Consider the following 129,556-nt stretch of genomic DNA (forward strand, 5'->3'; position numbering starts at 1 on the left):
TTTTGTGGGGTGGAAGTCTGGGTTTATGACTTGCTTAAATGCCTTCTCATTTTTGTTTTTGGTATTGTCCCTGGTTTAGTTCCTGGGTTGATATTATGAAGTTGATTATTGTAAGTATCTTTGTTGATCTATTTGAAACCCTTATGCCGTACCTCAGACAAAGGACTACTATCTAGAATATATAAAGAATTGAAAAAAATCAGACCCCCCAAATTCAAAGACCCATTTCAAAAATGGGCATCTGAAATGAACAGACATTTCTCAGATAAGGAAGTAAAAGCAGCATACAAATATATGAAAAAATGCTCAACATCACTGGTCATTCGAGAGATGCAGATGAAAACAACACTGAGATTCCACCTCACCCCACAAAGAATGGCTGCTATCAAGATATCAACCAACAACAAATGCTGGCGGGGGTGTGGGGAGAAAGGAACCCTTCTCCATTGCTGGTGGGAGTGTAGACTGGTGCAACCACTGTGGAAATCAGTATGGAGATACCTCAAAGAACTAGGTCTAGAGGTCCCATTTGACCCAGCTATTCCCCTGCTGGGTATCTTCCCCAAAGAATTAAAAGAATCATACCACAGTGATATATGTGCACCCATGTTCATAGTGGCACAGTTTGTAATAGCTAAAGCTTGGAAGCAGCCCAAGTGCCCATCAACTGGAGATTGCATAAAGAAAATGTGTGTTGTTTTTTTTTTTATAAAATGGAGTACTACTCAGCCTTAAAGAATGAAAAACTAGAGTCATTTATAGCTAAATGGATGCATATCGAGGCCATACTCTTAAGTGAAATAAATAGGACACACATGTGTAAATACCGAATAGTTTCACTTGAGTGAGAAACTGATAGTGTAAACAAGGGTTAAAATGATTAAAATGAATAATTGATAATTTGAACTAGGAAAAAAGGTCCAAAGACGAAGGAGTGAAGGGAGGGGAAGGGGAAAGGAAAAGAGGGAAAGGAAAAACTATGAGAAAAGAAAAAAAAAAAAAGGAAATGAAATCTACGTAAATAGGGAAGGGTGGAGGGGGTGAAGGATGCACGGGTAATGGGGAAAAAAATAAGAACCAAGATACATCATGTACAGGTACAAGCACCCAATGATAAATGTAAATGAATTGTATACCTAAAATGTACCAATAAAAGAACTAAAAGAAAAAAAAATCTACCCTGCCCGGGTGAGCCAGTGGGTCTGCCGCGGCCTGGCCCGGCCCACTGCGCCGCGGGCCGCGGGCCGCCTTGTCAGCGTCATCCTGGGCCTGCAGGCCAGGTGTGCGGCGCGGCCCCGGAGGCCGCTGTCCCTTGTCCGCGCGGTTCGGGAGCGAGGCGAGGCCGCCCGCCATGCTGCTCTCCAAATTCGGCTCCCGGAAGCTCCTCTGCGGGCCTGGCGGCTCGGAGCACCTCCCGGCGAAGCTCCTGCAGCCAACTAAGGCCGACAGGGAGAGCTCTGAGAGGCGGTACCAGGTGGGCGCCGTGCTGGGCAGGGGCGGCTTCGGCCGGGTTTGCGCGGGCAGCCGCCTAGCTGACGGGCTCCGGGAGGCCGTGCAGCGCGCAGCGAAGGCGCGGGAAACCGAGCGGGGCGGCGCCGTGGTGCCCCGGAGGTAGTGCCGGGCGCGGCGGGCGCGGGATCCGCCTGCTGGACTCGTTCCAGCGGCGAGACGGCCTCCTGCGGGTGCTGGAGCGCGGCGCTTGCTCGGGAAGAGCCGCTTCTTGGCGCACGTGCTGGCTGCAGGGCGCCACTGCCCTGGCTGGGGTGCTGCACTTCCACGTCAAGGACAAGAACCTGCTGAGGGATCAGCGCGGGCGGGCGAGTTTAAGCTCCTGGACTTCGGCTTGGGCGCGCTGCTCAAGGACACCGTCTACACAGACTTGGACGGAACTCGAGTGTACAACCCTCTGGAGTGGATCCACTACCACCGCTATCACGGGCATTCGGCCACCGGCTGGTCCCGGGCGTGCTGCTCTACCACATGGTCTGCGGTGATAGCCCCTTTGAGCAGGACGAGGAGATCCTACGGGGCGCCTGTTCTTCCGGAGGAGGATCTATCTCCCCAGAGTGCCAGCAGCTCACCAAGTGGTGTCTGTCCCTGCGGCCCTCATAATGGCCCTCCCTGGACCAGATCACAGCCCACTCTGGGATGCTGGGGGCAGAGGGAGGTGCTCCTGAGAGTTGTGACCTTAGGCTTTGTGTTCTGGATGCTGAAGACAGGGCCAGCCTCACGTCTAGCAGTGAGAACTTGTGAGAATGGACTGGGCTCCCTGGAATACAGACTTCTGCTGCCGATTCCTCTTGCAAAGCAGTGACCTCTGCCCTTGGCACTGGGCCTGTTTCCTTTGCTTTGAGTGCCTTTTTGAACGCTGCTCCGCAGGACTGGGTTTTCTCGAGCTCTTCTGCGAAAGACAGCTCTGGGCAATGCGAGGACCCACCTGCACTCGGTGGATACTTGAACCAGAGACCCCTGCAGTGCTGCTGGGTCCAGGAGGCAGCCTTCCCATGTGACCCTGTCTGGCCTGGAGCACCCACTGTGGGCACAGGGTGCCTACCTCCTGCCCTCTCACGTGGGCATGCCCACACATAAGCAATGCAAGTTGGGCCTCTGTTGCCCACCCACGCCTCAAGAGCTGTGTCCTCACGCTAGCCTCTTATTTATGATGGACTCCTTGGAGCGCCCCGCCCACTGGATCTATTTTTTGTTTAATTTGTTTGTTGAGGTTACTTCCTCCGAGCAGCCCTGCCTCATGTCCCTGGAGCCTGAGGAGAGGAGAGGGGGGCTGTTTGGCCAGGACCCAGGTCCTCATCCCTGCCCTCATCCACCCCATCTCTTTGGGAGGAAGAATTGTACAGTGGCTAATTTAAGGGGCGTGGGTGATCTCCACCCTGGGCATTCAGCGCTGAGGGTGGGTTTTAAATTATTGACAGTGTACAGTCTGCTTGCTGGCTCTGAAAGTTGGGGATGGAGGGCAGAGTCTCAAACCCTTAATTTTATTTATTTATTTATTTATTTATTTATTTATTTATTTATTGGTACAGGGGATCAAACTCGGGTCCTTGCGCCTGCTGTGCACGTGGTGAAACCACTGAGCTAAAGCCCCGGCCCTTAATTTATTTTAGTGGCCCTGTTTCTGTGTCCCTGGTGTGAGTAGGCATCGGGAGTGGGTGGTTTTTTTCAGTTGAACAGTGAGATGTCTGGAGATCATATTTTTTATACAGGTATTTCAATTAAATTCTTTTGTATATATGTAAAAAACCTATCCTAATCTAGTTGGTAAAAGCCTAATGCTATGAAATCTCCTTGACCCACCCATCTTCCCCAAAGTGGATGTGGTGGAAATGTCTTACATGTATATGAGAATACAGCAGGACACACTGGTTAAAAGTTATTGCTTTTTTTTTTTTTTTTTTTTAAATTATTGATTTTGTTGTTAATTTTTCAGTACTGGGAAGTGAACCCAGGGCTACTGAAGGACATCTCTGGCCCTTTTAATGTCCTTTTGTTTTTAATTTTGACATAGGGTCTCACTAAGTCTCTGTAGCTCAGGCTAGTTTCAAACTTGGATTGTCGTGAGTCAGCCTCCTAAAGTTGTGGATAAAAGTCAAAGTTTTAATTTATTAACAAATATGTGATGTCATCTTTAATGTATTATTATTATTATTATTATTATTAAATTTCTTTTGGTGGTGGTGGTACTGGGATTTGAACCGGAGGCCTTCATATTGAGCCACACCCCTAGTTCAGCACTTGCTAAGTCATGTAGTTGCCTAGGCTGGGCTTGAACTTATGATCTCCTTGCCTTAGCCTTCCTGAGTGCTGGGATAACAGGCATGTGCCACCATGCTGTCTTCAATGTCTTTAAGTAGGCAGTGTGCATTGTTTTGATTTAAGGGTTGAGGAAGCTGCATGATCTCATTTTTTGGAGAAACCTCCTTCGTTCCATAAGGTAGAGCCCTCTAGCTGCCTTCACAGAAACTGGTTACACCCAAGTTTAACATCCTTGCCCTACACTGCATCCTTGCTCTACACTGTCTGAATAAGTACATTATTTACATTAGAACAATGTGTATCAATCACACTTTCCCAATTTGACAGTGTATTTTCCTAAATTTCTGAGACAAAGATGGTTTATTGTGTTTATTTATTTTGTTGTTTGTTGTTGTTTTGTTTTTGGTTTTGGGTTTTTTTGGTACCTGGGATCGAACTCAGGTCCTTGCGCTTGCTGGCCAGGCGGCAGAACCACTGAGCTAAATCTCCGGCCCTGTTGTGTTTGTTTAGAATGTTCCATTCTTAGCAGAAGTTGCTCAGCAGGCATGAGTTGAAATAATATGTGCTGAGCCTGGCTAGGTTGCACACACCTTGTAACAGAACTGTGAAAGAAGGCCATCTCTGTCCATAAAGAGCTTTAGAGAAAAAGTCAGCAAGAAGAGGGAATGGCTGCCATGGAGAAGTTGAGAAACCATGTCCTACTGCCTGATAAGTCCAGTGCTCTACCAACTTACGCCAGGGAGGGAACCAGAGCACTACTGTCCACCACATTCTCAAAATGAGTTGAGTGTCATTGAGCACAATGATGTTTGATCAGTAGAGATTAGGGGAAGTCAACGTGAATGGTTCCTTGGGTCTGTTGTGAGATACTTTCTCATTTAAAAGGAATAATAGCACCACATAGCTGAATTATTTAAGCTTAAGAAGTGCAGCCTGACAGATAGGAAGGAAAAAACCCATAGAAAACAGGGTGGTACCTTTGGATTAAGCCGTATTTCTTTAGGCCAGTATTTGTAGATATGATATAATAATATTCGAACATGGGTATCAAGGGCAGAGTTATATTCACAGTTTTGTTCACTGACTTTTGTGACTGGTAAAAGTATTTGTAAAAGCATAACTCATTGAATTGAGTGTAATGTACTCTGACAGAGGTGCCTCATATTGGCTGCTGACCTTTGAAGGCCTGTGGGGCAGCAGGTTTGGTTTGGGGGAGTGGAAGGGTATGTCCAGCTGGGGACATAGTCCCAGGGGCCCCTGGAGTTTGGAGGGGCTGGGAAGTCACTGAGTCAGAGTCCTGTGTAAAGGGAAATAGCCTGAGTAGTGATGGAGTGGAAGAGGGTGTGGGCGGTACAGAGCTAATTCGGATCAAATTGTAGATGTCCAGGAATAGACCAGGGCTTCCTGAAAAGTGGAGTGAGGGCAGGGGCCGTGCAGGGGCGGATGTGTGAGCCCCTAGTTGCGGAGGCTGGAGGAGATCTAGCTGTGGTGAAAATACGGTGAATCCTGGCAGTTGCCTTCTTTTGCAGGGGCAGTGGTACAGGAAAGAACAGTGAAGCAGCTCACGCTTGGGTCACTGCACCGTTCCCGGCTTTACAGAAACAGAGCTGTGTGCAGTCAGGGCTGGAAGTGCAGGGCTGGCAGCTGAGCACGGTCTCCTGTTGAGCCGCAGCCCTCACTGTGGTGTCCCCGCGGAGGATCACGGAGCTGCTCATAGAGGGCAGTGCCTTGTGAGGCCTCTGTAACCCAGATGAAAAACAAAGGAGTCCCCTGAGCTGCCCCGTGGGGGCGTCTGTGAGACGCAGTGAGGCTGGGGAGAGGGGCCTGGGTCAGAAAACTCAGCTCTGAGGGCTGAGCAGTTGTTTAACATCGCGGAGCTTTGGTTCCTCATCCTGGTCTTGCCTATTGGTCATCGTGTCCTCTCCTTCTCACACCTTTCACCCCTCTGCCCGTATTCCCTCAATTATTAACTTCATGTGTCACTTTGAAAGGAACTTCCTTTCCCCTCTGATCTTTCCCACCCCAGTCAAAATGAATCATCGCTTCCTAAGCCTTTATGGGTCCATGTTTATCTACAATCAGTACTGAAATTGGCTTAAAGCAGTTTATGGTCTAAATTTTGTCTTGTTTTGAATTGAGACAGGGTCTTGCTATCTAGTTCAGGCTGGCCTTGAACTCATGATGTAGCACAGGATAGCTTTTAACTTGTGATGATCCTTGTGCCTCAGCCTCCTGAGTGCTGGGATTACAGGCACGTGCCACCACTCCTGGCAAGTTCATGGTCTAAAGTTGGGTGCTGTCTAACATGGCAGTCCTTTGTAGCAACTTAGCTTTTAACTACAATCAAATTAAACGCAAAACATTTAAAATCTTTTGAGTTGTACCAGCCACACTTCCAGGGCTCCATCATCCCTGTGGGTAGCGGCTGCTGTACTGCACAGCGCTCACATGGAATGACTCCCAATTCTATTGGACAGCACTGTACAGGAGGGAAGAGAGGCAGAAACTGCCCCATCACACTCGAGCACACACACTTCCACCTGCACAGACACAGAAGGATGTAGTAGGGGAAGTAAGGGGAAGGAGGGGAAGGGAGGGAAGGAAGGATGCTATTAGAGAACTGAAGAGCGTGATGATTCCGCGGGGCTGGTTCATTACTTGAAATGGCGGGTGGACCAAAGGCACTCTCTGAGGAGGTGACATTTAAGCAGGATTGAAGGAAAAGGGAAATGTGAACATGGTGGAGCAAGGGGGTGAGGAATGAGACAGAATACAGCTAGAGGAAAGGCTCACGGTCAGAGAAATATGAAAGAAGCCCAAGTGGCTGTGGCCAGGTGGGCAGGAGAGAGAGTAGCAGAAGAAACCTGAGAGACAAATTCACTGAGGCTTTGTTAGGATAAGGAGTTAGGAGGAAGTGGGCATGAAGTCAGCTTTTTCTTTTTCCTGAGGGAGCTATGGGAGTGTGGGGAGTGGGGCCTTGGCACGGTCTGATTACATATTTACCATTTCTCTCATTCGGCCTGACTTCATCAGTTAGCTGCTTACCTATGCGTATCTCCACCTAGTTACACAATCCTGGATTCTTTGCATCCTCCTGTGTTGAATCATGTTTCGTTAGGCTCTGTATGATAGTAATAACTGGTAGAATTGAATGAAATGTTCCAAAAATTCCTTTTCATTGACCTACTGGGCTTTGGCCCATCTGAGAGTAAAATAAGACTTGTTATAAAATATTTTGTCTCCCAAATGAAAAAGGGCATGATTTACTTCTGTATGAGCATTCGGACATCTGTTCTCCCCTAGATGGTTGAGGTGGGAGCAATAGTGTTGCTCTAAAGCACAAAAAAGCAGAGGGAAACAGGGCAGCTAATGACCAGAAACAGACTTATTCTGTGTAACAAGAACTTGAGTGCAAGAGAGTGGAGAAAATTTGCCTTGGAACTCTGGAAGATCCTGGTTGAAGCTTTTTTTTTTTTTAAATAGAAGATGAGAATTTGAACCAATAGGCTGTGGGAATCCTGTGTGACGGCCCAGTGATTGGAGTGAGTTTGAGTTCAAGATGGTGGAAGGTGGGTATGAGACAGAGCAAGTGTGCTTTTTTCTCTTCTATCAATGAGGAAATGAAGGCTTGGAGGGGCTCTGTCATCCCGAGGGTCACCCAGCTTTGTGAGTGTCAGGGGCTTGGATCTGAACCCAGGGTCTCTTGAGGTGTTCTCCTGACATCCCTCAGCAAAGGCAGTCTGAGCCCCTGCTTCCAGTAGCACGAGGACGGAGACACAGTGCTCCATGCTCTTGCGCAGCTCACCTGAGCATAGGTGAACGTGGCCCTGAGCCTGGTCGAGGTGAGGCTCCAAGCCCTGCCACCCCATCCCTGCCATTGGAAGGCTGTCTTTGCTCTGGAATTCTGCTCCTGAGCCACACTCACGTCACTGCCTCTGGCTGCAGCTGTTGGCTGCCTTCTCTGCTACGTCAGAACCCAAGTCAGATTGGAGGCTGCATGTGGAGAAGGAATTGGGAAATGAAGGGCTGGTTTGGAGGACAGCTCTCCCTGCCCTCCACTAGGAGCTGACCCCGCTCTGAACCGCTGTGTGCTTTCCTCCCAAAGAGCAGGCGGCCCTGACTGACAGTCAGGGTGAAGGAGAAGTTGCAGTCTGAGCACTGAGGCCTGGTCAGACGTCATCGGGTCAGCATGGTCCTTCACCTGCAGGTTGTCACCCTAGCCCTCCTGCTACTTCACACAGGTGAGTGAGTAGCGGGCTGGCATCTGGGGGTGGTGGGGGTGGAGAGAGACAGATGTCCCTGGGCTTTGTAGGATAGTCACCTGCTAACCAGGGAGCAGAGCACCGGGACGAAATCTGACTCCACATCATTTAGGTGACTGCTATGATTCCAACACTGACAGCTAAGGGAGAACACAGGCTGCCATTTGTATTTAACACACAGGGGTGGGGAGCTGTATATACACGGACAGTGCGTGGAAGAGGGAGGGCAGCATTTCATTAAATTCTTTTGTGCTTCTTGGTAGTTTTAAACCCTTTCGAACCATTTCATTTAAAAATAACTTTCTTTCTTTCTCTTGTACTGAGGATTGAACCCAGGGCCTTCACTCTGAGCTATATTTCTAGCTCTTTTTATTTTTCTATTGTGAGACACGGTCTCACTAATTTGCCCATGTTAGGTTTAAACTTGAAATCCTGCTGCAGCCTCCCAGAGTGCTGGGATTACAGGCATGCACCACTGAATCTGGCAATATTTTAATTGAAAACATTCTATGAAATGTCTAAACATCTTCTAAATTGTAAAAACTAATGTTGGAGCGGTGGATTATGAAAGAAACTTTATTACTTAATTGTAATAACATGTACTTTGGAGTACTTGTACTGCAAAGAATATTAGGCAAGATTGAATTACAGTAATTCACTTGACCTGCAGGCACGGTGTTGCACGCTTATAATCCCAGCACTCTAGGGGTCTGAAGCAAGAGGATCACAATTTGTAGCCCAGCTTCAGCCACTGCAACTTAGTGAGTCTCTGCCTCAAAATAAAAAATGAAGAAAGGCTGGGGTTGTAGATCAGCTCAAATTCTGTAGGTTTAGTCTCCAGTACATTAATAAAATTCCAGTGAAAAATATACTCTTATTTTATATAATAATGAACATTTTTTTCTCAGAGTAGTTCCCAAGCTCACAGCCTAGTCCTATGTATGATTACATAGTTAGTAAATCTCAGATGTAAGAGATAACCTAAGTGCATTTGGAAACAGGGTTTTTATCCACTATCCCAGGTATTATGCCACTTTATTTAGATAGCATCTCCCTAAGTAGTTCAGGATGGCTTTGAACTCACTATGTAGCTGGGCTGCCTCCAACTCACAGTGATCCTCCTGCCTCGGCCTCCTCAGAGCTGGAATCACACATGTATGCCTTCATACCTGGTTACTGTAATTATTTTTAAGGTTGTAATTTGGTTGCTGGCTGAATATTCTCCAGTTCTGTGGTTTCACTTCTGTTCAATTTGCTTGGTTTCTGGGCTGTGATCAGTAGAGGTCTCTGCCTAGATGTTTTTGTTTCTTGACTGATCCTAAAGTCTATAATAAGCCTCAGCTCCTCCTGGAAGTGTTATAAACACATTTTCTAAAAATTTGATTCCTAAAGTGTTCACTAGAGTGCTGCCCTTTAGCCAATATTATTTTATTTTATTTTTAATTTTTATTTTTTTAAAGAAGAAAAACTTTATTTCAAGCAAGGTCCGTGGTATGTATGATATAGCAAAAGCTGTTTATAACAACCAGTTTTATTTTATAGCTGCACTGACATGTAACTTTGAAAATACGTATCAATCAGCAATGTCTGCTAAAATGTAGGTTAATCCAGCAACATGTCAATTTAAGTATTTATTGGAGACCTACTATTTAAGCAATAGACATTAATTTTCCTGACAAAAATGAGGTAAAACTGACAGCTTATATAGTAAAGTAGTAAGATATAAAATTATTTTCCCAGTTTTGCTTTAAAAATATATCCCTAAGGTTGTTAAGAAAAACTCTGGCTTCATCCAAGTGTATTATTTAGCTGTAATTCTTCATTCATCATCAGTTGTTGGTCCGATTGTCACTCCTCTTCTTATCTGACCCCAACCAATTAAATGCCAGTGTTTTTCAACTCTTCGACTAAGGGCAATTTTTTCTCCTACTTCTGTGCATACAGGATTGGTAAGAACTATTTTACTCAAATCAGCCTTGACGGCACTAACTCTTCCTCCTGTAGACAGAGATCCTATGTTCACCAGGAGCACTTCATTCCTGGAGAGCTTTTGCACCTTTGCTGCTTTTTTGTCTCCTTCTGTACGCACACCTAGAAGTCGTCTAAGTAGAAAATAGGAAACGTCCAGTTCTGTGAATGTCTCAGATGATGCTCCAACTGCACCAAGTACCTGCTCCACCATTCTGTCAGCTCGGCGCGATAGCCAATATTATCTTAAACTAAACATCAGCTCTTCTTGCTTTGGGGGCAGTTACAGAGGAAGTAATTTCCTTTACAGGAGCAGTTTTTAAATGAACGAAAATTAAAAATTTGAAGCTTAAATGCAGGAGGATTGATTTTTTTTTTTTTTTGGTACTGGGGATGAAGCCCAGGACCTTCACACTGAGCTATAGCCACAGCCTGGTCTTTTTTATTTTGAAAAGGGTCTCCCTAAGTCCCTAAATTCCCCAGGTTGGGGTGGAACTAGTGATTCTCTTGCCTCAGCTTCCCATAGTGCTGGGACTACAGCTCTGCCCCAGTGTGCCTGGCTAGACTTGATTTTTTTAAAATATATTTTACCTGATACAGGGAATGAATATGGAGAAGAGGACCTGGACCCTGCAGTTGAAGGGAGACTTTGCACTATATACCCATTGCTGCTGCCAGCATCTTTAAAAGCCCTGTGAGCTGGGCATGGTGGCACACACTTGTCAATCCCCTCTTGGTAATTTCTGTGTTAGAAATCTACCCTCCAGAAAACCCAAATATAGAACAGTTTTGTGATACAAAGATTTTTTTTTGGTACAGGGGATCGAACTCGGGCCCTTGTGCTTGTGGAGCAAGCGGCAGAACCACTGAGCTAAATCCCTGGCCCTGTAGAAAGTTTTTTTTTTTCTTTTGGTACCGGGGATTGAACTTGGGACCGTGCGCTTTCGAGGCTGGTGCCGGAACCACTGAGCTAAATGCCCGGCCCAGAAAGATTTTTTAATGCTCTTTATAATAGTAAAAATGAGGAGCATCATGAGTATCATACAGTACAATACACTGCCTTATCCACAAATACATCTGTAAAACAATGATGTTGATGAAGAATATACTAACAGGAAAATGTTTTTTGTATTAAAACTTAAAAGTTTAAGCTATAATAGCTGAATGTGGTGGGGCAGACCTGAATTCCAGCTGCTAGGAAGACTGAAGCAGTAAAACCTCAAGTTTGAGGCCAATGCCAGCAGCTTAGTGAGACCAGACCCTGTCTCAGAATAATACCTTCTGGACATAAAACTCAGCAGTAGAACCCTTACCTTGCATTCATGAGTCTGGGTTCAATCTCCAGTATCAATAAAAGAAAATCATGCTAAAAATTCACGTTTACAAACTAACACAGAAAAATGTGAATAAATAAATTAAAAAGAGGAAAAAAATGAGGAAAATATTGAGGTCTCAGCCTCCCTTTTCCCGTTTATTTTAGGCTCTGTATTTTCTACCCAAGTGAGTGCAGTGGAGGGGCAGTCGGTCACACTGCCCTGCACCTACTCGGTGTCTGGAGGATCAGCCACATCCATGTGCTGGGGCCGAGGGCCCTGTCCCAGGAATCAGTGTTCAGATACACTTATCTGGACGGATGGACACTGGGTCACCTCTAGGAAAAATGGGCGTTATCAGCTCAACGGGCAGGTGAAGCAAGGAGATGTGTCCTTGACCATCGAGAATGTAACTGTAGGTGACAGAGGCCAGTACTGCTGCCGGATTGAGGTTCCGGAAGGGTTCAGTATCAAAAAAAAAAATCTCACTCAGCGTTGTGCCAGGTGAGCTTACCTTGTTTCCTCTTATCCTTTCACTCACATTAGTGACAAGTGGATAATTTTCTTTCCTTTAATAGGGAAAGGGGAGGTTTCTTCAATCCTGTTTGCCAATCAACACCTGCTCTTTAGAAACAGAGTAACTTTGTTTGTGTAGAGGAAGTCCTAGACCAGCCCTGATTCGAGGCCCTGGGCTGGAGTCAGCAAGGATCTTTCAGAGCAGCAAGGCAGACAGGCTCCTTGGTCTGCAAAATGGTACTCACTGTTCCACAGTGAGATCTGTGAATGGTTTATCAAGGGCAATGTGCTTACAGAATTGCATGATTTCTCTGAGTTCATCTCTTAAAAGTATGGTTCATTAAAATGTACATGCTGTGTATTGTCCAGTTATATAGTTTTACCACTTTTTTGCCCTACCTTGGTGTTTTTAAATATATCTTCTATCAGAAAAACAGATATGAGCTGGTTTACAAATTAAAATGACCTCATATGCAAGCTTTTCCATTCCAACAATTGTTCTTCAGTTGTTTATAAGAAGTTCATGAAATCCAAACATCTGGGAACATTATGTTTCCTTTTGCTATGGTCATCCTAATTTCCATCAGCACTTCGTGAAAGAAACAGGTCCTTGCATATTTCTTGCTTTTTGGTCCTGTTTCCAAATGAATCTCCTGCTACTAGAATGGAAAGAAAACCTAATACTGGTGGCCTTAAAAGCCTGTCTCTCTCTCTCTCTTTAATTAAGGGGAACATTGTTTTGCAGTCTCTCCACTTTTAGGTCTGGTTCATTTCCCTTTGAAAGGCAAGCAGATGAAGTCACCTGTGAGGGAGTAAATTTATGAAGTCCTATTCATTTTCTTTATCTGACTGGGGTAGCTGTGTTTGGGAGGCAATTCAGGGAAGCCAAATTGGAGGGGCGGTGCATCATTGTGGGGTAGGGAGGGAGCTCGTGGAGAGGAGTTGATATGGTTATGATTGCAAATTTCTTGGAGTTGTAAAATTATATCGATGACCTGGATAATTTTTTTGGTTCCAGGGATCAAACTCGTGTCCTTGCCCTTGCATAGCAGGCAGCGAAAGCACTGAGCTAAATCCCTGGCCCTGGATAATTTTTAAAAAATGAAATACAATGAAACTAGGAGGCTTTTATTTTTGTCATGCTTAGATTTTTAAAATTTTTGTTTATTTATTTATTTTTGGTTAGCTAAGTTGCTAAGTTGCCCAGGGTGGATTTGAGAACTTGTGCTTCTCCTGCCTCAGCCTCCTGGAGTTCGAGGATTACAGATGTGCAGTTTTCTAATATTTACAAAACTACTCCTTGGTTCAGTCAGAGTGACTCTAACTGAGCCAGTGTAACTGCCTCAGCTCTACTAAGCCAGCTTTTTGCTTAAGTTTCTACGTGGAGCTAAAATGCTGAGCTTACTCTTCAGCTCTCCTGGGGCTTCTCCTGTCCAGGTCTTTCTATTCTTGACCTTTCCCAGCTTTGCCTTGGGGAAAATGCCCTTGAGTCAGAAATGCCTCTGAGTTGTTGAGTGTTTTTCCTCTTTTGTTTTTGTTTCTTCTTGTTAATTTATTTTAAAATTAATTTTATTGGTTTTAGATATACATTTTGATAACATTCATTAAAAGGAATTTGTACATGTACATGATATATCTTAATTGTTCTTTTTTCTCATTCCCCTCCACTTTATTTAATCCTTCTCCTCCTCCTTATTTACAAAAGCTCTGTTTCCACTTTCTCCTTCTATTCTCTTTTTTCCTTTTTCCTCTCTTCCCCCCCACCCCTCTGGTCCCTAGAACCCCTTCCCATTTGAATATTTTCTTCCCATTTTCCAATATCTAGCATACATTTTGGTCTTTATTTACACTTTTGATTTCTTACACCAGAGAAATCATGGAATATTTGGTATATGTGCTGCCGAAGCGAGCAAATTTTTAATATTTTTTTCTTTTTTTTTTCTTTAGTGCTGGGGATGGAACTTGGGTCCTCGCATTTGTGAAGCAGGAGGCGGAACCACTGAACTAAATCCCCAGCCCAACCATGGAATATTTGAACATGTGGGTAAGACTTACTGCATTTAAGAGTGTGGTCCCAAGGTGCATCCATTTAGCTATAAATGTCTCAAGTTTATTCTTCTTTATGTCAGAGTAGTACTCCATTATTTAAAAGAAACACATCTAACCTATCTAGTCATCAGTTGATAGGCATTTGGGCTATTTCCAAGATTCAACTATTGCAAACTGTGATACTATAAACAGGGGTGTGCATACGTCACTGTGGTATGCTGCTTTTAATTCTTTTGGGAAGATTCCAAGAAGAAGAATAGCTAGCTGGGTTAAATGGAACCTAGAGGTTCTTAGTTTTTTGAGGCATCTCCACAGTCAAATCGGAAATATTACAAAGAATCAACAACTGGGATCTCATCTTATTGAAAAGCTTTTGCACAGCAAGAAACCGCCAACTAGTAAAAAGTCAATGCACAGAATGGGAAAATATTTTGCCAGCTGTTCCTCAGACAAAGAACAAATATCTAGAATATTTAAAGAATTCAGAAAAATCAGGACTCCCTCATTTAAAGACCTAATAAAAAAATGGACATCTGAAATGAATAGACCTTTGTTAGATGAAGAAGTAGAAGCAGCAAATAAATATGTGAAAAAATGTTCAAGATCACTGGTCATTTGAGAAATGCAAATTAAGACAATGCTGAGATTCCATCTCATTTCAGAAGGAATGGATAGTACCAAGAAATCAATAACAAATGCTGGCGGCGCTGTGGGGAAAAAGGAACCCTTCTCCACTGCTGGTGGGAGTGCAGACTGGTGCAACCACTGTGGAAATCAGTGTGGAGATTCCTCAAAAAACTGAAACTAGAGGTTCCATTTGGTTTTGTGTCTGTTGAGAACCTCTAATCAGATATTTTTGCATGCTTGCTTTCTTTTTTCTCTAGATTAGATTTCTAGACTGTGGAGGTGGGGCTATGTATTCCACCCTCAGCACAACCTTCTGGTTATAGATTGTTTGGGTTAGCAAATGGTACCCAACAGCCAGAGTAAATCGTGTAACAGGCCCACTGAATGTTTTTGAAAATAAAGTTTTATAGGAATACAGCTGCACCTATTTATCTATGTATTGCTAAAGGCTCTTTTTAAATTCATAGTGCTAAGTAGTTGCTGTTGAAATTATGTTGTAGATGCTCAAGTCTAAAACATTTATAATCTGTTTTGTTTTGTTTTCTTGTGCTGAGGGTGGAACCCAGGGCCTCACACAGAGCCACATCCTTACCATTTTAATTTTTTATTTTGAGACAAGATCTCACTAAGTTGCCTAGGTACAACATGAAGTGAGATCCTCATGACTCAGCCTCCTAGAGTGCTAGGATCACAAATATGTGCCACCACTCCCGTCAACATTTACAGTCTTGTCTTTTACAGAAAAGGTTTGCTGACCTGTACTGTCACTAATGCCTTGTACATCATAGGCACCCACAAGAATTTTTTTCTTCAAGGCAAAAATCGATCAGATTCTAAAGGAGCTTTCAAACCAATTATTCTCTACTCAAGGGACTTATGGTCTTGTTTTATACTTAAGGAAGATTTAATAAAACTGCTTATAAGAAAAAGATATGCCTGGTGAGAAAAAAGTTTTCATTCATCTATTAACATGAAATAACCCTGCTTCAAAGGAAATAAGAAAGTAGTTTATTCTGAATCAAATATGTGTAACCATGGCCCAGGAACATGGACACAAGTTACCACTGATGACGGGTCCCATCGTGGGAAAGGTCAGAGAACTTTTATAGTCACAGAACACAAGAACGTCATAAGTCAATACATTTACCAGTTATATTGGTACCAATGACATCAGGCTACAGGAAAGTAAAGAAATCTCTTCTATAGATTTCAGATGTTCCTTTATCACATCTTAGCTTTAGGGGTGATGGAGGCTGGATGTCTGTTAATCTTAGCTGTACAGTCCAAAATCTTTATCCTGATGTCAGGAGGGTGTTTGGACAGATAGAGATGTTGATAATAAATGATCAATAAGAAAGACTAAAGCCAGGTGTGGCAGCATACACCCATGATCCCAGCCACTTGGGAGGCTGAGACAAGAGGATCCCAAGTTTGAGGCCAGCCTGGGCAATTTAGCAAGACCTTGTCTCAAAATAAAATGAGAGAGGGGACACAGCTTAGTGGTCGAGAGCTTGCCTAGCATGCATGAGGCCCTGGGTTTTATCCCTCACACTGCCAAACAAACTGTGTGTGTGCGTGTGTGTGTGTGTGTGTGTGTGCGTGTGTGTGTGTGTGTGTGTGTGTGTGAGAGAGAGAGAGAGAGAGAGAGAGAGAGAAGCAAAGATAGACCAAGATAACTTGATCTGTGACATTCCATCCCTGCACAGTTACCATTCCCATCAGCTAAGGTCAGTTGGCAGCTCCTCAGTACAGAAGATCTCACTACATCTGAAAAGATCACTTGATCTGGATCTGGAAGGAGCTCGATAACATCTTGGTCCTCTTCCTTTAGTTTTCCTGCCAGATCTAGTAACTGTGAGTTGTCTCTGGTGCGAAGCAGGCTGGGAGTTAGGCACATTACACACTCTCTCTCTTTCTCTCTCTCTGTGTTTCCGTTCCTTGTCATCAGCTTTAGGAGGACTTTCTCGTGAGGAATCTATTTTCTGGTATAGGAGGGATCTCTTCTGGAGGGACAGCAGACTGGGGTTGTGCTTCAAGATTTTCAGCCTCACTTTCACTAGATGCAGTTTTCTTACTTTTCTTTCTTGTGTTTCCGGGAATTTTTTCTGTTTCTTTCTTCTTTTTTTTGATTTCTCTTCAGAAGCGCTTTCAGGATCAGAAGACTCAGAAGGGGACTGAGAATCACTCGAACTACCTGAATTACTGGATGATGAAGAGGAAGAGGATGATGATTTATGCCTTTTCTTTTCTTCTTTTTTACCTTTAGATTTTTTCCTTTTTTTTTTTCTTTTGGTACCGGGGATCAAACTCAGGTCCTTGCACTTGCGAAGCAGGCGGCGAAACCACTGAGCTAAATCCCCAGCCCGTAACTTTAGATTTTGAGATCAGCTCTCCACAGCTGAGTATCCATCCGTACGTCAGCAAATGGTTGGCTAGCTGTGACTGTTTTCTGGTTTTCTATCTCTCTCACAACTTCTTGACCAGAGATCACTTGTCCAAAAACAACATGATGCCCATCTAAATGAGGGGTTGGTTTCGTTCCTCTGTTGTCCAAGGACAAAAGAAATTCTTTGTTGTGTTTAACAGCAAAACTCTCATCTTCAAAAAATCCTCCATAAATAGATTCTCCTCCTCTTCTGTTTCCTTTACTGAAGTCACCACCCTGAACCATAAAATCCTTAAAAATTTTGTGAAAAAGACAACTCTTATAAAGTAATGGCTTCTGAGTTGATTTCCCTGTTGCCTTTTCTCCTGTACAAAGAACGAAAGTTCTCGCATGTTTTGGGGCACACATCAGAAAATAATTCAAAGACCACTCTTCTAGCAGGTTGATTGTTAATGGCAATATCAAAAAAACATCGAGGACGCTCAACCTTTATTCCCATGGTTCCAATACTTCAGTCTTTAAATTGAGAAAAATAAAACACCAATGATAATTGAGCCAAGCCAATCTTTTTACTCTGTTCTGAAGCATCAAAAAGTCGGCCTAGCTCCCCAGAGTTCAGGCTGCCATCGCTACCGCCATATTACAGCTTACAAATAATTTTCAGTGTATCTACTCTGCCACCCCCAGCATGTCTCCAAAGATTTACTTTATAAAAGTTTCTGGCTGGCCATTGGTGAAGACCAAGTTCAGTAGAGATAGCTCTGCTTAGAGACAGTCTGTCATAGGTGTGCTCAGCTACAGTTGCAGTAAGAAGCTCTTGTTTCTTGTGCCATTAATTCTTGTTTTCGTGTTAATTTCTAACTCTAGCCATGACCACAAGAGCTCCAACAACATCCTGTGTCTCTACTGCTCCTCCAACACCAGCACATACACAGAGCCCCCAAACAGGTAAAATGTGAATTTAAGCCCAGATATCAGGCTGTAGAACATACAGGGCATTGTGTGACTCTTAAACACCTTCTGTCTGACTGATCTAAAAATGACTTCAATACAAATGCGAAATACATGTTTTAATCTCACAGATACATACTTTTCAACATAGCTTCTGCACTCCACGCCCTTTATAACTCCAAAGCCCTCCCCTGTCACACCAGCAACTTGGCCATTGGTAACACCAACTTCAGGAGAGATAGCCCTGCCTGGAGACAGTCTGGCATCAGTGTGCTCTACTACAGCTCCAGCAGGTGTTCTTGTTTATTGTTGCTCCATTAATTCTTGCTTTCATGTTGATGTCTAACTCCAGCCAGAACCAGGAGAGTTTCAGCAACTCCTCATGCCTCTACTTCTCCTGTAAGACCAGCACATACGCAGAGCTACAAAACAGGTAAAATGTGAATTGGAGGCAAGATGGGGGGCTTTAGACCACGTAGGGCCTTGTGTGACTCTTAACTCCCTTCCCTCTGATTGGTCTTGTAATGGAGACTTCAATGAAATATGAGAGTGGGGTGTTTTTTGGTTCTTGTTTTTTTGGTACCAGGTATCAAACTCAGGGCTTTGTGCTTGCCAGGCAGGTGCTATACCCTTGGACTATATCCTCCCCTGAGATTAGGGTTTTATTTCCTCAATAATTAATTTACAGTGGTGCTCCTCCACTTCATCCAGAGCATGTATTCGGAGCCCTCCCCTATGATGTATATTATTTGGCCCTTGGTGAAGACCAAGTTCAGAAAAGGTAGTCTGGCCTAGAAACAGTGTGTCAACGGTGTGCTCAGCTACAGTTGCCACAGAAGCTCTTGTTTTTTGTTCTCCATTAATTCTTGTTTTCATGTTGATTGCTAATTCCAGCCACAACCACAAGAGCTCCAACCTTATCCCATGTCTCTGCTGCTCCTCCAACACCAGCACATACACAGAGCTACAAAACAGGTAAAATGTGAATTGGAGAACAGAGGGGATCCTGGGAACCACATTGGGCACTGTTTCACTCTAAACACCTTTCCTCTGATAGGTCTTCTAAAAGAGACTTTAATGCACATATGAGTTATGGGTTTTTATCTCCTCAGTATTTAATTTTCAATTTACCTGCTGTACTTCAAAGCCAGCATATCTCCAAATCCTTCCCATATAAGAAGTTTTAACAGGCCATTTGCAAAAACCAAGTCCTGGAGAGATAGCCCTGCCTAGGGATAGTCTGTCATTCATGTGCTCACCTCCAGTTGCAGTAGAAGGCTCTTGTTTCTTGTTCCTCAACTAATCTCTGCTTTCATCTTGATTTCTAATTCCAGCCCAGAGGACAAGCATGTCAAGATCACCTCATGTCTCTATTTTTGCTCCTCCAACACCAGTACATACCCAGAACCTCAAAACAAGTAAACTGAGTATTGGAGCCCAGAGGCCTTCTCTTGGGAGGCTATAGACCATACAGGCACTGTGTCAAGACATAAGTACTGTCTAGGGCAAGAATTCTCACCTGGGTTTGAAACATGGGCTTCACACATTCCTTGTCCTCCACTGTTCTCAGATGATATGCACCTTTCACAGTGTAAGCATTTGAAGAGTACCTGGACCACTGATCTAGGACACCTTGTGTGGATCTCACCTACTTGGGCATGGCTCTGTGATGAGAAAATAGGGAAAGCCTGGGCACAAGAGCCTGTCTGATGAGTTTCTGGATCATGTAGTTCATTCTGAATTTAGGCCCTCCAATTAAGGATCATATTTCAATGACACTAATACTTGTGCTGCACACCATGCTGCATGCTTTAGAGTGTTATGCCATTTAATTCCCAGGATAGCTATGTCATTATAGGTGTGACTCACGACAATCATGTCATTATAAGAGTTTATAATGGTGGGAAATGAGACATAGGGTCTTTTTTGGTTTGTTTGTTTGTTTTTTGGTACTGGGATCGAACTCGGGTCCTTGTGCTTGCGCAGAAGGTGGTGAAACCACTGAGCTAAATCCCCAGCCCTGAGACATAGGGTCTTAAAGATCATGGTTAAAAATCATTAAGAAAAAATGTAGTCAACTTAGGATTCAATTTGTGTTCATTTGAATCTGAGGCCAGTGGTTTTAACTGATGGATCATCTCTCCTCTCACAAATACTGAGGTTTACATTTGAATGGATTTGTTGTGTTTTGACATCCTCACGGACAAAGACTACATAAAACTACCCTGTCTTTTGGGGACAGTCTGTGCCTGGCAGAGTTTTGCTTTAAGGACCCTTTATCTTAATTTATGTGGCATGGAGATTACAAATAATGGTTTGGTATGTATCCTTTTAAAAAGTAAACATTGAATTTAAAGAGTTCAGAGGTTTAGTATGTACATATTTATGTGGTCAAACCATGTTGTATTGTTCACACTTAAAATTCCCCACAGAAAAGAATTTAGACATAAAACAAATGGAAATGACTTACAGGTGAAGAGATAGCTTATCATCCCAAGGACAAGTTTAGGTTCAAATCTTCTATTTCCAGGATAAAAAGATAACTTTCAATGGAGATTCTCAAAGCCCCTTTGTCTTCTTGAGGTAGCCTTGCATTCAGAGCAGTAACAGAAATGTCACAAACTCTTAGCTAGAAAAATAGGTGGAATATACTGATTTCCCTTGACTCCCATTGAACCATCTGTGTATTTAACCACTAGTGATCTGAAGGATTGGGCTATGAGCTGAGTTTGGAAGATAGGGCTTTAGGGTTATAACTGGGATTTTAAAGCCATAAAAATTTGTCAGAGAAAACCAGCTTTGTTCCAGGCAGTTGAACACACTGGAAAATCTGGGAGACATTCTTAATACTGATTGAACTTTTTGATGCTTACTTTGTGCCTGTTAACTAGAAAGATTACTGGACTTGGTTTGGAAAATATGTATAATTTGTTGACTTCCTTGAAAACTGAGACATAGACAGAGATGGTGAATTATGTGTCCATATGAGCTAGGGTGTGTTCTTGGTTGAGTTTATTTGTTTTGTTTTGTTTTTTGTTTTCTTTTAGACAGGGGTTAGCTTTGCAGTTCAGGCTGGCCTTGAATTCACTGTGTACCCTAGCAGGTCTCAAAGTCCTGGAAATCCTCCTGTCTGCCTCCCAAATGCTGGGATTACAGGCATGTGCAATCACACCTGCCTTATTCTTCTCCTGATAGTTACCTAAACAGTATAAATTTAGATTGAAATGTATAGTACAGGGAGGAGGGGAGCACTCCAGCCAATCTAATGCAGGGACAATGATTTTTACATCCGCCTCTGCCTAGACTTATGTTAGCTGCCTAAAGTAGTCATGGAGTGCTCACTCCAGCAGCACATACTAGTCATGGAACCACTAGATGTGAAGTTGTAAAAGGCAGGGAGAAGGGCCAGGGATTTAACTCAGTGGTTCCATTGCCTGCCTCACAAGCACAAGGTCCCGAGTTCGATCCCCAGTACAAAAAAAAAAAAGGCAGGGAGAAGAGAAAGATGCCATAGAGGAAGAAATTAAGCTCAAGAGGAGATTTGTATAGAACTGAATCAGTGAACACTGACCATCTGACCCTTGCATTGCCTTGTTTTTAGTTCCTAAAGACAGCCACACTAGAGAAAACAGGAAAACAGTTCAGAGCATGGGAAAGGGTGAAGCTGAAATGTAAAGTTATCTAGACTGTGATGGGGAGGGAAACAGAAAGACTGGTGAGGAGCAATTAGGAAAGGCTGGACTGAGGAATTCTTATCCAGCCACCCCCATGAGTTTGACCCACAATTCTGTGGTGTTCTTGGACAAAGAGATCATGGGAAGACCTTATAATGACAAGTGAGCAGCTCTGCAGATAAGGCAAGCCATGCGATCAGAATAAAAGTTAAGATTTCAGGAGAGGAAAGCGACACATAGCTCTGTGTGAGAGAACTCTCAGTGGAATCTTTTGGATGATTAATGCAGGATGAGTCAGGAAATTACTCTTCAGAAAAGATGCCTAGGATGCACATGCAGAAGAGCTGGGACCAAGGTCTACCAGGGGCCTTGCTTTGAGGCTTGCAAATCATTACCTGGGGCAAGACATTGAGCGATATTGTCACCTTGAGGAGACATCGAGGGATCAAGTAGTGTACACACAATGAGTCAGTCACTATGTTTACCTCCCTGGACAGGTATGCAGACAACCTAGAAGGTGAATATACCTAGGAGATCCAGATGGAGACTATTATCAGTGGGCTAGGGCCGGTTAGTGGAAAGTAAAATGTCACTTGTGTAAATAGCATAAAAGTTTCAATCGTGTGTTCCACATGAGATGCACTGTTGTAGGCTTTGCATTTATAGGGAGGACTGGGCTCTGGGAGTGTAGCAAATAGGGAATAATTTTGTATATTGATAAAACTACAATATTTTATAGATCATATTTCCTATATGATAATGAAATAACTAGGTAGCAATTCAGTGTCTGGGGGCCATTTTAAAAATAAATTACTAAGGAGAATTAAAAGGGCTTGAAGTGAGTGGGTGGATATCACACCTCATGAATGAAGGCCTTGTGGGAAATTGATGGTCATTTACAATTTAGTATGTATGTACTTATGTATTTGCTTTTTTGAGACAAGGTCTCACTGTGTAGCTCAGGCTAGTCTTGAACTCACTATGTAGTCCCAGCTGGGCTTGAACTCATGGCAATCCTTCTGCCTCAGCCTCACAAGTGCTAGGACTATAAGTGTTCGCCACCATGAGTGACTTGTTTGTTATTTTTGTTGGCATTGAAAATTTCCCTCTACAAATAGAACATACTTTTTCCTTTGTTTTCATTCCAGAACCTACTCCACCTGTCTCTAGTCAAGCAGGAGAAACCCAGCCTACAACATTGCAGGAAACAAAGCCTCAGCTCACCACCTCCTCCCCAGACTCTGGCCCAACAGGTAACTGCATTCTCTCTCCTGAACCCTGGGAGCATGTAGATCATGGTAGCCATTGCCTTAACTAAGAGCATAAATTTTGGAATACAATGAATCTGACTTGAGTTGTGATTCTGTCCACTCTAGTCAACAATGTAACTTATACCGATGTCTTCCCTCTCTGAATCTGTTTTGTGATTTGTAAAACAGATGTAATGCACTGATGTGAAAGACTGATTATGAAGATTCAGTGAGATGAAGGGCTTGGACAGATACAAGCCACTCCACTAGCCAGAACATCCAGAATCCATAAGCATAGTACGGGACATCTATGTGCATATTACTCTACTGCTGTAAATCAAATCAACCAGTCTTGGCTCCAAGCTTGTTCCTGAGCTTGACCCCTCGGATGGCCTCCTCCAAGTCCCAGACCCTAAATATGCCCAGGAGGCCGCCCTGCTGTCAAGCTTGTATTCACATGGGCATTCTGAGGTGGTGCTGTGGACTGAGTATTCATGTCACTCCTCAATTTCATATGTTGGTACCTAATGCTCAGTGCAAGAGTTTCGAGAGGTGGGACATCTGGGAAGTGATTACTTCCTGTATAATAGAGACCAGAGAGGGCTTGTTTGCCCTTTCCTCCCCAAGGGGCTGCACTGAAGGTGCCGTCTGTGATGAAGAAAACCCTCACTAGGTACCCAGTCAGCCTGCGTCTGGATCTTGGCCTTCTCAGCCTTTAGGTCTGAGACCAATACATTTCTTTTGGTTATCAGTGACCCAGTCCAAGGTATGTTGTTACAGCAGCCTGAGCAAACTAAGAAGGGCTGAAGGCACCAACACCAGCACCAAAGAGGCTGCCCTGAGGCCCGGCTTCTCTACATAATGCCCCAGTGCCCCGGTTCTGGGCTGGTCCCACTATTTGGCGATGTAGAATGAACCTGTCTATCCTAGATGAAGAAAGGTCATCTCTCCCTGAAGCCTGTCACCTATCCCAACTAACTCCCTTTGTTACCCATAGTGTTAAGTTTTGAGAGCACCATGTGCTGAACTTCCTGTGGCTTAGAGCTGGTTTAGGTGTCCTTGTGCCTGTGTCATATCCAGAGAGATCAAGTCTTGCAGGGTAGGTCTGTGTATGTGCGTGACTCATTGTTTGAGGAGTCACCAAACTGTGGGTTCCCCACCCTTGTGGCCTTTCTTTCCCCACATTCCCGGAAACTGGTGACTTTTACAATGGACCTGCAGTGAGATTCGCACACAGTCAGTAGGGATTAGATAACGGTGATATTTGGGTCTGAAATTGGGGTCCTTACTGTGAACTGTTTCTGGGTACAAAAGCAGAATGGAAACTGATAGAAATACAGGGTAACAGCAGTAGGAGGAGCTGTACCCATTCTTCTAGGGTTGAGGAGGAAGAGAGTGGGAGCGGGCAATTTTTCTCTACAATATCATGTCATTAAAACCTGGTCCAGGTAGAGCTTTCCAGAGTGGAGCAGAACTTGGAGCAGCTCTGTCCCCAGGACTTTTGTGCCTGCTGACATTTTGGCGGAGTATCTGAGGCCCCTGGGCTAGGTCTTCATCACGCCTATGTCAGCCCTCTGTTGGTGAGAGCTGTACGGAAGAGGAGACTGTGGAGTCTGGAAGGCAGGTCACATGGCCTGCCACCCATGTGACAGAGGTGTGTGCCAGGAGACTTGCATTGTCTCACTGAATTCTTCCAAGGCAGGCCCTGTGTCTGTGACCGCCAGACTGGGAGAAGTGCTTTGGAGGGCAGCTCCTGATTCAGCTGCCATACCAGCTGCGTGCCCGTGGGGAAGTTGCTGAACTTTCCTCACTAGATGGTCACATGTTTGGAAAGTGTCCCTCCCTCCTCCTCATGGCTCCTTTCACCTAGTGATGATAAGCTGTAGCTGGGCGTGGTGGCGCAGGCATGTCACCCCAGCTACTTGGGGAGGCTGAGGCAGGAGGATCATAAATTCAAGGCCTGCCTGGGCAGTTTAGTCTCAAAATAAAAAATCAAAAAGGCCGAGGATGGGCCGAGTGTGGTGGCACATACACAGATGTAATCCCAGCACCCTGGGAGCTGAGGTGGGAGGACTGCAGTCTTCTCCTACTCTAGGCAACTTAGCGAGATCCTTTCTCAAACTGAAAATAGAAAAAAGGCTGGAGATGTTGCTCAGTCAGTTCGAAGGCCCTGGATTCACTACCCAGTACTGAAAACAAGCATGCTTTATACGCATCATCTAATTTGATTGTAACACATTTTAATATGTACTATTAATAGCTTGTAATTCAAAGATATCCAGGCTAGAAATACCTGAATATACACACACGGCTGCCTACATGTTTATGCAGAGGCCATGTTGCTAAGGGATTGAAATCAAATTCCCTCTGACTCAAGTCTGTGCAGTTTTTGCTGCAGTACCCAACCCAGTCTGACTTCTGAAGGTCTTACAGTCATCACCTGTCACACACAGAGCCCAGGCTCTGGATGCTGCCTTTGGCTCAGTGTGATGTACTCTCAGAATGAGTCCCATAGGAATGTAAGTAGAATTTTTTTTTTTTTGGTACGGGGGATCAAACTCGGGTCCTTGCACTTGCGCAGCAGGTGGTGAAACCACCAGCAGTGTGAGTCATCTGGTTTTGTTTGTCTTTATTGTGCAGTTTCCATGCAGGGAATATTTTAGATTTTATTTTGTTATTATAAGTTTTTGCATTTAACATTTTTATTTTAGACTGCAAAAACAAAAACAAGCAGACAAACAACAAAAAAATGTGAAATAGGCTCATCAAATGATGTAAAGTCATACTTTCCAGGAAAGCAGAAGGCAGACCCTACCACAAAGAAAAGACACTTAGTTAATGGATGTTAAATTTAGAAGTACACTAAAATAGTATCAGTTTAACTTCTGAAAATTCTAGGTTTTATTCCCTTCCCTGTGGTAACCATAACCATGTAAGTTAGACTTCCTTATAATTAACTATCATCTAAAATATAAAAATCCATTAATAAGCTAACAATTATCAGATTTGGTCTTACTGGAAATTCTTAACCACAAGTTTATTTTTTTTCCTTTGAATGATGAATTGTCTTAGTAAAAGTCACTGCATTTCTGTAACAAAAAAAATGAAAAGCACAACAATGCAACCGACTTAAACCCACTCTACTACTAGCAGGAAAACTATTTTGGTTCTTCAGGAAAAACTTAATTTTCATAGTTATATTCCAATGATTATATGATGCAAAGAACCAAATTGCAGCAGTGAATGAACATGATTCAGAGAATCTGTTCATTCTATGTATCTGACAGTAGAACTATAGTTAAAATGCTAGTTAAACAAATTGGTCTTTAAAATACCAATTCCTTTAAAACATTACTGAGTCTACCAAGGAAATACAAAAACATATGGCTGTAAGTAAATAATAGTTGTTTTTAGGCCATTACAGTGCAGGTTATCCTCAAGGCCACATACTCCTGCTTCACTGCTGGTTGGACTCTGGTGGGCTTTGCTCCTTCTTTGGGTCATAATCTGAATCATTTTCCTCATCTCCTTCTTCTTCCCCTTCCTCATCTGCTTCCTCACCTTCGTCGTCGTCGTCATCATCATCATCATCATCATCATCATCATCATCATCATCATTCAATAGCTTCTTCAGTGAAGTCAACACCGATCTTGAAATTATACGGTCATGTAAAAAGTGACCAATTTCAAAGTCTGAAGCAAGGATAGCTTCAGCATCATCACCCAGATCTCCACTCTCAGGAACTTCATGAAGAGCAAAAAAAAATAAAGAAAGAATCATTGGAAACTGTTTTAGTCACAGTACGAACTGTCCCCCGACCCATATGTTTCTGCTTCTTTTTAATAGTTTTCAAAGTGACCTTCTTTCCTTTTTTCCAATCTATTTGGCACCCATAATTTCTGGTCCATCAAATGAAAAGGTATCAGAATCATCTGGTTCAAATCTCATCCTATACATCTTTGTCAACACTTCATTTGTGAAATTTTCATTGGGTTCAAAGTGAAATTCTAAGATAAAACTCATAGGCTGGCCATCTAAGAACTTCACTTTAATGTCCTTCAAATGCTTCAGAATAGGTTCATCATGTTCCTGAACCATGTCACTGAGCAAGTCAACATTCTTAAAAACAGTCAACCAAAATTCAGGAATTCCTTATGATCGTCTTTTTCTTCATCTTTTTTTTTCATCTTGAATCTTGGTCTTTTCTTTCAACTCCTTTGAAATTTCTTCTTCCTCATCTGGTTTCCACTCACATTCTTCTTCTGTGGGCTCATAAATTGCATTAATGATCTCAAATCACTTATCAAATAGAGGTTGGTAGAGAACTGCATATTTCCTTTCAAGATCATGAACTTCCTCATAGAATTTGGCTTCTATCTGTGCACATTTAACTTGAAGGTTTTTTGAGAGCATTCACTCTTCTTTTAACTACCCTAGGCAAGCTTTCAATGTATCCTGTTGATGTGTCTACCAGACCATCAAGTCTTTCTTGAAGCACTGCAAGAATCTGAGGATTTTGTATCATCTGAACAGTCAGCTGATGCGCTTTGATTTTTGTTTCTTCACCAGTTTCTTCTTCTACTTCTTCAACATCATCCAAATCTTGATCAAGTTCAGACTGTTCTTTTTGCCCATGTCTGCCATCTTGTAAGAACTGCAAATGTCAGTGGCTAGTTCCGGGAGTGAGGCAGCTGGAGATGCGCAGGGAATGACTAAGGGCGGCCGCAGCGGCAGGAGGAACAGGAGGTGGCACTGCAAGCAGATGGCACTTAAAAAAAAAAGCTATTTTAGATTTTAAGTAAGAGAAAACATATGTTTAAAGTTCAATAAGAGGAAATTAGGTGATGATTCTTAGCTATGATACCAAAAGCATGAACAACTAAGACAAAAGTAGTTAAGTGTGACATTAAAATGTAAACCTTTTGTTGGTTAAAGGATAGTATTAAGAAAATGGAAAGGCCACACATAGAAAGGAAGAAAATTACAATGGTACCTTAGTTCACTAGCAATTATTTCCATGATTCTGGTTACAGACTGAATTGGACAAGAACTGAATCAAATTTAATGGTTAGGTTCCATGTTGACCTTATGGGAAAATTTGATTTGGTTCTCATCCAATTGAGTTTGCAACCAGAATTGTGGAAAGAATTAAGTTTGTGAACCAAGATAGCACTGTATTTTCAAAACATATACAGTAGTCTCTTCTTGAGAAGACATATTCTAACAATCTTAGTGGATGGTTACAAATTAATAATAGTAGTAAATCTTACAAACAAGCTCTGCAATACGTCAAGAGTCACTGCGATACCCAAACAGCTAGTAATTGGTAGCATATATAGTGTGAAAATGCTGGACCAAAGGATGATCCCCATTCTAGGAGGAATGTACAAGACAGTGTAAAATTTCTTTATGCTCTTCACAAGAGCATGAAATTTAAAAGTTATGAATAATTTATTTCTGGAATATTTCATTTAATATTTTCAGACCTATAGTTGAAACCATGGAAAGCAAACCTACAGAGAAGGGGAAACCACTCTATGTGATAAAAGTTTATTATACCATGGCACCATTAGGCCAAAGTTCAATGTGAATACAGTGGTTGTTTCTCAATCCTTGTTATGCTTGACCTCTTTGTAGAATTTGACCCCAATAACTAAACCATCTTTCTTACCATACCATTTATCTCAGTTTTCTTTCTCTCCCTCTGCATTTGTTCTTAAACTCTGGAGCTAGGTCCTTTTTCTCTTATTTCCTTAAGTGTTCATGGACCCCAGGCCTCCATGTACTGCCCAACACATGAGATCCCTCAAATCTCTGTGAAAGCCAGGATATGGTCCTGAACTTCAGATTCAGTTGTGAACTGCTGATTGTATGATTTCTCCTGGATATTTCACAGGTAGAGAGAGTGTTCACTGTCCAGATCTGAACTTAGTATCAAACAGCATCATGTCCAGAAAGTATATGTACAGGGCACAGTGATGCATGCCTATAACCTTAATCCTCAAGAGGCTGAGGTAGGAAGATAACTGTGAGTTCAAGACCAGCCTAGACAACATAGTGAGACTTTGTCTCAAAGCAAAGCAAAACAAAACATCCTCAAAACCTACAAACAAACAAACAAAATGTGTATGCATTCTGTATTCTCCTCTTCTGCTTATTTCTCACCCAAAGCTCTTTCTCCATCCCCTGCAAGCAATTCATGCAGTCTGTTGATCCTATGTCCCTATAGTCTTGAATCCATCCCCACCCTTCCCTGCCTACATATGTGCCCTCAGTTCATGCCCTGCTTCACTTTGACTAGATCACTGCAGTACCCTTCCCTCTGTCTCTTCCTCTTCCCTTGTTCTCCTTCTGTCCATCTCCACACAACCACTGCAGAGATAGGCTGAAGCACACAGTGTGTCACATTTCCCTCTCTCTTAGGACTCTTCTTTTCATCCCGTATAGAACTGACGAATCTTAAGGTGGCCCCACTGTACCTCTTTGCTGGTGACTGTCCACTCCTAGTCCTCCCCATTTCCTTCCCCTTCCCCTGAACACAAGGCAAATGGCTCATTGTTCTCTAAACACACAATGCTTTTTCTCACTTTTGCTCCTTTGCATATGCTGGTTCCTCTATCTAGCATAATCTTGCTTATCTCTCAGTTTTGTTTTGTTTTTTTTTTAAATAGGGTATAGATAGGTCATACTGGCTGACCCTGAACTCACTGCATAGCCCTGGCTGGCCTCACACTTGAGATCCTCCTCCCTCAGTCTCTTTAAGTACTGAGATTAGCAGCATGTGCTACTACTCCTGGGTAACCACATTTATCTTATAACTCCCATTATGTCTCAACATGCTGTGCAGGCTTCATCTTTTTCTTACAGTCTGCTCTACATTATCCTCCTGTGCCATTCCAAACATTGAACATGTTTATATTTTTGCATTTATCAAAACATAATTTCTTTATAGGTCTCTCTTATTGCCCTGGGTCCTTTTTGGGGGCAGAAACTGTATATTATTTGTCCCCTTATTTGTTGGCCATATTCTGATGCCTGGGTAGTATATTGTTGATATTCAGTAAATACTTTTGAATATACAAATATTTGTCAGTCCCTTCAGTCTTTAGCAGCAAGCCTATATGGCAAATTAAAGATGGACCCAGATTTATTTGAATTATATTTATGTCTATCTAGCATCTATGTACCTATATCTTATTTTCTTTATCTATTTACCCAGTGATGGACAATTATGTGGATTACATGTTGGCTATTGTAATTAGTGCTGCAATAAATAAGGGAATGAAGATATCTCTTTGACATACTGACTTTATATCCTTTGGCTGTAAACCCAGGAGTGAGATAGACAAATAGCTGCACTATTTTACATTTATTTGAGCAATGTGTAGCTGTGTCATTTCTTTGCTTTTTACCAGCATTTAATATTTTCTTTATTTTTGGAGGGGGGAATAATAATTTTAACTGAGTTGAGATAATGACTCACTGTGGTTTTGATTTGCATTTGCCCAATGGGTAGGGAGATTGAATTTTTTCTTTAACATTTTTATTTCTGCTTCTCCTCCTTTTCCTCCTCCTCTTTCTCCTTCTCCTCCTTCTTTTGAGACAGGATCTCTCTGTGAAGTTCAGGCTAGCCTCAAATTTATGGCAATCCTCCTGCTTCAGCCTCTGGAGTGCTGGGATTATAGCCATGTGCCAGCATCCCTGGCAATGTATTTCTTCTTTTGAAAACTATCTTTACAAATTGATTGCTTGTTTTCTAATTGAATTTTTTTTGGTCACTGAGTGTTTTAAATTTCTTGTATATTATGGATATTAATTCATTATCAGATGAATATCTTCTGGGGCCGGGGATTTAGCTCAGTGGTTCCACTGTCTGCCTCGCAAGTGCAAGGTCCCGAGTTTGATACCTGGTACCAAAAAAAAAATTATTCTTAGCTGAACTTTGAAAAATGTGATTTGATCTTGGCAATACTCAAGCTCTTGGTTTAATAGAACATGAATGAGATGAATATCTTCTAAATATTTTCTTCCTTTCTTAAGTTGTTTCTTCACTTTGTTGCTTTTTTCCTTTCTTTTTTTGTCTTAGTTTTATATAATTATAATGTTCAATTTTTGCTTTTATTTTATTTGCCTTTGTAGTTTTATAAAAAAAATCATTGCCTATAATCTTTAATTCATCTTGAGTTGATTTTTTTACAGTGTGAGAGACAGTTGTTAAATTTCACTCTTCTGCATATGAATATCTAGTGTTCCCAGCACTATTTATTGAAGAGGTTGTCCTTTCTCAAATGTATATATTTGTCACAATTGTCATAATAAGTAGGCTGTAGATGCATGGATTTATTTCTAGACACTTTGCTGTGTTCCATTGGTTTATGTGTTAGTTTTTTTGTGCCAGCACCATGCAGCTTTAGTTATTAGATCCCTATAGTAGGTCTTGAGATCAGATGTTATGGTGTCTCTAGCATTGTTCTTTTTGGTCAAGATTGCTCTGTTTATTCAGGGTCTTTGGTACTTTCATATGAATTTTAGGAGTTTTTTTTTAAAAGTAGTTCTGTGAAGAATGTCACTGGTGTTTTGATGAGGATTAAATTGAATCTGAAAGTCACTTTGGGTGTTATGAACATTTCAACAATAATATTAAGTCTGGGAAAGCTATCAAAAGATTTCAATACTGACAAGAAATTTTGACACCCCATTTTCATGCATGAACTGATCACCCAGACGAAAAACAAAAACAAACAAACAACAAAACAAAACAAAGAAACATCACAGTTAAGATATACTGTAGAGCAAATGAACCTAATTAATATTTATGGAATGTTTCATCCAATAGCTGCAGAGTACAACTTCTTCCCATCAGCACTTGAAACACTTTTCAGGCTAGAACATGTTTTGGGCCATAAATAGTCTCAACAAATTTAAATTATTAAAATCATAGCATGTATATTCTCTGACCATAATGGAATAAAACTATAAATCAGCAACAAAAAATATTACAAATCCATGGAAAAGAAACAAAATGTTATTAAATGAGCAATGGGTTATTGAAGAGACTGAAATTGCTCATACTTTCTCTTTATTTTCATTTGATTTCAAGAAAAGTTCAAATCGCTTGTTGAAGCATTTTTATGATGTTTTAGAATCTTTTTTGCAGAAAATTCCAACAGCCAATTCATCTCAGTATCAGTAGCTATTGCCTGTTCTTCATTCATGTTGTGATTTTCCGGTTTTTGTTGTTGTTGCTCCTGTTGTCATTAGATTATAAGTGTTTGAATTGTATTTAATCTTTTTGAGAAGCTATTCTTGTTGAGGTATTGTGCAAGGCACTGGGGTGTTGTACAGCCTCACATTCTTCCTGGGCTGTACTGACAGCACCCTGATACATGTGCAACATTGATTCATGCACCCTTATGGCAGATGGATTGAACAGAAGCTGCAGCACCATTTACCCATTGCTAGTGGCAGTAGAGTGCTTTCTAGCACTGCCTCATTCCTTTTGTGTATGGATGTAAGTTCATTTCCCTGCCAAGCCTTGCTGACACCAGGGAACAAGGAGTAGGTGGGCATAAAGTTCCAAGTAGCTCCTTCCCTAAGAACCTTGTTGCACCTTGTTGATATTGTGTGTATGTGTGTGTGTGTGTGTGTGTGTGTGTTGGGGGTGTGTGTGAAAGCTCAGAAGCCACTGGGCTGTGCTGACACCAAGGGAAGAAAAATAGAAAGTGGTTAATTCCTTATCTCGCACTACCTCCTCATGCTTGATTACCTCAGCACTTGGCTCTGCTCACATGAAGTGGTTAGAAGGAATTAACTTGTCCTTCTTCCCACTGCCTTGTTCAGTTTTCTTGCTTCCCATGAAGGTGGAGGCTCATATTCCCCCTGGACCCCACTGATGGGGGTGATGGAGGTATGAAGCATATTTGTGCCTGCCCATTTTCTCCAGTGTTTTGTGAAGACTCCTTGGTGCTGGGTAAGGTACCCAGATCACTGAAAATTGGAGCTCTGCCTCTTTCCATTAGGTAGGGAATGGATGATCAGCCCAGCAAACATGTCTAAAGTAGGGGATTCTGTCTTCCATCACATGCTTCTGCTGGACACTGGGCACTGGACATGTTCCTTGCTACTCTGGGATAATGGGGTGAGGTAGAAGACTAGGCTATCACTAAGCCCTAATGAAGTTTTTAGTAATGAGGGAGAGGACCTGGAAGGATGAAGTTATTTCATGTTGGCTCATTCAAAAGTTTATGGTTGACTTCTGGGAAGATGGCAGAGATGTTAGCAGTGAAAGACCCTCTCCAAGATTTGGACACTGTAATATAGCAGTGCAAAAAGGAGAAGGAGGGAACTGAGCTCCCAGGATCCAGGAAGGATCTGAGGCAAGAACTGAAGTCCAAAGGCAGCATGAAGAGAGAGACTTTAACAAAGAGGAGGGAGGTAGCTAGCAGTGCTCTCTCCCAGAGCCCACAAGGAAATGGTGGGCTGAACCTGCAGATGTAGTATGACTACTGGCAACCCCAGAGGCCTCCAGGGAAAAATCCATCAGTGGAACTGAGCAGTAGACACACCAGACTTCAGTGGCTGGTGAGTTATCCAGATTCAGACTTCATCCAGGTGAGGGTGACTGGCCAGCAGCCATCTTGGAGAGGAGCTAATTGAGCTTTGAACAGCTGTAGGCAGACTCCATCTAGGGGCTCCCAGTGTCTCAGCAAGGGTGCTGAGTTCAAGACATCAGGAGGCCAGGGAGCAGAGTTCAAGTTGAGAGGAGATACCTAGATTGTTGTAGGCTTAAGGAATCTGGTTCCAGCTTCATAGCCAGAAACTGCACAGCCAGCCTGAACTGCAGAGGAACTAAAGGGGCTGGTTGGCTAGGATTAATCAGTTTGGCTCTGGACTCTGTTTGTCTATGTTGCCTATCAGTGACAGCAGAGACCTTGAATTGCACTTTTTTTCCTTTTTTTTTTCTTTCTTTTCTCCCCCTCCTTCCTGATTCTTGTTTTTGCTTGATTGTTTGAATATGGCTTGTAGTGTTTTTTGTTGTTGTTGTGTCATTTTTTTGCACTGTTCTTATTTTTATTTTTCCCTTTTCTCTCTCCCATCCTTCACCAGTTTTCTAAAGTTTGTCCCCTAGCCTTATTTCTGATCTCTTCCTCTTCTTCTATTTCTATTCTCCCCCCAAACCCCTTTTAAGCCCTAAGAGTAAAATCACCATATTAAGGGCTTATTTATTCCATACAATTTTTGGATTAATTCTAGATTTTGTTATATAACCACAAATCTAGTTCATATGGGCAAAGGTAGCAAATTAATAGTTTTTACAGTTTGTCATTTTCTAGGCTGTATTTGATGCTATTGTTATTGTTGATTGTACTACTTTAGCCATGGTGACGTAATTGTGCTAATCAGTTGTTCCTTCTGGTATACTAAGACTGAGATTGCCTAAGGGTTTTTAAAAAAGCAACAACTGTAGCCTAGTGCCAAAGAACTGACAGCTGAGTCAGTTAGGCAAAATTGAATTGAAGAGGTAGGATCTTTGATTTCTTTTTTTTTTTGTACTGGAGATTGAACTCAGGACCTTGCACTTGTGAGGCAGGCACCAGAACCACTGAGCTAAAACCCTAGCCCTGAAGAGGTAGGATCTTGCAACAGACTCAAAACCCAAAAGGCATCTACCCCTGGAAGATACTCTGAGAAGTAGTCATTTACTAGTGGTTCTGAATATTGGCAATAAAGCTACTTGCCATAAGCAATATACAATCATCAACTCAAGAATCAAACTTAAAGAAATAGAAAATGAGAAGACACTTAAACAAGATGCAATCCCCCAGACTTTCAGCTCACCAAAGCCAAACTCCAGGGTCAATGAGGCAGAACAATCCAAAAGCCACCCACCTAGACTCTCTGAAGTGGTAACAGCAGACATAAAGCAGATGAGGATTTAGAAAAAAATTAGAGCAGAAATAATTTTCCAGATAAGTACAGAGATGGTGACTAGAATGAAAGACATTCTTAGGGACTCTAGAGCAGATACAGACAAAAAAACATAGGAGCTCAGAAACATGATGAAAACCATGAATGCCCAGCATAGGAAATAAATGGAAACCACGAACACCCAACATAGGAAAGAAATGGAATCCATGAAACAGATTCAAACAGATATCCAGAAGATTAAAAACTCCATTGAAAGTATACACAGTAGAATGAGTCAACTTGAGGACAGAATATCAGATATAGAAGACAGGATTGTGGTTAGTGATCATGAAAAGAAAGATTTCCTAAAAATAGAAAGGGATCATAAGAAATCAATCCAGCAGCTGCTAGATAATGGAAAGAATAACATAAGATTAATTGGAGTAAATGAAAAAGCAGGAAATAGTGTAAATAACATAAAAAACCTGTTCACAGAAGTCATACCAGAAAACTTCCCAAATGGGAAAAAAAAATTTGACATACAGATAATCGAGGCATATAGGACTCCAATTAACCATGATCAAAAAAAATTTCCCCAAGATATGTAATAGTCAAGATTCCAGAAATTCAGTACAAGGACAGAATATTAAAAGTTGTTAGAGAAAAGAAAGAAGTCACCTATAAAGGAAAGCCCATCAAAATCAGAGCTGTTTTCTCAACACAAATTCTCAAGTTAAGAAGACCTTTGAGTGAAGTATTTCAAGCCCTAAAGGAAAACAATCTCCAGCCCAGATTTGATGTACCCTGCAAAACTATCCCTCAAAATTGGTGGAGAAATGAGATACTTCCATGACAAAGAACACCAGAAGAAAAATTCATGACCTCCAAACCAGCACTCCAAAGTGTTCTGAAGGATATTCTAGAAAGAGATAACAAGGATTACAACTCCATGAAACCCAACAAAATGAATCCACAAGTTAAAGCAAGAAATTAAATAGAAAAGGAAAGAAGCCAACAACAGGAAAACAATATGACAGAGATAAGACAATACATATCAATGTTAACAGTCTCAATTCACCAATCAAAAGAAACAGACTGGCAGAGTGGACTAAGAAGCAAGATCCAAAAATATGCTGCATACAAGAAACACATTTAATTCAAAAACAAATTCATAGACTGAAAGTCAAGGGATGGAAAACAATATTCCATGTGACAGGAACCTGGAAAAAAGCAAGGGCAGCTATTCTGTTTGCAAACAAAGTGGATTTCAATCCAGGACTGATTAAGAGAGACAAAGAAGGTCAATACATCCTTGTAAAGGGAACAATCCAAGAAGAAGAGATAACAATCATAAATATATTTTTTGTTTTGAGATTTTTTTTTTGTCACCAGGGATCAAATTTGGGTCCTTGTGCTTGCGCAGCAGGTGGTGAAACCACTGAGCTAAATCCCCAACCCAACAATCATAAATATATATGCACCAAATAGCAGTGCATTCAACCATACAGAACAAATATTAACAAACATGAAAAATGATATAAGCACTAGTACAGTTGTAATGGGTGATCTCAGTATCCCACTATTACAAATCAACTGATCAACTGAAAAAAAATCAACAATGAAATATTAGAACTGAACACAACCTTTTCTTTTTCAAAGCTTTTTTTTTTTTTTTTTGTACCAGGGATCGAACTTGGGACCTTGTACTTGCGAGGCAGGTAGCAGAACCACTGAGCTAAATCCCTGGCAAAAATACTGATATTCAGTAGCAGGAACTTTTTTTTTCCTTTTCTTTTTCTTTTCTTTTTTTCTCAGTACCAGGGATCGAATTCAGGACCTTGTGCTTGTGAGGTAGGCATAGTGCCACTGAGCTAAATCTGAGGCCCTCCAAACTTTTGAACAAATGGACTTAGTAGATGTCTACAGAGTGTTCCACCCCACATCAGAATATTCATTCTTCTCAGTTGCACATTGGATGTTCTCCAAAATAGATCACATACTAGCTCATAGAACATGCTTAAGTAAATGCAAAGGAATTGAAATTATCCCACGCATATTATCAGACCATAGTGCAATGAAATTGGAAATCAATGGCAAAAGAAAACATAAGAACTTCACAAACACATGGAAGTTAAATAACACCTTCCTGAATAACCAATGGGTCACAGAAGAAATTAAAGAAGAAATCGGAGAGCTTCTACAATTAAATTATAATGACAATACAACATACTGGAACTTATGGGACACAATGAAAGTAGTCCTAAGAGGGAAATATATAGTGGTGAATACCCATATTAGGAAAGCAGAATAGGCTCAAGTTACTTAATTTTGAACCTCAAGCTTCTAGAAAAAAGAAGAGCAAATCAAGCCCAAAGCTTGTACGAGGGAGGAAATTATAAAAATTGGAGCAGAAATTAATGCAATGGAGACTAAAAAAACATTACAAAGAATCAAATGAACTAAAGAGTTGGTTCTTTGAAAGATTAAATAAAATTGACTAACCCTTAGCCAACCTTATCCCAAAAAAGGAAAGAAAAGACTCAGATTCATGGAATTAGAAATGAAAAGGGTGAAATCACAACAAACCTGCAGAAATCCTATTTTGATAACCTATATACTAATAAGATGGAAAATACAGAAGAAATGGACAGATTCCTACATACATATGAATTACCAAAACTAAATAAAGAAGATATAGAAATTCTAAATAAACCAGTATCAGCCAATGAAATTGAATATGTAATTAAAAACCTACCAACAAAGAAAAGCCCAGGCCCTGATGGACTCACTGATGAATTCTACAAGAAATTTAGAGAAGACCCAATGCTGCTGCTACTTCTTAGACTCTTTAATGAAATTGAAAGGGAAGCAATACTCCCAAATTCATTCCTGGAAGTAAGCATTACCCTGATTCCAAAACCAGAGAGGGATCCAACCAAAAGAGAGAATTATAGGCCAGTCTCCTTAATGAATCTCCTTAATGAGATGCAAAAATCCTCAGTAAGATACTGGCAAATAGAATACAGCAAATCATCAAGAAGGTTATACACCATGACCAAGTAGGATTCATGCCAGGGATGTAGGGATAGTTCAACATATGCAAATCAATAACTATAATACACCATTTCATCAAAGCTAAGGACAAAAATCATATGGTCCTCTCAATAGATGCAGAAAAAGTATTTGACAAGATCTAACACCTGTTCGTGATAAAAACTCTACAGAAAATTGGTATAGATGGTCTATATCTCATTCTGATAAAAGTCATTTACGACAAAGCAACAGCCAACATCATACTAAATGGACAAAAACTGAAAGCTTTCACTCTAAAATCAGAAATAAGACAAGGATGTCTACTGTCACCACTTTTGTTTAATATAGTTCTGGAAACACTAGCCAGAGCAATTAGATAAGAGAAAGAAATAAAAGACGTAAGGATAGGAAAGGAAGAAGTTAAATTAGAATTATTTGCAGATGACATGATACTCTACATAGAAGACCCCCAGAACTCCACCAAAATACTTCTAGATTTGATAACCTAATTCAGTCGTGTAGCTGGATACAAAGTCAATACTCAAAAATCAATAGCCTTTCTACACTTGAATACCAAACTCACTGGGAGAGAAAAAAGAGAAACAACCCCTTTCACAATAGCATCAAAAAAATGAAATACCTAGGAGTCAATCTAAAAAGGAAGTGAAAAAACTCTACATTGAAAACTACAGTACTCTGAAAAAGGAGATCGAAGAAGATATCAGAAAATAGAAAGATATTCCTTGTTCGTGAATAGGAAGAACCAATATAGTGAAAATGGCCATACTCGTAAAATTGCTGTACAGATTTAATGCAATCCCAATCAAAATTCCAACAGCATATCTCATAGAATTAGAAAAAACAATCCTAAAATTCATTTGGAACCAGAAGAGACTTAGAGTACAGGTTCTTGAAGTAGGTATTGATGATCCTCTGGATTTCTGCTGGATCTGTTGTGATTTCACCTTTTTGGTTCCTAATTGCATGGATTTGAGCCTTTTTTTCTTTTTTTGGTACCAGGGATTGAACTCAGGTCCTTGAGCTTGCGAGGCAGGCAGAGGAACCACTGAGCTAAATCCCCAGCCCATCTTTCCTTTTTTTGATAAAGTTGTCTAAGGGTTTATCAATTTTATTTATTCTTTCAAAAAACCAACTCTTCAATTTGTTGATTTTTTGTATCATTCTGTTAGTCTCCATTGCATTGATTTCTGCTCTCACCTTTACAATTTCCTCCCTTGTATGAGCTTTGGGTTTGTCTTGCTCTTCTTTTTCTAAGAGCTTAAGATTCAGCCATTAGGTTGTTTATTTGAGCTAGCTCTGTTTTCCTAGTGTGGGCATTCATTGCTATGAATTTCCCTCATAGAACTGCTTTCATTGTGTCCCATAGATTCCTGTATGTTGTATTGGCATTAGCATTTAATTGTAAAAACTGTCTAATTTCTTCTTTAATTTCCTCTGTGACCCATTGGTTGTTCAGGGGAGTGTTATTCACTTTCCATGTGTTTGTGAAGTTCATGAAATTTTTTATGCTATTGCACTATGGTCTGATAATATACACAGGATAACTTCAGTTCCTTTGCATTTACTTAAACATGTTCTATGAGCTATTAGGTGGTCTATTTTGGAGAATGACCCGTGTGCAGCCAAAAAGAATGTATATTCTGATTTTGTGGAGTGGAACACTCTGTAGATGTCTATTAAGTCCATTTGTTCAAAAGCTTGATTCAGTTTTAGTATTTTGTTGTTAATTTTGTTGTTGATTTTTTTTGGTACCGGGGATCGAACTTGGGTCCTTGAGCTCACGAAGCAGGTGGTGGAACCACTGCACTAAATCCCTGGCCTGTCATCATTGATTTTTTTGTCTAGCTGATCTGTCTATTTGTGACAGTGTGGTATTGAGGTCCCTCATTACAATTCTATTAGTGGTTATTTGGTTTTTCATGTCCCTTAATATTTATTTTGTATAGTTGGCAGCATTAGTATTTGGTTCATATATATTTATGATTGTCATCTATTCATCTTGGATGGTTCCCTTTACAAGGATGTAGTGACCTTCTTTATCTCTCTTAATTAGTTTTGGTTTGAAATTTACTTTGTCTGCAAATATGATAGCTACCCCTGTTCTTTTTCTGGGTTTCTATTGCATGGAGAACTATTTTCCAACCTTTTACTTTCAGTCTATGCATTTCTTTTTGAACTAGGTGTGTTTCTTTTATACAGCATATTGTTGGATTTTGCTTCTTAATCCATTTTGCCAGTCTATTTCTTTTTTTGTTTTTTGGTACCAGGGATCGAACTCGAGTCCTTGTGCTTGCAAGGAAGGCAGTGGAACCACTGAGCTAAATCCCCGGCCCTAGTCTATTTCTTTTGATTGGTGAATTGAGTGAATTAACATTGATGGTTAAAAAAATTGATGGTTATAACTAGTATGTATTGACTTACCATTGTCATGTTATTTTCCTGTTGTTGGCTCTTTTTTATTTTCCCCCCTCCCCTCTAATTTCTTGCCTTGCCTGATGAATTTGCTCTGTTGGGCCTCATGGAGTTGTGACCTTCATTGTCTCTTTCTAGGATATTATTTAGAATTGTTTAGAGTGCTGGCTTGGTATTCATGAAGTTTCTCAGGTGTTCTTTGTCATGGAAGTATCTTATTTCCCTATCAATTTTGAAAAATAGTTTTGCAGGATACATCAGTCTAGGTTGGAGTTTGTTTTCTTTTAGGGCTTGAAATACCTCACTCTAGGCTCTCCTTGACTGGAGAGTTTATGTTAAAAAGTTTGTTGTGATTCTGATGGACTTTCCTTTGTGTGTGATTTGTTTCTTTTCTGTAACTGCTTGTATTTTGTTCTTCCGTTGGGTTTCCAGGATCTTGATTATTATATGTATAGGTGTAGATTGTTTTTGATCATGGCTAGTTGGAGTCCTATATGCCTCACTTATCTGTATGTCAAATTCTTTTGCCCTGTTTGGGAAATTTTCTGTCATTAATTCTGTGAACAGTTTTTTTTTATGTCATTTGTACTTTCTCCTGCTTTTTCATGGACTCCTATCAGTCTTATCTTATTCTTCTTAGCATCATCCAGGAGGTGTTGGATTGATTTCTCATGGTCCCTTACTATTTTTTAGAGATCTCTATTATCATGGTCACTGACTGCCATCCTGTCTTCTATATCTGATATTCTGTCTTCAGATTGGCTCAGTTTGCTGTGTATGCTTTCAATAGAGTTTTTAATCTTCTGGGTATCTGTTTGAATCTGTTTCATGGATTCCATTTCTTTTTTATGTTGGGCATTCATGGTTTCCATTTATTTCCTATGCTGGGGATTCATGGTTTCCATCATGGTTCTGAACTCATCTTTTTTTTTTAAATCTGTTTCTGTTCTAGAGTCTCTAATCATGTCTTTCATTCTGCTCACCATCTAGTTGTCTGGGAAATTATTACTGTTTTGAATTTTTCTAGAGCCTCATTCATGTGTATTATTACTTCCTATGCTATCAGTTCAGGGTTTCCAGGTGGTTGATTATCAGTCTTTTCTACCTTGTTTCCCCCAGAATTTTTCTTTGGTGAGCTGAAAGTCTGGGTTTGTGCCTCGCTTAAATGTCTTTCTCATTTGTATTTTTGTTGTTGGTACTGTTTTTGGTTTAATTCCTGGGTTGATACTTTGACATTGCTTATAGTAAGTATCTTTGTTGCTTGTATTTAGAACCCTTATGGAGTGATTGCTTCTCAGAGGTGTCTTCCAGATATAGCTGGTCTTTTTTTTTTTTTTTTTTGGTACTGGGGATCAAACTCCAGTCCTTGCACTTGTGAGGCAGGCGACGGAACCACTGGGCTAAATCCCCAGCCCCAGATATAGCTGGTCTTTAGGTTTCGAGTCTCTAATGACTCTGAGGCCATCTCATTTTCACCATACCAGGAAGAATAACTGATTAGGTCAATCACAACATCTTAGCCCAACTGATACAATCAGCAACACCAATAGCATCAAGCATAGGTTATAAAATGACAATTTGTGGTAGTTATTTTTTTTTTTTTGGTACTGGAGATCAAACTCAGGTCTTTGCACTTGCGCAGCAGGCAGCAAAACCACTGACCTAAATCCCTGGCCCAATTTGTGGTAGTTATTAATCTATCACCTTTAACCATGCAAATTAAATCAAAATCAAGGACCCACCCAAAATATGTTTATAGTGAATAAATTCTTCAATATAGCAACTTTACTCTTCAGGATGGGGACTTAGAAGGAGTTGGGGAGGAAGTGATAGATAGGTAGAAGGATAGGGAGAGGTTAGAACTAAGGCTAGAGGATCTAGGAAGATCATGCAAACTCTAGGAAACTGTTGAATACAGGAGGAAAAGACAGATTGTAAGAACAAAGATAAGAACAGAAAAACCTAACAGCGATAGGGAAGCTAGGAATTTTATTCACTTTCCTTTGAAACTAATGACAATTGAGAGAAGGGAAAAGAGAAGAAACGAAAAAGAAAGAAGGAATCCAAATTAGGGCAGGAACAGGAACAAAAAGGGAGATGAAAGAACAATGTGGGAGAGCAAGTGAGTGAGAGAGTGAGAGAGAGAAAGACAAGAAAAAGAAGAAAGGAAAAAGACAAATTTGAAGAGTAGAAAAATTAAAAAATTAAAATTAAAAATTAAAAATAAGAGAAAAACAATTTTTTAAATGAAAAATAAAAAAATAAAAATGAAGGCCCTGCTTCAGGGTATGTTTCTACTGTCACAATAGACAACATGGGCAGCAGTGTGCAGATCTAAGTCAATGAGTCTCAGCAAGCCAGCAGCAGACTCCTAAGATTCAGGCTGATTTCTGGCTGCAAGGCCCAAGTTGAGCTCCCTGTTCTCCTGCAGGGTTGAACTCTGCAAGGATCTAGTGCAGGTTCCAGCTGCCCTTCCCCTGAAGATAGTCCAGGTTCTGATGGGAGGTGATGATCCCTCTGACTTACCAACTATGGTGGTCTGGTGTGCCATTATTGCAGATTCTCTTCACTTTTCCAGTGAGCTTCAGTTTTCATCAAGGAGCCTGATAGAGGCCCTCTTTCTGTTGTTCACTTCTGCTCTACCATCAGGAGCTCAGGACAATGGCCTTTATGAAGCCCTGTGCCTCTGTGGTGTGGATCCAGGTACTGGGGCAGCCAGAAGGCCAGTGGTGGTGGTGGTGGGGGCTGCTGGAGTGGTGCTGCAGGCACCTGAATGGCTCTGCTCTTTGCTCAGAGGCCCTGGGTTGGGGGTGGGGCAGCGCTGATGGTGGTGTGTGCAGCTCAGCTCCACCTGGCTCCCAGAAGAGATTTAGAATAGCAAAGGCAATTATGGGCAACAAAGGCAAAGCAGGGAGTATCCCAATTCCTGACTTTATACTACAAAGCTACTGTGAGGAAAACAGCATGGTACTGGCAACAAAACAGACCTAAAGATCAATGAAACAGACTACAAGATGCAGAAACAACTCTATACATAATCAGCCACCTAATCTTTGACAAAGGACCCAAATACCTTCACTGGAAGAAAGATAGTCTCTTTAAGAAATGATGCTGGAAAAACTGACTTTCCACATGCTGAAGATTGAAAATAGACCCATATCTTTCACCGTGCACTAACCTAAAATTGAAATGGATCAAAGATCTAAATATTAAAACAGAAACACTAAATCTGCTGGAAGAGAGACTAGGTAGAATGCTTGAGGACATAGGAGTAAAGGACTATTATCTAGAATGTATAAAGAACTCAAAAAAATCGCCAAATTTAAAGACCCAATGCAAAAATAGGCATCTGAAATGAAAAGACACTTCTCAGATAAAGAAGTAGAAATGGCAAATAAATATATGAAAAAGAGTTCAACATCACTAGTCATTTGTGAAATGCAAATTAAAACAACACAGAGATTCCATCTCACTCCAGAAAAAATGGCTGTTAATAAGAAATCAGCCAATAAGAAATGCTGGTGGGGCTGTGGGGAAAAAGGAACTCTTTTCCACTGCTGGTGGGAGTGTAGACTGATGAAACCACTGTGGAAAGTAGTGTGGAGATTTCCCCAAAAAACTAAGGCTAGAGGTTCTATTTCACCCAGCTATTCCCTTTCTTGGTGTTTCCCCCCCAAAATTAAAGACATCCTACCACGGCAATATATGCATGCCCATGTTTATAGTGGAACAGTTTGTAATATCTAAATCTTGGAAACAGCCCAGATGCCTATCAACTGATGAATGGATAAGGAAGATGTAGTTTTTTTATGCAGTGGAATACTACTCTGCCATAAAGAAGGATGAGCTTCAGACATATATAACTAAATGGATGGACTTTGAGACTATACTCTTAAGTGAAATAAATTGGACACACATGTTTAAATACCACGTTACCTTGCAAGCTCAAGCTACTGGTTAAAAAAAAAAAAGAATAAATACCACATTGTTTCTCTGGTGTGAGAAACAAAGTGGACAAGAGGACTAAAATGTATAATAAATAGTGGGAAATGGGAAGAAAATGTTCAAATGGGAAGGGAAACAAGGGAGGAAGGAGGGAGAAAGGAAGGAAGGGACAAGAAACAAAAGTGGAAATAGAAGGGAAAAATGGAAATAAAGCTTTTGTACATAGGGAGGGGAGGGGTCTTGAAGGTGGGAATGGGGTAAAATAAGCACTTTTTCTATACTTCTATATTTTTGAATTTTGTACAAGAAGAATGTATTTGTGTATAGTTAAAATAGTAAGTCATTTAGCTCTATTGGTGGTTTCTCTTGCAGTGCAGAAGCTTTTTAATAAGATGAGATCCCACTTGTTGATTCTTTGTGCCAGTTCCCGTGCTACTGAGGCTTTGTTCATAGTTTCTTCCTATGCCAATGTCTTCAAGAGTTCTACCTAACTTATCTTCCAGCAAGTTTAGTGTTTCTGTTTTAATATTTAGATCTTTAATCCACTTTGATCTTAGTTGAGGTCATACTCTTAAGTGAAATAGATAGGACACACATGTGTAAATACTGAATAGTTTCTCTGGTGAGAGAAACTGAAAGTGTAAATAAGGATTACAATGATTAAAATGAATAATTGATAATTTGAAATAGGAAGAAAAGGTCCAAAGGGGTGGGAGAAGTGGGAGGGGAAGGGGAAGGGAAAGAAAGGAAAGGAAAAATTATGAGAAAAGAAAAAAAATGGAAACAAAATCTATGTAAATAGGGAAGGGTGGAGCAGTGAGGGGCCCACAGGCAATGGGGAAAAAATAAGAACCAAGATATATCACGTACAGGTACAAACACATAAATGTAAATGTGTTGTATACCTAAAATGTACCAATGAAAGAATTTAAGCAAAAAAAAGTAAGTTAATTAACACTTAGATAGAATAAATAAGTGATTACCACCTTTAAAAATATACTTGCCACCAAATAAAGATAAGTAATCATGACCATTTTTCTTAAGACACTTGCATGAAAGGAAAATTACTGCCTTAATTGGAAGCGTTGGATACATAATGCCGAACATGTCTTTAGAAATCATGTCAGTTCCTGTTATCACTAGAGGCAAAAGATTATTTCTCAAATTTTTCTAGGCCACGTTTGACTCAAAATCTTTAGAAATTGTAGTCATAAACTTTAAAAAAATTATTTTACATTTATCCTAGTCCTCCCCTCTCTATTTTAATATCTACACACCTGCCTACCCTTTGCCTAAAATTTTGTTCTGTATGCCCATGTTCCTATGTACATATAAACATATCACCATGGTTCTCAATGTCTATTGGGTAAAGGGAAATACATTTAATATTGTTTGTATTTTTGTTTATGTTTAAAATTTTTTTCAAGCATAGATAAAATATAGGTCATGAAGTTACACCTACTATCTAGATTTCTTCTAAATTTAAGCGTAACTATAAAGTGATTACTAAATTCTATTAAACCATATTTCTACTTTATTTTAAAGCCAATTCTAAACATTTTTAAAGTAATCAGGATATTAAACCAAAGGCCATTCATTAGTTAAATATTTCTATATGTATTTCTTAAATATAAGGACACATTTTTATAATCAGCATCATTATACCTAAAAATTAGTAATAACTCTTTAATATTGAGCAGATTTCCCTGTGTTTTTCCCTCAAATATCTTTTTATATTTGATTCATTTAAATTTGTATCCAAACAAGACCCATGCTTGCATCTGGGTGTTGTTTTTATGTTTCTGCTTATCTGCAGCAGGGACCCCCATTTTTCCATACTGTAGATTGTCGAAAAAAATTAACAAGTTGTACTGTAAAATGCCTCCCACTACCTACTTTTTGGATGGTTTCATTTCCTGTAAACTGGAAGTTAGAAATAAATGCTTGATTATGTTGTTTTAATATTTTTGGGGAAAAAATTTCATACATGTATTACTAAAGTGCTGTTTTCTAATATAAAAATTTTGGAGGAAAATCTATTGTGTAAATATGTTTAAATAAATTATCATTCACCGTGTGCAAACAATCTTAAAGACATTAAAATATTCAGTAAAGAAAAGTTTAAATTGAAACTTTAAGGGTATGAAACACAGTAAACAGTAAAAAGGAACTGGTAAAAAGCATAGATATGCTATGTGGGATTATAACTGGAAGGGTTGACAGCAAAACATTCTGGATTTGAGCTGGGATCATGAGCTATTTGTCCCTTTCTCCTTTGTAGGAAATAAAAAGAGAGGGAGAGAAACAGTGATCATGCATTACTTTGTAATATGCTAATAGAAAGGCAGTGGCAGTTTTCTTTCCAAAGCGTCCACTGGAAGTAAAATGGTATTAAGACGGTGACCTGCAGGTTCCTCAGTACCTTCAGAGCACTCTCTAGGGTTGAGTGCTGGGTGACACCATTAGAGATGACCGCGCTAAGGGCTCCCTCACATGAGGGGCCCAGGATCCTGTGCGCAAAAGCGGGCAGACAAGACAAAAGGGGACCGACGTGTAAGTGAGTAGTTTAACAAGTAGCATTAGTAGCGGCTCCATTTCGGGAGCCCTCAGCACAGGACTTCTCTACCCACACTGAGACACCCGGGCTGTCGCCCTAGACACAGTCCAGATTGTGCCTCGTGGTTACCCATTCCCCATGTCTGTGGTGAGGGGCACTAGAGGCCAGCGAGGCTACTGCTGTCAAAGGAGAATCTGACTTCCGGCGCCTCACCACTCCGTAGGCTTCCTTTTGGTTGGCCAGCCCGTTTCTTATTTTCAAACAACTTCCTCCTGCTGCGTCCCTCAACATCCTCTCACTGGCTCTCACTGTACATTTATTTGGCAGAGGGCTTCTCTTTGAGGCAGCCGGGGTAGGGTGGTGACCAGCGGTTATACATCCTCAGGACAGTATTGTAAATTAAAAAATGTCAGTTTGAAGCTTTATTTTCTAAATATTTAACATCTGACAGCTGTTTTGCAAGGTTTCCAAATGGCAGGATTTGGGGTTAAAGTTGAGGAAGGTTTTTTTTCTTCTAGTTTCCAACTAAATATTCAGCAGAAAACATGAAAATAATTTTTAGGGCTACATATTTCCCCTAAACTGTTATACAAAATTTAACAGTGCTAAAAGAAATCAAAGGGGCAGAAAACAATTCCTTTTTCACCTTGCTTACACTCACTCCCCTTTTGTCCATGAAAAAATTGTCGTTAACTGGATATACAGTATTCTGCAATTGGCTTTCTGAATATGTTCTAGTTCTTTGTACCTTGTTTTGCTGTAAAAGAAATACACAGAAGAAAAAATGCCTTACCTTTCTATGGAGTGTTGCATATTACCGTATATTTCCACATATTTTGTTGGATAGTGTTTTTTAAGAAACCATCTTAAGTTCTCCTGCGTACCATCAAAATAGCTATATAATGGCATAATTTACATTCAATAAACCTACGAATTTTAAGTGTACATAATACTGGCAAATGCAGACAATTATGTATCCCGCACCAAATTGAAGACAAAGATTATTTTCATTACTCCTACAAGTTTATCCGTAAAGTTACACAGTGCCTCTTCCATAAAGATTAGAGCTGTCTTTGCAGGTAGTCTCCTTCCCTAACCCACGTCTTAGGCAAACATTCTTATGTTTTATGTCATAATAGTTTTGCCTTTTTCAAAATTTCATATAAATGAAATAGCACAGTATGTAGCCTTTCACATTTAGATTTTTCATCTGTCCTGATGAGATTTTCAAAACTAATTATTTTTAATTAACAAATATTTGTATATATTTATATATCAATTGCTGTAATTGTATGACTCTGGTTTTTTTCTTCTTTATTGCTAGGTAGCATGCTGTTGTATGGCCATGTGGGTCATTTACAGTCATTGGCTAGTTAAAATAATGCTGCTATGAACAGCATTGAATGTGGTACCATTTTTCTTGGGTAAATACCAAAGAGTGGAATTGGTTTCTCTCATGGCAGGTGTGCAAGTGATATTTAACTTATTGCTAACTGTGTGTGTGTGTGTGTGAAGGCATTTGGCCTCATTATAAAAACTCTGTGCCAGAGAAAGGCAGCTATTCTTATTTTACAGATAAACTGAGACACAAGGGAGAGTTGATAATCACTCAGACATTTTTACCGCTAGCCCCTGGACATGCTAAGTCTAGGACATGGATCTTCAATGCTCACTTGCCTTTTGTTTTCTGCTTTCTCTTCTTTAAAAACCTTTCCTTAAGCGTAAGAATATAAGTTCACTGTTATAACAATGAGAAAGTACAGGTTCACAAAGAAAAAAGAAGCCAAATATTACCTGTTTTACCTGTTTCTTCTGCCCAGGAGAGATTTTTTAAAAATTTATTTTTGTTAGTACGTATTTGCCATACATAATGATCACATTCATCATAGGAAATTTGAACCTGTACATAATATGTCCAAATTCCTCTTTTTTCCCATTCCCTCCTCCTCTCTTTTCTCCTTCCCATTTGAAAATGTTCTTCCACTTCTCCATATCTATTCTCCATTTTCCTGCTTATTTACCCTTTGAGTTTCTCACACAAGAGAAAGAATGCAATATATAAACTTGTGTGTCTGATTTATTTCACCTAACATTATGATCTCAAGGTGCATCCTCTTACCTAAAAATGGCTGAAGATTATCCTTCTTTGTGGCACAGTAGTACTCCATTGTACAAAATAACCACATTTTCTTTATCCATTCATCTGTTGATGAGCATATGGGCTGTTTCCAAGTTTTAGCTGTTATAAACTGTGCTCCTATAAACATGGGTATGCATATGTCACTGTGGTATGATGCTTTTAACTCTGTTGGGAAGATACCTAGAAGGGACAGAGATGGGTTAAGTGGAATGTTCAGTTCTAATTTTTTTGGGAATCTCCATACTGATTTCCACAGTGGTTGTATCAATTTATACTCCCACCCACAGTGGAGAAAGATTTCTTCTTCCCTATAGCGGCAATATTATTTGTTATTGGTTGATTTCTTGATGATAGCCATTCTTTCTGGAGTGAGATGGAATCCCAGTGTTGTTTAATTTGTATTTCTTGAATGCCCTGTGATGTTGAACGTTTTTTCATATAGTTATTTGCTGTTTGTATTTCTCCATCTGAGAAGAGTCTATTCATTTCAGATGCTCATTTCTGGATTGGATCTTTAAATTTTTTGGGGGGGACTCTGCTTTTTTAAACTTCTTCATATATCCTAGATGTTAGTCCTTTGTCTGAGGAATAGCTGGGAAAATTGTTTCTCATTGTGTGGGCTGTCTCCTCATTCTGTTGGTGATTTCTTTTGCTGTGCAAAAATTTTTAATTTGATATGATCCCAGTTGTTGATTTCTTGTAGTATTCTCATGTGGTCAGGGATCTTCTAATAAAGTCTTTTCCTACACCTATGTCTTCACAAGTTTTATCTATTCTATCTTCCAGCAGATTATTTTGTTTCAATATTTAGATCTTTGATTCATTTCAATTTTAGTTTAGTGCATGGTGAAAGATGTAGGTCTATGTTTAGTGTTTGGTATGTGGAAAGGCAGTTTTTCCAGCACCATTTACTTATTTATTTATTTGGTACCAGGGATCGAACTCGGGACCTTGCACTTGCTAGGCAGGTGACAGAACCACTGAGCTAAATCCCCAGCCCTCCAGCACCATTTATTGAAGAGGCTGTCTTTCTTCCAGTGAAGGTGTGTGGCTCCTTTGTCAAAAATATGGTGGCTGATTGTGTTTGGAGTTGTTTCTGCATCTTCTAGTCTGTTCCACTGATCCTTGGGTCTTTTTTTTTTTTCCCCTCAGTACCATGCTGTTTTTATCACAGTAGCTTTGTAGTATAATTTCAGGGATTGTGATGCCTTCAGCCTTGCCTTTATTGCCCAGAATTGCCTTTGGTGTTCTAGGTCTCTTCTGATTCCAAATGAATTTTAGGATTATTTTCTCTAGTTCTGTGAGATATGCTATTGGTATTTTGATTACAATTGTATTAAATCTGTATAACTATTTTGGAAGCATGCCCATTTTTACTATGTTGGTGCTTCCTACCCAAGAACAAGGCATTTCTTTCCATTTTCTGATATTCTATTTGATTTCATCTTTTAGAGTACTGTAGATTTCAATGTAAAGTTCATTTACTTCCTTCATTGGATTGATTCCTAGGCATTTCATTTTATTTGGATGCCATTGTGAAAGGGATTGTTTGCCCAGTTTCTTTCTCAGTGAGTTTGTTATTTGTGTAAGAGTGCTGTTGATTTTTGAGTGTTGATTTTATATCCAGCTATGCTACTGAATTTGAATATTAAATCTAGAAATCTTTTGGTGGAGTTTTTTTTTTCCATTTAGTTTATTGGTACATTTTAGGTATACAATACAGTTACATTCATTATTGGGATTTTGTACCTTTACATGATGTATATTGGTTCTTATTTTATCCCCATTCCCCTGCCCTCCCTTCACCCCCTCCACCCTTCCCTATTTAAAAAGACTTTGTTTCCATGTTTTTCCTTTTTTCATATTTTTTCTTTTCCCTGCTTTCCTTTCCCCGTCCCCTTCCCCTATTCCTCCAGACCTTTTCTTCCTATTTTACAATATCAATTATACATTTTGATTCTTATTTACACTTTTAGTTTTTCACACCAGAGAAACTATTCAGTATTTACACATGTATGTCCTATTTATTTCACTTAAGAGTATGGCCTCAATGTGCATCCACTTAGCTATAAATGTCTCTGGTTTCTCTTTCTTTACGGCTGAGTAGTACTCCCTTTTATAAAAAACCCCCACATCTTCTTTATCCAGTCTCCAGTTGATGGGCAATCAGGTTGTTTCCAAGTTTTAGCTATTACAAACTGTGCTGCTATGAACATGGGTGCACATATATCACTGTGATATGATTCTTTTAATTCTTTTGGGAATATACCTAGGAGAGGAATAGCTGGACCAAATGCAACTTCCAATCCTAGTTTTTTGAGGTATCTCCACATTGATTTCCATGGTGGTTGTACCATTCTGCACTCCCACTTGGTGGAGTTTTTGAGGTCTTCTATGTAGAGTATCATGTCATCTGCAAATAATGGTAATTTAACTTCTTATTCTACCCTTATTCCTTTTGTTTCTCTTGTTTAATTTGTCTGGCTAATGTTTCTGGAACTATATTGAAGAAGAGTGGTGATAGTGGACATCCTTGTCTTGTTCCAGATTTTAGAGTGAAAGATTTCAGTTTTTCTCTATTTAGTATGATGTTGACTGTTGGTTTGCCATAGGTGGCTTTTATCAGATTGAAATAAGTACCTTCTATTCCAATTTTCTGAAGGTTTTTTTTTTAAATCATGAATGGGTATTGGACTTTGTCAAATGCTTTTTTTGCATCTATTGAAATGATCACATGGTTTGGCCTTGGCTCTCTTGATATTGTCTATTTGCGTTTGTTGAACCATCCCTGAATCTCTGGGATGAATCCTACTTGGTTGTGGTGTATTTTCTTCTTGACGATTTGCTGCATTCTGTTTGCCAGTATGCTATTGAGGATTTTTGCATCTATGTTCATTAGGGAGATTGGCCTGTAGTTTTCTTTTTTGGTTGGATCCTTCTCTGGTTTTGGTATTAGGATAGTGCTTTCTTCTAGGAATGAATTTGGGAGTATTGCTCCCTTTCAAGTTCATTAAAGAGTTTGAGAAGTAGCAGCATTAAGTCTTCTCTAAGTTTCTTGTAGAATTCAGCAGTGATACTGTCAGGGCCTGGGCTTTTCTTTGTTATTAGGTTTTTAATCTAATCTTCAATTTTATTGATTGACATTACTTCATTTAGAATTTTTATCTCTTCTTGATTCAGCATTGATAATTCATATGAAACTAGGAATCTGTCAATTTCTTCTGTGTTTTCCATCTTATTAGAATAAAGATTCTCAAGTTAGGTATTGATGATCTCCTGGATTTCTGCTGAATTGTGATTTCACCCTTTTCATTCTTAAATTTGAATCTTTTCTCTCCTTTTTTTCTGATAAGGTTGGCTAAGGGTTTGTCAATTTTATTTAATCTTGCAAAGAACCAACTCTTCAATTCATTGATTCTTTATATTATTTTCTTAGTCTCAATTGTGTAATTTTCTGCTCTCATCTTTATAATTTCCTCCCTCATATGAGCTTTGGGCTTGATTTTCTCTTAATTTTCTACAAGCTTGAGATTCTACATTCAGCTGTTTATTTGAGTTCACTCTTTTTCTGATAGGGGAATTCACAGCTATAAATTTTCCTCTTAGGATTGCTTTCATTGCATCTCATAAGTTCCAGTATGTTGTATTGGCATTATTGTTTAATGGTAAAAACTATCTAATTTCTTGTTTAATTTCACCTGTGACCCATTAGTTGTTCAGGAGGGTGTTATTTAATTTCTGTGTGTTTATAAAGTTCTTGTGGCATGCTTGTCACACTCAATCATGTGGATTCTTTTTCTCACTTCTGTCCAGGAGCTCTTTTCACATAAATAAATGTGCATCTACAAATATTTATTTATTTACAAAGTACTAAGGATCAAACCCAGGGGCTTGTGCTAGGTAAGTGCTCTACCACTGAACTATACACACAGCCCTACAGCATCCCTTTAATTGCTAACTGAAACTTTGTTTGGTGTCTCAGTATGGATCTTCATATTAATGCACATGACATTTAGGTTATTTTAAATTTTATACTGTAATATTATTACCATTAATCTTGTACTTGTTTTTTTTTTTAAATTTGCTATTTTTTTTTTTTTTGAGACAGAACCTCATTGCATAGCCTATGTTGGCATCAAACTTATAATATTCTTGCCCCAGCCACCCAACTGCTAGTCTTGTATTTATTTTTAAGAATTTATTTGGTGCTCATTTTGGCAGCATATACACTAAAATTGGAACGATACAGAGAAGATTAGCATGGCTCCGGCGTAAGGATGACACGTAAATTCGTGAAGTGTTCCATATTAAAAAAAAGAGAGAATTTATTTGTATCTGAGGCAATTATTTGATCTTAAGGTTTACCAATTTTTAAAAGCACAACATTGGTTTGTTACCCAGGCACCTTAGAGATGTTGGTGAGGAGCTTGAATTTGGTGTATGGATGGAGAGATGCAACTCATCTAAGTGAAGAAGTATGTCCGTTTTGCAAGACACTCAAGTAAATGGCTTTGAATTTTGATTCAAATATATTTCTTATTTGAATGTGGAAAAAGTCCCTCCAACTCTTTAAAAGAGCAACTTGGGTAAACATTTTGGCAAGGAAGGGTCTGGAAGTTCAAGCTTCCCTTAGCAATGCAATTTTCACTTCTCATTTTTATCTCAAACTAGAAAATACTTGAAATACATGGACCTACTTGAAAAGAGCTTCAATTTCAGAGTAGGGCACAAAGAAAGAGCCAGCTCAGTGTCCAGACAAAATGGCAATGGTAAAAATAATTCCTTTCTGAAAGTGTCCATTTCCAAGTTATCTCTGCCAGTTGGTATGGACTAAATTTATTCCTGTCGTGTTAGTCAGCTTTCCACCACTGTGGCAAAATACCCAGGAAAAATCAATTTAAAGAAAGAAATGTTTGTTTTGGCTGATGGCATCAGCAGTTTCAATCTATGGTCACTGTTCTCTCTGCCAGAGAGAATGCTAGACTAGAAAAGTCACTAGTGAAGTTTAATCCTTATTTAATATTACTTTGCCACCCCATCCCTTAATTTTCTAAAAAATAGTATTTTCTGAGACTTGAAGCAAAAGGAAGTTTGGATATTAATTAGTGCAGCCTCTGTATTTATAGATGAGCAAGCACATTGTTCAGATTTCATTCTAATCTTCAATTTCATTTTGCTGAAAAGGCTTAGTTCCTCAATTCTTGGTTTATGTGTTTTTGAAAAGTGTTGTTCCTTTAGAAACTCCTTGATTCTTAATGGCAGAACTCCGCTTTCGAATAAAAAATTCTTGTCTTGCTTCAAGGATAAAGCCTTTCAGTATTATTTCAATTTGAAGAATCAAGTGTTCAATTTCCCTCCCTTAATCGCCTATCATTTTCTGTATCTTTAACCTTTCTTATTTAATTCCTTCCTGTTTCTGAGAAAGAAGCACCCTGGTTTCTTTACAAAAGCAAACTTTTCATCTATGCCCTTATCCCCTTTTTGTTTCATAATTTTTTGAAAAATGATTCATGTTAATTGAATATAAAGTAGAGGATAGTGAAATAAATAGCAGTTCTGGCTCAGCAATAATACATATGATCACACTAGCAATAAAAAAACCATAGAGAATATAGTAATTAGCATAACCCAAAAGGCACAAAACTTTTAGGATGAAAATAAAATTAAAACTCTACCAATCGCTTCTCGGCCTTTTGGCTAAGATCAAGTGTAAAACTCTACCAGGATTATAAGAAGAATTGACAGTACCAACTTCATAGATAAAACAATTTAACCTATATAGACATATCAGTTCTTACTGAGTTAATCAGGTTATTCAAAGCAATTCCAATAAGAAAAGTCTAATAGGATATTTCTAGATACTCAAAAACTGATTCTAGAATTGTTTTTCAAAACTTTAAGTATAAAATTGCTAAAAATTTGTTTTAAAAAGAGCTAGGCAGTCAAAGGGGTTGGACTCACCTTATTAACTTTAAAGGTTGCTACAAAGCCTCAAAATAAGTAATGTGAAAAAAAACTCAATGCAAGAATAAAAACCCAATGCAACATACAACATGGAATATACATTAAATGCATGGTCTGTCTAATATCCTACATATGACAGAGATAGCATCACATATCAATAAAGGAAAGACGTCTCTACTTCCTGATGATCATAATGTGAGCAGCTTTCCATCTGGCAAGCTCTTCTATCAGGCTGTTTCTTCCTTGGAGCCAGCTGGCCATGGTCAGAAAATGATTAGAAAGAACAGAATGAAAACTAGTATGATCATGGCAATGATTTGAGAAATTATTTAATATTGATCACAAATCTCAAATTCTCACAAGACCTCTGTATGCCGAAAGTGTATATTACAATGCACAGAGCTGAGAGACCCAGGGATAAATAGGAAAACAGAGCTCTGGATATCAGGAATATTAGGATATTCCTGATAATAGGATAGCTAACCTATTAATAAGTTTATTCAGGTTATTAAATTATAATGTCTAGGTCTGTTGTCTGATTTTGTAATGAAATGCTTAAGTTGGTAGTAAGTTTTATGATTCTCCTGATTATTTTTAGTTTTTATAATTTCTAGATCTCTCAGTTTGAGATATATCTTTTGTTAAGATATATATATTCCAACTGCCTAACAAGAATTATGTTTCTGATGAAATATATTTTCCTTTTTAAGTAATGTCTTTCCTAGTCCTACAAAATTCATCCTTTTATGATTGGAATAATAACACCAAACATTCTCCTCACCACCATCACCTGCCTCTCTCTTTTTCATCTCAGGACAATGTCTTCACATTGTTGGCCAAAGTAATTTTCTTCTTCACTTCTTCATCTCCAGCGGCTGTCCTTTGTTCCACCTTTTTCTTACAGTTGTGTTCTAAGAGGTCAAGAATGGTTTCTTAATTCTAACTCAATGGTGACTTCTTTCACTTTAGATAAATAAGTACTTATTAGGTAGATACCTTTGTATATTATGTGATACCAGAATCTGTGCCCAGTACTAGGATGACAAGATAATTCTAGTACAGTCTCTGAGTTTAGAAACTCACACTGTGGCTAGAAAATAGATATAGAAATTGATAATCTTTTTGTTTAAATACTGCTTTTCATTTATTATATTTAAACTGCCCTACTAGCATCACAGTATCACATTTGCTGCATGCTTATACTTTTTAATTGACACATAAAATTATACATATTTATAGGCTACCATGTGATATTTCCACATACGTATAAATTGTTTAATGTTCAAATCAGAGTAAGCATATTTAGTTCCTCCAACATTTATCATTTCCTTGTGATAAAACTTTCAAAATCCCATCTTCTAGCTTTTTTGAAATACCTGGTGTTATACATTATCTTTGGAAATGGATCTGATCCTTACTCACAAGGGTAAGGTGAGTCTAGGTTGTTACTGGATCTCAAGGGGAACTTTAGATTCAGGGAGATTTTTGGAGGAGATTCAGTCCAAGTGTTGAAGGGGAGACCAATTAAATGAGATTCAGAGATTCTAGACAGTTGATTGTCATCCTTAGTTGCACATTTGAGCTTTAAAATTACTCATACCTAGGCCCCACAGCAGACTGATGAAATTACACATTGGGAGATGGAACTTGGAGATTCTACTGTTTTTTTAAGGAGCGAGTGTATCTGAGAACTAGAGCCGTAGAATGGGAAGAACAAGAACAAGGGTGTGCAGATGTGGGATAGCTAGTTAGTACCTGAGCTTCCACTGTCAGATTGTTTCACTCCAAAATATATTCTGAACTACTTATTGCTGTTTTCACATGACTGACCTGGGGTTAGGCAGGATATCTCAGGCCATGCTGCAGTTAAACAAACTGAAGACAACCAAGTTTTGTTTTTGGTTTGTTTACTTCCATTGAGCATTGTGGGGGTGAGAGATGGGTTTCTTCTTGATGTTCTTCCCATGTAAGATTATGGGGCTTTTACTATGTGGAGCCAATTGTTCTGCCAGGGGAAATGACAGAAAAAAAGGAATTGCACAAGATTTTTATAGGCTCCTACCTGAAAGTGACCCATGATACATCTGCTCACATATGGTAGCTGAATCCAGTCAGGTGGCCACATCTAATATCATGGGGATGAGGTATGTTTCTCTATCATGCATCTCAAAGATGACTGGAATATGTGTAAAAATAGCTATTACTAAACTATGTGAAATCAAATTAAGCTGAATTGACAAAGGCAGCCAGTTATGTTCATCTCAGGTCTCACACTACCATGTGATCTGTAAGAACTGATTTCACTATATTGGTATCAACAGTTCCCCCTAGGCGAACTGAATGCTGTGGTTTTCATGCTTACATCTAGTTTCTCACTTTCAATTTCTTAATCCACTCTAACCTTGCCAGGAAAGTAAGGGTTGGGTGTCTAAGCTTTCAGTCTTTTCCGTATTTCTTCAGATGGAAACTTTGACATTCAGAGGATAAAATGGACATCACAAGGACTTGTTGAACCAACCAGAGTATGCACCCACCCAGGATTCATTTCTCCTTTTCTACTTGTGGCTCTGCCCTTGCTGAGGTTGATTTTCAAGGCCGCTTGACTCATAGCACCTTCCTCCCATCTTGGCTTTCTTAACATTTCCTTAGTTCTTTAGGGTTTCAAAGAACTCATTCAAAAGTAGTTTCATTTAATTCTCAAATCAACTCAACAGTGAAGGGATTATTCAGCCCTATGCAGCTGACCCCAGAGTTAGGACCGGCCTCATACACACAACTTGGGTTACGACCAGAATTTTAATTTTAACTTATGGCCATAGTCTTGAGTTTGACCGGAATACTGGCTGCTTGTGAGGTTGTAAACAAAGACTTACAATGCCACAAAAGCATATGTAAGCATACATAAGCATCAGCCTGAGCCCTGATGTACATGTTTGTGGATGTGATATTGGTCTGTGCTTTATATCATTGCTATGATTACTGCTATCAAAATTACCCCAGAAAAACTAGAAAAGAAATTCAGGAAGGAAAGGAAGGTAAATAAAGCAATCATAATTGAAAAGAAGAAGGAAACTGTGGAGAAATATGAGAGTGGCATTCGTGTGAGCAATCTCACTAATATGTACAGCACGTCAAAATCCATCATCTCAACAGTCTTACACAGTGTAATATACACTTGTATAAGGAAGCTAGTTTTGCTAAAAGTGTTACTCAAATTATTAAGTCACGATCAACTGTGTTAGACAAGGTAGAAGGGGATTACTAGTGTGGATAAACAAAAGGCAGATGGCTATATGTGTCTATAATATAGAGCCTGCCTGTGTCTATAATTTGTGAAAAGCTGTGGCTCTAAATGCAGATCTCATAAAGGATAATCCATCAATGAATGATAATGGTGAAACATTTTGTGCCAGTAAGGGCTGATTTCACAATTTTAAAGCAAGAACTGGGGTTCGTAGCATAATTAGGCTGGCAAAGCAGCCTATGCCGATGAAAGGGTTGCTGAAAATTGCACCACTTCAAAATGATGACACAGAGAAGTGACTTTTGCTGTCATCAATTTTCTAACTGTGATGAAACTGACCTTTTCTAGGAGAAAATTCCCAGGAGCACATACATTACCCAGGAAGGAAAAAAAATGTCAGGCCACAAGCCTATGAAGGATAGACTAACCTTATTGCTGTGTGCAAATGTGAGTGGTGACCTCATGATAAAGTCTGTCTTGGTTTATCACTCTGAGACCCCTCACGAAGAATAGGCTAGGGATCATGTGGAGATCTAACGTAAAAGCCTGGATAACAAGAGTACTTTTTTTCTTGAGTGGCTTAAGGAGGCTTTCTGTCCCACTGTTAAGAAACATCTAGAGGACAAATGTTTACCCCTCAAGACTCTCATCATAGACAATACTCCTGCTCACCCACAAGATTTGGAAGAAGAATTGGCTAAAGGATTCTCGTGGTTCTCAGTCAATTTTCTCCCACCTAATACAACTCCTCTAAGGCAGCCTATATACCAGCAGGTTATAGGTAACTTTAAGAAGCTATACACCAAGGAACTGTTCCTGAAGTGCTTCCAGATGGTCTCAGATTCAGATTTAACCCTTAAAGAGTTCTGGAAGGAACATTACAACATCCTTTCCTGTGTGGGGTTAATTGAGAAATCCTGGGCCAATGTCTCTCTAAGAACCCTGAGATCTGCCTCGATGAAAATGTGGCTTAAAATGATATGAGAGAGACTTTGAAGGCTATGTAGAGAAGCCTGAACCTTCCATTGACCCTGTGGTTGATGACATTGTCACTCTAGCAGAGTCCACAGGCTTGCAGGTAGGGTTGAGTGTTGCTGAGGAACTGGTAGAGGAACACTCAGAGGAATTGTTTACAGAGGAACTTCAGCAACTCCTTGATAAGCAATAGAGAATGACAGCTGAGGAGCTTTCTGAAGGGGGGGGAGTATTAATAACCAGTGAAAAGCTCTGCTGTAGTACATAAAGGAAATCCTGAAAAAATAGAGGGCCGGGGATTTAGCTCAGTGGTTCTGTTGCCTGCCTCGCAAGTGCAAGGTCAGTAGTTCCATCCCCAGTGCCAAAAAAAAAAAAAAGAAAGAAAGAAATGGAGAGAGCTACAAATACTTGTAGATCAGACCCACCCAGACAGAGGAAAAAACCAATCATTACACTCACTTGCTTAATGACAATGTCATGTCATACTACAGAACAATGTTAAAGAAAAGACAGAAACAGATTACCTTAGAGAAATGTTTAGTTCTGAAAATGTTGAGACCTAATGAGCCACAAGCGGGTCCTAGTGGGCTACAGACTCTCCCAAGGAGAGAAAGGACACCAGAGAGCTGGATTCCTGATGTTCTTAGGAAAAAGGACTCTCCTTGGGAAAATAACCACTTTCCATTTCATCCTCCCTTCCTGCAAGCCAAAGATGTCAACTTGAATGGTGAGTACAGTATGAAATTGTTGTTTCTGGCAAATTGGAAACACTTCATAACTTTTTGGTGAACACAGTAGGAAAATTATTGGTGTTTCTGGTAAATTATGCACATTATACAGCCCTTTTGTATTATGAAAAGGTGAGTTAAGGGGTGGTTGGGGAGATTTGGAACCCATTGTGGATATTTCCATTCTATCTTATGGGAAAAATAGTATTGACTTGCAGCCAACCTGAGTTACAACCAGCCCTCACAAATGAATTGAATTCATAAGTCAAAGGTCCAATGTGTTATAGATGAAGAAAATCAGATTTAGGGGTAAGAAAAAGTCTCAGAGATTTTGAAATATTGATGTTCCTGATAGTCACCCTTGTTTTCTTCCTACTTTGTACCATTTCGTCCATCTAATGAGTCAAAATATTTATTCATGCACTCACCAAAAGCTTATTATCAATTAGAATACTGGCACTGGGCCAACTGTAGGCAGTATATGCACTTGGTTTCTTGTGCTCTGTTTAAGAAAACACTGTTCATTGCTCAGCCAACAGTCTTTCCTCCTTCTATTAGAATGCAAGTTTCTATTTTTAGGTACCTTGCATGTTCCACCCCTTGATCATTGAAACCCTAGGTTTCTACCCCAGGCTCAGGGAATGGCCCTGTTAGCTTTAATCCAGTTATATCCATCTAATGGAATAGATTTGAGGATAGGTGATAGTAAATTCTAAGGCAGATATCTGCTAAGAAGAGCTTCCTTTCTCAGATAAAAAGTCAAGGACTAATTATGCCAAAGCTGTTCTACTTCCCTTTTCCCATTCCCAAGAACGAACTGATGTCCAGAAGTATTCCAGCTGTTTGTGACCAAATTGAGACAAACAAATGTGGAGGAACAGGAAGAAAAGAGCCAGGTTCCCCAAAACTACTTTTTTATTTCCTGGGCTGCCTACATCCAGCCTTCTTCTTAGGAGAAGAAAAACAAATCTTTTATATGTTTTTTTTCTTTAAATTGGATTTTTTGCTTACTTTGTGTTGAATGAATTCCTAAATGACTCCATTGTTTTGGTCACAAACTCACAAAATAATTTCCTTTTGTATTAAAGTTGTTAATCATTGCTGGCTGACACCAGCCACTTCTGAGAAGCAGTTCCACATTCACATTTCCCCTGCCAAAAGTGCAAGTGGAATGATTGGATTCTGCCAAGGGGGATCCTTTCCCGCATGAGTACGCATGATCCCAGGGTAGCCAACCACAGACTGGCCAGGAACTAACATGAAAACCATTGCTATGGTTTAGGTCTAGAATGCCCTCCAAAAGTCTTATATATTTAGAAGGTGATTGGGTCATGGGATGCTATCAGTGGATTAATCCACTAATGAGTTGAGTATTTGCATGTGATGTTAGGAGGCAGGGACTGTTTGGAGGTGGTGCACTGGTGGCATGACCTAGAAGGGTGTATTCTTGTCCCCAGCTCTTCCCTATCTCTCAGCTTCCTGGCTGCCATGGAGTGAGCAGTGTTCCTCCTCCATGCCGTTCTCCCTTTAAGCCAATCAACCATGGAATGAACCCTCTGAAAACCGTGAGTCCAATTAACCTCTCCACCTTTATGTTGTGGGCATCAGGTATGTTGTCCTGGTGATGGGAACGTGATTAATTCAATCATAATGGAAAATGTGAACTGAAAGGACACAGGTTTTTTCTCAAGAATCTAAGGTTTAGAATTGAAAGAACAAGTCTTTTAACTCAGAGAGCTAGTTGAGCATCATGAACAGGATGTGGAGCTGGGTTGATATGGACAAAGAGAAAGTTGGCACCATTAGGAAGCTGGTCTGGAGAGCTTTAAAGATAAGCAGGAGATACATTACAGATGAGCAGAGCAACTGATGCCTTGAAGTCCCTGAAGGATGCCAGTTCCAGACCCCGTGTACATTTGTATGAATCCCATTCTCCTTGGCACAATGTGAGTGAGCCTCTGTTCTTACCTTGCAATAATTTCTAATAAATATAATGGGCAATAAAAAGTATATTTTGAATTAAACTTTCAATGTCTTCTGATCCCTCTTTCCTTGTAGGTCTAGTGCAAAATATATTATACTCTTCACAACTTAATTTTCGGCATTATTTGCAAATGAGACCTAGCACAGTTCTTAGCACACATCCATAGCTTAGTGAATATGAGTGCTTTTCTGTTTCCCTAACAGCTATGTCTCTGGGGACGGGGAGTGGATTATCTCAGAAGGAAGTGGGCAAGTAGAGGGTTGGCTATACGTGTCAGGGTTTGGATGGATGGTGACATTAGTGACCCTTTAGTTGCCTTTATTTTCCAATATTTACAATACTCCATGTCTCTGACTGTGATTCTTTTTTTGGTACCGGGGATCGAACTCAGGTCCTTGCGATTGGGCAGCAGGTGGCGAAACCACTGAGCTGAATCCCTGGCCCTCCATGTCTCTGACTGAATCAGCTTCTCCCAGAAAGCACATGTATTTCCCTTGCCTTCTACCAATCCCCACCAAACATAGATTATAGTGATTGATTAAGTGCAGGGCCAATTCACCTGCCAGAGTGTACCCACACAGAATGAGGAAAGGCTATTAAGCAGTCTATGGCAAGATATTTGGAGTAAAACAGGTCATTTTATCTGTTGTGCTTCTCTACACTCCCTGGATAACAGCTATTTAAATAACTAACCTTTGTTGAACATTCTACGTTGGCCAGATACTGTATTAAGTACTTTTCATACAGCATTTTTTTCAGTACTCATAGCATCTAAGATTAGATACTATTATCTTCATTTTTTAGAGAGGTAGTAGAGCATAGAAAGATTGAGTAAGGTGCTCATAATCCTGTAGCTGGTATCATGTACAAATGGAACCCAGGAAGTCTGATTTCTCACCCATAGCAAATCAGGAAATAAGGAAGATGACGTGGAAGTCATGATGTGAATAAAAGCTTGCTGTGTAGACCCTCATAGTTGACAATAAGCAAGAAAAACATCGCTGTTCCCCTCACTGAAATAACTCACAAATGTCCCCTCTGCAGGAGACAGTTGTTTCCTCCCCCTAGTGTGTTTAGCAGGGCTGTCATAGCTGCCTCAATGTCTTGAATCCATTCAAAACTGTTTCAGAAAGTGGCAAGAATGAAAGGGTAAATGTGTTTGAAATGAGGGGGGATATTTTGAGGAGTATTAATAGTAAAGTGTTCTTTAATATTTTTTTAAAAATTTAACCATTCACCATATATTTTGATAATACCTCATGTGCAGTTATACACTACCCGAACTGGAAGAAATATAGAAGTCTTAAAAATTAGTTACTCCTGGACACCATTTTAATGAAAATACTCATAATTGTTGGAGTATTTTGATTATAAGCATTCCTCTTTTGTGCTCAATAATCATCCACAAACGTCAGTGCCTCTTTGCTTTCAGGATAATGCCTGTAGTCCTTTATGTGAAGTATCAGGCTCTTCATGATGTGATCCTGCCCACTGTTTCAATCCTATTCTTGCCCCCTGATGTGGGGTCCAGCTGTAGTGAAATTCACACACACAACACATCAGTCACTATCACTAGGTCACTATGTAGTCTCATTGTTGACTTACATAGAGGCGTGTCTTATTTTTTTCTGTCTCTTCATTTACTTTTAAATGGTATAATAAACATCTATAAAGTTGAAATTTGTCTGTTAGTGTAAAGTGCTGTGATAATACATTGAACGTTTTATATGCTCTTTATTCTGTCTAAAATTATTTCCACCCACTCAACTCTCCCCAGTATCTTTAGGACTGGACTTAAACGTTTCCCTGACCCCCCTCTTACATCCTCAATACTGGACTAAAAATCATTTTCCACTGTTGCCCTGGTGTTTTGTCCTTTGCTTGTCACATTTTGTAGCCACTGTGTGTTGTACTCTTGTTAACTTGATTATCTCCCATTAGGAGGTACTAGGCTTTGAGATTATTAAGCATAAGAATGGCTTGTCTAATATGGTGCTCTGGGGGTTTATTTAGCACAGTGTCTGGCACATGGCATGAACCCAAAGTATTGGCATTTCCTCCCTATTAAGATTATATACTAAAGAGGGTGGTATTAGAAACTTAAGATTGATATACTCTATGTGCTCAAAGTAAAAATAAAATTATTGCAAATGGCTTATAACTAAAAAGAATTTAATGAATTCTTTTCCCACTCTTTCCCATTGAATTAAAACTCTTTTGAGCAGTTGTCTTCTGTTTTTTGTCTCTATATTACTAATAGTGTGGTTATTCTGATATTTTTTATTGATTAATTTGAGCTATTATCTAATGACCCCTGTAGTTGACTTTTTAAATATTTGTACCCAACATTCTTTTTTTCTTTTTGTACCGGGGATCAAACTTGGGTCCTTGCACTTGCGCAGCAGGCAACGAAAGCACTGAGCTAAATCCCCAGCTGGACCCAACATTCCTTCTACTCACCTTTCTAATGCAGTCATCTCAATTTTGTGTGTTTGATCTCGAGTACAAACAGAGTCATGCTTTGTAGAGTTCCAAGAGACAGGAGAGACCAAATGAGAGTCAGGGGGATTTATTTATGGTGTATACATCAGCTCAGCAGACTCTGTGTTTAAAATGTCTGAGCACTGAACAAAGAGGAGTTTTACCTTTTATATATTTTGTTCAAGGAGATGGTTTTTCTAGTGACGTAGAAAATGAGTTTACCAGAACAGGACGAGTCTTATGTGTCTTATGAATCATATGAGAACAGAGTGTCATAAACTTTATTTATAGGACATAGTTAGTTGTTAATTTCAAATGTACCAGAATAAGGAGTTCCAGCTACAGGAGAGAGGGGGAGATAGGAGGCTGGAACTGTCCAAGGCTGGGAAGGACTTGTTTGTCTTTAAGTCCTGCTTCTTTTCCCCTTTGATGTCCTCTATAACAAGTTTTATTAGAGAGCATCATTATTTTTTTGTCATAAGGGGGTGCTCAGTACAACCTGCTGAGCAGAGGTTGGTACTTGGTTAAGGCCATTAGTTGATTTGTTGCCACTGCCTATTTATCAAAGTCTCTATGGCTGTTTTTAACAAGTAGGGGTAAGAGGCAAGGGAGAATTACAACAAAGAGGATAAGAAACTCATGTTTTCCTTGTAACTCTATATTGATCTTTAAGCTTTGGACATGTGTGGACTGGTCATCTTCTAGAGTGATCAGAGGAGGGTTGTCATCTCTGGTGGTGCCCTGATCTTGTTGCAGGATCAGCTGGTTTGGGTGGTATAGGGAACAGGAATGGGGACATTATTATAGATTTATGTGATAAGTCTACAGTCTCCTGTGAGGCACTATGACACAAGCTGTTAAAGAGTAAAGAAAGAAATGAGACTTAGAGAGAACTAGGTCTTGGGGCTGATTGGTGCTCTGGGCAGCAGAGACAAGGGGTGCCAAGGGGAACCAGTATTTTATAGTCTGCAGTGTGGAAAGGTAAGAAGAGTATGCTTTGAAGACATTTAGTGGCACAGTCTGAAGAGTCCAGAAGCATCTGGGTGGAAGCATCTGGAGATGGCTGATATGCAGGCATGGATATCTGATATGCAGGCAGGGATAGCTGATATCCAGGCAGGGATAGCTGACATGAAAACAGGGATGTAAAGGGGGAAGGCACTGCTTGTCATGCTTGGAGAGGTCAAAAGATGCTGAGACTGGGTTGCAATTAACCAGAGTCTGCTAATACTGGGCAGAGATGTCACCTCCAGGGTGGTCTGAATCTTGTTGGCTGGTCTATTTGTCTTGAGTGGTTGGTTTCAGCCGGCTGTGGTAGATATAAGACACAGTTCCTATAATTTTAACAAGAAAAAACCAAGATTATAACATGAGGCCCATCGCATATAGGCCCTAGAGTTGTTGATTTTATTTTATTATTTATTTATTTATTTTGACCCAGACAAAGTCCCCAGGTTGGTATTGGGTCTGTTAAGCTTATGTGTATATATATATATATTTTTTTTTGTACCCAGCTGTGCATAACTTACAGGGCTATTCTCAAAGCCTGTATGTGGTTTTTTAGGGACAATTTTTCTAGTTTATAAAGATTACTCTTAATTTGACCTAGGATGGGGGGTGGCCAGCTGAGCAAAACTTTATAGTGGGAATACCCAGTTTGTTTGGTGGGGGTGTACTGGATTTAGAGGAGGACAATGGGTAGGACTTGATCTTATCTCAAGTGGGCTTTTTTGACAATATATTCTTCAGTAATTGTTTGAGGGTCTGGTTCATGTGTATCACTTTTCCTGAGCTCTGTGGCCAGTAAGCCATGTAAAGCTTCTATTTTATATCTTTAACATCTGTGTGAGCTCTTGGACTATGTCAGCTATGAATGCTGGTCTATGGTGCAACTCCTAAGGTCAAAAGCAGACTATATCTTGGGGTGATGTCTTTAACCAGTACTTTCATCACCTCTCATGTCCTTTTTGTTTGGGTGGCAAAGGCATTAATCCATTTTGAGAAGGTACAGGCAAGCACCAATATATATTGATGGCCACCAGATTGGGGCAATTTAGTAAAGTGTATAAGTAAGTTTTTACATTGGGCAGCTCTTCTTTCCTGGATACTCAGGGGCCAGGGACAGGTTAGGTAGGCATTGTTTACCAACAGTCCAAGTGATATCCCTGAACCATGGCATATAGAAATGGTGGCCTAGTAATGTTTTTAATGTTGTCTTTTCTGTATGACACCTCTGATGAAATTGTTGTATCAACTCGGGGCCCAGCACTTTGGAGATGGTTAGCCTCTCATCAGCAAACTTTTATCATTTTTTAAAATATAGCTTTTTAAAAAGTTCTTTAATATACATCCTAATGGGGTGGGTTTTGATGTTTTTTCTCTTGTATCTATTCTGTTGTGACACAAATTATTTTCTCAAGTACTTTTGTTTTAGGAATAACTTGAGCTCTACTAAATTAACAAGCAACCATACGTATCTTTGAGTCTTTTGAGCAACAAGAAGCTTTTGGAAAGAACAACATTGGCTTTCACCAAACCAACAAGCAAACATACATAGTTTCTTTGATAAATTACTTCTGCATGCTTTTTCTTGACATCTGTAAGCTTTCTAGTCTAGTCATCATCTCTCTTTTTAACAGGACAAAACTTTTACCATATAAAATCTTCTCATATTAAAAGTACATTTTTGTACATATAGCCTTTTTAATGTTTTCCTCTATCTCATTTACTATAAATCTTTTATAACAAACTTGGCTGCAGCTGTTTGGATTTTAAAGTGTTCCTTTTTTCTTTAAATTCTCAGATTGTTAAATTTTAAATTTGACTGGCTGCCAACAGACCTCAAATTAACCTTGAATGAATGTTCTTATCAACAGATAGAGAGGAAAGCAAGTACACCAATTAAACACAACTCAAATTGGAAACCAAAAGTTCGTTTATCAATTAGCTAAACTTTGTAATTTGATTCCTCCTGTAAAACATTTCTATGCTTTTAATTCAGGATGCACTTGCAGCTTTTTAACTTTGACCCTTCAGCCCCAGGCTTTCAAATACCTGCAGGCTGTGCCAGGGTGGTAATGCTGAACAAGCAATGGCCTTGGGGCTCCTGAACCAAGAGTGACCTTGCATTGTCTTGCTCCTTGTTTTCTGGTCCTTTAAAATGAAAGAATGATCCTTGTTTTGTCTTTTTAACCTCAGCAGGCACAGTTGGGTCTAAGTCTCTCCACCCTGACCCTCTCCCCAGCCCCACTGGAATAGCCAGAGGCTCAGGCATTCTTTTAGGTTCGGTCCCCATCTGGGCTGGGCAGCATCATCACCGTGTTTTACAAGGTGCTTTTTATTTTTTTATTAGCTTGTCTGTGGTGCACCACCAGTATATCCTAGTGCACCAAAGCTAAGCAGCTTTCTACATGCCTTTGCCCTTTACAGCACAAATCACTCTCTCAATTACTTTTGTTTTTAGACCAATTAGAGTATCTCCCTCCCCCAGTCCCCAGCTGAGCTCAGGCAACCTTGGACTCACACACTTTACTCCATTCATTTACACATAATTATATTCTTTTCTCACACTCTCTGGGCTCACACACTTTATTTGGTTCACTCACACACACTCATACACCTCTCCTATCTCATTTGTTAGCATGGGTGTAGGTTTTGCTTGGGTGTAGGTTTCCCCTAACTCATTCTGAGTCCAGCTACTAAGTACACCTGGGTGTGAGTTTTGTCTGACTCCCCCAGAGTCTGACTACTTGTCATACCCCCTTTACAAGTCATTCTCATTGCAGGTCTGTCCCACATTCCACTTGGGGTTGTAGGTTTTGTCTGACTCAGTCCAGATTGACCGGCCATGAGCCTCTCCTATGGTGGGCCACTTCCATGTCCCTAGCACCCCTAGGAGCCATTTCTCATCGTAGGCCACTCCTGATGGGGGTGCTGGTGTGGTGTGATTTAATCTGGGTCAGATTACTTGGTATTCCCTGGGAAGTATTCAGCTTCCCCTTTTGTCCATACAGGACAGGTTCTCCCTGGGAGCCCCTATCTTACCACTATCCTGTAGTGCACTGTTGTTCCAGAATTGTCCTCAATCCCAACAGGTTCCTTTTGCACTGGTGGGGTAGGGGTGGGGGGTTCAGGGCTGTGGGAGGGCTGATTCCCTCTCAGAGCTGAAATCTCACCTGGTGGCACCAAAAGACTCAGGGTTCCTGCAGCTCAGGCCCTTTTCAGGCCTGCAGGCAAAGGAGACAGCAGCTCTCATCTCCAGTCCCTTTGTGGTCGACAGAAATGTTGCAGAATACCAAGAGACAGGAGAGACCAAGTGGGAGTCAGGAGAATGTATTTAAGGTGTATACGCTGGCTTAGCAGACTCTGTGTTTAAAATGGCTGAGCGTTGAACAAAGAAAAGTTCAGCTTTTATACATTTGGTCAAAGATGGTGGGTTTTTTTAGTGATGTAGCAAGTATTTTTACCAGAACAGGACAAGGGTAGACATTTTTGAAACTTTACCTTGAAAGAAGACAGTGCCTTATGAATCATATGAGAGCAGAATATTTATTTATAGGACATAGTTGTTAATTTTACCTGTACCAGAACAAGGAGTTGCAGCTACAGGGGAGGGGGTTGGAAAATAGAGGGGGAAGATCTACCTAACTGTGGGAAGGACTTGTATTTATTTAAGTTTTGCTTCAAAGCAAACACCTAAGTGCATGAAATAACCAGTTGCAACTCCACTATGCCTCCAAACCTTATGCCTCTGTCCTCCGCTCCAGCCTTACTTTATGGTTATAGTATCTGGTCCCCAGAAATGCTTCCCTATGGTCCCTAGTGAACCACGCTTCCTGATGCTTATTTTACCATGGTATTGTTTCTCCACTTGACTCTGAGATGGTGCTAAAACTTTTGACCAATAGAATACTATGGAAATAATAATGAATGACATCTAAAGTTAGGTTAAAACAATTGCATATTATTCTTGAGCCTGTTGCAATGCTCATTTTTGAGAAAGTCAGACAGTATGTAAAAAAAATCCATATACTTTGAGACTGTCATATACTAAAGAAGTCCAAGGTACCATGTGGAGTTGCCAGTCTGGCCCGTAACTCACGTAAGCATTCCCACAATTCATTGAACATCCAACTAAAAGAGTCATCCATCCTTGATCATCCACCAGGTGAATGCAAAAGTTCTCTTGGACAAACAGTTCAGGCTGATCTTGAGCTGTCTGCAGCTCTAGCCATCGGCCTGAATTAGAAAAGACCATCTGAGATCAGTCACCCAGGACATACTCAAAGTAAATTTTCTGGACACAACATTTCAGGGTGATTTGTGATAGTGACAGAGAATGGAAGCAGTTACTCTTGAGCTCTGCTCTGCAGAATACTTTCTGGAATTTTCCTTTTTTTGATTCAGATATCCCGTTTTCCAGCTTCTAGGACTTTCCTGATGAATTTTCTTGTTTTGCTAGAGGTTACTCTCCTGTAGTTCCCTAAAAAAGGGAGTGTGGAAAGTATATGTTAATTATTTATGTTCAAAAAAGTCATTTATATTGCCATGTTTGAATAACAAATTGGGTAGAAGTAAGATTCTACACTGAATATCATTTTTCCTTTTGAATTTTAAAAACATTCTTGTGTACATTTCTAGTTTTGTTTAGAAGAACAATGGTGTTATGATTCCAAATCCTTTTAATGCAGCATATTACATGACAGTGTACTATTTTGTCAGGAATCTTTTTGTTCATGGAGTATAGCTTTTGGTTGGCATCCCAATCTGAAGGCTTTTAGTAATAGGAATTTATTTTTTATTATTGCTTTAACAGTATCCTCCTCTCTATTTTTCATTTTCTTATTTTTAACACACTGGAACAATACTACTGAATATGTAATTTTAGATTATTATACTTTCTGTGAAATTTTCTTTATTTTGCAAACTTCCCACAAAGTAATAATAGAGACATAATAGAGAAAGTATTTTTAATTTTCAAGAACTCTTTCTTAGTCTCTGATTTTTCCCTTTATAACTTCTCCATTCCTTTTCATGGATGTAAGATCTTTCTTTCTGAGAAGATAATAGTTTTAAAAAAATATTTGAAAATGTTTTTCTCTACTCTCCTTGTTATTTTGGTCAAGTTGAAACCCTTCCGTATGGTGAGCCTTAGTTGTCTGTTCATAGCTAAAAGTGACACAAAGCAAAAACTAATAATGATCAGTTCTATGTCCGTGGCTGGCATCATGCACTGCTGACTATATCAAGGGAGACGGCATGGTATATTGAGGAGTACTTGAATACCAATATGAGTTTTATAGGCACATCCAGTTTATCCAAAGATGAATCTCTCAGTTTCCTGGGTTAGTGTGAGAAAAGGATCCCATAATCTGTGGCATCAGTGGGAAGATTTTCTCTGAATCTCCCTATTTTCATCCCTGCCTCATTTATAGAACTCATCTGAGTCTAGAGCCTCATCTGATAGTTAGATTTTCATAGTGTGAGTAATGTTGAATGTTTGCAGCTTATTTAGCAGATTATAATCAAATGAGCGTTTTTATTAAAAATACAGAACACTTGTACATCCTCTAATATCCTCTCTAGTGCTAGGTAGGACAGGCGTGGGGTTATGGATGTTTTACCCTAAGACTCACGAGTCAAAGAAGGGTGTACTGATTAAGAGCATGGGCTTTGGAATGGGAAGTCCAACGTTTAAGTGTTGTATCTGCAACTATTTAGCTATGGTGATTGAGTAATTTACTTAACCCTCTTAAGATTCATTTGGTTTGGCTGTTGAATGGCATAAGAGATACGTATTTCTTAGAGCTGTGAAAAATAAATGAAGCATTATGACTTAGTAGAATAGCTGGCATATAATTAAGCAGCCAATAAATATTAGTGGTGAAAAAAGTACTGATTTATGATACACTTCTGGCTGGTGAGTATTGATTTGATTCTTCCTCTACCTTGGTCTGTAGTGCTGGATCTATCACTGCATCTGTGGAGTCTGAAAGAGCTATAAAATCATCTTGTGCAGGTCCTCTAATCTGCTTTATCCTTTGTGCCTTTCCCCACCAGGTGGCTTCACTGTCCAGTGGTGGTGTTGGGCCAGACCTTGGGTCTGGTGTTGCCTGAGTCCTTGTTGTAACCACAGGGTGCTTCTGTTGAACCTCCTCTTCCCTGCACTATAAACTGGATGGTGGTTTTGGGTTATGTGAGAACTGATGTCCGTCCCCCCCCCCCCCCGCTATTTTTTTTCTCCATTGCAAGGGAAAGGGGACCAGGAGTCAGGGTGAGGGGATTCCAGAGTGGGATCTAGTCTAACTTTCCTTTGTTCGCCATGAGGAATCCCCATGGGAACAATTGCCAGTGCAGAGTTCGTGGCCTTTTACTGCCAATTTTCCAGCAGCCCACGTGACCATAGCTCATTCACACATCTGTACACACATCCTAGGCACCACGAGAAAAGCACTCAGCACATTTTATCATGCATCCCTAGTTGAGGGAGGCCATTCAGGATGAGGAAAGGGAAGATACTGAGGAAAAAAGAGAAATGAAATTAACATGTCCCACCCTGTCAGCAGGAAGTGTGGTATAAAACATGAATTTTTGACAGACAGACTGACTCCTGCCAAAATGTGCAAAGGGGCTGTCATTCTGTGGTTGGCAGTGGTGCTCGTGTGGATTTATCTGAGTAAGTGCTCAAAAGCCTCCAAGTGGGACTCCTTGGGGGGGGTTTAATCATAGAAAGGGTTTCTATGACATTCCTCCCCTCCTTCACGTTGTATTTTATTTTATTGAGCGTCTGTCTCCTGCCTTGTTATATACAAGGTTTCTACTCAGAGACTGATTTGGAGGTTGTGGGGTGGGATAATTTGTACTTACATTGGAAATGGCAATTTAAGAAGAAAAGACATAGAAGAGTTAGATGAAGGTGCCTAAGGAATTTCATCTGCATATGTTACACAGCATAGTCAGAGACAGAACAAGTTGTTCTGATAATTACAAAGCTGTAATTCATATCACTTTCTGTATTCAGAGTGTTTACCTGCTCTTGGTTTGATGTTATTGTGCTGGGGATGGGATTTCATGGAGAGATTTCCTTTCTGCATGTTGTTTCCAGCACTTGGATAATGCAAATGCATGCACTCAGTTCTGGCCAGTGAAGATCTTTCATCCTGGGGTATATGGGGATCACTCTGGTCTAAGCTGCCACTGCTGGGAATACTTGCGTTGACGCTGGGAATGTGCTTAAACTGCACTGGCTCCTCTACATGTGAAGTGAGGGACCCAGGTGAGACCTTTATCTGTCTATTCCTTAAAGTTTAGGCTACATCTAATGCCCCTTGCCATTTTAAAAGTCCATGATTATTCAGGTGTGAGTTTACAAAAGTTCTATGGGAGAAAACATCTGCATTCCAAGCAAAACAAACATTTCTCTGCCTCTCCAGCCTAAGTCATGCTGTTCTTTCTGCCTCTTTCTGTCCTTCTTACCTCCATTCATCCTCATCTATCTATTGAAGCTGAGCTTTTCCTGTCTACCGCATCACCTCCAGACTGGTCCTTATCCTCTCTGGAGGTCCTATGTCACATACCTTGTGCCCCTTAGTGCCTGCTCACTGAGCTGCCTTCTTCCCCAGCCACCCTATTGGTTCAGGGAGCCAGGTTTGCTTTGTTTGCTGTTATATTCCAGCACTTAGTTCCATGCTAGGTGCATGATAGACAGGAAATAATTTATGGAGTTAAATCAATCCCTGTCTCTTTCACATTTGTATTTTAGGTATAGCTTAAACTTCCCTCCCCCATTAATGAAAGAGAACTATAATCTGTTACTTTTGGGTTTTTATTTTTTGTGGTTCTGGGGATTGAGCCCAGAACATTGCACTGAGCTACATCCTCAGCCCTTTAAAGTTTTTGGTTTTTTTTGAGATAAGAGTCTTTCTAAATTGTGCAGACTGGGCTGAGCCCTGCCACATGCACCAACCATGGTCAGCAAGCCTGGTTCTTTCTCAGTGTTTTTATTTATTTATTTATTTATTTATTTACTGGCATGTATGTTGCCTTGGGAAGTTGAAGTTTAGGGTCTGTTAAGTTGTAGTTTGTCAAGGTCTATGTAAGCATGCACTGCTTCTCTCAGGACTCTGATCAAATGAGCTTCTCTCACCTTGCTTGAATGAGGCAGCACCTGGTGAACTGTTCTTTTTGTTTATTTGTTTGGTTGGTTGTTTTTTTTTTTTTTTCACATGTGCTTTTTTTTTCCCATTAACTTTATTGGTACATTTTTGGTATAAAATACAGTTACATTCATCATTGGGATCTTGTACCATTACACGAGTATCTTGGTTCTTATTTTTTTCCCTTCCCCTGCCCTCCCTTCACCCCCTCCACCCTTCCCTATTTGCAAAGACCTTGTTTCCATTTTTTTTCCTCTTCTCATATTTTTTCCTTTCCCTTTTTTCCTTTCCCCTACCCCCTCCAAATTTCCCTGCTCTTTTAGACCTTTTCTTCCTGTTACACAATATCAGTTATACATTTTTAAAATTATAATATCAAGATCTAGGAGACATTACCACAGATTTTACAGAATTTAAAAGGATACAGAAAGCATATTACAAAAATCTTTTTTGAAATAAATTTGACAACTTCTAAGAAGTACCTTGGAAGACAAATTAATGAAACTAACTCTGGAGGAAATATAAAATTTGAATAGCACCTATTAAAGGAAATATATTCCTAGCTTGAAAACCTACCTATATGACAACAGCAGGCTCATAAACATTTTAACTGATAAATTATATCAAACAATTAAAGCACTAAAAAGAAGGAACACTTCTCCGCTCATTTTAGGAACTCAACATTGTGCTAATCCTAAAACTGGATAAAGATAATAGAAGAAAAAAGTATGAACATAGATAGAAATTTGTTTAACAAAACAAACTATTGGAAGTCAGATCTGGCAGGATGTAGAAAGTGGTTTTGTTATAGGGATGGCAGTGTTGGTTCAGCATTGGAAGATCCACCCCCAAAGGTCATCATTTAAACAGAGGAAGGGAAAAAGCCATATGATCCTGTCACTAGTTGGAGAAAAAGCATTGGACTAAATTCTACAGCTGTTCATGGTAAAAGCTATCAGGAGACTAGAAGTAGAACAGAACCTTCTCAACAGATTAAAGACATGCACTCCATACTTCCAGCGAGAATGCCTTATATGAATGGAGAAGATACAATGTTTTCTCCTTAAGGTGGGAAACAAAGGCAGATATGCTTACTCTTCATCTGCCCATTAAACTTTGAAACCTAGGCCCCACCAAAACAGTCTGGCAATAAAATGACACAATTAGGATAGGATTGGCAAGGTAGAAGCAAAATCTTTCTATGTCGATGAAATGATCATCTACAGAGAAAATACTAAGAAATCTCTAGGAGCTCTTAGAACTTCTACTTGAATTTAGCAGGATTAGAAAACACAAGGTATATATAAAAATTTAGGTCTGTGTATACTTGCTATAAATGAAGAATTGGATATTGAAATTTAAAAGTTATGTAGTAGTACAAAGGACCTAGAAAAGTTAAAAACAAAAATAAAAACAGTGTTGGAAGATGTTTAGTACCTAATTTTAAGACTTCTTCTAAAACTACAGTAATCAAGGCAGTGTTGGTGTAAGGAAAGACATACAGATCATTTGAATAAAACAGAGAATCTAGAAATAGAACCACACATACATGGTCCACTGCGTTTTGAAAGATTATTTAACATTAGCATGTTATAGAATATAAACTCAATTCAAGAGCTAAGGAAGAGATAGTGTTTTCAGCAAACAGCACTAGAACACCTGGTATCCATATATAAAAAATTAAACTCAACCCTTTTTTTCCATACATGAAAATAACTTGAAGGGATCTATGAACCTAAATAAGAAAGCCTAAAAGTATAAAACTTTAAGAAGAAATTATAATGGAAAATATTTATGAATTCAGGGTAGGCAAGAACTACCTAGGATACAAAAAACATGATGTATAAAAAAAAAATTGATAACTGAGATTCCATCAAAATTTAGAACTTTAAATGACATCATTAAAATGAAAAGTAGTCCTTAAACAGACCATATTTACAATGCATATAACCTATGAGCAGAATATATAAAGAATTCTTAGAGCTCATTAATAGACAACCCAATTACAATGTAGACATAAGAAGATGATAAATAGCCAGTATAGCACAAGGAATGGTGTGCAACTCTAGAATCAGAAAAATACTAATCAGTACAATAATAAGATTGAATTATTAACTTATTAGGGAGATGAAGTTAAAAGTTTTAAAAGCCTTGTCATGACTTTTTCTTTTTGTTGGATTCTCCCTCTTTGCGTTTAATTTGTCAGGACCAATGGATTCATTCTGCTGGGTTTCCTGGGGTTGTGATCCTCATTGTCTTTTCCTAGGGTATTGTCTAAAATGTTTTGGAGTGCTGGTTTGATATTCATGAAGTTCCTGAGGTGCTCTTTGTCATGAAAGTATCTTATTTCTCCATCCATTTTGAAAGATAGTTTTGCAGGGTACATCAATCTGGGTTGGAGGCTGTTTTCCTTTAGGGCTTGAAATACATCACTCCAAGCTCTTCTTGCCTTGAGGGTTTGCACTGAGAAGTCTGCTGTGATTCTGATGGTGTTTCCTTTGTATGTGATTTGTTTCTTTTCTCTCACTGCTTGCAGAATTTTGTTCTTCTGTTGGATTTCTGGAATCCTAACTATTATATGCCTATGTGTAGATTGTTTTTGATTAAGGCTAGCTGGAGTCCTATATGCCTCACTTATCTGTACATCAAGTTCTTTTCCCCCTCTTTGGGAAGTTTTCTGCCATCACTTCTGTGAACAGTTTTTTTATGTCATCTGCACTCTCTCCTCTTTCTTCATTGACTCCAATCAGTCTTATGTTATTCTTCTTTGCATCGTCTAGCAGCTGCTGGATTGATTTCTCATGTTCCCTTACAATTTTGAGCAATTTTTCTTTTCCTGGTCACTAATTGCAATCTTTTCTTCTATATCTGAAATTCTGCCCTCACATTGGCTCATTCTGCTGTGCAGACCTTCAGTGGAGTTTTTAATCTCCTGGAAATCTGTTTGCATCTGTTTTATGGATTCCATTTGTTTCCTATGTTGGGATTCCATCATGTTTCTCAGATCCTCTATTTTTTTATCTGTGTCCTCTCTAGATTTATTAATCATGTCTTGCACCATGAGCACAATCTTTGCTGTTATCTGAGTAATTATTTCTGATTTCATTTTTCCCAGATCCTCTTTTGTTGCCAGTTCAGAGAGTCCAGGTGGTTGAGTATCAGATTGTTCCATCTCGTTTCCCTTTGGGGTTGCTGTAGGTGATGTGGAAGTCTGTTTTTGAGGCTTGTTTACGTGTCTTCTCATTTCCACAGTGTGTGTGAGGGTGCTTCTGGCACCTGCTCGACTCACCTTCTCTGCCCTAGGAGCTTGGGATGGCAGCAGGGGAGCTTCCTTCTGGGTTCTGGGACTGGCTGAGCTTCTCTGCCCTAGAAGCCTGGGATGGCAGTGGGGGAGCTTCCTTCCAGGTGCTGGGACTGGCTCACCTTCTCTGCCCTAGGAGCTTGGGATGGCAGTGGGGAAGCTTCCTTCCAGGTTCCTCACATGTGCTTTTTATAAAATTTAAAGGACAGTGGCTGTTTAGGGAGTCATAAAATGGGTATGCTCTTCAGAGGCACCTAAGAAAGCCCCTCACTCTATAGATCTGTGATGGCAGACAGTTTAGAGATTGAGTGCCATATTCCAACCCAAATCCTACTTGTGCATCACAAAGCAATTAAACTAGAATAGTGAGGCTTTGCTTCAGAAAAACAACTCTACGTTTACATCTTTTGTTGTAAGAAGAAAACAGAGTTGAGTGCATGTCATAGATTCGCCACCATTGCTATAGTGGTTATATTACTTCTTTTTTTTTTTTTTTTTGGTACCAGGGATTGAACTCTGGTCCTTGTGCTTGCGCAGCAGGCGGCAAAACCAATGAGCTAAATCCCCAGCCCTATTTTGTTTTTTAACCATTGCTATAGTGGTGAAACTGGGTTCTGGATTTGGAAGAGCTTTGCTTAAAGTCACCAGCTAAAGGGAAACCATAGCCTAGGTTATACTCACTCAGGAATTCCATAGAAGGTAACCTGATTTGACCTCAGTGATTCCTTTTCTCCTGCATACGTCTGTGGCTGGAAAGAGGTTTCTTGCCCTATTTCCTATGTGTTTGTACTTGTACTAACACTTCATTAATTTCACATGGCATTTGATGCTTCATGTCATGTGAATTCTAGGACTGTTTCTGAGGTAAGTGTTATCCTCTTTGTCTTACAGTAAGAATTATTGTGGTTTCCCTCCAAGAATACGAAAGGAGTGACTAGAAGCATGCGGTTTACTATGTAACCCTAATGGATATTTTTCCCTTACACACAAACACGCATTTCCTTTTTAAAAATACTAAATTTTAATCAAATGTAGAAGCTCTTGGTGAAATAATAAAAATATTATAAAAGGAAGATTAGGGAAATAGAATCCATCTTAACCATTACACCCAGTTCCAGTCCTTTTCCTCTCATCCTGCAGGAAACAAAGGCCATGAGTTTGGTGTCTGTCCCACCAGACACTTTTCTGTGCATTTGTTTTCATACAGTTGAGCCCATGAAAATGCAAACATTTTATGTACCAGAGAACAGTTTTATATTTTATTTCTAGTTTTGAAACATATATTTTTTATCTTAGAATTTTCCCTTTTTATACAGTAAAATCCAGCTTAGAGTTTTCATGTCAGCTCCTATAGTTGTCTCTCATTCTACCAATCTATATAAAATTTCATGGAATCTAAGTAGCTGTGCTTTAACCATTTGCCATACATACATTGTGTAGTCCATTGTGGAGACTGCTGTGAACGATTGCATATTGGCATCCTAGTGGACATGTGGTTTTCTAGAGTAGATAACAACTGTGCCATCTTCAGGGCGTAGCTAGGACACATGTACTGAAAGTGAGTAGAAACTTCCAAATTGTTCCAAGAGTAGCTGCATGAACTCACAGCACCATTTTTCTCCAGTTTCCTCTGGAAGGCTGTATGCTTTCCTAGCCCTCTCAACAATGTCTGGGAGCCTCCTTTAACGACAGCCTGGCCATGTGACATCATCTGTATCATTGCAGTCTAATGGGTGACAGTCATTGGCTGCTCCTTTTTCCTCATATGTGAATTACCTATTATGTCTTTTGCTACTTTTAGTATCGGGCTTTTTTATAGTGGAGTAGGGTATTGCATTAGTCAGCTTTCCTGTCACTGGAACACAAACCTGACACCCACACTTAAAGAAAGAGAGGTTGAATTAGGCTCATGGTTTAAATCATGGTCAGCAGGCTCCAAGGAAGAAACATAGTAGAAGAGCAATAAATTTTAGTGATTTATTGTACTGTATGGTATTCACAGTTAATACTAATAGTGGATTATTTATTTCAAAATTGCTAAGTGATTTTTAATGTTCTCATCACAAAATTTGATACCTTGGTGAGGTGATGAATACATTACTTAGTTTAACTGAAACTTACTTAAATGGATACATAGATCAAAACCTCATATTGAACCACAAAATACAAAATCATTATTTTTCCTTTAAAGAAAAATAAGTAAATGATCTATTAATTCCTTCTGACTTCATATTACCTGCAGAACAAGCAAGTGGTCCCGAACAGGCCAATTCCATTTCCAGGACTGACTGACAGGGGAATAGCACATCAGAACCAGCTCAGCCCATCTTCCAGGCCTAGCACTGTCCTGTTCAAGGCATTCAAGTCAGCAGTGCACAGTATCTGCTTATTGAGAGCAGTGAATATGGTGTTGTTTTTGGATTGGTTTCATATGAAATAGTGGAATTGAATTGCAGAGCCAGGACTTTTCATTTGAGAGTTTATTGGTTTATTGAATGACACTCAAGATTGGAGTGTTTAAATCAGCAGAAAGGTCTTACTTCTGAGATGAATTTAGAGATGCTGGTGGCCAACTCTCTCTATTTGGGGGCAGCAGCATGTAGAGTGAGAAGCTTGGCAGGGCTTATGATCATATCAAATTGATGCTAAAGAAACGTATACACTGTGACTCTAGGCATCTTCCTGGAATCATCTATTTGCACAAAAACTGCAGCATATCTGTGAGACTTTGGTACTGCACAACTTAGTTTTTTCATTTTTCCTTGCAGCACCAGCCAGGTCAGAGGTTGCCCTTACAGCATTTTTGGGTCAATCAGTGACTTTGCCCTGTTTGTACTTGTCCTGGTCTCCGAGCAGCCACAGCATGTGCTGGGGAAAAGGCCAGTGTCCCAATTCCAAATGCAACCAGGAGCTTATCCACACGGATGGAACTGGAGTGACTTCGCGTATGTCAGAAAAATACAGACTTAGGGGGAAAATCCAGAGGGGTGATGTCTCCTTGACCATCTTAAACACCGAAGAAGGGGACAGCGGGGTGTACTGCTGCCGCATAGAAGTGCCTGGCTGGTTCAATGATGTGAGGAGGAACATTCAACTGGTGCTGAGGAGAGGTGAGCAGGTGGGGCTCCAATCTGGGGAAGGAGAAACTCCCCAGTCGATGGGTAATGGATTCACCGGGTGGTACTGAGGAGGTTGAACTTGCTGAAGCAGGGAGTGGAAAGATGAGATTTGAAATGATGAGCCATGATAGGCAGCAGGGAGGGACAATGCATGTGGGGACCAAGGCATCCATGGAAATGAGTAAGGGAGGGCAGGAAATGACAGGGAACTGGGAAATTACATAAGGAATCTAAAGAGGGCAGCTGCTCCTTATCTAGGGAATGGTCCGTCACCTTCCAGAAATTTGGGCCTAGCGTTTTCAGACCTCCTAGATTTTATGTGAATTATATTTAGCTTTGCATATTGGAGAATTTGAAAAGCCAAATGAAAATATGGTATGAACTAAGTAGAATGTGTTTCCGGGTCAGCTTCCGCCTGTAGAGAATTAGTTGGTGACTTTCGGTAGAGGTGAGGGCATAGGATTTGGAGACAGTCTCAGCAGTTTTCAGGCATTCTTTCCTTCTGTTACACTTAGTTGCTTTTGATAAATTTTGGAATGTGATGGGACTCCTGAAGATTTGAGTTTCACAGAATAAGCTGCACTGAGCCTGTGGTTGAGTTATTTTAATGATAACCCCTGTTAGTGCTTGTCTTAAGGGAGCTTTGCAATCTTAGGGTCTGTTTCCAACAGACTGGTACCTTGAAAAGTGGGGTCTCCATAGCTGTATTCGTTAGGCTTTGCAAGTTTCTCTAATGCGCACTACAGCTGGGGAACAGTGGGTGTGGGTGCTTTTTCTTACCTATTACTACAATTAGTATCTTTTTCTCTGAAAGCAACTAAGTGAGCTAGAAGGCACTATTCTAATTTGGTATAAGAGGAAAGTGAATGTATTGAAGTTAAATGACTCCAACCCCAGTATTTTCTTGCCTGATATAGCTCACTATCATTTTATAAAATATCTGTTGACCTCAATATTCTACTGGGTCATTTCCAAGTTCAATTGGAACAAATGATGTCTTTCTGCTTCATTAAAGTCTAGGGGAACTTGGCATATTCTAGAAATGGTGAGATCCATAGACTCAACTGTGGGTAATAAACCCAAATGTAGTTGTTGATGGACTAAGTGATGTTGCAATTGAATCTTCTATATCAGAAGGAGATGCATGCTCACTCTAGGTTGCCTACTGCTTGCCAGACACAGGGAGATGTATTGGATTCATAACAGAAACCAAAGTAAATACAGTATCTGGTTTTTCTCATGGTGCTTACAGCCTAGTGGGAGAAGGAAACATTGAACAATAACAATCAAGGAAATGTGTAGTTATGAAATACCATAAATTCTGTGAAGGTACAGTATGAGAACTTATACCAGGCATTACTGTTATTGTAGAATCTGGATGTCCTCTTCACAAAAGTAAAGAGACCTTTGAGCTGAGACCAAAGGATAAGGCAGGATCAGCCTAGTGAATAGGAATGCAAATAGGATAGGAAATCCCTGTGCCCAGAAGGTCATTGATGTGTTCAAAGAACTGAAGAAAGATGAGTTGTCTGAGAAAACTAAAAAGAAGAGAGTGGGGACATGATTGGAAAGAAAGGCAGAGTCAAGGCAGATGGTGCCTTTTAGGCCAAGGGGCTGGATTCTTTATCTCATAGGCGAGGAGGACCCCATACAAGTTTTAAGCAGAGAATTGGGATGATTAGATTTGTAATTTTAAAAGACTATTCAAGCCATTATGAAAGAATAGATTGGAAGGGACAAGAATGGAGGTAAGAAACCCAATTTTGGTGAGCATTACGGTGGACCATGCCAGTGGACCAGGTGGAAGCATCAGAAATGGAGAGAAGTGGACAGATCCATTTCTTCATCTCATGTGGTGTAAGACACATCTTCTCTTGGTTACAGCCCCAACAACTATGGACCAAACATCAACCTCTCGCCAAACTACCACCACTCATTTGCTGCCAACCACAACTGTGCTGCCAACAACAGCCCTGGCTACAACAGCCTCCCACCCAGCTACCACCCCACACATGCCTACCACCAGAGCTGTGCTACCAACTACAGGTGTGACTACAACAACCTCCCACCGAACCACCGCCCCTCACGTGCCAACGACCGCAGCTGTGCTGCCAACAACCTTCGAGACTACTCGTGAGCTCACAGCCGGAACCCCCTTTCAAGCAAAGGCCACCTCTATCTTCACAACAACAGCAACCATGTGCCTCCTGACAAGGCCGAGCTTTGTCTCAGAGAGAACCCCGGAGACTTCCAAGGAAGGGCCCATCTCCACTGCAGGTACAGGACAGAAATGGCCACTTTTCCCTTCTACTGGGCAGACATGCCTTGCTCTTCTTAGAGTAGGGTTCTCCCACTGGATGGGACAATCTAGCCATGTGCCCTTGATTCATGTGTGTGTGTGTGTGTGTGTGTGTGTGTGTGTGTGTGTGTGTGTGCGCGTGCGCGCGTTTTCTGACCTACCATAACAAATGCCACAGACTGCATGGCTTAAACAACAGAACTTTATTTTCTCCCAAGTCTGGGTGTTAGAAGTCCAAGGTTAACATGTCAGAAGCTTCCATTTCTTCTACATCTTCTTTCCATGGTTTGTAGATGGCTGTCTTCTCAGTATGTCTCATGTGGTCTTCCCTCTGTCTGACTGTCCTTCTGGTGTCCTAATCTAATTTTAGGAAACCAGTCATACTGGGTTAGGGTCCATCCATAGGACCTAATTTTGCCTTAATCTTCTCTTTGAAAGCCCTGTCTAGAATACAGTCACATTCAGAGGTACTGAGTGTTGGCATTTCAACATGTGAATTTTGCAGACAACGCAGCCCAAAATAGTGAGCATGTGTGTGTGCATGCATGTGTTTGTGTGTGTGTAAAGATGTGATTTCGCTATATTGCTTCCTTTGTTTTAGTGTTTTCTTCTTCAATTTCTCTTTTGTGTGTGTTTCTGGAATGTCAGCATTTGCATTTTCTAGTTGACTTGCCAGAGTTGCAGGAGTTGCAGGAGTTGCTTATTAAAGAACCAGGGAATGGTATTCTGGGTCAGGCCCCAGCTCTGTCCTTTCTGGGATGAAGTCTCTGCCTGGACCTTAGAGACTGACTGAGAACAGCTGTCCAGATGGCTTGAAACACCCCTTCATGCTGAAATGGTTCTCTTCTATGTCTTTGCTTCCTTCTTTCTTTTTTTCCCCTGCTTCTGAATTTTCTTGGCCCTGCCTCTTACATCTCTCTAGTGATTAGTTTCATTGGTTGTGTGGAGTGTGAAGGCTTGCACCATGTTTCAACCTTTGATTCTGAGGTAAGAATATTGGAAAGCAATAACTAGAAAGCTTGAAGGTTTTCCTAGGCATTTCAGCTGCCTCAATAAGACCTGGATGGTTCAAATAGATTTAAAATATGGAATAGGCTAACTCTGTTATACTCTGAGTTGTCACTGAAATCCATGAACTCGATATTAAACAATTTTTGTACATTTAAAAATTTCATTTGTGCTGTTAAATAATCATGTTAGAACACATTTGTAGTTTCTTTATCTTTATTCAAAAAAATGCCTGCAATTCTTAAGGAAAACTGGAAATATTCAGAGAAGCACAAAGATGACTATAAAAATCACCCTGAATCCCATCACCCACCACACATACTGTTAATACTGGTATTTTCAGGTGCTTTTTATCAAGCCGTTTTTTCTTCTAGAATAAGGAACTTTTCTTCTGTCTAGTGACTCCCCGAGAAGCACTGAGGCAACTTTTGCAGACAGCAGCTTGCTCACACCCAAAGGTCTGGGGATGCTTGCTCTGTCTTCTGGACTCTTTGCCCCTGGGAGAAGCAATCACTGAAAGATTCAGATCACTAGACCTGACCTTCAGCCTTTTGGGTCCTGAGATCTACTTGGCACAAAAGAGTATCAGACAGCTTTTTCATTACTGTGGCTCTTGGGAAAAAGGAGGAGGGAGAGTGTTCTTCTTGATTCTTGTAGTTCTCGGTGGGGGCACATGGCACATCTCTGGCATATTGGTCACTACACTGTACTAGAGGTCTCATCCTAATTCCAAGGGCAGTGATTTTCTTTTTTTTCCCTTAAATTCTTTTATTGGTACATTTTAGGTATACAATATGTTTACATTTATCATTGTGTGCTTGTACCTGTACATGATGTATCTTGCTTCTTGTTTTTTCCCCATTACCTGTGCGCCCTTCCCTATTTACACAGACTTCGTTTCCATTTTTTTTCTTTGTTGAAACTCAATAAGTTTGTTTTCTCTTTTCCTTTTGTTTTTTTGAAGGATCTGAAGCTTGGTTTCACTCATCAACATCCCAGGTGACAAGGAAGATGTCTAAAGACAGTAAGTAATCCAGTAACTTTTCCTCCATGAGGCAGGGAGCAGTGTTCCTTTGAGTGGCTTGCTTTGTGTAGGGAACAATCTGACCCACACCTGCATGTCTCGGAATTCAGTTGTTTGGGCTGTACTGCATTGTGGCCGAATTTCACAAACTCACTGCAGGCCTCAGGGGTGGCTCCTGTTCTCCTCTGCTCATTCCTGAAACCCCTCTGTCAGGTCTAGTTCTTCCTTAACAATTTCTGACTTGAAACTAGGAATAGTGATAGGAGAATCACCTACTCATTTTTCAAAGGATTACTTCTTTATTCTAAATCACAGAATCCTTATGCCAATGGACTTTGGTTAGGGGCACATAAGTACTGAAATAAACTTCTCTTTGAAACCCTGTCCTCAATCCCAGAACTTTGCTCTGAGGCAATCATTCTTACTAGTTGAAGTCAACCATTCTAGATCTTTTTTCCATTTCCTATCTGTGTTTACGGTACAGAAATATATTTTTAAGTATTACGTATTTTTAAAAAGTCGTCAGAAACCATATGCAGCTTTGTTTCTATTTGTCTTTATTCACTGTTTTCTAGTTTGTGGAGAAATCTGCACCATTATGTCAAATTGCTGTGTAGTATTTCATACTATGGGCTCTCATGGTATCTACTGTTTATTTAATGGCATGTTACACTTAAGTGTTTCACTATATAGATAGTGCTGCTGTGAACTCCCTTGAGTGTGTGCTTACTTAAGCATTCATGCAAATGTTTCTATAGATAGATTGGTGGCCAAGAAGTAGAAATGCTAGGTTGAAAAAATGTGCACTTTAAAATTTAACATATATTACAAAATTGTCCAAGGGGAAGGCTGTGCCAATTTCCTTTCCTACCCCCAGAGTATCTACTTTCCCATATCCTCCCTACACTTGATAGGACCATTTGTTTAATGTTTCAATCTCCTGAGAACATGTCGTCATGTTCTTCTGTTCTGATTAACAGAGAGTGTGGGTATATTTCTGAATGTTTATTAGTAAAAAACAGTTACACTTCAACTCTGCATAGTAGGCAAGGTAACATCACTCACACAGGCTTGGAAGACCAGCTTCGAAGGATAGACAAGAGTGAGTGGAAGGGGAATAGCTTTGGAAGTAAGACTATAAATCAAGATGAAATCCAAGAGTGATTGGATGTTGAAAAGATTTGGCTTGCCCATAGCAGGAAAGCAGAAATCTGGAATAGGAATTGACAACTTAAGGGAAACTGGGTGCCAGGATCCAAGCCTTCTTTTCTCAGAGGATGGGTTATACATAGGGGACTGCATTGTAGGGAAAAGAGAAAGCAACGACTAGAAAGATAATGGAGAGTGGGAAGAGCGTTCCAAATCTATTATTCTTCATTCCATTTAAATCTTGGATTTTTGCACACTGAATTGTGAGGAAATAAGACATCATTTGTTGTTTCATCTTCTTCTATACTGCCCCTGATAAGTTTCATTTTACTCCTCCTGACCAAAGCCCAGGAGAGAGAATGCTGCAGCAGTGTCCATGGGCCGGGCTGCTGAAGAAGCGCTTGCCATATGACAGCCAGTCGGTCTCCATGTCACATGTAGTCCTTATGTGAGAAACTAGTTTTATCGAACACTTTGATTTTGAGGAAGAGCCAGAAGTAGCATGGTGCCATATGTAGTAAACAAGGTGGATGAGGACACACCATAATGTTTTTATTTGACAGAAATGGCCTTAAATATTTTGAATTGATTCAGGACATCAAACTGGCCAGGACAGCACAACTACAGATGCTCATGCAGCAGGATTTCTAGAACTGCTTAAGAAAGTGACAAGAACAATGGGATAGGTAGGGGCTTAGTGAGGGTTGATATTTTGAGGAAGAATAATGACAATGTATCTTTTGCTATAATAATTTAAAAATAATTCAACATTACTGTATCTTTTGTTCACCCTCATAGTATATGCTGGGTCAGTGTTAAGATGTTCGCATGGGCCACTTCATTCAATATCTCTCTGGCAGATGTTCAAGACCCTATTTTCCCTAAATTTCTCAAGGCCACACAGCTCTCAGATACATATCAGATCCAGAGAATCTACCTCTTGCATGTTCTCACACATTACTTTATTTTACCTGGCCTTCCTGAAATAAAAGTTGTTTTCATTTATCATCCCACTTTTTGTTGCAGTGAGACATTCACAGTAATAATTGCAGTTCCTCCTACTGAGAACCTAACTGTATATCAGGTGCTATTTTAAGATTTTGACATCCATTTTCATATTTAAATCTCAGTGACCTTCTAGGCAGGGACAGACATTGTTTCCGCTTTACAGGTAAAGAAATGGATGATCATGGGTCGGAGATTTAGCTCAGTGGCACCGCATCTGCCTGGCAAGAGCAAGGTCCTGACTTTGATCCCTGGTCCCCCAAAAAAAGGAGGAGCACGGAGCTGATTAGAGATGCTAAATTAGCCAAAGTCTTTCTTTAAAGATGCATTTTGTCTGTATTATCTCTTTGTATTTTTCACAAAGTCTTACGTGATAGAAATAGTTACACACTTGTTAGAGGTTAAAGATTAATAACTTGTCAAGCTCATGATGAACCTGGATTTAATACATGTTCTTTGAGCTGTTTTGTTTTGTTTTGTTTTGTCGTGACAGGATTTTGCTATGTAGTTCAGACTGCCCTTGTACTCACTATGTAGCGCAGGCTGACCTCAAACTCATGGTGATCCTCCTGCCTCAGCCTCCTGAGTGCTGGGATTACAGGTGTGCGCCACCATTCCTGGGTCAATTTTGACACCACTCTAACATCATGCCATGATGCTTCCCTCCTTATATCCCCCGAGCCTCTTATAGGATACAGTGACCTCTTCCTCTTCAGGAAAATGCTTTTAAACCACCTTACAGGCTCTGCATGCCTCTGTGGAGTTTTCTTTCCATGGTAATCTATTCCCAGTTTCCTCCCCATTTCTTCTTGTAGGTTTTGGATGGCAGAGCTTCTGTGGTTGAGGGCTTCTTTAAATCTTTAGCCCTGAGCCAGGCATGGTGGTGGATGCCTATAATTCAAGTACTCTGGGAAGTTGAGGCGGGGGGATCACAAATTCAAGTCCAACCTGAGCAGTTCAGCAATTCAGTGAGAACTTATCTTTAAAAGTTTCTAAAAATTTAAAAAGGAAAAGAAAAAAATGTCTGGGAATGTAGCTCAGTGCAAAGTTTCTGCATTCAATACACAGTACTGGAAAAAAAAAATATCTTGCACTATTCAGGGTGGCAGTTCCTCCTCTACTCTATGGTTGCCTAGAAGTGAAACTCAGAGCTGTAGAGCAACAGCTGGGCAGTGGAGGAGCTGAGAGTCACAAACCATTTCAGAAATTTTTAAAGCTCTGTCTTCAAACTTCTTAGGTGAATTGTCTGTGGGTAAACTTTGAGGGGTGGAGCATGAACCACCTGAAATTACATGAATAATTATTTGTGTTTGTGTCTCTACACAGTTTTCTGGGAGAAGTCCAGGACTTTCATTAGATTCTGCAAAAGTTCTGCAATACTCAAATGGTGAGGAGCCACCATTCAATCACAAACACAACAATGAAATCTCCGGTGAAGCTTTTCTGTAGGTTCACTGTCCCTCTTGGTCATCTGTTAGAGAAGCACAAACTATCAATACTCCAGGATTCATTTCATTTCTTGCTTAGTGCAAGAATTTGTGAAATGGTCCCAAATTTCCCGCAACGCTCCAATCTCTGTTGTTCCTGGACTGCCGGTCCAGGGGGAATGGAGCCACATCGTCATGCCGTGTCCTAAATAAGACAAAGTGGCCTGGGGTTCAGTCCTCTGCTGATGACATTGCAAGGTTGCTTTTATTGCCTCAGCACCCCAACTCCTTTCTTTCTAGTCCTTTCTTTCACTAACTTTCTGGGTAGCATTAGGTAGAGGCCGAGAGAGAGCTCAACTGGGAGCCCAAAGGCTCATGATTATATCATCATTTTGTGATTTCTTTTCTTCTTTAGAATCTCCGGTGAGTTTCATGTTTTTTCTTTTTCTAAATCTCACTTTCTTCAAAATGTGAAATGGAGAAAACAAGAGTGCTCATATCAGAGGGCTGCTAAGTTTGGAAATGTGTGAAAAACATGCCCAGTGTCTAATGGTTGGGTGGTAAGTGATAGTCATCATGGAGGATTCCTATTTCCTCCCTACTTCATACCTCTGCTGTGATTCCCACTCACACACCTTCCTTTTTAGACCAGTATAGCAGAGAAACACGAGGTCATTTCTACCAGCCCTCAATAGACTGCTGGTCTTCCTATGTACATACTCACTTTCTAGATTTCTGATTTAAAAAAAACTGCTAATCACACTGGGGAAATAGCCAATGCGTGACAAAACTGCAAACTTGGGGAAGCAACAAAAGCTTTTAAAATCTCATAATAGTCATTCTCTACTGACGAGTAGAGTAAATGTGAGATTCTGAACCCTTTTTGCCGATGCCATTTTAGACAGCTCTGTAGTAAGTGCAGTTAGCAGGCTTACTGACGTGGGCAGACACACTGACTCTACCCCTGTCTCTCGGTTGCTTTGTTCTCTTTACATGGCTCAGTCTGTGGAGGTTCTACCATATAATTTAGGCTTGAAAATCACACTGTGGCTGAAAAAGAGCTGTGGTCTACTTTGCCATGCAAGGACATTGAGATTCATGCTATGTATTTTATAAGGTAACACATTGTATGCTTCTTTCTGGTTCAGTGGCTTCCTCCAAATGTAAGGTGTTTGGTCTGCCCTGAAAGGAGCCTCGCCAGGGTGGCACATCCTCACCTCCACTCTCTGGCTGCATAGACTTGGAGCTTTGAGGTGTAAGGACTGGCTCAGGATCACACAGCTGGATGGAGGCAGGGCTGGGACGCACGGCCAGGCTTTAGAGATTTGATCATATGTCTGTGAGGTGCTGGGATGGGGGTGGGGTATGCACAAGCGCTGGCTGTGGAACACTGGGAGTGGAGGATGGGAAAGAAGGCCCAGAGCAAGTTGAGAGAGGGCTTGTATGAGTTAGAAGGAGAGCCAAGACTGGAGCCAGAAAGTCTGTGGAGACTGTTAGAGTGTAATGCGATGGAGACAGGAGGTGGGGATGGCCTAAGTTCTTAAGGGACTTGAATGATGGGTTGAAAAGTTTAGGTTTTGTTGCAGAGTCATAAGGACATATTCATGTTTTGTCTTTTGAGAGACCAATGACATTTTCAGTTCTGTTTTAAGGACCATTGCTCTGGCAAGAGAGTAGAATATGGACTAGGGGGAGGCAAGGCTGGAGGAAGGCAGGCGACCCAGTTGGCTGCTGCAGTACTTCAGTGATAGACGAGTGTCTGGGCTGGAATGACGACAGCAGCAGTGATAGAGAGGGATGGAGTCAAACCATTTAGGAGTTAGAATTCAGAAGACTTGGTGACCAAGTGAGAATGAAGGGTAACTGTTCGCTGCACCAGGTAGACTAGGCCAGGGTGATGGGTTAACTGATAAAACAATCCCATGAGTAAGAGTAAAATTTCCTCAGGAGATCTTGAGTTTGAAATGTCTCTGAGAGCCAGGTATTGTGCCATATGCCTTTAATTCAGCACACTGGGAAGCTGAAGCAAGAAGACTGTAAGGCTAAGTTTAAGTGCAGCCTTAGCAATTTAGTGACTATCTCGAAATTAAAAAAAAAAAAGTCGAAAGGGCTGAGTATGTAGGTCAATGTGAATGCCCTCAGCTCACTCCTTAGTACCAAAAAAAAAAAACAAACAAAAGAACATCCCTGAGAAGCATCTTGTGTGCCATTGGAGATGCAAGCCTGCTGACTGCTGGGTACCTGGGTGGGGCTGGGTATCCCTGATGACTTTTCTTTGGTTAAAATAATTACTGTCATCATTCAAAATGGTAAGTGCCAAACAAGAACTTGCCAGTATGCCAGTGCTTTCTTGTATATTATCTCATAAGGGGTTGTTCACGTCTAAAGACATAATTTTGAAAAGCTTTGCTAATAGAAGATACTTATTAAGTGCTTATTATATCCCAGGGCTGGCCTCAGTGCTCTCAGGGGATTGTCTCATTGACAGGCATTGTCTAGATCTGGGAGGAAGCTTCTGTTATGAGCATCATAAAGGAAAAGAGAAAGGTTTTGGAGAGGAATTTACCAGTGTTTGAGCCCAAGGTCTCTCTGACTCTTTTTTTTCATTTTTGGTACCAGGGATTGAACTCAGGTCCTTGCACTTGCGCAGCAGGCAGCAAAACCACTGAGCTAAATCCCCGACCCCATCTCTGACTTTTGAACCTGGGTTCTTCAACACTTTATTCTATTGCTTATTAGAAGGGGGTGGGGGTGAGTGAAGCTCCTGGATGCCTGCCTAAGACATTGTGAGGTGAACGGAGAGTTGAAGAGGTGAAAAGGGAGCATCCCTGCTTCTTCTGCCCTGTGAAAGAACAAATATGTTGGGTGAGTGTGTGGTGGGGGAAGAAAAGACAGCTAAGAAGGCAGAGAGGATGGAACCACAATAAGGGTGAGAGACAGACCTCACGGGGTCAGAGGCAGCTGGCTGACAAGGGCTAGGGATGTACCCTGGCATTGGGGGGGGGGCGGTTCTCAGTGCTGGACAAGCGGGAAGACACATTCAGGTGGCTGTGAACTGCAGCCAGGTGGCCGCAAAGTGCACACTGTGAGTTCTGTGGGTGGACTCCAAGAGAGAAGCATGTGAAGAGAGAAAAGGGGAAAGTGCAAGAGCAATCAGATCTCATGTGCAGAAGCAGGAGAAGACTAGGGATCCAAGACCTTGAGCTTAGATTGCCCTACTGGAATACCAGACCTGGCCATGGCTGGAATCACGGAGAGCTTAAATTAGTATCTTCTAAGGCTGGCCAGGAATTTATATGTGTAACAAATTTCCTCGGGGGATTCTTTGAAGCTAGCCCAGCGCTGGCCCCAAGAAGGCATTAAGAACTGCTGTTTCAGTGCACTCTCCTTATTTTACCAGGGAGGTAACTGAGGCACAGAGGCATTCAAAAAGTTCCAAGAGGAGTGGATACCACACTGTTGGTGGAACTCTCTTTTGGCTTCCAAATCAGAGTTGTCTTCGCTCTTTTCCACTGTTTGTAAAAGATACAGCTGAGCCCTATCAGAACTTGATGCTTTGTTGGAGCCTTGGTTGATCGAGGATGTAAAGAAGTCAGAGAAAGCCTTGCCATTCTCAGTCCACATTCAGCAGGAATTCAGAGGGAAGCAGAGACATGAAGCAGAGGTCGGTTTTACTTACAATTGCCATTGTTAGGAAGAAAGAAACTGGATGCAGTTGATTTCAGAGTCAACATCTTTTATGAGGCATCAGCAGATATGCTCTATCTCTGGTGCTCGGTGCTGTTCACCAGCTCTAGTCAGTTGGGAGGCTGACAGTCTGGGGTGTAAAGCAGAAGGACAGAACGTGGGTTCTCAGGGTTCCTCTCTCGAAAGCATTATATTGTATGTACAGGTGACATTTTATATCAATAAAGTTGGAACTGAATTCATGGAATTCTAGCACGTAACAGTTCACCTTCAGAAAAGGTCAACCAAGTAAGATCAAAGACAGTTGTCAAGCTTTAAGAGCCATGTGCAGGGTCAGGCAGACCCAGAGTGGGAAAGAAGTAACTTTAGGTGTTGAAATAGAATCCAGAGCCAGGTAATCCGAGCTGAGTGATCTCTCTGAAGGCCCAGATTTCTCTCTGCTGTGGCCCAGAGAGGGCTCCCTGGCTCTTGGAGAAGGCTGTGCTTTCATAGGGGTTAGGACACTTATTCCCACATGAATGAAAAACGGAAGAGATGTCTTTTGGGAAGGACCTTCCACCTGTATTTGAGGGAATATTGAACCCTCACATGATCAGCAGGGTGATTAAGGAGGAGAGAAATGCAATTTGGAATGAGGCGGCATCGCTCTGCCCCTTACTACCAATAATTATCCTCTGTGCAGCCTGACTAGCCCTAGGACATGGGGGCTCTCCAGTTTCTTTCTCTTTCAATAGCTCTGCGCAAGTTACTACCTCACAGAATCATTTTGGAGGTCAAAGATGATAATCCTTTTTATCTTTTTTGTTAGTTTTATTTTAATTTTTTAAAAAAACAAGAGGTTATGGGCCGGTAATTTAGCTCAGTGGTTCCATCACCTGCCTCGCAAGCCCAAGGACCTGAGTTTGATCCCCTGTACCAAAAAAAAAAAGAGCATATTGTAATGGTGCATATTGAATTTACATTTATATCTCATGTGTGCAGGGGCAATGATGTGGCAATTAACAGACATATATAATTGTTAGACATGACTGAGGATTACTTTGTTAAGTGAAGATGCACTGGTTTGGATATTTAACCAAATGTTACATTTTTTAAAGCTCTGAAAATTTTTTCTCATTTTTATGAGTACATATTTGCAGGACATAATGGTACATTCATCCTGGGGAGTTGGTACATGTACATGGCACATCTGAATTCTTTTTCCTCTTCCCACCCTATTTCTCCCCTCTCCCTCCATCTCTTGGTCCTCTACCTTTTTCCAAAAAAAACTGTCTCCCTATTTCCCATCACCTATTTTAATTTTTTTTCTTTTTCAATGTCTTTGTAGTAATTTCTTTTTTTCCATTAACTTTATTGGTACATTTTAGGTATACTATACAGTTACATTCATCATTGGGATCTTGTACCATTACATCAGTATCTTGGTTCTTATTTTTTCCCCCTTCCCCTGCCCTCCCTTCACCCCCTCTATCCTTCTCTATTTGCAAAACCTTTGTTTCCATGTTTTTCCTTTTCTCATGTTTTTTCTTTTCCCTTCTTTCCTTTCCCCTACCTGTCCCACTTCCCCTACTCCTTTAGACCTTTTCTTCCTATTACACAATATCAATTATACATTTTGATTCCTATTTACACTTTCAGTTTCTCACACCAGAGAAACTATTTGGTATTTACACACGGTGTCCTATTTATTTCACTGAAGAGTATGGCCTCAGTGTGGACCCACTTAGCTATAAATGTCTCTAGTTTCTCATTCTTTATAGCTGAGTAGTACTCCGTTTTATAAAAAACCCCACATCTTCTTTATCCAGTCTCCAGTTGATGGGCAATTGGGCTGATTCCAAGTTTTCACTATTATAAACTGTGCCGCTATAAACATGGATACACATATATCAATATATCGCTGTGGTATGATTCTTTTAATTCTTTTGGGAAGATAGTCAGCAGGAGAATAGCTGGGTCAATGGGACCTCTAGCCCTAGTTCTTTGAGGTATTTCCATACTGATTTCCACCGTGGTTGCACCAGTCTGCACTCCCACCAACAATGGTGAAGGGTTCCTTTCTCCCCACAGCCCCGCCAGCATTTGTTATTGGTTGATTTCTTGATAGCAGCCATTCTTTCTGGGGTGAGCTGGAATCTCAGTATTTTTGTCATCTACATCTCTCGAATGATGAGTGATGTTGAACATTTTTTCATGTTTATTTGCTGCATTTACTTATTTGTCTGAGAAATGTCTGTTCATTTCAGATGCCCATTTTTGAATTGGGTCTTTATATTAGGGGGTGTCTGATTTTTTAAATATATATTCTAGATAGTAGATCTTTGTCTGAGGAACAGCTGACAACACACTGTAGGTTGTCTCTTAACTCTGTTGGTGGTTTCTCTTGCAGTGCAGAAGCTTTATTTTTTATTTAAATTATTTTTATGTGACATATATTTTACTTAACATGATGGTCTCAAAGTGCATTCATCATGTGAGATAACATTTGTTTTGTTCAATTCCAAGTGTTTCCATTGTGCTCATAATCATCAGTAATAATTATTAGAATCTTTTAGTGAAACTGTACCCAGCAGAGAAGTGTGGTTCCATTCTAAGCGGATAACTTACTGTTTTGTCCAGTTTCCAGCACTGATATTTTCAGAGCAAGACATGGGCTCTTTCTCTTCTTTCCACAATCCCTTGATCCCAGAGGATAAGAGCTTAGGCTCAGCAGATAGATAATCCTAGCTCTGAGATTTGCTCTGTCCCTTCCTAGCTGTATGACCTTCACAAAGTTCTTGACCTCCCTGGGCTCCAGGTTCCTGGTGGTAAGATAAGGACGATGACAGTGCTTTCCACACAGCATTTTTTCTTTCTCTTTTTTCTTTCTTTCTTTCTTTCTTTCTTTCTTTCTTTCTTTCTTTCTTTCTTTCTTTCTTTCTTTCTTTCCTTCCTTCCTTTCTTTTTCTCTTTCTTTCTTTCTCTCTTTCTTTCTCTCTTTCCTTTCTTTCTTTTTTCCATTAAGTTTATTGGTACCTTTTAGGTATAAAATACAGTTACATTCATCATTGCGATCTTGTACCTTTACATGATGCATCTTGGTTCTTATTTTTTCCTCTTCCCCTGCCCTCCCTTCACCCCCTCCACCCTTCCCTATTTGCAAAGCCTTTGTTTCCATGTTTTTCCTTTTCTCATGTTTTTTCTTTTCTGTTCTTTCCTTTCCCCTACCCCTTCCACTTCCCCACTCCTTTAGACCTTTTCTTCCTATTACACAATATCAATTAAACATTTAAAAAAATTTTCCCATTAAGTTTATTGGTAATTTTAGGTATAAAATACAGTTACATTCATCATTGGGATCTTGTTCCATTACATGATGTATCTTGGTTCTTATTTTTTCCCCCTTCCCCTGCCCTCCCTTCACCCCCTCCACCCTTCGCTATTTGCAAAGACTTTGCTTTCATTTTTTCCCTTTCTCATATTTTTTCTTTTCCCTTCTTTCCTTTCCCCTACCCCTCCCACTTCCCCTGCTCCTTTAGACCTTTTCTTCCTATTACACCATATCAATTATACATTTTTAAAATTACAATATCAAGATCTAGGAGACATTACCACAGATTTTACAGAATTTAAAATGATATAGAAAGCATATCACAAAAATATTTTTTGAAATAAATTTGACAACTTCTAAGAAGTACCTTGGAAGACAAATTAATGATACTGACTCTGGAGGAAATATAAAATTTGAATAGCACCTATTAAAGAAAGTATATTCCTAGCTGAAAACCTACCTATATGACAACAACAGGCTCCTATACATTTTAACTGGTAAATTATATCAAACAATTAAAGCAGAGAAAAGAAGGAACACTTCTCCCCTTATTTTAAGGAATCAACATTGTGCTAATCCTAAAACTGGATAAAGATAATAGAAGAAAAAAGTATGAACATAGATAAAAGTTTGTTTAACAAAACAAACTATTAAAATTCAGATCTGGCAGTACGTAGAAAGTGGTTTTATTGTAGGGATGGCAGTGTTGGTTCAGCATTGGAAGATCCACCCGCAAATGTCATCATTTTAACAAAGGAAAGGAAAAAGCCATATGATCCTCTCAGTAGTTGGAGAAAAAGTATTGGACTAAATTCTATAGCTGTTTATGTTAAAAGCTATCAGGAGCCTAGAAGTAGAACACAACCTTCTCAACAGATTAGCCATGTACTCCATACTTCCAGCAAAAACACCTTATATGAATGGAGAAGATACAATGCTTTCTCCCTAAGGTGGGGAACAAGGATAGATATGCCTACTCTTCATCTGTCTATTAAACTTTGAAACATAGGCTCAAACCAAAATAGTCTGGCAATAAAAAATAATAGCACAGGATTTGCAAGGTAGATATAAAATCTTTCTATGTAGATGAAATGATCATCTATAGAGAAAATACTAAGAAATCTCTAGGAGCCCCTCCCTAGAAGTTGTATTTGAATTTAGCAGGATTAGAAAACACATGGTATATATAAAAATGCAGGTCTACGTATGCTTGCTATAATGAAGAATTGGATATTGAAATTTAAAAGTTATGTAGGAGTACAAAGGACCTAGAAAAGTAAAAAGAAAAGAACAGTTGGAAGACATTTGTTACCTAATTTTAAGACTCCCTCTAAAGCTACAGTAATTAAGGCAGTGTTGGTGTAAGGAAAGATATATAGATCATTGGAATAAAACAGACAACCTGTGAATAGAACCACACATATATGGTCCACTGAGTTTTGAAAGATTACTTAATATTAACTTTTCATAGAACATAAACTCAATTCAAGAGTAGAGGAAAAGAGTGTTTTCAGGAAATGGCACTAGAACACTTGGTATCTGTATGTCAAAAATTAACCTCAACACTTTATTTCCATACATAAAAATAACTTGAAAGGATTTATGAACCTAAATATGAAAGACTAAAACTGTAAAACTTTAAGAAGAAATTATAAGGGAAAATATTTATGAATTTAGGGTAGACAAGTATTTCCTAGGATATAAAAAACATGATGTATAGAAGACAAAAATTGATGAATGAGATTCCATCAAAATTTGGAACTTTAAATGACATCATTAAGAAAATGAAAAGCAGTCCTTAAACAGACCATATTCATAATGCATATAACCTAAGACCAGAATATATAAAGAACTCTTACAGCTCATTAATAGACAACCCAATTAAAAAGTAGACACAAGAAGATGATAAATAGCCAGTACCGCACAAGGAAAGATGTGCAACACTAGAATCAGAAAAATACTAATCAGTACAATAACAAAATCGAATTATACACTCATTAGGGAGTTGAAGTTAAAAGTTTTAAAAGAACAAATGTCAGCTTAAGTGAGAACCAGTTAGAACTTACTAATACTGCTAATGTGAATGTAAAATGGTAAAACCATTTTGGAAAACAATATAGAAATTTCTTGTATTACTGTTAAGAACCAACATTTCTGTTCTTAAGTTTTTACTTAAGAGGAATGAAAACACATGTTCACAATAGATTTGTAAATACAAGTTGACTAGCCCTTATCTGAAATTCTTGGGACCAGAGTGTTTCAGTTTCATTTGAAATTCACTTGGGCTGCAAACAGGATAGTTACTCCTGCTTTTTTTTTTTGGTTCCTGTCACATGGAGTATTGTCTTCCACCCTTTAACTTTCAGTCTATGAGTTTCTTTTTTATTTAGATGTGTTTCTTGTATGCAGCGTATTGTTGGATCTTGCTTCTTGACCCATTCTGCCAGTCTATTTCTTTTGATTGGTGAATTGAGACCATTAACATTGATGGTTATAACTTATACATATTGACTTATCATTGTCATGACTTTTTCTGTTTGTTGGATTCTTCCCCTTTGCATTTAATTTGTTGTTGTGCCTGGTGGATTCATTCTGTTGGGCTTCCTGAGGTTGTGATCCTCGCTGTCTTTTCCTGGGATTTTGTGTAAAATTTTTGGGAGTGCTGGTTTGGTATTCATGAAGTAACTAAGGTGCTCTTTGTCATGAAAATATCTTATTTCTCCATCAATTTTGAAAGATAATTTTGCAGGGTACATCAATCTGGGTTGGAGGCTATTTTCCTTTAGGGCTTGAAATACATCACTCCAGGTTCTTCTTGCCTTGAGGGTTTGCATTGAGAAGTCTGCTGTGATTCTGATGGGCTTTTCTTTGTATTGATTTGTTTCTTTTCTCTAACTGCTTGCAGAATTTTGTTCTTCTCTTGGGTTTCTGGAATCTTAACAATTATATGCCTATATGTAGATTTTTTTTTTTTTTTAATCAGGCTATTTGGAGTCCTATATGTCTCACTTACCAGTATGTCAAGTTCTTTTCCCCTGCTTGGGAAGTTTTCTGCCATCACTTCTGTGTACAGTTGTTTTATATCATCTGCACTCTCTCCTGTTTCTTCATTGACTCCGATCAGTCTTATGTTATTCTTCTTTTCATCGTCTAGAAGCTGCTGGATTGATTTCCTGTGGTCCCTTATGATTTTAAAGAAATTTTTCTTTTCCTAGTCACTAATAGAAATCTTATCTTCTATATCTGACATTCTGTCCTCACATAGGCTCATTCTGCTACATAGACTATCAATGGAGTTTTTAATCTCCTGGAAATCTGTTTGTATCTGTTTTATGGATTCCATTTGTTTCCTATGTTGGGATTCCATCATGTTCCTCAGCTCCTTATTTTTTTTTATCTGTGTCCTCTCTAGATTTATCAATCATGTCTTCCACTTAGGGCATAATCTCTGCTGTTATTTGAGAAACTATTTCTGATTTCATTTTTTCCATCCTCTTTTGTTGCCAGTTCAGGGAGTCCAGGTATTTGAGTATCAGAGTGTTCCATCTCCTTTCCCTTTGGGGTTGCTGTAGGTGATCTGGAAGTCTGGTTTTGAAACTTGTTTACCTGTCTTCTCATTTCAACGGGGGGTGGGAGGGGTGGGGGGTGGCAGTGGGGTGGTTGCTGCTGGCACCCACGTGGCTCACCTCCTCTGTGAGGTGAACCTCCTCTTGTTGGCTCGGAGCGGCTCACCTCCTCTGTGCTGCCGGGGGTGGTACAGCACCCTGGAAACCTCCTCCTGTTCACTGGGATCAGCTCACCTCTGCACAGCATTTTCTGAGGATTAACTGATATCAAACTTAGGAAGTTCTGTGAACTCTTGTTTGGCTTATTTTAAACACATTATATAGTAGCCACTCCGTGCTGTTCTTATTAGTCATTGTGAGATTCTTGGTAAACTAGACACCTTTCCATCCTTCAGTCAGGATTTTTGATCAGCTGGTGGGAGCAGAGCAGGATGCTACCCGTTGCCCTCAGAGAGGTGTCCGGTGGTGGAGAATGAAGACCCTTGCATACTGGTGTGTGAGAGCTGGAGTGAGAGGCAACAATTCTGGATGATGAGACTGTTCCTGGGCATCTCAGGGCAGGGAAAGGTTGAGGCAAAAGTCTGACTAAGGTGCCTTGACTCATGGTGAGCTAGAGATCCTGTTTCCTCTGTCTACCTTATTTATGTGAAATGTGCTGGTATCCCACCATGCTTTGTAAACCAGTTCATGTTCAACACAATTTGCTGTCTGTTCTCTTCCTTTATTCTCTGAGATGAGTTTTACTCTATAGTTCAGGCCAGCCTCAAACTTGTGATGCTCCTGCCTCAGCCTCCCATGTGTTGCTAGGTGTGCACCACCATGCCTGGATCTTCTCTTTCATGATTAAATGAATGGATCTTGCCCAAGTTTGTCCTGGGAGCTAAGGAACTTCTGTCTCATGAATGTTCTCCCCTGTGGATTTATTCATTTAAGCGAGCTGTGCTCTGTGTGTTCACTCGGTGTATTAAAACATGTAGAAGCCTCCAGAATTTAAAGAAAGTATGAGAATTCAATAAATCCGTGTCTTCGGTTTCAAAAGGAGTTTGGAAATTCCATATCTGTGCTAGCACTGCTAGGCAAGGTCAGCAAATTGAGTTCTGAGTGGAAGCCAGCAAATCTAGGTTCTGGGCACTTCCTTTGTCACTCACTATGGTGAAACTTACAGCAAACAAATCTTTCTAGATCCCAGATTCTCTCTTGACAAACAAAGAAATGAATTGGAGGAAGCACTTTGAATCCTAACTCTAAAATATTCAGATTGCAATGTTTTTCATATACTTGCTATATTTTGATTTTTTTATTTAAAAATTCTTACTAGTACATGATTACAGTACTTTATGATTGCCTTCATCAAGGCAACTTGGTACATGTACCTAACACATCTTAATTTTTTTGGATTTCTGAAGACCGTACCACCTATGACCCAGAGAGGGCAGCATAAGCCCAGGCTACTTGTGAATGTGATGACCTGTCTCTCTGTTGGCTTGCAGATGTCCTCTTTAAAATTCTAGGACTGGGCCCGAGGATTTAGCTCAGTGGTTCTGCCACCTGCCTTGCAAGTGCAAGGTCCCAAGTTTGATCCTTGGTACCAAAAAAAAAGAAATTCTAGGACTGCCTCAAGATTATATGTTCAATTGATTCATTTCAGACCTGATTTTGTTTTGGGAGGAAAGACACATGAGTCTTGGTGTCTATGAATTCAATGATGAATCAACACATGTAAGATGTGTTTTAAAATGTACCCACTGAGAAGATGGAGTGCTGTTATTTCGGGTTGATTTTTGGATAGAAGCTCTCTCATTAGAGAGTTTTGTTTTCAAATAAGATTTTAATATGGTCTTTTACCTTTTTCTCAGAATGGTTATACTAAAGTTTTGTTTTGAGCCATTCACAATTGTTTTCAAATTTTCTTTTATTGTTTGTGTTACTTTGCGCAAGTGATTTAACCTCTCTGTTAACCTCAGTTTACAAGTCTGTTAAAACAGATTTTGTAAGCATTAAATGTGGTAATTTATGTGATGTGCTTGATTTTGTGTCAGGCATGCAGTGCTCCATAATGTAGTTCTGAGAAGGAGTCTCTAGTATTTTAAAGCAAATTTTTACTAATGAGATGGAATAGTGATGGTATTTAAAGTGGACTTTTAAAAGATCTCTAGTGTAAAATTTCAATACCTTTTCAGAATTGTAAATAGTATGTAGTACCTCAAGTTGAGTGATACAGTAAGTTCTAGTCTACCACCTCAGGCATAATCATGTGGGAGGGAAGTGTTTCATCTCACTGGAGTCTGGTCTTAAGGCTCTTAATAACTGTCCTTAGATATAGTTAATTTAATTTTCTGCACCATGGTTGTTTCTGTACCAGTAGACTAACTATCCCAGGGTTCAACAAACTTTCTGTAAGGGCCAGAAAGTACATTGTTTAGCATGCAGTCTAACCTCTGTTGCAACTTCTCACCTCTCCCATAGAAGGCAAAGGAGTCGTAGCTGTGATGTAATGAATGGGTGCTCCTGTGCTTTAATAAAACTTTATTAACTCACCCAGAAATTGGAGGAGTTTTTTTATAGCTGTTACATGTTACAAAAGTATTTTTTTTGAACTTTTCCATCCCTATAAAACTATTTTTAGCTCTTAGGCTGTACAAAAAACAGCAGTGAGCTTTTGGGCCTCAGGATGAACTTTGCCAACCCGTATACTTCAAAGATACAGTTCCTTAGGAAGGGCAGATGTGAAGCTGCTTCTGTAGGGCTCTTCCAGAACATTCACTGAGCATCGCCTCCTGCCCTGCCAGGTTTCAGGTCCTTAGAAAGTAAAGCTGGTGTTTTTAATTCCATCACTTTCTCATTTCATTTTTATTTAGTTTCCATATTACAGAATAAATATATGCTCTTGTAAAAGACTAAGTTAAAACATGGTAAAAAGAAAGTTCACTCCCCTTTCCCTCTCCATGAGCAAATGATAATTACTATGTCATTTTGGGTTAATTCCTTCCAGGTTGTTTTTCCTGATAGTGTAGTAATGTATGCCATGCTATTTTTTTTTAACCAAAAAAAATCTTTTTTCTAAAAGACAAAATCATTCTATGATCTTTTAAAACCACTTTAAAATTCATTCAACAGATTTACTCTACAAGTCTTTACTGCACAGCTACTATACACCATGTATGCCTTAGATTGAATATGTAATAGTTCTCAGGTAAACCATTGTAAAGTGCTTTTCATTTTGAAATAATTTTAGACTCCCAAGAAGTTATAGGAATAGAATGCTCTCCTATACATTATTCTACCATCCACTGATGGTAGCATTTTATGTACATTGTCAAAACCAGGAACTTGACATCGGTACATTAGAATTAACTAGTATATAAGCCCTACTCAGATTTTATCAGTCATTTAAAATTAATTTTGACCCAATTTTGATATTCATAAAGATCACAATCATCATAGGTAATTTACCTGTACATAAGATATGTAGATTGTTCTATTTCTCGCTATTCCCCTCCCCCCCATTCAACCCTTCTTCCCTTCCTTTTTTATAAAAGATTTATTTCCATTTTTCCTTCTTTTGTTTTTCTCCTTTACCTTTCCTTGTCAGTCAATAGACATTGAATATTTTAATTTTTATCTATAAAAGTAGCATATATCTTTATCTGTCTACCTGTCTACCTACATATGTATCTTTGTCCTATGTATCTGTCAATCTGTCTGTATCAGGGATCTTTGCATGTCAGTACTCTGACATCTAGGACTGCCTTTTAACAGTACCACCCCAAGTCATTTTTGGGTGTGAGTCACCAGATTTCTAATAGCTGTCTTCAAAATTCTGCTTAGAAGGTCACGGTGCCTTGCTTCAGAGAAATGACACACCCCAAGAGTGTGCTCTTAATTCAGCCATCTGGGAATTTTTAGTGATTATCACATGATACACACAGTATTTTACAGTTAAAAATCTCTGTTTGAGAAAATGTAGAAATTCTACATTTTCTAATAAGAAAAAATATGTCTATAATATCTCCATTCAAAACCAGATGTATTCTTAGTATTTATTTTTAGTTCTTTTGGGGAGCAAGAAGTGTAGATGTGTGCTTGTATATATTATTAAATATTTACACACTCCCTATACTAAGGATAGTATTAAATCTTTTTAAAAAATTACTATGTAATGATAATTTCCTCAGGTCATTTAAATTTTTTGTACTACAACATCCAGAATTGTAAAAGTTAAAAAGGCCATAGGGAATCAGTTGGTGGAATACCAGCCTTGTCAAATGAAGAATATGTCACTCAGAGAAGGAAAATGTCTAGCCCAAATTCACACAGCCAGGAAGCCTGGGATAAATATCTAATGGTGGTAGAGAGTGGCTAGGATGCCAGACGAGTGCAGACTCAGTGGCAGCACTGCGTAGTACTTTAATATCAGGGGCTAAGTGTTAGAGGAATTTCGTTTTCCCCAAGTACCCATGATTACCAAGAACTCAAGAGCCCAAAATATGAACCAAAAAGCCAACTTACTAATTTACCATGAGAGTTCTAGCTACTGAGAGCTCTACATATTTGTATTTTTCCATGTGAATACATTCTCATCCTGTAGGAAAATCTAATATCAGTTCAGAAGTTTTGGTAAACATGTGGACTCGGAGAAAGAAAGGTTAATGTAACATTCTCTTGTTCTTACATTTTAATTAATCAATTTTAACACAATGCACACAGAAGCCAAATGTACACAAAACTTTAAAATGAAGTCAGTCTTCCCTTGATCTCCTTGGTCCAAGCTCAGAGGCACTGAGTTTGTTGTTGCAGCTGTAAAAAATGATCAGAAGCCTAGTGCCTTAAAACAGAACAAACGTACTATCTTATAGTTCTGGAGGTGAAAAGTTCTAAAATCAAGGTGCCGGCAGGACTATATTCCATCTAGATGCTCTAGAGCAGATATCTCCTTTTCCAGTTTCCAGAGCCCACCTGCATTCTTTGATTTACAGCCCCTTCCTCCATCGTGAAAATGGCATCTTCATATCTCTTTCTGATTTCTTCCTCACATCTCCTTTTTTTGATCTTCTTTCTTCCTTTTTACACAGGCTCTTGGGATTTATTATATAGGGACCATTGGATTATCCAGTGTTATGGCTTTTATCTAGACATCGCTCAAAGCCTCATGCACTCATAGGTGGGCGTTTTGGAGGTGGCTGTATATAAGGTGTATGAATATGGCTTAAGGATGTGTGATAAATAAATTAGTCCAGTGACTGGTTTAGCATAGGTCTTGGTGCAGATGATGGAAAAGCCCACCCTGGGTGTGGGTGGCACCAATCAATAGGGTTATAACCTGATGAGATAAGAGAGGCTGCCTCATGCTTACCCTCCCATGGACTGTTTCTCCTCTGTGATGTCCCTCTACCATGCTGCTCTGCCTTGGAGCCAGCCAACTATGGACTGAAATCTTTACAAACTGTGAGCTGAAACAAACCTTTCCTCCTTTAAATTGTAGGTATCAGGTATTTTGTCCCAGCAATGAGAAAGTAACTAAGACATCCAGGATAAACCTCCCATTTCAAATCCATAATTTAATCACACGCAAAGTCTCTACTTCTAACAAAGGTCATAGTTTGAGGTTCTAGATTGACATGATTTGGGGGTGGGCGGATACTATTCAACTCACTACAATTCACCTCTTGTAGAATAGCTTTCCTAGCAAGTTCTGGGAGTCTCCTGTCTTTGTATAAAAATCAGCTTTGTCCTGAACTTGTGTATCTGTGTTTGGGGCTTTGAGAATCTGAGTATCAAGAAATACAGAAAGCATGAAAATCAATAGTCTTGACTTGTGTAACCTCTAGCCTCTAAGCACTAACCTGGTTCCTCTTCATAAGGAAAAAATCATGTCCTTGTGTTTCATGTCTATATTATATGCATGACACTGGAGCCCTTATGGTGCTTCCCACAAGGATATTTGGCATTTTTTGAAGAAGAAGAGAGAAAAAAAGTGCTGTTTGGTATCATGCAGCAGTGTCTGTGATTGCAAAGTATCTCTCCTATTAGACAATTCCAATTTAAAACACAAATGAACTTTGATCAAAGTGACCCAGGCTGGCTTTTCTGTTTGATGGTTTCAATCTCAGGCTTCTCCATTACAAATGAGTATAATACAACAGGATTTTGACAGAATAGGGGTAGAAGTTTTTAATTCCTACCTGCGACTTCTAGCTCTAGGGCATACTTGCAGAGAGAAAAGCAAAATAACTTAGTTGTAGGATCTGAAAATATGTTGAATTTCCTCCTTGGGTTTTTATGCTCCTAGGCATTCAACAGATTACTTTCTCGCAAAAACAAATAAGGTCTCTGGTCCCAATTATGAGCTTTACAAAACCTATCATATTTATTGTGCCTTAAGGGTGAGAACACTTGAAGGGAAAACTTAATGTTCAGTCTCAGTAATTATTTGCCTAGATATTTGTTGTATTCAGACCATCTCTCTGTGTCATTATATGTTGTTTCCATTTTAGATTTTATTGTATATATAATTTTCACATCATTCCTGGATTATTTTGCCCCTGTATTGGCTTCTGGGGTTGCTTTTACTTTCGGATCTCCCTAACCAGTCCTAGTTTTTGTTTTTTTCCATCTTCTCGACCCATGCTTGGTGGGAGAGGTGGTACTGGGGAATGGACCCAGGACCTTCACCCTGAACTACATTCTCAGACCTTTTTTATTTTGAGATCAGCTCTAAGTTGCTAAGTTGTCCAGGGTGAGGTTGAATTCACAATCTTCCTGCCTCCGCCTTATCGAGTGCTGGGATTACTAGTGTACAACCACAGCACTCGACTGGTCTGCTTTCATTTATATGCCAATATTTCCCCGGATTCTTGTTCTTCTCTCTGAACCTGCAGTCCTTAGATTTCTAATCCACTTTGAAGATGTTAACTGCTCCCTGGACACCAGTGACTCCTCAGTCAGTGTCTCCAACTACACTTTTTCAAACTTGGTTCAGATTCAGGTTTATCAAGTGCTGATGAGGTGAACAGTATTAGTACCTTGGCTCAGCGCTCCTGACTGCAAGCTCATCCCCCTCTCCTGCAGCTTTGCACTTCTGCTCTCCTCGCCCTGCTCCTGATCTTAGTTCATGTAGAGCTGGGCCTTGGGCTGCTGTACAGAGTGGGAACTTGTGAGTGATCTAAGACGCTTGTCTTATCCTCACTCCAAATTCCATGTCTATATCCTATCAACCGACCTTCCTTCTAAAAAGCTGTGTCTATGCCATCATTTCTGCTAGCTGTGAGCTTCAGACTTGGAGTTCATGCGAACTCTCCCTTGAATTATCCCATTATGCTCCTACCCAGACCTCTCATACTGAAACATTTCTGTGCTTCCTTGCTGCCTGAGTCAGGAACTGACCAGCATGCAAAAGGACCCTCCCTGACCAGTTCCTGCCCACCCTAGCCCTGCTCACCCTAGCCCTGCCCTCCCCTGCCACTGCCTGCCCCTCTGTTAGCACCTGCACAGATGTTTGCCACTGGCCATGGGTGCCAGGCTGATTTATGCTTCCCTGGCTTGGCTCATGCTGCTATATCTATTTCAAGTGCCCTTCTCCACATTCCTTGCCTGGCTAATTATTATACAATCTTATCTCTGCTTAGGTGTTATTCATTCAACAAACATTTACTGAGCACATAGTGTGTACCAGGCAGTGTGGGGTTCTATCACTACACTGGGCCTGTTAGGCCAAATGATCTTTTGGTCTTGCCTTTGTACTGTAAATTCCTTGTGGGTGCTGAACATGAGCACGCCCCTGTAATGCTAGCATTCCGAAAAGCTAAGGCAGAAAGATCACAAGTGTAAGCCTAGCCTGGGCAATTTAGCAGTTTAGGAAGACCTTGTTTCAAAATGATGATGATGATGATGATGATGATAAAAGATTTGGAGATGTAGTTCAGTGAGAGGGACCTCGGTTCGATTCCCCAGTATCACACACACACAATTTCCTTACAGATAGTAGGAGCTAAGTAGTGCCTGGAGTAGTGCTTAGCATGTGGTAAATTACCAGGAAATGCCCTTTAACTCAGCTAGCAGTCAGGAGCAACTGATTCCTTGTCTCAACCTAAATTTCCCCTTCTCGCAGAATCTTTCTTTGACCCTGCAGCTCAGCTCTTCCATGCTCTCCCTTCACAGAGTTTTGCACCGTTGTAACAGATTATTTCTTCTATTATTTACATTTCAGGTGTGTGTCATTTAACGATGGCAATCCATTCTGAGGAAGGGATCGTTAGGTGATTTTGTTTTTGTGTGAACATCATAGAGTGTATTTTGGCAGATTTTGACGGTATAGCTTACTACACTCCTCGGCTACACAATGTGCATGTATATAGTGCAGCCTATCATACCTAGCCTATGATGAATAAAAAAGATCAAATCAAGTACAAGAGAATATACTGCCACTGAGAGATGGTAATGTGAGATGGATGAGGCAGCTGCCAGAGTAACAGAGCATGCTGCTTTACAATAAACTTTGTTTCATAAGTAGAATTATACTCTAAAATAACATAAAAGTGTAGTAGAGCAAATACGTAAGCCAGTGTCAGTTATCAAGTATTATGTACTGTACATCACTGTACCAGCAATGCAGTTCTTTACACTAACATCACCACAAACACAAGGCATTTTGCTGTGACATTATGATGACCAGGACTTCAGTAGGTGATGGAAATGTTTCGGTTCTGTTATAATCTTATGGGACCATTTTTGTATATGTAGCTCATCATTGACCAAAATGTTGCTACCTGATATACGGCTGTATTTGTTTAAATTTTATTTTCTGCACTACGCTTCAAATTCTGAGGTCCAAGATACACCTAGCACAGTGTGCTCAATGACACTTATACTATATCTAATCTATAAGTGCCTAATAGGTATCTGTTTTTTGTTTGTTTGTTTCTGGTACGGGGAATCAAACTCAGGACCTTGTGCTTGCAAGGCAGGTGCCACACCACTGAGCTAAATCCCTGGCCCCAGGCATCTGTTAATTGAAAGACTAACACATTTTCTTGCTGGATAAAAATCCTGAATGCACCGCTGTAACCTGTGGAAAAAATGAAAGCGGACTGTGTGCTGGTTAGATGTTTCACTCCATCTGCCTACAGAATGGAAATGTCCCTGTGAGATAATGTTGGAGAGCAGATGAACCTCTGTTTAGAACTGTATCAGAGCAATTATGTATAAATAAACTATACAAAAAAGAAAAGGTGGTATTAAACACATCAGCTGAAGTTCCAGATGGCCTTGAAATTCCTACTTTAGGAAGTGTTTTTTTGTTTTCCCACAAGAAACATAACCATTTTCTCCTCTTTGCCTTCCCAGCATCCATGAAGAAAGTTCCAGAGCCAAAGGTAAAACATCTATGAAATATTTAAAGTATATGACTATATTTAAAAAAATCTATAGCAGGGGCTTGTGTAGATGGGCCAGGGAGAATAGAATATTGCTAAATAAGAAAATGCATCAAGGCTCTTACAAAATAGATAAAGAATTTATAGACTTACACTTTTGGCAGAAATAATATCGATGATTTCTATATCTGCAGATGCTTTGAAAAGAAAAAAATATAAAAACAGAAAATCATCACATGTTCCTTCCGTGCAGCTCAGGGTTATTGACACACTGCACAACCTAGACCTGCCACCAAAGTCGCTCTTATTTTCTGAGTGCCCTTTCATTTATTTTTATTATTACAAAAATGATGAAGGTCTCTTTCAGGAGAAACTTCAGGCAGCACAGATGTTTGTGAATGAAAAGTGTCTCTCCTCAGAGACAACCTGTGGTCTTGTCCTTGCTGCTGTCCCCACTTCCCCACTTCTGCATGAATGGGACAGGAGGGAGGCCCCGCTGAGTGCAGCTGTCTGTGTGAGGTGGCAGAGCCCCTGCAGAGTGCCTGGCTCAGGGACGCACTTCTCAAACGTTTTGCTGTCAGGGTCCCTTTGTACTCCTGAAAGTCAAGACTGAGAAATTTGTATTAAAGCTAAAAAATATTTGTTAGTTCATTTAAAGCCAAGATGAACAAACACATGACATATTAACATAAATAACATGACAACTAACTGTATTTTTCCAAAGGAAAATGGCATTGTTTTACACTTTTGCAAGTCCCGTTGATGCCAGGCCTAAGAGGAGACAGAGGAAGTCTCAGTGTCTCATGGGAGAAGCACAGGAAAATGGCAATTGGCATCTCCTGAAAAACTATTTTGATCCCATGGGTTCCCTACTACAGTATGAGAGCCAGTGCAGCAGAAAATTTGAAATTGAGCTCCATTTTCTTTTTAATCTGGCTTTTTTTTCCCCCTCGATGCCTAAGTCAACCATGACAATTGCTGCACAGTGCTGGGGAGATCCTCAAGGAGTTAGGCAGTGACCAGGACGGAGACTTGACAGTGGGAAACACAGCTCACAGCACAGTGACTTTTAGTCTTCAGATTCCTGAGCCTCACAAGCTCCGTATGCCTGATCTCCAAGACTTAGGAGCAATTGGAGATATGAGTAAAATATTTTAGGTTTTATGGAACACAATTTTAAAATATGATTTATAAAGCTGGCATTAGTTTGATTTGAGAGACACTGGGGAAAATGTGGTGGATTGTGCTGGTGATGAAAAGGCACTGTTGGGATGGGGGTGTCCCTGGCATGGTAGTATTGAGCAACGAGTGGCCCAGTTGCCATTTCTGTGTCTCAGCTCCTCACACCGATGGACACCTACCTGCTGATGATAATCATTGCTTCTGGTGTGGGACTTGCACTCCTGGCATTGCTCGGGGTGTTTCTTCTGCGAGGTAAGGCAACGGGGCAGGGTGAGATGGAGCCTTAGGGGTGAGTGACTCCAGCAAGATCTCAGAGCGGGCTATTCTGCTTCCTGTCCGCAAAGAAGCTTGGTCCTCTCACAGCCCCTGTCTAGACCAGGGAGGTAACCATAAGTTAATAGTGGCTTTTTGTATTGTTCCCCCGGGCAGACTTTACATTTTGCAAAAGTAAAAGCAAGAAACAGAGCACCTTCCTAGATGGGACATTTTGTCCCAGGTTTATTAACTACCCCGATTCCTCCCACCTTCATTTCTGCCTTACTAAAAGTGCTAATTGTTGTTTTCATCTTGCGGCCTAAGAACCCTTGGAGTCCTCTCTTCCTTTTGCTAGGACTGTGCCATGAATGATCTTGGTCTTATGTGTTACCTAAAAACAGATTTTCTTAACCAAGGGGCCACAGATGGCTTTCAGGGGAGATGTGAAGCCCTGGAAGTAGTTTGTGAATGTGTTCATTTGTCCATGTGTGCATTTTCCAGTGCATGGGGCCTGGAGTTCTCATTAAATTCTCCAGCTGGCCCATGGCCTTACACTCCTCTCCCTGCAAATAAAGTTTCAAAACACTGCAAAAAGGAGCCGTGAAATAGAGATGGTGGTTTTCATGCATAAACAGGCACATGGCACCTGGTACCACTCTAAAATGGAGAGGAATTGTTGTTTCTGGGAAGTTGGTCATGAGATGTGACTAGTAACTGTTTCAGCTATTCTGAGCAGGAGGGAAATTTGCATAGCCTCCCACCTACCCCAGGTGAACACTGCAAAAGGAAATTTAGAACTCACTGAAAGCCTACTACTAACTCTCATACAAAGTCACGGTTACAGCTTTGGAAAATTTTGGATATATCTCATAAAGAGTTTTAAAACCCACATGTTACTGGAATTCTGGTTAGGCGAATGACTCCTAAATGAAACAGCCTGACACTGTGGCCCACAAAGTTGGACCGGCTTTGTAGTTAATAGGCCCTGATTAGGGGCTGAAAACAGCAAGCACTGGACCAGGGAAAGGACAGCTTTCCCTGCCACGGGTCCCTAACTCGCCTTTGGCCCACACGGGACCGAGGGCCCCCCCCACTCCAACAGCAGCTTCTGTACTCACGATGTGGCCTTATCTTTTCAGGAAAAGTCATGAAAGCCAACTGTTTGCAGAAACACAAAAGGTAACTTGTCTCACGTGACTGATTATTGTAATCCTAGATAAGCTGCTACAAATGCTCATACGCTGCTCAGTGGTTTACTACTTGTGCTTGGGTTCTGACTGAACTCAGGAGTGGGGAGACATGGCATTAGAGGCGAAAAAGACATGGGGATTTACCTCAAATTAGCATCTGTCTTGGTTAACCCTGTATGTCTATCCAAAGTGAAAATATAAAGGCAGGTGGCAGTAATAGTGGTATTGCTGACTAGATAATGTGAAATAGGAAAAAAAATTGTTCAGAGGGAAAGGGGAACTAGGGAGGGGGAGGGGGAAAGGAAGGAAAGAAAAAGAAAAAAGTGAGAAGAGAAGAAAAACATGGAAAGAGCTTTGGCAGATAAGGAGGAGAAGAGGGGTTGAAGGGAGAGGAGAGGGTTGGGGAATAAAAGAGGACTCAAGATACATCACGTACAGTTACAAATTCCCCATGATGAATGTGATCATTATGTATGTCTAATTTGCACCAATAAAATTTTAAAAATAGAAGTATTGCATGTAAAAAATAAAAGATAAATGACAGAAAAAAAAGAAGGTGATATATCACTGCTCTGCTCTAGATTTGTTCAGCTCTGGGTGACTCACTTTTAAAAGCACATTGTTGAACTGGTGTTCACTGCGAAGTGTGGATGATGAAAAAGTTAGACTGTTATTCCTGGGATTTGGTTCCTCTGCCCAATTAGACCATAGAGCAGTTATTTTGATTTTGCTATTTAACTTAAAAAATAGAAGTCCTTGAAGAGTCCCTGGAAATGGATCATGGATATCTATCCTGTTCTATAGCTTTCTGGGAAAGCAATATAAAAATTTGGTGTAGGTTTTTGATGAAGGCCATATTTTCATTATTCAGTTGTATTAGTAGCATAACATTTGTTATTGAACAGCACTAACAAGCAGAGAAACTGAGGCCCGGCAGGTCACCATTCAATGTCATAAGTGGAGGTCGTTTTGGTAAATAAATGCATTCAGATCATGATTTTATATTTTGTGAAGAACATTGTCTTCTCTTCTGATAATACTGTGCATTGGCAAATAAATACCTTCATGGCCTGCAGCCTCAGGTTCCATTTGGAAAAAGACTGGGGCTGGATGGACTCTGAAATTTTCACTCAGTCTTTGGTCAGTTGCATAGTAAATCAGCAGCATCTGTGTTCTGTTTCCCCCCCAGTCTTGCTGTTCCCTTTTCTCAGCCTGCCTCGTCTCTTTGCAGCCCACAGGACCTGGGAGAAAGCCAAAATGCCCTCAGTGACGTGCAGCATGAAAGGGAGGATGAAGATGGCCTCTTCACACTCTGACTCACTCCTCTCTTAGCTCTGTGGGGCAGGGGAATGGCATTTGGAGTGTCCAGATAAGTTTTGGGATGTTTTCATTTTTTAAAAAAGTCTCACCTTTTCCATTGTTAGCATTAGCCCCAGTCTTGTTTTCATCTCTCCCCTGAAAGGTTTTTTCGGTACTGGGAATCGAACTCAGGTCCTTGTGCTTGCCAGGCAGGCATGGTGCCACTGAGCTAAATCCTTGGCCCTAAAAAGTACTTTAGAGACCACGTTTTCTTTGCCCCACGCTTAGTCAGCTCCTCCATATCACTGCTAAGTGATCTTTCACATTATGCATGAAAATTCTCAGTGATGATGAACTCATTACCACACATCTTGTCACCACTTCAGACTGGAGAGTTTCACTTGAGATTCAGGCAGCCCACGGTAGAGACACGGAACCATGCACTAGGTTAAACATCTTTTCTTCAGCTGCTTAGCCACAGTCCACCTGGTCAGCTGCTCTTGTGGCCCCCAGCTGGTAGTCCTCGTGCCCCTGGCCCACCCATGCTCGCAGCAGTCCTCTGCTACTTAGTTTACATTTATACCAAAGTACACAAAGGTGGCCATGTGGCAGTAACAACCTCCGTTATCTAAATGAGGCACACCGGCCAGCGCTGACCTTGGTTGTAGAAGTCATTCACGTTGGAGTACTGGGAGATGCACCTGCTCTGGCTCCTGTTGACACAGAGCCCATTGCCTCCCTGGTCCCCTTCACTCCACAACCTCAACCAGAGTGCCGCCATCTTGGCTTTTGGGTTTCCCTACACACCCATGGTAGTTCATTTGATATTAGGGCAATTCTAAGGGTAAGAAATATTTAAACAAAATCTGTCTCCAGATAGCATTAGCTTGTTGGTTTTAGCCTCACACATTGTGCTTACAGAACATGACTGTTACGGTTTGTGTCTAGTTGTCCCCCCAAAGTCTCATGCAAATGAAATGGGGCTTTTTTTTTTTTTTTTCAGAGGTGGCTGAATCTAGAGTGTGTGATGCTGGGAATAAGGGCGTGTGATTACCAAATCAGTCCACTGATTGGTTTGGCACTGCTCTAATCCTCATAGTCTAGATAGAGTAAAAGGGCAGAAAAGCCGCTAAGGTCTGTTGTTGCTTTTATTACCCTGTGGATGCCATGAACTGTATCTCCTCTGGAAGGCCTGTCTGGCATGCCAGCCTGCCTTGGAGCCAGCCAATTATGGACTGAAAGCTCTACAAACTGTAAGCTAAATAAACCTTTCCCCCTTCAACTTTGGGTGTTGGGTATTTTGTCTCAGCAATGAGACAAAGGAACTAAAAAAATGACTAATCTCTTTTCTACCTGGTAGTTCTCCTGAGAGGGAAGGAGAACCTTGTGTGCCTCTAAATTGCCTTGCTTCTGGGACACAGTATGTACCACTCCTTTCCTGCCAAGCTTTCTGAGTTCAGCACCTGACTCCAGGGTTCAGTAGGAGCTGCACCGGTCTGTTTCATTACTAATGCAAGCAATGATGGGAAATCACACCAGATCTTTGACTCGCTTCTAAAAGTCCCCTGTTTTATATTATCTTCTTATCACATTTGAATGTCTTTAAAGGTGATCGTGGTGTCACACCTTAAATCTTACTTGGGAAGTTTAATTTTGCAGACAACAGAGGGTCCATCAGAGCACAATGCGGTGATGACAAGGATGGTGCCTGGATGTGACAGAGATTCAAGTAAATTTCTCTAAGTGTAATTAATTCATGGCCATTCGCTCCACAATAAGAACAAGTTTATTTTAAATCTTTAATAACTACTAGAATGAGGAACCCTGTGAGAGAGATTAAAGCAAACAATTATTGAAGGAATGAATGTAAAAAGTATGCCGGAGTGGTAGATGCTTCTGGCTGGCTAGTGGGCAAAATAAAGCAGATCTGAAAGGGATTTCTCAGGAGGTACTGCCAGCATGTTTAGGGCAATAACAGCATTAATAGAAAAATCATGCAGTTCTCCAAGTAAAATATTTCAATTCCCATAATACTACCTTTATGGGAAAGCAAAAACCAGTCTCATTACTTGAGTGGTACAGCCTGTAAATTCTTTGCTTCTAGGTCACACAGTACACTCCAGCAGCTAATAAAAAATCCCCCTGTCACCTGGGTATCTGAAGATCACCAGGTCCAGAGCAGCCTGGCTCATTTTTTAGGCTTTGCATAAAATGACAATTTTGGCCTAAGCAACAGAAACAGCTAATAGTGCTTTGGTGGCTCCTTCTTTGTTTTCATTGGCTTGAGCCATTAGCTTAAGATTCTAATCATAACCTTGACTAGTGTGCTAAACCCAAACATTTATTTAGAAACTGAAGAAGAAATGAGTCTAATTCCAGGTTCAGGGCCCCAGTTTCCCCATCTGCAAAATGGAGTGGGGCTAGATGCTTTGATCTAGGTGGTCAGGCTGTAGTATTTTACACCCCACCCTAACTCAGCTCAGGCTCCCTGCCCATCTTGCAAAACAGTCATAACCATCACTACCAATTGGAGTCTAAATCATAAAAGAAGACAGCAAATATCTCCTAAGCAGAACATTGAAGCCCAAAGTGTATTTTTGTGCTTTGCAAGGGACCATCTTGAGTCCTTTCTGAAACTCCTGGGTCAGACTAGAAACCTTCACAGACACAATCATGGTATTTGAGGAGTGTCAATGGCCTCCAGGAGCCTCTGACTGAGCAGTTTTCTGTGTAAGGGAACACTGCAATCAACTGAGCTTTTAGAAATGCCAATTCCCGAGTTTCACCCTTAAAGAGATTCTTTTGTAAGTATTCTGTAGTGTGACTTGGGTATCTGATTTTAATTTTTAAACATCTCAAAATAATTTTAAGGTGAATCCAGGGCTTCTAACCCATTTGAACTGTTGTTCTGGCCTGGTAGTTCTCAAACTGCACTTTTTTTTTGACACTGAGATTGAACTCAGGGATTTCACACTGAGCTACATTTTCCCATTCCAAACGCCTTTTTGAGACAGGGTCTCACTAAGTTCCCCAGTCTGAACTCAAACTTGAGATCCTCCTACTTCAGCCTCCCAGAGTACTAGGATTACAGGCACAGACCAGCAGCCTCAGAATAATCTTGAGGTTGTTCAATATGCAAATTATTACCCACTCCTTTGCCTTCTGGATCAGAAATTCTGGGGGTAGACCCAGAGATCTGTGGTCTACCAAGTTCTCTGGGTGATTGTGATTCACGTTAGTGTTTGAGAATGATTATAGTATATCGTAGTTATTCCTAACAACTGGATTGAGATTACAAGGAAAGATTCTCCCTGTGCCAGGGATGTACCATAGTGAGCCTGGCTGGACAGAGGTGATAAGGAAATAATGCACAACGTGGGAGGCCTTTGTCTGTTCTCAAGGCCCCCCCCCCCCATGTTTTTGGCAGGAATCATGTTTTGTTAAAGCCACCTGTACTGCAAATGTAACTGTTCGAGCAATGCAATTATTTAAGTGTCCTAACAGCAAATGGAACTGTTCAAGCTTCAAGATGTTTCTACCCAATATTTCAAGATGTTTTGTTAACTCCACCCTTCTGCTTCTATAAACATGCTTAACTTGCATGTGAAACCAACCTCCCTACACCATGGAGCTCGGTATAAGGTTGCTCCCATTTCTCTTTGGGGCTCAGACTCTGGAGTACGAACTCTTTTGAGCCTGCCAGTGTAATAAAGTTTCCCTCCAACTCTCCGAGTGCTGCTGGACTTCTTTGCCGCCAGAGACCTTTAGAAAATTGTAACACTTGGGTGTAACACAGAGCTGTCACACTTTGCTGTAACAAGGGGACCTCCTGATTTGGCATCCGTTTCTGCCTGGACCCTTGTAATAACTTTTTTTACTCCTTCTCTCGTTGACGGGACCCGCCGTCACTAGTCGATCAGTACCTGAGAGGAGGGGTGAGGACGAAAGAAAAAACACACTTAAAAAGAAAAAAGACAGAGTCGTCCGGGCTCCTAAGACCAAACAACCAAGTTTATTTTTTCCTCTCTCTTATACACTCCGTGAGTTAGGTCATTAACCATGACCTTTATCCAAAACACCTGCTTTGTTGTTTACCAGTTCTTTGGGAATTCCCCACCCTCATGGGCTTCCTTGTTTCTCGGGCTTACAGAACGTTCATCACGTTCCAAGGCAATCTAATTCGGCAAGTACGTGGTTCCTCATAACATAGTCTCCTTGCTCTATATTATGGAGGGTAAGATTAAACATGGATCCTCTATGATTAACACCGCTCTCCACATCTCGTCTAATTAATTCTCCATGCAGTGACAGAGATCTCTTTCCTCAGTGAAGATCTGAAATTTCTATCTCCTGACTTCTACCCCTATCTGCAGCTCTTAGACCGCCACAGAATGAGCACATCTAGAATGAGCACTGGTAGCTTCAGAGCCAGGCAGTTGAAAAGGATATGCAACCTGTGACAAGAGGAGTGTGAGTCCAGTTAAAAGCAGGGAAATTCACAGCTTGTTAGAACAGTGTCCTTCCTGGGCAAGCAAAATATGGCTGTGGGCCAGAACAAGGCAACCACCTTGAGACTTGAGGGAAAGAGTGGGTTTTATAAAGTAAGGAGTTAATTCTAAAATATATATAATGCCTACCCTAAGACTCCTTGGTCAGAGGAGGTTGTCAGTGTGGTTATTCCTTGCATTCTCTTTGTGTAACAAGATGAATGAGTAGCCCCTACAAACAGCTTTTTAGTATCTATTTTGTAATGGAGAAGGGGAGGCCAGGAGAGAGAAATGCTTCTGTCATGAGAGGTTAAAGTCTGAGACAAACGCACTGGGGAAATGGAGTCAAACAGAATTAGGTTGTTCTTCCATTTCTGTAAGAAAGGACTTTGATGCAGTGTTTGGCTCTTACAGCTGATATTTATAATGTAAATCCACAATCAAAACTTGAGGATTTGAAAACAACTTCAACCTTGACCTTGGCCTTTCTAAAGTAAGTAACATAATCTTTAATGGACATTTTATGTTCTTGGTACTGTGACAAATGTTTGAAAGCAGTTGTCTCATGGAATTCCAGAAGCAACTCAGTGACAGGTATGTCATTCCTGTCATTGAAAGGACATGTCCAAGGTCACCTTGTCCAACCTCCTAGCAGAGTCAGGCCTGAAGGACCTTACATTCATCACATGACCCTGAACTTCACATTTGAGGGATCTAATTTATGATCTCAGGCGCATGCCACTGGGGTACTGACCTGCATTGGACTCCGGGCAACTTGAGTTTGCTCAGATCCACAGCAACCTGAGAATATTGATGGTTCTCCATTCCCAGTCCCTCTACCCCAGCCTTCCCTGTCCCATATTACTGGCTCAGAACCTGATTTGCTTTTGCAGAGGTGGTGCCAAGTAGAGAATCTGGCAGGAGCTTTAGTGAAGTCAGGTGGGACCCATTTCAATGGGAATGTGTTGAGCTAACTCAGAAAGAGCCGAAGCCAGCTGTCAGCAGGCTTAATGAAAGGTTAATAGGAAACCACCAATGACTGGCTGGGGAGACTCTTTGTCTCTCTAGAGAAAAGAAGTTGAGAAGTGGACTCCCTGCATGGAGAAGAGCAGAGGTAGGAAGTCACTTGAAACCACAGGACTAAATCTGGAAATAGAGTTGCATTTAGATTTGTAAACATGTTACAGTCTGAGAAAGAAAAAAAGAATGAAAGAGCCCACACGAGTTCTCAGCTTTCCAAGCATGAAAGGACAGCAGAGGGAAGTGTTATGAAACAAGAATTTGATACTGTTTTGAAGGTCCTTGGCCACCCTGAGTGGCTGCTCAGCAAGCACAAGGTGAGTGCACTGCTTGAGCTGTCCAGATGTGGTCTCAGCCCTGTGCATTATCCATGGTACATGTGGAGGAGTGGGAGAAGGAAGAAAGACCCTTCCAGGGCTTTCCATTCAATTCTCATTGTTCAGCTGTACAAACTGAGGCCAGACAGGGCCAAATAAGTTGCTCCAGGCCACACAGTCATACAGTTCTGGAGCAGGACCCTATTCCCCAAACTTGTCTCTGTGACTACGTCACAAGCTTGAGTATTGGATTTCTTCCAGGTTCACGTGGATCTGGCTGATTATTGCCCTATACATTAATCTGTGAAGATCTTATGGGCACAGTCATGTGGGTCAGCCTTTCTTGTCCTAACTGTAGCCACCAAGCTGCCTCTGAGAGGCTCCCAGATGCGTTCCACATACTCCCAGAGAGACAACATGGAATGCAGATATCCAAAACCCAGTTTCTCTGTTGTTCTCTTACCACTGTGACTATGATGACCAACTTTTCTGGGTTTGCTCAGGAGTTTTCCATTTTTAAAACTTAAAGTCCTGTGTGCTGGAAGACCGACCCCATGCCCAAACTGTGATAGTTGGCCAATCCAAGCCAGTAACTAGAGATCAAAGACAACTACTCTCCTGGTTCTTTTACTCATGAACCTTGCACTTTGTTAGTGATTGTTTTTCCTGTCGCTCTAGTTGGACCCAAGTAGAATATCATTTGCTCAGATTCTAAGTTAGAATAGAAAACAAAACGGATGTATAGTCTAAATGAGTGGTGGTGAACCTCAGGCACGTGTGCTGCACCAGGCTGTTTGTATCATTGAAAGCTCTAAAAGGTTCACCATCACTGGTCTAGACCCTTGCTATTCAGAATGTGGGGCTCACACCAGCGGCACCATCATCTAGGAGCTTGTGAGAGTGCAGACTCCCAGGGTGTATGCTCAACCCACTGGATCTAAATCTGCAGGGTAACTTTGAAGACCTCAGGCAACTCATATGCACATTAAATTTTGGCTGTACAGTACCGCCATCAGTGTGACTGCATGTTGGAGTCATCTGGGGAACTTAGAAAAGACTGATGCCAGTTGCACGGAACATGACTAATCAGCCTGCACCCTGGCAACAATCCACTGGACACTCGCCCCACCCCACCTCATCTGTACAGCCACCTGGTCCACACTACAAAGACGCAGAGGACACTGGACCACCAGACCACAGTACTCAGTCCCGCCACTCCTGGCCCAGAGGTAGGGGCTTCTGAGACGCTGTCCCACTGCTCCTGGTCCAGAGGAAGGGGCTTCCCAGCCACCATCCCTCCTGCTGCTCCCAGCCCAAAGGAAGGGGTTTTTAGGCCACCATCCCTACCGCTGCTCCTGGCCCCTGTCCCACCTCTCCCAGCTCAGAGGAGGTAATCCCTGTAGGTGCCAACAGAACCCCACCCCCCAGTTGAAATGAGAAAACACATAAATAAGTCTCAAAACCAGACTTCCACATCACCAACAGCAACCCCAAAGGGAAATGAGATGGAATACTCTGATACTCAACCACCTAGACCCACTGAACTGGCAACAAAAGGGCATCTGGAAAAAATGAAATCAGAAATAATTTCTCAGATAACAGGAGAAATTGTGCTCCTAGTGCAACACATGATTAATAAATCTAGAGAGGAGCTGAGGAACATGATGGAATCCCAACAAAAGAAACAAATGGAATCCACAAAACAGATGCAAATAGATTTCCAGGACATGAAAAACTCCACTGAAAGTCTACACAGCAGAATGAGCCAATGTGAGGACAGAATTTCAGATATAGAAGATAAGATTGCAATTAATGACCAGGAAAAGAAAAATTGCTTCAAAATTATAAGGGAATATGAGAAATCAATCCAGCAGCTGCTAGATGATGCAAAGAAGAACAACATAAGACTGACTGGAGTCAATGAAGAAACAGGAGAGAGTGCAGATGACATAAAAACCTCTTCACAGAAATAATGGTAGAAAACTTCCCAAGCAGGGGAAAAGAGCTTGACATACAGATAAGTGAGGCATATAGGACTCCAAATAGCCTTGATCAAAAAAAATCTACACACAGGCATATAATTGTTAAGATTCCAGAAACTCAACAGAAGAAAAAAGTTCTCCAAGCAGTCAGAGAAAAGAAACACATTACATACAAAGGAAAGCCTATCGGAATCACAGCAGACTTCTCAACACAAATCATCAAGGCAAGAAGAGCTTGGAGTGACATATTCCAAGCCCTAAAAGAAAACAGCCTCCCACCCAGATTGATGTACCCTGCAAAACTACCTTTCAAAATGGATGGAGAAATAAGATACTTTCATGACAAAGAGCACCTTAGGAACTTTGTGAATACCAAACCAGCACTCCAAAGAAGTTTACACAATATCTTAGGAACAGACATTGAGGATCACAACCCCAGGAAGCAAAGCAGAATGTACCCATCTGGCATGACGAGAAATTAAATGGAAAGGGGGAGAATCCAACAAAAAGAAAAAGTCATGGCAATGACAAGTCAATATGTTTCAGTTATAACCATCAATGTTAATGGTCTCAATTCACCAATCAAAAGAAATAGACTGGCAGAATGGGTCAAGAAGCAAAATCCAACAATATGCTGCATACAAGAAACACACTTAATTCAAAAGGAAACTCATAGACTGAAAGTTAAAGGGTGGAAAACAATACTCCATGCAACAGGAACCCGAAAAAACGCAGGAGTAGCTATCCTCTTTGCAGATCAAGTAGATTTCAAACCAACACTGATTAAGAGAGATGAAGAAGGACACTACATCCTTGTAAAGGGAATAATCCAAGAGGAAGAGATGACAATCATAAATATCTATGCACCAAACACTAGTGTGCCCAACTATATAAAACAAATACTAACAGACATGAAAAGTCATATATGCACTAATACAATTGTAGTGGGAGACCTCAACACCCCACTGTCACAAATAGATAGATCAACTAGACTAAAAATAAGTAATGAAATACTAGAACTCAATCGAATGCTTAAACAAATGAACTTAACAGATGTTTACAGAGTCTTCCACCCCACAAAATTAGAATACACATTCTTCTCAGCTGCACATGGGTCATTCTCAAAAATAGACCACATACTCACACATAGAACATGTTTAAGTAAGTGCAAAGGAACTGAAGTTATCCCCTGTATATTATCAGACCATAGTGTGATCAAATTGGAGACCCATAGCAAAAGAAACTCAAAAAATTTCATAAACACGTGGAAATTGAACAACACACTTCTGAATAACCAATGGGTCACAGAGGAAATTAAAGAAGGAATCAGACAGCTCCTTCAATTAAATGACAATGACAATGCAACATATCGGAATCTATGGGACACAATGAAAGCAGTCTTACAAGGGAAATTCATAGCAGTGAATATGCATATTAGGAAAACAGTACGAGCCCAATTAAACAACCTGATGCTGAACCTGAAGCTTCTAGAAAAAGAAGAGCAGGACAACCCCAGAGCTCATGCAAGGGAGGAAATTATAAAGATCAGAGGAGAAATCAATGCAATGGAGACTAAGAGAACAATACAAAAAATCAATGAAGCCAGGAGTTGGTTCTTCGAAAGAATCAACAAAATTGACAAACCCTTAGCCAACCTTATGAGAAAAAGGAAAGAAAAGGCCTAAATTCATGCAATTAGGAATGAAAAGGGTGAAATGACAACAGACCCAGCAGAAATCCAGATGATCATCAATACCTATTTCCAGAACCTATACGCCAATAAGATGGACAACACAGAAGAAATGGACTGATTCCTAGATACATATGAATTACCAAAGTTGAACAAAGAAGACCTAAAAATTCTGAACAACCCAATATCAACCAATGAAATTGAAGACGTAATTAACAACTTATCAACTAAGAAAAGCCCGGGCCCTGATGGCTTCACTGCTGAATTCTACAAGACATTTAGAGAGGACCTGCTGCCACTACTCTTTCAACTCTTCAATGAAATTGAAAGGGAAGCAATACTCCCAAATTCATTCCTGGAAGCAAGCATCACCTTGATCCCTAAAGCAGAGAAAGACCCAACTGAAAAGGAGAACTATAGGCCAATCTCACTAATGAACATAGATGCAAAAATCCTTAATAAGATACTGGCAAACAGAATGCAGAAGATCATCAAGAAGATCATACACCCTGATCAAGTGGTTTTCATCTCAAGGATGCAGGGATGGTTCAAAAAGAGAAAGTGCAACATTACAGCAATGGAAATAACCCTACCTTCTGTTTCCTACTTTTTCCAAGCATTTTGAAGCATACAGTGCTCTGTATCTGTGGAAGGGCAAATGCTCATTTTATTGAGGAGAAAAATGGAAGCCCAGAGAAGAAAAGGAGAGGTCCTACCATAGGACCTAACCATCCCAACTCCTCATCCCAGGAGATCAGTATCATCATTATGGGATGCTTGTATATTCAGCTTTTTGCTCAGACCTAGTATCAAGGCCAGTCATTATAAGTATTATTATTATTTTAGCACTTATAGTAATCCAGACACTTCTCTGAACATTTAAATGCATTATTCTATTTAATCATAATGATACCCTTTGAGGTTGTTGCTAATTTTATTCCCTTTTGACAGATGAGGAAATGGAAGTGAGATACAATTCAGCTGTCTTTTAGGTTTCCCCTCTTCCCTCTAACCTCCCTAGTAAGAGGACTGGTTCTTCCCCTTCCCTCACCCATCTAAATATGGGCAGTCTGGAGATGGATGCGGAAGTGGTAAAGGCCATGAGCCAAGAAGGTCTTTGGGCCTGGGTCTCAATATCCTTGAGGAGATTCAAGTTGAGACTCACCTCCAAATGAGCTCACACATTCAGAAACAGATGAAATGACCAGGACTGAACATTCAAACTATCACAAGCCTGGCTTCCTTTCCCTTTTTAAAGGAAAAGACTTCAAAATAAGAAAAAGAAAAATAGTGTGGTCTGGGCCCCACTCTACTTTAGAGGACCCTGTTCTTGCCATCCTCCTCCTGGGACCACCCTTACTCTGCCCTGCATCTCTGTCTTTACCCCACTTTTCACTCTTCCTCTGTTCTCTTTCTTACCTTCTCTCCCCCCTGAAATGTGGTTGGTGTCTTATCTCTCTTCAGCAGCTCCAGCAGCAAGCTCCTATCATTTTCCTTCCTCCTTCTGGCTGTCTCTGCATCACTTTAATTTGTTCCTCTGAGCTTTGGTTTTCAGACTCTTCCCAAATTTCATCTCAGACCCTTCACTCAGATGGAAAAAACGCCCAAAGGAGATTACAAAGGCTGACAATACCTCCTGGGTCTGGGATCAAGATCAGAAGAGATAGGAGAGTCTTGATTCACCCTAATGCTCTGGGTATGCCATGGTAGTAAAGTTTCTTAAATTAGCCAAAGACCTATAATCAGCTAATCCTACAACTTCCACCAACCTTTAAAAAGTATCATTGAACATTGTTGCTATGTGTCAGCACACCGAAAGAACACAGATCTTGAAGTAAAACTGGCCCAGAGCTTGAAACTGTCATTGTCCAACTGGATGGCTGTTGTGGTTTAGATCTAAAATGTCCACCGAAAATCTCATGTCTTTAGAGGTAGGGCTTTGGAAAGTTGATTGGATCATGGGGGTGGTATCCTTATCCATTGACAGATGAATTCATAGCTGAATGTGTTGGTGGGGCCTGATTGGAAAAGATGTGTCACTGGGCATGTGAGCTAGAAGAGTGTATTCATGTCCCAGCTCTGCCCTTCTCTCTCTGCCATGGATCGAGCAGATTTCCTCTACCACATCCTCTACCATACCTTTTCTGCCTTGGAGCCAGCCAGTCACAGACTGAGCCTACTGAAAATGTAAGTCAAATAAATTTCTCCTCTTTTACATTGCATATGTTGGGAGCTTCATTCCAGTGATGGGAAACTGGCCTAAGATAAATTACTTGTCTTCCTTTAGTCTCAACTTCATCTATGAACTCAAAGTGGTAATGGTACCCTCTTCTAAATAAGCATTAAATGAAGTAGTGGAAGTAAGGCAGTTAGCAAAGTACTGAGGACAGAGCGATGCTCCTGGAAGGACAAGTCCTGCTATTAGTTCACCCTGCAGGCTAGCAAGTTTGGAGTTACATGTGCGTGTTTGTTGATATTTGCTGGTAGGACCTTCATAGTTTCCCAATGAGAGTACATCCAGTGCACTTGGAGAACTGGAAAGTTGAAACTTGGGGATTCTGGTCTATCTCAGAGACCAAGTATGTGTCCCCTAGTCTATGGGTCTCATATTTAGAGAGTTTAAGAATCCTGTGAGAACAAGTTCACATGTACCTGTCTGGGTCTGACCCCCAGAGATGCTCAGTCAGTGAATCTGGAAAAGGGCCCTACACCTGCATTTTTAGAGCTTCACACCATGGAACTCTGAAGCTGGGGTCAGAAGATCAGCCTGAGAGCACGACTTAGAGCATTCATATTAGCCGTCACAGTCCTTGTTATGCTTGTATCTAGATTCCTCCCCCACCACCCAAAGCCTCATGTGGTCATAGTGGGGCTTTTCAGAGGTGGCTGGATCTAGAGTGTGTGATGCTGGGATTAAGTGTGTGATGCTGGAATCAAGTACGTGTGAATTACTAAATTAGTCCACTGGTTGGTTTGGCACAGTTCTGGGAGTGGATGATGGGAAGGGCCACCCAGTGTGTGAATGCTACCCAGCCTAAAGGCTTGTAGTCTGGATAGAATAGAAGAAATAGAAAGAGGGTTGCTGTCCTCACTTGCTGCTTGGTGCTTGGTGCTTGCTGCTTGTAACTTTGTTGCTTTCTTGCCTTTCTGGGATCTGTGCACCATGAACTATTTCTCCTCTGTGCTGTCCCTTTGCCATGCCACCCTGCCTTGGAGCCAGCCAAGTATGAACTGAAACCTCTATAAATTGTGAGCTCCTTTAACTTTGGGTGTCAGACTTTGTCTCAGCAACGAGAAAAAGTAACTTAGACAATTCCTAACCACTGTCATCTTGCCATCCTTTCCTAAACTCTCGCCTGGCTTTACCTTTGTCTTTGAACCCCATGCTCAGTGCTGATTCCACTTTCTATGTTGGTCCACTGTGGTCAACCCCAGAACAGTGCCCTCTTCAGCTCCAATCGTTACCTTCAGCTACTGCTCCTGGTTCATAGCTATGCTCTTTCAGCACTCCTACCTGATGGAGGTTTGGCTCTGGCTTAATTCTTCTTTCCATCCTAAATTCCATCGTAGACACAAGGCAGTCCTCTGTCCACCTGTAATAGGAAAAGTGGGGGCTCTTTGTATAGGATTGTCACTGGTCATCTATTTCACTTCAAAATATTTTGCAGTTTATATTTCCATTAATTACACTATGAAATAATTGTTTTCCTTGTAATCAACAACTACACTTCTTTTCAAGGCTGACAACTTTACCTTTTACCTGTAGCAGTTATTTATTTTTAAATTAATTACCAGTATAATTTAGGTTTAAATCTATGATCTTATTTTGGGGTATCTGTACTTATCTTGCTTTTTTCTTGATTTATTTTAATTTTTTATAATTTATTATTTTTTTTCTTTTTTTTTGTATTAAATTCTTTCATTGGTACATTGTAGGTATACAACACAATTACATTTCTCATTGGGAATTGTACCTTTACATAATGCATCTTGGTTCTTATTTTTTCCCCATTCCTAGCCCTCCCTTCACGCCTTCCACCCTTCCCTATTTACAAAGACTTTATTTCCGTTTTTTCCATTGCTCAGCATTTTTCCTTTCCCTTCTTTCCTTTCCCCTGCCCCTCCCACTACCCCTATCCCTTTGGACCTTTTCTTCCTATTTTGCATTATCGATTATTCATTCTAATCATTGGTACATTTTAGGTATACAATATAATGACACTCATCATTGGAAATTTGCACCTTTACATAGTCTCTCTTGGATCTTATTTTTCACCCTTGCCCAGCCCTCCCTTCAACCCCTCCAGTCCTCCCTATTTACAAAGATTTTGTTCCTATTTTTCCATTTTCTCATATTAATCCCATTCCCTTCTATCCTTTCCCCTAGCCCTCCCACTTCCTTCCCCTTTGCCCCTTTTCTTCCTGTTTCACATTACCTATTATACATTTAGTCCTTATTTACACTTTCAGTTTCTCACACCAGAGAAACTATTCAGTATTTATACATGTGTGTCCTATTTATTTCATTTAAGAGTATCGTCTCAATGTGCATCCATTTAGCTATAAATGTCTCTAATTTCTCATTTTTTATGGCTGAGTAGTACTCCATTTTATAAAAAAAAATCACATTTTCTTTATCCAGTCTCCAGTTGATGGGCATTTGGGTTGTTTCCAAGTTTTAGCTATTACAAACTGCGTTGCTATGAACATGGGTGCACTTATATCACTGTGGTATGATTCTTTTAATTCTTTGGGGAAGATCCCCAGCAGTGGAATAGCGGGGTGAAATGGGACTTCCAGTCCTATTTCTTTGAGGCATCTCCATACTGATTTCCACAGTGGTTGCACCAGTCTACACTCCCACCAGCAGTGGAGCAGGGTTCCTCTTTCCCCAGAGCCCCGCCACCATTTGTTATTGGTTGATTTCATGATAGCAGCCATTCTTTCTGGAGTGAAGTGGAATCTCAGTGTTGTTTTCATTTGCATCTCTCGAATGACCAGTGATGTTGAACATTGTTTCATGTATTTATTTGCTATTTCTACTTCTTTGTGTGAGAAATGTCTCTTCATTTCAGATACTCATTTTTGGATTGGGTCTTTAAATTTGGGAGGTCTGATCTTTTTAAGTTCTTTATAGATTCGAGCTAGTAGACCTTTGTCTGAGGAAGAGCAGGTGAAGATTTTTTTCAACATTGTGGGTTGTCTCTTCACACTGCTGGTGGTTTCTCTTGCTGTGCAGAAGCCTTTTAATAAGAAGAGATCCCATTTGTTGATTGTGCTAGTTCACAGGCAACTGAGGTTTTGTTCATAAAATCTTTTCCTACACCGATGTCTTCAAGGGTTCTACCTAACCTCTGTTCCAACTGGTTCAGAGTTTCTATTTTAATATTTAGATCTTTAATCCATTTTTATTTTAGTTTAGTGGATTGTGAGAGATACAGGTCTAGTTTTAATCTTTGGCAAGTTGAAGCCCAATTTTTCCAGCACCATTTATTAAAGAGGCTATCTTTCCTCCAGTGAGGGTCTTTGGCTCCTTTGTCAAAGATGAGATGGCTGAGTGTGTCTGGTGTTGTTTCTGCATCTTCTAATTGTTCCACTGGTCCTCAGGCCTGTTTTTTTTGCCAGTACCATGCTGTTTTTATCACAGTAGCTTTGTAGTAGAGTTGCAGGTTGGGGATTGTGATACCCCCAGCCATGTATCTGTTACCTAGAATTGCTTTTGCTATTCTAGGTCTCTTCTTGCTCCAAATGAATTTTTGGATTGTTTTCTCGAGGTCTATGAAGTATGCTGCTGGGATCTCAATTGGAATTGCATTAAATCTATAGAGCAGTTTTGGAAGTATGGCCATTTTCACTATATTAATCCTTCCTACCCAGGAGCAGGGGATGTCTGTCCATTTTCAATCTCTCTTTTCAGAATGCCATAGTTTTCAGAGAAGAGGTCTTTGATTTCTTTCGTTAGGATGATTCCTAGGTATTTCAGTTTTTTGGATGCTATTGTGAAAGGAATTATTTGCCCTATTTCTCTCTCAGTGAGTCTGTCATTGGTGTAGAGGAATGCTATTGATTTTTGTGTGTTAACCTTGTAACCAGCTACTTGACTGAATTTGGTGATTAAGTCTAGAAGACTTTTGGTGGAGTTCTTGGGGTCTTCTATATAGAGTATCATGTCATACTTCGAAGGAACAACTCTTGGCTTCATTGATGTTTTGTATCATTCTCTTAGTCTCCATTGCATTGATTTCTCCTCTGATCTTTATAATTTCCTCCCTTGTATGAGCTTTGGGGTTGTCCTGCTCTTCTTTTTCTAGAAGCTTGAGATTCAGCTTCAGGTTGTTTAATTGGGCTCATTCTGTTTTCCTAATATGCGTATTCACTGCTATGAGTTTCCCTCGAAAGACTGCTTTCATTGTGTCCCATAGATTGCGATATGTTGTATTGTCATTGTCATTTAATTGAAGGAACTGTCTGATTTCTTCTTTAATTTTCTCTGTGACCCATTGGTTATTCAGAAGTATGTTGCTAAATTTCCATGTGTTTATGAAGTTTTTGCAGTTTCTTTTGCTATTGATCTCCAGTTTCATCACACTATGGTCTGATAATATACAGGGGATTACTTCAATTCATTTGCATATACCTCAGTATGTTCTATGAGCTAGTATGTGGTCTATTTTGGAGAATGACCCGGGTGCAGCTGAAAAGAATGTGTATTCTGATTTTGTGGGGTGGAACACTCTGTAAACATCTGTTTAGTTCATTTGTTCCAGAGTTTGATTGAGTACTAGTATTTCGTTGCTTGTTTTTTGTCTAGTTGATCTATCTATTTGTAACAATGGTTATTGAGGTCCCCCATTACTATTGCATTAGTGCTTTTATGGTTTTTCCTGTCTGTCAGTATTTGTTTTATATAGTTGGGTGCACTAGTGTTTGGTGCATAGATATTTATGATTGTCATCTCTTCCTCTTGGATTGTTCCCTTTAAGAGGATGTAGTGTCCTTCTTTGTCTCTCTTAATCAGTGTGGGTTTGAAATCCACTTGGTCTGCAAAGAGCTACTTTGCTACTCCTGCTTTTTTTCGGGTTCCCATCACATGGAGTATTGTTTTCCACACTTTAACTTTCAGTCTATGCGTTTCTTTTTGAATTAAGTGTGTTTCTTGTATGTAGCATATTGATGGATCTTGCTTCTTGATCCATTCTGCCAATCTATTTCTTTTGATTGGTGAATTGAGACCATTAACATTGATGGTTATAACTGATACGTATTGAGTTATTATTGTCATGACTTTTCTTTTTGTTTGATCCTCCCCCTTTGCTTTTAATTTCTTGTGCCCAGTGGATTCATTCTGCTGAGTTTCCTGGGGTTGTGATACTTGTTGTCTCTTCCTAGGATTTTGTTTAAAATATTTTGGAGTGCTGATTTGGTATTCATGAAGTTCCTAAGGTGCTCTTTGTCATGAAAGTATCTTATTTCACCATCGATTTTGAAAGATAGTTTTTCAGGGTACACCAATCTGGGCTGGAGGCTGCTCTCCTTTAGGTCTTGAAACATCACTTCAAGCTCTTCTTGCTTTGAGGGTTTGACTTGAGAAGTCTGCTGTGATTCTGATGGGCTTTCCTTTGTACGTGATTTGTTTCTTTTCTCTAACTGCTTGTAGAATTTTGTTCTTCTGTTCGGTTTCTGGAATCTTAATAATTATATGCCTATGTGTAGACTTGTTTTTTATCAAGGCTAGTTGGAGTCCTATATGCTTTGCTTATCTGTATGTGAAATTCTTTTCCCCTGCTTTGGAAGTTTTCTGCCATCACTTCTGTGAACAGTTTTTTTTTTTTTATGTCATCTGCATTCTCTCCTGTTTCTTCATTGAGTCCAGACAGTCTTATGTTATTTTTCTTTGCATCATCTAGCAGCTGCTGGATTGATTTCTCATGGTCCTTTACAATTTTAAAGAATATCTTCTTTTCTTGGTTACTAATTGCAATCTTATCTTCTATATCTGAAATTCTGTCTTCACATTGGCTCATTCTGCTGCATAGACTTTCAATGGAGTTTTTAATCTCCTTGAAATCTGTTTGCATCTGTTTTATGGATTCCATTTGTTTCCTATGCTGGGATTCCATCAAGTTCCTGAGCTCTTCTATTTTTTAAAATCTGTATCCTCTCTAGATTTATTAATCATGTCTTGCACTATGGGCACAATCTTTCCTGTTATGTGAGAAATTATTTCTGATTTCATTTTTTCCAGATCCTCTTTTGTTCCTAGTTCAGGGATTCCAGGTAGTTGAATATCAGAGTGTTCCATCACATTTCTTTTTGGGTTTGCTGTAGGTGATCTGGAAGTCTGGTTCTGAGGGTTGTTCTGTCTTCTCATTTCGACGTGTAGGGGAGGGTGTGTGGCTCACCTCCTCTGTGCTGGGAGCTGTGGCACGCCTACCTGGAGGCCTCCTCCTGGCTGGGAGCAAAATTTTATTTTATTTTATCCCATTCCAGGTACAAAGGTCTGAAGCTCATCCTTCTTTTTTTTTTTTCCATTTCCCTCCCCTCCCTTCAACCC

The 129,556-nt window shown here is 40.2% G+C and overlaps 1 protein-coding gene, 1 long non-coding RNA gene, 1 other non-coding gene and 2 pseudogenes across 6 annotated transcripts; 3 read left to right on the plus strand and 2 right to left on the minus strand.

Annotated features, from left to right (window-relative positions):
- Positions 1-1,267: 1,267 nt before the first annotated feature.
- On the plus strand, positions 1,268-13,876 carry LOC101700693 (serine/threonine-protein kinase pim-3 pseudogene; annotated as a pseudogene). Its single transcript, XR_015444830.1, has 4 exons — positions 1,268-2,908; positions 7,255-7,340; positions 7,877-8,012; positions 13,778-13,876. The product of XR_015444830.1 is annotated as a serine/threonine-protein kinase pim-3 pseudogene (transcript).
- Positions 13,877-14,656: 780 nt separating this feature from the next.
- On the plus strand, positions 14,657-115,230 carry Timd4 (T cell immunoglobulin and mucin domain containing 4). 3 transcript variants are annotated; one of them, XM_087194914.1, is made up of 13 exons: positions 14,658-16,918; positions 17,760-17,840; positions 18,196-18,276; positions 18,738-18,818; positions 22,666-22,770; positions 79,384-79,725; positions 81,619-82,011; positions 84,006-84,065; positions 87,546-87,606; positions 107,552-107,580; positions 108,918-109,014; positions 110,157-110,196; positions 111,439-115,230. In XM_087194914.1, the coding sequence occupies exons 2-13, from the start codon at positions 17,762-17,764 to the stop codon at positions 111,475-111,477; spliced, it is 1,407 nt and encodes a 468-aa protein (XP_087051040.1). In that variant the 5' UTR covers positions 14,658-16,918; positions 17,760-17,761; the 3' UTR covers positions 111,478-115,230. The 3 variants fall into 3 exon arrangements, with proteins under 3 accessions (XP_012934161.2, XP_087051040.1, XP_087051041.1); XM_013078707.3 differs by having other exon boundaries at positions 14,657-17,840; XM_087194915.1 differs by lacking the exons at positions 14,658-16,918; positions 17,760-17,840; positions 18,196-18,276; positions 18,738-18,818; positions 22,666-22,770 and adding an exon at positions 72,278-72,434.
- On the minus strand, positions 25,943-47,456 carry LOC106010497 (nucleosome assembly protein 1-like 1 pseudogene; annotated as a pseudogene).
- LOC147822987 (U6 spliceosomal RNA) lies at positions 52,989-53,095 on the plus strand. The gene has a single exon (XR_015444909.1). It is a non-coding gene; the product is annotated as a U6 spliceosomal RNA (small nuclear RNA).
- Positions 107,459-118,933, minus strand: LOC147822988 (uncharacterized). Its single transcript, XR_015444836.1, has 3 exons — positions 115,430-118,933; positions 108,942-109,132; positions 107,459-108,189 (listed from the first exon to the last, which is right to left on the minus strand). It is a non-coding gene; the product is annotated as an uncharacterized LOC147822988 (long non-coding RNA).
- Between the last annotated feature and the right edge of the window lie 10,623 nt (positions 118,934-129,556).

This window comes from Heterocephalus glaber, unplaced genomic scaffold (genome assembly GCF_053883595.1).
Source record: "Heterocephalus glaber isolate CG9 unplaced genomic scaffold, H.glaber_assembly_v1.0 deba00001606, whole genome shotgun sequence".
Lineage (NCBI taxonomy): Eukaryota > Metazoa > Chordata > Mammalia > Rodentia > Bathyergidae > Heterocephalus > Heterocephalus glaber.

Coding starts and splice junctions, on each gene's coding strand:
- Timd4 (XM_013078707.3), top strand. CDS start 17,762: ATGACCACAAGAGCTCCAACAACATCCTGTGTCTCTACTGCTCCTCCA. Junction 22,771..79,383: donor CCCAGACTCTGGCCCAACAG/GTAACTGCATTC, acceptor TTTTCCTTGCAG/CACCAGCCAGGTCAGAGGTT. Junction 87,607..107,551: donor AGTTCTGCAATACTCAAATG/GTGAGGAGCCAC, acceptor TTGCCTTCCCAG/CATCCATGAAGAAAGTTCCA.